Source organism: Pteropus medius, unplaced genomic scaffold, assembly GCF_902729225.1.
Source record: "Pteropus medius unplaced genomic scaffold, Ma_sr-lr_union100, whole genome shotgun sequence".
In the NCBI taxonomy this organism is placed as follows: Eukaryota; Metazoa; Chordata; class Mammalia; order Chiroptera; family Pteropodidae; genus Pteropus; species Pteropus medius.
This window is the reverse complement of record NW_024343935.1, coordinates 190,776-317,223: the sequence shown is the minus strand read 5'-3', so window position 1 is coordinate 317,223 and position 126,448 is coordinate 190,776. Positions and strand designations below refer to the sequence as shown.

Genomic DNA, 126,448 nt, shown 5'->3' with positions numbered 1-126,448 from the left:
TAACTGCAGTTATATATCTCTGATGCCCAGAATAACCTAAAGTACAAATAACAATTTATTTTAAACAGAAAGAAAACAATATTTTTATGGTGTCAAGACACCTTACAAATTGAATATCCCACTAGAAAGGTACAAAGAGAATAAACCCACAATTTACCAAAAGATATTTATAATGTGCATAAAAAGCATTTTTTTAAGCTGAAACAGGAAGAGACATTTGTAAATGACATTAAGGGCATAACTCTGGAAATCGGAAAACCGGGTTTTGATTCCATGATGTACCACCTCTTAGTTTTTTGAATGAGGACACACACTGGATCTTCTAAGTGCTAATGTCCTCACTCAAATAGTGCAGACCATGGTATCCATTCAGAGTGGTGACAAATTTGAGCATTATATGTAACATGCATAGCACAGTCTCTTCCTGTTGGTAAATGAATGGTTATCACTGGTGATGAGATGAGACTGATTATATTCTTCTACCTCTCCAGTGTCTCCATTGCTTCCTCACCTCTCGGTCTCCAGTTCCCCAGCTGTATTCCAGTCTTGTCATCTTCCATCCATCACAGGCTGGAAGCCTGCTAGCCTGATGATCACGTTGACCCCTGGAAATTTCTGTATATTATAAGCTGACATCAAACTCCCTGAATGAAACTCTGTTCTTGTGACTCCCCAATGGAGATAAAAGCACATTCCATGGCTTTAAATATGAAGCTCAAATCTCTGTGACCTTTCCATTGGCTTCACACTCACGGGGCTCTGCCTTCACTCACACTGACTCCCAAATGTTGAACTTGACTCCCAGTTTCACCTGACGCCACAGAGCCAAGACTCAGAGCCTTTACACACGTGCTTCTCTCTGCTTGGAGTCTCCCGCTGGACTTTTTCATCTCCTCTCCATCTTTCAAACTACATCTCTTTCAGATTGCTTGGATCCTCTCCTTCAAATCCCTTTCTCAACATCATCACAGGAAAAGGACACTTTTTCATGCACTTAATTTAGGTGTAGTGGTTTGCATTGTGTAATTTAAAAATTTCCACGTCTTTTCTCCCTGCTACACAGTGAGTGCCGTGAGGCACGTATCATGTTATACACATCACCACTCTCCCCCAGACTTAGCTGAGTTGGGAACAGTAGCTGAATAAAGAAATATTCCTTGGAGGGATGAGAGAACGTGCTCTCACAGAAATTGCTGATGATGAGAGAAAGAGACGGAGGCAACACTGACCTAGGTGTAGAGGACATGCCAGAGGAATGTTTTCTGTATTCTGTATTAGGACCCACTAGGGTGTCAGACCATGGTTTGCAAGAATTGGAATAGAATCAAGAAGGCACAAAAGAAAATATGAGAGTGTATTACCTATAGTAAAGGTACACACATAACCGATTTATGGTTCTCTTTGTCATGAGTGTACTTGTGTATAAGCATGCTGGATCACAATGTAAAAGGCATGTCTTACTTTGGGACACAGTCAGAAAAATATGGAACCCACTGTAGTAAATGAAGCATAGTTTTGAAATGCCAGTTCCTGCCAACGAGGGAAAAGCAATAAGAATAAAGAGCCCAGTAGAGAGCCAGGTGCAGAGAAGAGGCAGCCGGCATGGGTAATTCACTGTCAAAGAAGGTAATTCACTGTCAAAAAACTTTAGTGGAAAAAATTCCAAAATTTTTAAAAAGTTTGGAATTCAAAACCATAATAAAAACTCAGTTATCATTATACAAACTGAGTAAAGAAATTGCACTATTTCCAGTGAACTAAAAGGCTTATAAATCCAAAATATATGCAGTTGCACTAGGATTAGAGTAATTGCATTGTCAAACTCTTGAGTATTCCTCTTTAGACTTATTAAGTAATATTTTTATGTGACTACGCAGCATGAGAAATAATACTGTGAAATGTTTCCCCCAGGAACGGCTGCTGCAAGGTTGTATCTACTGCCTGGATCTGGATATTTTTAAAGAATATAAAATATGCTCAAAATAAAGCTCCTCTTAAAAATTTTTTTAAAATGCCCTCCTTCACTGACCATGCCCCCACACCTAATGCTCTGTTTTCCTACTCCCCTGAACTGCAAAACTTCTTGTATACGTTCTGATTTTACTGGAACCACTTTATGCCTCCCCTTCCTTCTTCATTCTCTTCCAACCAAACTTCCAATCCCATCGCTGTTACCAATGATCCTGGCGTGGCTTATTTCAACAATCACTTCTGTAACTGCAGAGTCAGCTCAAAATGCTCCTAGCCTGCTTAATGAGATAGTGAGTTTATTTCTTTTCTTTCTTTTTTAAACACTAATACATTTATGAACTTATACTGCTATTGGAAACACCTACAGTCCAGCATCAGGCCACAAGGTCTGTGGCAACCCAGAGAGGTCACCACTGGGTTTGTTGTCTGGTGACAATAGCAGGGGCCTGGTCTTAGCCCCATCACCTCCCACGTGCTTTTAATTCTGGTATCAAACACAACTCCCACCTTCATCCTCCAGCCTCTCTCTGACCACTTCTCTCTCCCTTTCCTTACGAATACTTAGTATCAGACTTCTTTTCTTCTATTAAAATCAGCACCTACTGGGCCTTGAGATCTCAACAAGTCTTCATCGAAGCCCCAAACGAAGGTTCAGACAAGAAATAAGCCAGACAGGTTCATTAACTTACCCAAGGCCACACAGCTGGCAAGTGGCTGAGCCAGGGCTGATAACCAGGCCTGATCTCCAGCATGCAATCCTCTACCAGGCAGGCCCCCTGACTGCTGTCTCCACCATGTCTCCCCTCTCCTCAAGTCCTCATCTGCAGCTCAGATCGCACACCTCCAAGTGCAGGTGTTTTAAAATACGGTATGGGAGTGGAAGTGTGTGTTTGGAGAGGTGGAAGCTGATGAGGTCTCCATTTGTTTCATGTTAGGATACTTATTTCCTAAACTACTCTGAGGATAAGAATCACCTGGAATGCTTGTTAGAAACAGGATCCTTGGGCCTCAGTGAAGACCTATTGAGTCAGACTTCCCGAGGAGAGGCCGGTCTGTGATGCTTATCAGAACAATTTGGGGACCACTGGGCTACGTGAATTATCACACAATTCAGGAAAAGATCTTTGAAATACTAATATATGTGTAATGTTCCCAGATTCTTGTGATAAGCACTACATGCATTACCTCATATAACTCTCATTTGTACCCTCTGAGAGAAGTACTACTATTATCTCCATTTTACAGAAGAAGAATTTGAGGTACAGAACATATCGCCCCAAGCAATTGTTAAAAATACACAGTACCCACTGAATTAGAATCTCCAGGGAAGGGGCCCTGGCCTTGATATTTTAAAGCCAACCCCTGCTTATTCTGTGGATCAGGTATGTTTGGGAAACAATAGGCTAGATGGTTGGCCAGTAGGAGTCAGAAGCCAGCAACAGGTTCTGGTGGCAAAGACGGTTCATCCTCTCACTGGATGGTGCCGTTCATTGCCGCCCCCACTGGGGATGCCTTTGTTCTCTTCCCCCACAGTAACCAGAGCACCACCCCCGCGGGAGCCTGAGCCCTAGCCCGAGCCCCAGCCCCAACGCCAGCCTCAGCCTATCAAAGAGGAAGTTACACCTCCACCTCCACCTCCATCTCCACCAAAGGTTATCATGGTTCTGGAACTGACTGTCGGCATCAATGAGTAAGTCAGGCCTGGTGTCTGGGCCCTTCCTGAAGCCGTAGGGCCCAGCCTTTCCTCCCATCACTGAATGGGGTGTCTCCGCATTCCTCACTACTGCGTTGCTTTTCTGAGACAACAGACCAAAACGGCAAGTCATGCCACGTAGCCAAGCATGCCCAGAGGGAAACTTGACCTCCAGCTGTGTGCAGAATCAAAGTCTCCCACACCCTACCCACCTCTGTGGAGCCATAAGATAAGGACATAACAGGCTCAAAACCTTTCTGAACCACTGGGTCTGTTGTCCAGGAAGATCTAAGAAGACTCTTCTTATCCTAAAAGGCCAACTCCAAGGTCCTCCAACTAAAACTTGCCTCACCAGTGCTTCCGCATACCTGTTTCCCCCTATTTCCTTAAAAACATGCCCCCAACCCTGGATCAAGGCATCAGGCTTCTGAGCATTAGCTAGCTTCTCAGTCTTCTGGGGGTACCATTCATAATAAAATAGCTAATCTTTATCTACTGTAATTCTTGGTGTTTAGTGTTTAGCTCTGCTGGTGCCAGGTGGATGAACTCTTTCTGCTTTGTAACACTTTCCTTGTTAAATATTAATCAAATTATTTTTATATTAATCAGTATACTTGGTAAACAACATGGCATCTCTCAGCTCTGGGCGAGGCTGGTTAGGCTCTCAAAGGACCTCAGGAACAAGTTCTCACATTCTGTGCCCTCTGATCCTCTCCTGAAGTAGCTGCTGGGCTGGCTGTCTGACTCACCTGGGTGGGGTCTCTGAGAGGGAGGACTACGTGCAGAAGTCTGAATTCTTCCCTGGATGATTGATACAAGAGACTGAAGCTCTGTCCCCAGACAAGACAGCAGGAAAGAGTGAAGCATTGGTCTCTGAGCCAGCTTAGGAGTCAAAAGCAATAACTATGCTCCTTCGAGCCCAAAGATATACACACCAAGGGACTACAGCAGAGGAGATATTTTCAACTCCCTTTATCTGCTCATCAGACACTGTTTCCACTGTTGCTCCCACCTCTGAGCCCAGATTTCCCTGTGGGACACTGGTCTGGATGGAATGAAAATTTTTCCTGCTGATTCTTTGTTCCCAAGGGACTGATTGAGAAGTCAAATAAATCCTGTATTTGTTACTCCTTTTCCATGACTCTCCTGCCTGCCAGAGGTCTCCTCTCTCAAAGTTCTCACAAAAGCCTAGACTGAGGACTCTGACTTGACTAGGTCCCTTGAGTCTTTGATGCATTGACTTCAGTGGGACACTAATAGCTTCAAAAATCCCTGATAGCTTCAAAAAATTGCCATTTCCTTTTTCAACAAGGAGAGAACTGTGTGACATTGATGTAAAGCATAGTAAATAGAGAAGGAGTGTTATGTAGATTTTTTTCTCCATTGGCTTCTCCATTGATAAAAATTTCTGGTGATAAGGTCACTGCTTTCTAGTACAGCCAAGGAGATACCCTTACAAATGGAGATTTTCATTACAAATGTAAATGTCCCTAACAAAATGTAACTTGTACTTGTTTTTGAGAGATACTCCCATGTCTTCTGTTTCTTAAAATTAACCTGCCTAAAATAACCATTATGCCAAATTGACATATTTGGGGTTGATCAATTCTCCGCCCCTACAGCTCATAGGCTACAAACCTATTAAACATGTTGCTCTATTTCATACTGTAGGCAATAGGAATACAATACTAAGTCTTTGTTAATGCCGTTCATTAAGCTGTTACCATGGTTCTATTGTCACTAACTGATAGGAATATTTCAGCAACATAATATTCTTTGAGACCTCTGTTTTATATGTGGTTTCTCGTTGATCGAAATATCTTCATACTGCACATGACTGTATTTACTCATTCCAGAGACTGTGATGAATTCTGTGTTTTTTATATAATGGCCTTTGAGTGTCAACAAATAATACACTTCTAAAAGAGACTTTGTATTAGGCAGAATAAGGGCCTCCATAGAATGTTCACATCCTCATCCCTAAAAACTTAGAATATGTTATTTTTTTGTAAGAAAGATTAAGGTGATGCAGAACAGGGCAAATCCCTCCAAATGGAAAATCAAGTCTTGTGCCAAGAGAAGGTTCTTGTCTGAGTGCAGAAAAGAATTCAAGAGCACGCCAGAGTTAGAGTCAAAAGGAAAGTTTATTTAAAAAAGGAATAATGCTCTTCAGACAGAGACATGGTCTCCTCTCAGAGGCAGAGAATGAGAGAACTGAGAGAGACAGAGAGACGTAGGGAACACACCGGGAAAAAAATGACAGAACAAAAGACAGACAGACAAAGTCAAGACAAAGGCCCTGGGTTTTCAGGGAATTCAGTTTCTATATCACTCAGTTTCTATGAATTACAGCTTAAAGACTTTGTTTACCTATTTTCCTTTGATGGTGTGGGTATATAGTGTGAAAGATAAGGGTATGTAGAGCGAAAGTCATGAGTATGTAGTTGGAAAGCCTGCTAGCCATCCCTGTGTTTGATCTATAGGTTCCCTAGGGTTTTTTGCTTGGAGAATATATATTTTGTGTAGGGTATGACTTAAAGATTCTGTTTTCCCTTCACAGTGTGGATAAATGGTTTGTTAGTAATCCCTGTAGGAACCTTACTTTGTTCTGTAGGTCTCCTAAGGTCTGGCAGCAGCACATTGAAGGCTCTGAATGCAGCTTGATTTAACATTTATTTCTCTTGCCTCCTCCCTACATTAAAGGGAGCCTTTGAAATATTTTTGCTGATGTGTTAACTTTAAGATTTACATATTGGCCGTGATTATGCAGGTGAGACTAATGTCATCACCGTGGTCTTAGAATGTGGAACAGGAAGGAGGAATAGTTGGAATTAGAGGGAGAATGGAAGATGCTACACTGCTGGTTTTGAAGATGGAGAAAGGGCTGTGAGCCAAGGAATGCTTGTGGCTGTGAAAAACTGGAATAGGAGAGGAAATGGATTCTCTCCCGGAGCCTCCAGAAGGAACTAGCTCTGAAGACATCTTGATTTTAGTCCATTGAGACTTGCGTCAGGCTTCTGACCTCCAAAACTATAGGCGAATAAACTTCTTTCTTTTAAACTCCTAGTGTAATGATTTGTTACAGCAGCAATAGCAATGTTATACAGACATTTATGCAGTGAATGTTTTTGGAGGAAACTGACCCTAAGTGTCTCAATTCATTCATTTTGCTTCCCTTGGGTAATGACATTTTGTATTCACCTTCCCTTTCCCCCAAGAGATTTTTTCTTTGCAATACCTAGGAAGCAGGCTTTGTTCCTTACCTGGAGGGTAAGGAACCATGTAAACAAGGTACCAGGCTATATTCCCAAAAGGGGCTTTTATTGGTTTCCATGAGTCTCTTTAACTTGTCAAAGCTTTCTGGTCATGTCTGAGTCTATGCATGTCTATCATGACATTCTAGTCAAAGGATTGGTAATAAAACCAGTTTCCAATTGTAACCTTTTGTTAAGAAAACAGGTTCTTGTTGAACTTATGCAAATAATCAATTTGCCGTGAAAATAAAATATTCACTCATTAAAAGTTTCTGAATTCTGGGGGGATTAAGTAGGGAGAAGAAATAAATGTTTCAATTCTGCTTACAGAGATATAATTTACTTAATTGTAAGTCATAGGTAAACAAGTTTTCTTTGATCTGGAAAGAAAAAGACTAAAAAGTCAGCAATCTCAAACAAAAAAAGTCATAAAAATTGTCATTTCATCAGTTGATTCAGGTCTGTGTAATAAAACTTGTTCTGCCTTGAATCCAGTATTTCCCTTGGTTCTCTAGACCTAGCCTGATATTTGAGGTGATAGATAGGGTCAGTGATAATTCCAAAAATGTTCAAAGCTGTTTGTCAAGGCTCATATGACTTGCTCAGTGAAGTGGGTGTCTCGATCACTGCAAATTGTGGAATTTGTGTGCCAAACGGTCAACACATTTTCTAACACTTTCTTTGCCATTGTGAGGACATCAGTCTGGTGGCAAGGCAAAACTTCAACTCAACCAGAAAATATACACACAACGAAAACATACTGATATCCCTAAGTAAGTGGCAGTTGGATGAAGTACAATTTAAATGTGGAAGAAGGAGGAAACATGGCTGAGTGAGAGACGTCCTCAGATGTCTCCCCTTGAAACAGTAAGCTGAACATCTAAAACTCAACAATAAACACCCAAACAGCACACCAACACGTCTGAGCGTGCGATCTGCGCAAAAGAGCTACCACAGGTCAGAACGCCGGGTGTCAGGCAGTGGACTGGGTGTAATAAAGAACCTGCCTCTCACAGCCTTGGATCTCCCTGCAGGAGGAGGGGTTGGGGAGAAGGAGCAGCCAGTACCAGCAGCCAGTTCCCTGAAAGTTGATACCTGGGATAGCTGTGAGCTCTCCGTGGCTGGATGGATCCAGGGCCCAGTCATCAGGGCAGCAAGCATAAAAGCAGAAAAGGATGGCAGAGGAACAAATGCTCATTTTTGCTGAGCGCGGTTGCAAAACCAAAACTGAGCGGGAGCCCCCAAACCCCAAACCAGATGGCCCCACCCTCATACTCTCCAAGAACAATCACCTCACAGACCCAGGGAAATCAGAGCGAACCCTACTGAGATGATTGCTGACGCTTACAGGGACTGAAACTGAGGGTAGCAAGCATGATTAAATATCTACAAGAAAATTTTTAAAAGGCATTTTTAAGACTTCATGTAAAGCAGGGATCCAGGCTTAGACGACACCTACTGGAAACCGAAAGAAAACCACCTTCTTTGCAGCAGGCTAAAGGGAAACCTTTATATAATAAATCTTCTTTCTGGAAAAACAGCAGAATACTCTTCCATTAATGTCCAGGTAGAGAAATAGTCCATTAAACACCATGAACATCCAAGGTGACAAGGCATCTCAGAAAGAAAGAGAAAAATCTCCAGAAAATAAACTTACAGACACAGAAATATATGACTTAAATGACAGAGAATTCAGGATGGTACTTCTGAAAAAAACTCAATGAGATCCAAAACAACTCAAATACACAATTTCAAGAATTGAAAAAACTAGATAAGCAGAGTAAGGAGATTGAAACCCTCAAAAAGAACCAAATAGAACTTCTGGAGATGATGAAAACAATGCAAGAGTTGAAAAATGAAATAGCTTGGGAAATAGAGACGACCATATGGAGGAAAGGATCAGTGATATCAAAGACAGAAATCTAGAAATAAATCAGAAGGAAGAAGAGAGAAACCGAGGAATGAAAAAGAATGATACAGAAATACAAAAACTAGCTGTTTTTGAGAGGAAACATAAGAATAATGGGCATTATCGAAGGCAAGGAAAAGGAGCAGGGACTAGAAAGCATTTTCAGACACATAGTTGATGAAAATTTCCCAAATCTAAGGAATGAGCTGGAGCTTGGATTTCAAAAAGTCAGCAGAACACCCAATTATCTCAACCCACAAAGGACTAAACCAAGAGACACTGTATTAAAATTATCAAAAATCAATGACAAAGACAAAATTCTCAGGGCAGCCAGAAAAAAAATAACAGTAACCTTTAAAAGAAAACTCATTAGATTATCGTTGGACTTCTACTCCCATCCTTATAAACCAGAAAGGAATGGAATCAAATATTCAAATGATAAGTAAAAGGAAATACCAGCCTAGAATAATGGATCCAGCTAAGCTCTCCTTTAGATATGAAAAAGAAATAAAGACCTTATAGGACATACAAAAATTGAGGGAATTCCTCTCTATGAGGCCTGCATTGCAGGAAATACTGAAAGGGGTCAGCTCCCATAAAACAAAATGACAAAAAAAATACATAATTAAGAGTAAAGTGACCATCAGGCAAATAGAAGCAGAGGAGTGCAACCCTTATGAAGAACAGGGCATTACAGGCTTGAATAATAAGAAGAGAATTGCAATCCAAGATAGTAATGAACGTTCGACATACACAGGGACAAACTGAAAACACGATGACTGATAGGGGAGGATTTAAAGTTCCAAATTCTCAGAGGAATGGAGATAAGGCATGCACAGGAGAAATGGATGACTGTATATATAGAACTATCCTTTATATTTATAATGGTAACCACATGCCAAAGATTCAAAACCATTATGTAAGTCATAAAACATGAAGGACCAGAGGGAAAACCCACAAAAGTCAAACAAAATAAAGAAAACAGAGTACAAGGACAAGAAATCAACAGAAACACCGAGCTACCAGAAAGCAAAGATAAAATGGCTATAAGAAGACCTCACATTTCCATAATCACCCTAAATGTAAATGGACTGAACTCACCAATACAAAGGTACAGAGTTGCAGAATGGATCAAAAAACAAAACCCAACCATATGCTGCCTCCAGGAGATACATCTCAGCTCCAAAGATAAATATAGACTCAAAGCGAAAAGGTAGAAAATGAAATTTCAAGCAAATGGCATTCAGAGAAAAGTGAGAGTAGAGGTACAAAATCAGATTTAATAGACTTCAAAATAAAAAAGGTAAAGAAAGATACTGAGGGACACTTCATAATGATAAAGGGAATCATGCACCAAGAAGACAAAACATTTATTAATATCTATGCACTCAATCGGGGGCCCCCGAAATATGGAAAGCAATTACTAACAGAACTAAAGGGACGAAAACACATCATAGTAGGGAACCTAAATACCCCACTATTGGATATGGACAAATCATCCAAACAGAAAAGCAATAAGGAAATAACATCCTTAAATGACACATTGGACCTACTGCACATAATTGACATTTACAGAGCCTTCCATCCCAAAACAGCTGCTTATACATTCTTCTCTAGTGCACATGGTACATTCTCAAGATTCGACCACATACTGGGACACAGAGAAGGCCTCTGGAAATATAAGAGGGTTGAAATCATTCCAACCATATTCTCTGATCATAATGCTTTGAAACTAGAGATCAACAGTAGAAAGAAATCAGGAAGAACCAAAAATACGTGGAGATTAAGCAACATACTACTGAAGAATAACTGAGTCAGAGAAGAAATAAAAAGAGACAATAAAAGATACATAGAAACAAATGATAAAGATAGTATAACATATTAAAGCTTTTGGGACATGACAAGAGTGGTCATAAGAGGAAAGTTCATATCATTAGGCCAATCTCCAAGAACAAGTACAAGCCCAAATAAACAACCTAACGCTTCATTTTAAAAAACTAGAAAAGGAAGAACAAATGAAGCCTAAAGTCAGTAGAAAGAAAGAAAGAATTAAAATTACCACAGAAATCAAGGAAATTGAAAACAAACAAACAAAGAAAAATAGAAAAAATAAATGCATCAAAGAGCTGGTTCTTTGACAAATCCTTGGCTAAACTCTCTAAAGAAAAAAGATAAAGGATACAAATAAACAAAATCAGGGATGAAAGAGGGGAAATTATGACTGACATCGCAGAAATATAAAGGACCATTCAAGAATACGATGAAAAAGTGTATAACACCAAATTTAATAACCTAGAAGAAATGGAACAGTACTTAGAAAAATATAACCTTCCTAGACTGAATCAAGAAGAACTGGAAAATCTAAATAGACTGATCACCAGTATGGAAATTCAAACAATCATCAAAAACCTACTAAAACATAAAAGTCCAGGACCAGATGGCTTCACCAGTGAATTCTACCAAACATTCAAAGAAGATTTAATACTTATTCTCCTCAAACTCTTCCAAAAAAATCAAAGAAGAGGCAAAACTTCCCAACTCATTTTATGAGGCCTATATTACCCTGATACCAAAATCTGGTAAAGATAACACAAAAAAAGAAAATTACAGACCAATATCTCTCATGAACACAGATGCAAAAATCCTAAGTAAACTAGAGAACCGAATATAGCAACATATTAAAAAGATTATACACGACAATCAAGGGGCTTCATCCCAGAGGCACGGGGATGGTTCAGCATAAGAAAATCAATTAATGGCATACACCACATAAACAAATAAAAAAATAAGAATCATATGATCATATCAATAGATGCAGAAAAAGCCTTTGACAAGATACAGCATCTATTTATGATCAAAACACTTAACAGAATCAGTATAAAAGGAAAATACCTTAACATAATAAAGGCCATATATGACAAACCCTCAGCCAACACTATACTTAATGGTAAAAAACTAAAAACCTTCTCTCTAAGATCAAGAACAAGGCAAGGCTGCCCACTGTCACCACTCTTAGTCAATATAACATTGGAGATCCTAGCAAGTGCAATCAGGCAAGAGAAAGATATAAAAGGCACCCAAATAGGAAACAAAGAGTCAGACTGTCACTATTTGTGGATGACATCATCCTCTATGTAGAAAATCCTAAAGACACCACTCGACTGTTATCTATCACTACACACCAAAATTAACTCAAAATATATTAAGGAGCTGAATATAAGACCTGAAACAATAAAATGCATAGAAGAAAACATAAGAACTAAACTCAGGGACCTTAGACTTAAAGAGGATTTTATGAATTTGACCTCAAAGGCAATGGAAGTAAAAGCAAAAATAAATGAATGGGACTACATCAAACTAAAAAGCTTCTGCTCAGCAAAAGAGACACCATCCAAATGGGAAAATATATTTACAAGCAACACATCATTAAGGGCCTGATATCTAAATTATACAAAGAACTCACATGACTCAATAACAATTAAAAAAAAAAGAACGATCCAATCAAAAAATGCGCAGAGGACCTAAACAGACACTTCTCCCCAGAGGACATGCAAATGGCCAACAAATATATGAAAAGATGTTCAACATCGCTAGCTATTAGGGAAATGCAAATAAAAACCACAATGAGATACCATCTTACACCTGTTAGAATGGCTATCATCAACAGGACAAGTAATAACAAATGCTGGAGAGGATGCGGAGAAGAAGGAACCCTCATATCCTGCAAATTGGTACAGCCACTATGGAAAGCAGTATGGAGATTCCTCAAAAAACTACGAATTGATCTACCATGTGATCCAGAAATCTCTCTACTTAGTATTTACCCCAAATACTTAAAAAAATCACATCTGTAAAGATATTTTGCACACCAATGTTCATAGTAGCATTATTCACAGTGGCCAGGACACGGAAGTAACCATAATGTCCTACAATAGATGATTAGCTAAAGAAGCTGTGGTACATATATACAATGGAATATTACTCAGCCATCAGAAGAGATGAAATACTGCCATTTGTGGCAACATGGCTGAAACTTGAGATAATCATGCTAAGCAAAATAAAGCAGACTGAAAAAGTTGAAAATCACATGATATCACTTATACGTGGGATATAAACCTAAAAGCAACAAAGGAACAAGACAAACAAACAGATATTATGGACATGGACTACAGGCCGATGGTTACCAGAGTAGGGGGTGGGGGAGGAGGAGAGATGTAGATGGGGTAAGGGGATCAAATATAGAGGGTAAGGGGAGGGTGAAGTGGGTAAAAGGGATCAAATATATAACAGCTAAAGGAAACTGGACTTTGAGTGTTAAACACAATAGAATATACAGATGTTAAATTATAATGTACACCTGAAAATTATATAATTGTATTAACCAATGTTACCCTAATGAAATTAATTTTTAAAAAAACTAGACGTAAGGTGGCCGAATGGAAAAGAAAACAAGATTCATACATATGCTGCCTATAAGAGACCCACTCAGATCAAAAGACACCCACTGACTGAAAACAAAGGGATGGAAAAAAATACGAAGAGAAAATAAAAATGAAAAACAAAGTGGGATAACAATACTTACATCAGACAAAATAGACTTTTAAACAAGAGACAAAGAAGGACCCAGTAATCCCCACTTCTGGGTATTATTCCAAATAAATTCAAAACGCTACTTCGAGGTGATATGTGAATCCATATGTTCATTGCAGCATTATTTCCAATAGCCAAAATATAGAGGCAACCTGGCGGTCCATCAATAGATGAATGGATAAAGAAGAGGTGATACATATATACAGCGGAACATTACTTAGTTATAAAATGAATGAAATCTTCTCATCAGCAAAAACATGAGTGGAATTCGAGGGTATCATGCTGACTGGAATAAGTCAGACAAAGAAAGACAAATGCCTTATGATTTCACTTATGTGGAATCTAAAGAACAAAATAAATGAAAATACAAAACAGAAACATACTTATAGATACAGAGAACATTTTGACGTTTGCCAGATGGAAGAGAGGTTGGAGTTGGGGTGCGAAAAAGGGGAAAGTTTTAAGATGTTCAAATTTTCAGTTATAAAAACAATCACTTGGATAGAAAGTACAGCCTAAGGAATATAGTCAATAATATTGTAATAACTATGTGTGGTGTCAGATGGGTACTAGACTTATTGGGGTGAGCACTTCCTAAGTTATATAAATGTCTAATCACTAAGTTGTACACCTAAAAATAATATAACATTGTATGTCAACTGCAATTGAAAAATAAATATTATTTAAAAAAGAAAAGAGAAAAAAATAGATATAGTATGAGCCATTAGAATTAGTATTATGAAATAAAATCTTCAAACAGTATTATGAAAAAAAATACAAGAGGGTATGGTTGTAAAATTAAATTGCAGTACTATTTTTATTAGAAAATTCAAAGAATAAATTATGTAAAAAATTTATTTAATATGTGAAAAGGGAAACCATATTTCATGAGACAAGCATCTCACAGTATCTTCCCTCACCCTGGGTTTCACATTAAAAGTTTATTTACTATATGACAAGGGGAATGCTAATGAGCTTTACTCTGCAAATATTTTGTTACTTGTGAGGCTGTCTATATATGTGCATTGGTTAGTCATTTACTTTCTTGATCACTTTCGTGATTGCCTGTGAAAGCTCTTTGTTTCTATATGGTGGGATTGGAGTATTTGTATCCAATTGATCACATTCTTTCAAAAAACAATTGGAAGTTTAGTTTTTTTTATGTATGTATAGATATACTTGTGAAAATGTATGAGACTATAAATTTAGTGTGTTTGTGTCTATCAGGAATTCTATCTATTAGCAATTCTATTATCAAAATGACCAAAGATAATATTTGCTGGTGAGGATGTGTGGAAGAGGGAGCACTTATACACTGTTGGTGGAAATGTACATTGGAATAGAGCTACCATAAATGTTTTAGCTATTTAGCTATTGATTTTATTCTATTCTCTCCAATTTTTCTACAAAATAGGATTGTTCTGACCACACGTTGTATAAGAAGGATGTGCACCCTTCTATAGAAAGATGTGTGGCTAGAAGTGTTAAATGGTGTGGTCTCTGAAGTTCACACTTGTGGAATCCACCATCATCCACCATCATCCCAGTGCCACCAATTTGTGTGTCTGAGATGATACCCGCACTCATTCAGGTCCTCAAATCTGCTCCTCTGCGACTGCTCTGTCTCTACATGGGCATCATCATCCAGTGTCTTTCGAGCCAGAAGCATTTGCATCAGGCCTGTGTGATCACTTCCCTGAAAGTCACTGGGTATAGTGGTCAGGAGCATGGACCCTGGGCCCAGGCCACCTGGGTTCAAATCCCAGCTCTGTTGCTTACTACTTGTGTGACCCTGGCCAAAAACTGAGCCTCTCTGTGCTTCAACCTGGTAGGAAAAGTATGTGTTATACAGGGTTTCTATGACGATAGAAACAGTTAATGCCTCGGAACTGTGCCTGGCACAGAGTAATGGCTTCCTGTGTGGTGTTCTTTTCTTCGGCATGTTACATACCTGAAATCATCTAGTGTGTATCTCTTTGTCTTTGGTTTACAGGCTGTCTTCCCACTCTAAGATGTCATAGTGACCCTAATCAGCGCGTGGACCAGCAGGTGGTACATCACATTTGCTCAGTAAATATTTGGTAGATATATTCATTTATTTATGTATTCTCTACCTTCATGAAATGTCACCACACCCCTTAAGTGTCAGCCACATCTCCCTCCACTCCTTCCCCCACTTTCATAACTATTCTTAATGACCTGGACGTGGATCCAAGCCCCACCACTTGTTAGCTCCATGACCTTCGGCAGTCACTTCCCTGGTGTAGTCAGGCTCCCTAAAACCAACCTTGGGTTCAATGAGGACTCACAGAACTCGCAAAGCTGTTATATTCACGCTACAGTTTATTACAGTGAAAGTGTGCAGATTGCAATCAGCAAAGGGAAGAGGTACCTGGGACAGTGTCCAGGAGAGACTAGGAGTGAGTTTCCACTTGTTTTCTCCAGTGGAGTTGTATCGATGACACTTCATTCTCCTAGCGATGATGTGTGACAACATGCACAGGGTATTGCCAACTAGGGAGGCTCACCTGAGCTTTTGTGTCTAGTGGTTTTATTGGTGTTCAGTCACATAGACATGACAGCCTGCCTGCATGGCTGACCTTAATCTCCAGCCCCTCCAGAGATTAAGCTGATCCTGTGTGGCCCAAAGTCCCACCATAAAACACATTGTAAGCATAGACTATCTATTCATAGTGGCCCAAGTTCCCCAGATAAACAAAGAAACTTTTATCAGGCAGGACATTGAAAAGGCTTAGAAGCTGTCTCTCAGGAGCCAGACAAGAGCCAAATCTTTCTTTGTAATGTGCAGGATTTGGACAGGATATTTAACCCAGGCCTGCTAAATTAATCCCTATGGTATACCTGGAATCTTTCAACCTCAGTTTCCATATCTGTAATATAAGGAAAATAATGGTCCCCACTAAGAAGTGACCCTCACTCTATCAGAGGGCTCCACGCCAACCTCCATCCCATTAGCCTTTCTCTTCACCATGCCCAGGTGATAATAATAACAGCTGGCTCTCAAAAAACACTGGCCTCTTGCCAGGCACTGTTCTACATGCTTTATGCAGATTAAATGTAATCTTCATGGCAACTTTACAATGTTGATGCAATTATGCTCCCATCTTTGCCAATGGGAACAGCCAAGGCACAGAGAAGTTCTGACAACCTCCCTAAGTCACACTGCTGGTAGGCAAATTCACACAGCTAGTAAGTAGGAGAATTTGGATCTGGATCACCATAATCTGGCTCCAAGATCCAGAAACTGTTGACTATCCAGTCATCAGGCCTCTTAGCTGAAATTGACACTGGTTGTGAATTTTAGAGGCTCAGGCATTCCAACAGGGCAGGACTTGGGCCTGACTCAGTACCTTCTCTCTCCTCAAGGCATAGCACAGTGTCAGGCACACAATAGGTATTCAATAAATGCTATTTAATGAACAAATAAATGTTCACAAAAAGCTTATGTTCCCTCTTTAGAAAGAAAACTCAAGATCAGAAATCTGTTTCCCCATTAAGAATCGAAGTCAGCTTTTAATCAGTCGAGTACTTGACAGACAGCCCTGGACAAGTCTCAAGGCAAATACATTTCGCTGTTTGCTTTTTTTCTGATTCCTGACTCCCGAAGAGAAAAAGATAAGGACTTACCTAATACTATAGAAACATGCAAATTTTTTCAACCAATGGGGAAAAAAAAGAAAAGAAAAAAATAGAGCTACCATATATTCTAGCAACCTCACTTCTGGGTATATAGTTGAAGGAAATAAAGTCACTATTGCAAAAATATATCTGCATCCACTCCGTGTTTATTACAGCATTATTCACAAGAGCAAAGACATGGAAACAACCTAAGCCTCCACCAATGAATAAATAAAGTTATATATGTATATATAATATATAATGAAATATTATTCAGTGATAAAAAAGAAGGAAATTATGTCATTATGAAAACATGGATGGACTTTTAGGGCATTATAATAACTGAAGTAAGTCAGAGAAAGACAAAACTTCACTATCTCATATGTGGTATCTATAAAGCCAAACTTATAGAAATGAATACTAAATAGATGGTTGCCTGGGACAAGGTGTGAGGGAAACGTGGAGATACTAATCAAAGGGTACTAACTTTGGTTTTAAGATGTTTAAGTTCTGGGGATCAAATCACAGCAAGGTGACTATATTTAACAATACTGTATTAGATACTTGAAAATTGCTAAGAAAGCATATCTCAAATGTTTTCACCACAAAGAAGTAATTATATGGAGTGCTGGATGTGTTAACTAATCTTGTTGTGGTAATATTTCACTACATATGTGTAATAAATTACCATGTGCACTTTAAATTTACACAAAGTTATGTCAATTATATCTCAGTGGAGCTGGAAAATTTTTATTTAAAGTCTCAAAGCAATAAATGGGGTTATACAGTCCACCTAAGAGAATGTGGGAGTTAATCAATCATGGAAAATAAATTAAATTCTACCTGAAGCAAACAGACACTCAAGCATGTCATACTTCTTTTGACAACAAGTATTTGTAAATTATGTGCTATAGATTTGCAATAAGAAGAATATGAAGAGTTGTAGAACAATTTGATTCACCAAGAAACAGCAGCTTTGCAAGTATTTCCCAGAGTGGAACATAAGACATAGTTAAACAGCTAAAAGAGTCTACAAATTCTTACTGTGGTCATTTGGAGCTACAATGATGGAGTTAGAGGTTATGTCCAAATGAAAAACACAGCATAGATCGGTGGCCACTCTCTGCTTCTTGTGTGGGGCCCTGGGAGGAGGTCTTCCTTCAAGATCACAGCTCTGTCACACTTGCGGATCCACTAACATCCACCATCATCCCAGTGCCACCAATGCGTGTGTCTGAAATGACACCTGCACTCACTCCAGAAGCTGTTATAAATTTATTGTTCAGTTATTTTATATAAGGATTCATAAATGACATTATATGATATACTTCTGAAAATACCTATTTTGATTCTTTTACATAAGGACTCTTGAGTGACACCATATATTACGGATTTAAAAAATTATAGTAAGCAGAATAAGAACCTCCAAAAGATAACCACATAGTAATTTCCAGAAACTTGTAATATGTTATTTTTCGTTACAAAGAAGGATTAAGATGGCAGATGAAATAGATTGGCTAATAAGCTTCCATTATGATATCATTGGCCTTGGTTTTGCAGATGGGACTAATGTCATCACCATCATCCTAGAATGTGGAAGAGGAAGGAAGAAAAGTTGGAGTCTGAGGGAGACTGGAAAATGCTATGGTGCTGGCTTTGAAGTTGGAGAAAGGACCATGAGTCAAGGAATGCCTGTGGCCATGGGAAGCTGGAAACGAAGAGAAAACAAATTTTCTCCCAGAGCCTCTAGAAGAAACATGCCTGACAGACAACTTGATTTTAGTCTATTGTCTCTTCAGACTTCTGACCTACCAAACTCTAGGTGAATTAATTTGTTTCTTTTAAACCCATTAGTTCAATGATGTTTTGTTTTAGCAGCAATAGCAATGTTATACAGATATTTATCCAATAACTGATTTTGGAGAAAAGTGACTTTAAGGGTCTTAAGTCAATCATTTTGCTTCCCTTGGGTGAGGACATTTTGTGTTGAAACCTACATTTAATAGAAGAAACCCAAAGTCGAATTGGGGATTTTGCCCCATTAGCTGATACAGAGAATTTCCCATTGCATAAATGTAAATGTGGTTCTGAATTTGAGGCCTTTGGACATTAAGATAGGACAATAATTCATTATTCAAATCACAGCCATGGACAAAAGACCAGTGATTACCATAGGGTATTGGAGTGGGGGGGAGAATAGATAGAAGGGGTACAATAGGTCAAATATGTGGTGAGAGAAAGAAATCTAACTACGGGTGGTGAAAACACAACGCAATGTATATATATATATATATATATGTCTTACTGTTGAATTGTACACCTGTAAGTTACTGGATTTCATTAACCAATGTCACCGTAATAAAAATAAGTTAATTAAATTAAGGAAACCATTCTACATGAAAAATTTTTTCTGTTTTTATATTTTTAAAATTTTGTATTAATTCAACCTAACATTACTTTCATTTCTATCCTCTCCAACATTCAACATAAAAGAGAGGTTATTGAGTCTGTTTATGTGTATATATATATATATTTATACATATATATACATACATATACATATGTGTATATGTAATGTATATATATGTATACATACATATATGTACATATATACATATATATACACAAGTAGTGTGCTTATTTATTAAATAATCATCTATAAATACACGTATACATTAGCAGACTACTAACTGATGAGAGAATTCTTGGATTCAACAAGTATTTCCACAGATTTCATTTATCTGATCCACATTTATCAGAAATATTATTATCCAGTATTATCATTGGAAATAAGAAAACAGGCTCAAGGAGATTCAATTTTCATAGATATGTAATAATGCAATTAAAGCTTTTATACAGTTCTTTGAATGATGTGTAAATAGACCCATTCAATATATACTCTTAATTTGTTAGGTCCCTTTAATCCAGCAACTTGTACACTTTAAAAATGTTCAATATATTGCATGTAACTACATTCCAATAAAATAACTAACAGGAAAAAAACTAGTGATGCCTGTTTCAAGGTAGGATGTAGAGCACAGGTAGCTTTAGTCACACTTTAATGGAGGAGAAAGAAATATTATTTGGTAGAAAGCAACGTGTTTTATATGGATATAAAAACAGTGACATTAATTTGTGAAAAATTACATTTGGTAAACTCATTTTTTTATAAATTAGAAGATCATACTACACATATAAATAAACTGTCATAAATCGGTTCAAGGCAGGGATGCATTGCAGCCTTACACACATAATGGATGAGCTGGAGATACACAATGTAGAAACTCCCAGCTGATGCGGACCCATGAGTATCTGAGCAGAGATCAGAACATTTCCAATCATATAATCCCATTTGATATAAACTGTATCATTTAGGTCAGCTTGTTATACAGCATTAGCTATCGATACAAGAAAAAGAATCGAATGAGGGCAATTATAATTACTGGCAGTTTTTTAATGATGGGCATATGTTCTGATATTTGGACATAGCATTTTAGTCATTCTGTTAATCAAGTTTATTTTGGATAACTGAATTAACAATTGACTCTATTAAGGTCACTTTCACGTAACCAGGAGAAGTTGGAAGGACGTGCATAATAGAAGAAACCCGGAGAAAATCCTAAGGCGGGGCAGGAATATAAGTTCTCCTGTGAGTCACGATCTGATCATGAAGATGGAAGAATTTCCTGCACATGAGGAGCTATGAAAGGGGTGATAGTGACATTGTTCATTCACTATCCAGTTAGTGGTTATGACAAAATAGGAAAAGTGGAGATATTTTGTTTAGACTGTAGAGGAGTCAAATTTGTAGGCAGGACAGAAATTTTGGAGGACGAACAAGAAGATAGTTTAGTAATAAAACGTAAATACACCAACCAATCTTCACCTAAATGAAAACAAATCTTCACACATGGAATCCATCTTCTATACTTCAGGAGATGGTTACAGCATCAAAAAGAAATCTTTGCATAGTAATCGACTGAGTAATGCTCCCTCATATATAAGGTCAATTCTTTCTAAAGAGCATATCAGGTGAATTTATTTATCAAATTTGTGTTTTCTTGACAACTCTACCTGGAGATAAATATTTGATAATCAATTTTTCCCCCAAAGACTATGGGAGGCATTGTGGACACCGAACTCACTAAGAGAATAAAACCAGAAGTCCAGTTAAAATCAGCAGAATGTTAAAGTCTACATTATTATTAAGAGCAGTTAAGGGAGTGAACTAGAATAGAAGAGACCCAAAGAGAAAACTATTTCATTTTTTTTCTGCTTAAAACACCACATAAATGAACTTAGTCAACAAGTGTAGTTTGCTATATGTGAGTTATACAACTCATGAATAGTCTTTAGTAACACAAAAGAGAATTCTAAAGATGATATGATCATTTCATAAGAAATTATTTTTATTTTTATTTTTTTTTAGGGCTCTGGTTCCACTGTATTTACTATAAAATGCACTAATGATAGGATGGAAGTTGGACAACGAGGTGAAAGCATCCATTACAGGGTAACTCGACAGATGTCAGGACCCTAGCTGGGCTTTAAGGAACTGATTCAATTTTGGCTGGGGGTAAATGCACATAATTTAGTTTCACAGTTATAAAATCATCACTCTGAATTGAAGAATCAGAGACATTTTGTTGTAGACGTAATTCCATCTACTTTAAACTTAGAGAAGAAAAACACTCGCTGCATTATTATGGGTTGGGGTTTCTTATACATTTCCTAAATCCACCTACTACATTTGTTTGTTAGTTTGTTTGTTTGCTTGTTTCTTTGTTTGCTTTTTAAAACAATTTACAGCTGTGGTAAGATACCACAGCCCTGGTTCAGATACAGTCTTTAGCTTCAGAAAGTCCATCAGTCCTGTAGTTGGCTGTCGCTGCTAAATCTGTTGCTTGCAGAGGCCTCAGAGCTCTGGGTTTGCCAAGTAGCATGCTCACCATCTAAGCTCTTCCCGCATATAGAACATGTATCATGCAGTTCTAACCATGGCACAATACAACTGCTGTGAAAGATGTGGCTGCAGGGTAACTGCCAACTTCCTCTTCAACTGTGTAATCTTCTTTGCATACCGAACACTCTAAACACATATCGACTTGCTCCTGAGTTATTGTCACTGTTGGAAGAGCTGTGATCTTCCCCTTGTCAGGTTGTGGAGGCCCTGTGTTTTCCAGTTGTCTTAAAAACTGGGTTACGAGGGCATCAAGCTCTGTGTAACCCCAGGCATAGTCCCCAAAGTTGGAGTGCAGCATCCTGCTCCAGAAAAAAAGGGTGCGGAGATTCGGGAACTGCAGAATTTGCAAAGACTCTGGCAAAGAACTGTTGTATTATTCTTTCAATAGCTGGAGATCTACTGGGATGAGTACTTCCTTCTGATCTTTATCTCCCAGTCACTGGCAACTTGAAGGCCAACTTGGTCCCGAGAGTCAGTGTGTTTGGTGACCTCTCATTGGCTCTATTATCTTGGTCCAGTGGATCACTACTTAGAAATTGCCTAAAATCTTGTGTAATCATTCTGAGGTTCAAATTGCACCAGAGCTCTGCAAAATGTGTTATTTTCTATCTGGCTGCCACCACCACCAAAAAAGCTGGAATCATCTGTCACTTCTTCAAATAAGCCTGATTCACACCTAGGATGATACATATTCTGGGACTGTGGGGCCGAACTCGCCCTTCCAAAAGTGTCATAAAAATCAGTGCTTGGCAGCGGTCCCAGAGCCCATCTCTGCAGCCTCTGCCGCTGCTTCCTCAGTGTGGCCGTCCCTCTGCTCAGGAGCCATCATTCATCATGGAATCAGTTTGGCACAGAGATGCAGCAGAGCAAAGAGGTGACAGAGCAGACAACGACCCCAAGGATCTCTTCCAACAACAAAGAGGCACAGGGCAGAAGAAATAATTTTTAAGACCCACATGGCTTCACACAATAACTGGAATTTCCAATTATTTTTGGTTCAAATTTTGAAAAACTTTGCGAGACTGGGAAAATGGACAAAGAGGGAAAATATCTGTATATTAAAGCAGAAAGCATGATAAACAATTACTTACATTGTGTGGAGAAAGTGAATAAAATACATGGAAATTCCAGCAAATAAATAAAGGAGGCATGTTCTATTTACACAATTTTCTGGTTCCAAGGCTTTTAGCCCTCCAAACACAGAAAGTTCTTCAGCCCCAGAACAGTTGTCTCTTTTATAGCTGCCATCCCACAGAATCTTTTCAAAGCCCCCTTTATGTCTTTGTTCCTGAGACTATAGATAAATAGGTTCAGCATGGGTGTGATCACGGTGTACATCACCGAGGCTATTGCACTTGAGTGTGTGCTGTGGGTAGAGACAGAGATGAGGTACACTCCTAGACCTGTACAATAAAATAAGAAGACAACAGAGAGGTGAGACGCACAGGTAGAAAATGCTTTATACTTCCCCTGAGCTGATGGGATTCCACGTATGCAGGACACAATCTTAGAGTAAGAGTAGAGGATCCCAGCAAAAGGAACATCAGCCAGCAGCACGGCTGACAAATACATCGCCAGGTTATTAAGAAAAGTGTCAGAACAGGCAAGTTGGACCATCTGATTGAGTTCACAGATAAAATGGGGGAATTTTTTAAGTCTGTATAAAAAGATTTTTAAGACTGTATTGCCATTGCAAAGTTTAATGGCTTTGCAACAAGGAAAACAGGGCACTCGTGATCCAGGACACCAGAAGCGGCAGTCCATAGAACCGGGGTTCATGATAACTGTGTAGTGCAGGGGGTGACAGATGGCCACAAAGCGGTCATAAGCCATCACAGTCAGGAGGAAGTTGTCCAAAGCTCCAAAGAGAATAAGAAAATATATCTGTGTGATGCAGCCTTTATAGGTGATAACTTTGCTCTGAGTCTGAATGTTCATCAGTATCTTTGGGACGGTGCTGGAGGTGAAACAGATGTCCACCAAGGAAAGGTTGCAGAGAAAGAAGTATATGGGCATGTGGAGGTGGGAGTCTGAGCTGAAAGCCAGGATGATGAGCAGGTTTCCAAGCACAATGATCAGGTACATGGAGAAGAAGAGCCCAAATATGAGAGGCTGCCGTTTTGGTTCATCTGATAATCCCAGAAGAAAAAACTCTGAAATTTGTGTACCATTCTCTGGTTCCATGTGGTGGAGGTGGTGAATAAAAATAAAAAATAAAATAACATGATTAATTTTACACATGAGTATTACTAACATGTGAAATGTCACAATTTACATCTTTACGGTAAAATGTATGTATGACATATAAGTGGTTTTGTAGAGATCTGATCCCTTTTAAGTAAGGTCACATGACATCTCTAATTAGGAATTTATGCCCCCCTCTTAGCAATTTGCCAAATAAATCATTTTTATATCGGTTTAATGAGAAATTCTTTTACATATTGAGGAATAAATGCTGAGTCCTGGCCATTTTCTAGACAAGGAGTACAGGGTACTGGAAAACAGAAGTCCCTAGAATCCAAAGAAGGAGAAAGAATATAAGGAAGTGAAAAATTATACAAGATGTTAGAATGTGCATGTGCTTTGAAGAAAAAGAAAATAGGTATACAAGAGCGTAGACGTGCGTGTTATTTTTAATGGAATTGAGAAAGACTTGAAAACAAGGTGCTATTTGAACAGACACCTTATGGAAGACACAGGAAAGACAGGAAGATTTTGGGAAAGTGTGTAGCCTGCGTGGGAAAGAGCCAGTGCAAAAGTCTTGAGATTGGCACTTGTCTCAAGCAATCAGGGCTCAAAAGGAAGCCGTGTGGTGAGGGGAATGAGCAAGAGGGAGATGATAGGGATGCTGTCAGAGAATGTGGAGGAATGAGATGGCCTGTTTGATACAGGTGAAACTCCAAGACACAGGGACTCGCTCAATCACATGCTGTTCCTTAAACTTCATTTTCTTTGCAAGAAATCCTGTGAAAAGAAGTGATGCCTTCTTTATTTCCATCTGTTGATTGACATTCTGGATCTGTGTTTTAAAGAACACATACCAAAATATATGAGCTATGTACCTACGCCCAAGAAGTAGAGAAATGCTCATGCTCCACAAACCATATACACTCACACCCACAGACACACACACAATGTCCTCCTAAGGTCATGTGAATACCAGCTTCTACTCTTTCCCAGACACAATAATGAGGAAAGAAATAATACAAGAAAAGATAATATCAGGTTATCATTTCCCTATAGGTTATAGAAATAGTTCCAAAGTTCAGTTGCTAAGCCCCCAAATTAACAGGTAAAACTAGGACTCGATTTTCATGTAACTATTTTCTGCCTTACATATTAAAAATTAGTTAAACAAAAAGAGATTAAATAATGAAAGATAAAGAGAGAAGAGAGAGACAGAGAGACAGAGACAGAGACAGATCTAATAAGTTCAGTTGATCTCCGAGAGACAGTGATGAGGAGAAAGTATCCTTGGTTATGGTAACACGTCAAATGCATTTATTTTGCCTTATTCCTAGAATTATCAATGAAGTAGCAAAAAACTATTTATTCAAAACAGAAAATAGCGATATCTATATGGCGTCAAAACATCTTACAGATCAAACACCTTACTAGAAAATTTGCAAAGAATAAACTTACATTTTACTAATGGAAATATACAATGTATAGAAAAAAAGCAGAGATATTTAAAGCTGAAATAAGACTTTAGTAAATAACATTACGTGCAAAACCTTGGGAATTAGAAAACCCAGTTTTGATTCTGAGATCTATCACCTCTTAGTTTTTTGAATGAGAAACAGCTGGACATTCTAAATGCTAATATCCTCACGCAAATAGTATAGACAGTGATATCAGTTTAGAGTAGTGACAGATTTGAACAATATATGTAACATGCTTAGCAAAGTTAATCATTTATTTCCTGTTGGTAAATAAATGATTACCACTGCGATGGGATAAGGCTGATTATATTTTTCTGCATCTAATGTCTCCATTGCTTCCCTGCCTCTAGGTTCCCAATTCCACAACCATATTTTAGTTCCTTGTCATCCCTCCTATCTTTTACGGGCTGGAAACCCTCCAGACAGATAATCAATCACATTGATCCATGGAGATCTCTGTGTATTGAAAATTGTTCATAAGACTCCCGCATTAAACTCCATTCCAGTGACTCCTTAATGGAGATAGAAGCCAAATTTTGTACCATCAAACACAAGGCTCAAGTCCTATGACCTTTCCACCTGCTTCGCTGACATAGAGCCCTTTCATGCCCACACTAATCTCCCAAAAGTTGAACGTGACTCCCAGCTTCATCTAACACCACGACTAAAAGTCTGAGAGCTTTTACACAAATGCTTCCCTCTGCTTGGAGTTACCCCACGAGACATCTTGGAACTTTCACCCCCTCTCCATCCTCCAAACTCCATGCCTTCTTCTAGATTGTCTGCATCCTCTCTTTCAAGATCTTATTTTCCCTGAACATTATCACAGAAAAAGGATACTTTCTCATCAAGTTAATTACATATTAGGATGCCCATGGTCTAATTTTTATTTAGTTCCATGTCTTTTCTCCCTACTACAGTGAGTGCAGTGAGGCATGCAGCATGTTATACACATCACCACCTTCACACCAAACTTAGCTGAGTTGAGAACAGTAGCTGAATAAATAAGCATTCCATGGAGGGATGAGTGAACATTCTCACAGAAATTGTTGATGATGAGAGAAGGAAGAGAAGGAGGCAACATTGACCTAGATGTGGAGGACATGCCAGAGGAATGTTTTCCATATTCCGTATCAGGACCCCGTAGGGTGGCAGACCATGGTTTGTAAGAATTAAGTGGAATAAAATCAAGAAGTCATGAGAAAATATGAGAGTGCATCATATACAGAGTACATACATAACCGTTTCATGGTTCTCTTGGTCAGTCGTGTGTGTGTGTGTGTGTGTGTGTGTGTGTGTGTGTGTGTGCATTGCTGTGTTTGTGTGCAGGCATGCTGGATCACAACATAAAAAGAATGTCTTACTTTGAGACAAAATTATAAAAACCTCTGGAATCCACTGCAATAAGTACAAAATAGTTTTAAAAGACCACTTCCTGCAAAAGGGGGAAAAGCAACAAGAATGAGGAGCCCACAGAGTCAGGTGCAGAGAGAAGAGGCAGCCGGCGTGGGTGCTGCAGTTGCCTCAGACTCCAGGGACCTCACACTGACTGGACCTTTACCACCCCACTGGCCTCAGCATGGTGTCCACCTCAGCCCTGATCTAATTATTATTTCTGCACTTATTCCACGTTTATTTGACCAATTTTCTTTATATGGCCTCGGAGTGGATGAGCCTGGCCCTTTTCTCACTTTTCTTTGTGGAATTCTTTCCTTTGTTATTTTTGAGCTTTGAGTTTTGACCTCTTTGTAACAAATCTGATGGGTACACTAGTCCTGGTTCTGTTCCTTGTCCAACATGAAAAGGCCTCCCCAGACATAGTCTATAAAATCCTGCTTTAGCTACAACTATTGATGCCCTTTCTTCATACATTTGTCACTAAGGAGATGATGTCATATTGCACTCATTTCACTGTACTGGGCCTTCTCCTTCGTAATGTGATATTTAATGAGTAAGGATCTCACTTATTTTGCTTACCTATGTGGTTTCATAATATGTGCATTTATACAGAACAAATGTTAAGGAATGGGAAAATATGACCAAATTAAAATAGTGGATTTTAGTAACTGTATTGTCAATTTAATTTATATGTAAGACTAATTCTAAAAGAAAAGATAAAATACAATAATTTAATCACATTAATATGGGTCTCTAATTCCAGAGAATTGGCAAAGACTTGGAAAGAAAAAATATAAAAATATACTTTTGAAAAGCTGTGCAAGAAGAATTATGTACTGTTCTAATTGTGTCTATATAAACATAAATAGATTCAGATGTTCTTAGGAAAGGATAGATGTGATCATTAATGAATGCAAAAGAATGCTCATCAAAAGATGGGTGAGGACATTTAAGTTTCTTCATGTAAAAATAATGAGAGGGGACACAATATGACAGACTGTTAGAATTGAACAAAAAAATTATAATTTTCATACTTTCCCGCAGTACATCTCTCTATATATGATGGAATTCAATGCCAAACAGCTAAGTTGGTAGAAAAAACTCCAATTTAACAGATTAAATAAATTAATTAGTCTACCTAGAAAACAAACATGGCCATCTCTGGGCTCTGAGTGAGGCTGGATAGGCTCTCAGAAGACCTCAGGTACAAGATTTCATGTTCCATCCCCTCTGATCCATCCGTGAAGTACCTGCTGGGGTCTCAGACTCATCTGAATGGGGTCTCTGAAAGGGAGGACTCCCTGTGGAAGTCCAAATGCCTCCCTGGATAGTTGATAATAGAGACTGAGCTCTGTCCCCAGACAAGGCAGCAGAACAAAGTAAAGCATTGGTTCCACTCAGACTTAGGAATCCAAAATAACGAATAGGTCCTGTAAAGCCCAGGCTTGCACATGCAGAGCAGAGATCATCTCTGCTTCATTTATCTGCTCATTACACTGTTTCCAATGTTACTCCCACCCCTGAGCCTAGATTTCCCTGTGAGACACTTGTCTGGAAATTTTTCCTGCTGATTCTCTGTTCCCAAGAGACCAGGTGAGAAGTGAAGTAAATCCTGGTTTCGTACTCCTTCCCCATGACTCTCTTGCCTGCCAGTTGTCTCACCTCCCAGAACCTTATCAAAACCCTGAATTAAAGTTCTCTCAAAAGCCTAGACTGAGGATACTGTCTGTATTAGATCCCAGGGTCTTCAAAGAATTGGCATGCGGTGGGACACAAACCCTGATAGGTAAAGAAAATTGCTGTTTCCCTCTTCATCAATAGGAAATTCTGTGACTTTCATGTAAACTTTGGACACTACACACCTTGGCTACATGACACTTTACCAAATTAATGAAGAATATTATACTTATATCAGTAGTTAAAAGTTGTCCTTTGGTCCCACATTATAAAAGTTTTGATAATTATAAGAAATATATTTACATAATTTTATGCCATATAATTTGAGCTTTTACCTTAAGGTATTGTCAAATTTCAATTTTATGAAAGTCCATCCTATGGAGTTGTTCTATTTTGAACTGTATCTCACATTGCAGAAATGAAGCTTGAAAAATTTTAGTGATCTGCCCGAAGTTATAATCAAAATAAGGAATAGGTGCTAATTAGAAGCTGTCAGGACGCTTTTAGTTTTTAATCTCTGGGCCAGTGGTTCCCAGCCAGAGATGATGTTGCCCCCGAGCTATTAGGCAATGTCTGAAGGGAGGCTGCTAAAAACTTACAACATCAAATACAAATAATTACGTCAAAGAGAGAAGGTGAGAAGAGCCAGTCTGGACTGGCACTTCTCCAACTCTAATGTGCATGTGACTCATGCAGGATTGTAGTTCAAGTGCAAATATTAATTCAGCAGGTCCGATGAGCCCCAGGGACTCCAGGAAGATGCTGATGCTGCAGGTCCTGATCTGAGGACAGTGTGAGTAGTAAAGCTGAGGACCTCTGTAAGTTGTACATCGTCTTCACCCAAAATTGCATTTGCATTAAATTTTGGTTGAAATGTGTGCAGTCATTCACCATTAAACAAAGGGGATAAATTCTGAGAAATGTGTGGTAGGTTAGGTAGCATAGAGTGCGCTTACATAAACCTAGATGGTTAGGCTGGTATACACCTAGGCTATGTGGTATAGCCTTGCTCTGTAGGGGAAGAAAAAATTTCTTTCTACCCTTCTGGGTTCTTTGGTGATACTTCTTTGTAACAATGACAGATTAATAGAAGAAAATTAGTAAAGTTTAATAACATGTATTTTTTCTGTGTACATGGAAGAGATCAAGGATAACTGAGTAATTACCAAGACTGGCCTGAGCTACCATGTTAACTAAAATCTTTAGCTGAAGATAGAAGGTGCTGGGTTTGGGTGGAGTAAGTTATGGGAGGTTATCAGGAAAAGCCCAGTGAATGAGGTAAGGGTGTTATGCAGGTATAACTCATCATCTTCTTCACTGATGAACTTCTAGAGAAAAGGTCACTCTCCTTTTCCTGGTACAACTTGGGAGACACCCTTACAATTGGAGCTTTTCCACTAGTCTATATTCCATGTCCATGAGTCTCTGTTTGTCCTGCTCATTTGTTGCTTTTAGGTTTATATCTCACATATATGTGATATCACGTGATTTTCAACTTTTTCTGTCTGGCTATTTTCAATTAGCATGATTATTTCGAGGCCCATCCAGGTTGATTGAAATGACAGTATTTCATCTCTTCTTATAGCTGAGTAATATTCCATTGTATATTTGTACCACAGCTTTCTTAGCCAGTCTTCTATCGTAGGACACTTCAATTGCTTCCATGTCTTGGCCACTGTGAATAATGCTGCTATGAACATCGGTGTGCAAATATCTTTTCAGATATGGGTTTTCAAGCCTTTGGGGCAAATACCCAGTAGATGGATTTCTGGATCATATAGTAGATCAAGTCTTAGTTTTTTGAGGAACCTCCATACTGTTTTCCATAATGGCTGTATCAATTTGCAGTCCCACCAACAATCTATGAGGGTTCCATTTTCTCTGCATCTTCTCCAACATTCGCTACTACTTGTCCTGTTGATTATACATATTCTAACAGGTATGAGATGAAATCTCATTGTGGTTCTGATTTGCATTTACCTAATAGCAGGTGATGTTGAGCATCTTTTTATATATTAGTTGACCATTTGTATGTCTTCTAGGGGAAAGTGTCTGTTCAGGTCGTCTGCCCATTTTTTGATTGGATCATATGTTTTTGTTGTTGTTGTTGTTGTTGTTATTGAGTCCTATGAGTTCTTTGTATATTTTGGATATTAGGTCCTTATTGGAGGTGTTGCTTGCAAATATATTTTCCCATTCAGATGGTTGTCTTTTTATCCTGTTGACAGTTTCTTTTTCTTAGCAGAAGCTTTTTAGTTTGTTGTAGTCCCAATCATTTATTTTTGCTTTTACTTCCCTTGCTCTTGAGGTCACATTCATAAAATTCTCCTTAATTCCAATATCCTTGAGTTTAGTTCCTATATTTTCTTCTATGCATTTTATTGTTAAAGATCTCATATTCAGGTCCTTCATCTATTTGGAGTTAATTTTTGTGTGAGGTGATAGACAACAGTCTAGTTTCATTCTTTTACAGGTGGCTTTCCAGTTTTTCCAGCACCATTTATTGAAGAGGCTTTTCTTTCTCTACTATATGTATTTGGCTTTTTTTTTTTGGTCAAAAATTATTTGCCCATATAAATATGAGTTTCGTTCAGGACTCTTGATTCTATTCCATTGGTTCACGTGTCTTTTGATTTTATTAACCTTCTCAAAGAACCAGCTCTTTGTTGCAATTATTTTTTCTATCCTTTTGTTTTGTTTTGTTTTCAATTTCATTTATTTCTACTCTAAGTTTGATTATTTTCTTCTGCTGATTTTAGGCTTCATTTGTTCTTCTTCTTGTTTTATAAGATGAAGCGTTAGGTTGTTTATTTAGGCTTGTTCTTGTTTTTGGATGTAGGCCTATAATGATATGAACCTCATAAGAGACCGCTTTTGCCGTGTTCCAAAAGTTTTGATGTGTTGTACTATCATTATCACTTGTTTCTATGTATCTTTTGTTCTCTCTTTTTATTTCTTCTCTGACCCCGTTATTCTTCAGTAGCATGTTGTTTAATCTCCATGTATTTGTTGTTCTTCCCGATTTTTTTTTTTTGGCCTAGATCTTTAATTTCAAAGCATTATGATCAGAGAATATGGTTGATATGATTTCAACCCTGTTATATTTGTTGAGGCTATTTCTGTGTCCCGGTATGTGGACGATTCTTGAGAATGTACCATGTGCACTAGAGAAGAATGTATAAGCAGCTGTTTTGGGATGGAAGACTCTGTAAATGTCAATTATGCCCAGTTGGACTAATGTGTCACTTAAAGATGCTATTTCCTTATTGATTATCTGTTTGGATGATCTGTCCATATCCGACAGTGGGGTATTTAGGTCCCCTACTACGATAGTGTTTTGGTCTGTTTCTCCCTTTAGTTCTGTTAGTAATTGCTTTACATTTTCTTGGGCTCTCTGATTGGGAGCACAGATATTAATAAGTGTTATGTCTTCTTGGTGCATGATTCCCTTTATCATTATGAAGTGTCCCTCAGTATCTTTCTTTACCTTTTTTATTTTGAAGTCTATTTCGTCCGATATTAGTACCACTACTCCCACAAATGCTATTGGCTTCAAATACCATTCTCCACCCTTTCACTTTGAGTCTATATTTGTCTTTGGAGCTGAGATGTGTCTCTTATAGCCATTTTATCTTTTGTTTTCTGGTAGCTCAGTGTTTCCTTTGTTCCCTCGTCCTTGTGTTTCTATTTTCTTTGTTTGGCTTTTGTGGGTTTTGCCTCTGGTTCTTCCTGTTTTATATATGTACCTCAGTCCTAAATCTTTGTTGTGTGGTTACCATTATGAATATGTAAAGGATATTTGTATATATACAATCGTCCATTTATACTGCACGTGCCTTATCTCCTTTTCCCTTCGAGAATTTGGATCTTTAAATCCTTTCTTCAGTCATTGTTATCTCGATTTCTTCCTATGTATGCTGAACATTCATTACTATTTTGTTATAGCAATTCTCTTATTATTATTTTAAACTTATAATGCCCTATTTTTAGTGAGGATTGCACTCCTCTGCTTCTATTTGCCTGATAGTCACCTTACCCTTAATTATTTTTTTTTTTTTGGTCATTTTGTTTTAGGTGAGCTGACCACTTTCAGTATTTTCTGTAATGCAGGCCTCATAGTGGAGAATTCCCTGAATTTTTGTAGGTCTGGGAAGTTCTTAATTTCTCCTTCATATCTAAAAGTGAGCTTAGCTGGATACATTATTCTAGGCTGGTAGTTCCTTTCACTTAATATTTTAAATATTTGATTCCATTCCTTTCTGGCTTGAAAGGTTTGCACTGAGAAGTTTGAAGTTAATCTAATTGGTTTTCCTTCATAAGTTACCGTTTCCTTCTTTCTAGCTGCCCTGAGAATTCTGTCTTTGTTGTTGATTTTTGTTCATTTTAATACAATGTGTCTTGGTGAAGGCCTTTTGTGTTTGAGATAATTGGGTGTTCTGTTGACTACTTAAATTCCAAATTCCAGCTCATTCCTTAGATTTGAGAAATTCTCGTCCACTGTTTGTCTGAAAATGCTTTCTATTCTCTGTTCCTTTTCTTTGCCTTCGATAATGCCCATTATTCTTATGTTTCCTCTCCTGCTGATATCAGCGAGTTCTGGTATTTCTCTTTTATTATTTTTCATTCTTTGGTTGCTTTCTTCTTCCTTCCGGTTTATTTCTAGATTTCTGTCTTCAATATCACTGATTCTTTTCTCCATTTGTTCGACTTTATATCCCAAGCTCACTATTTCATTTTTCAACTCTTTTAGTGTGTTTTTTATCTCCAGAAATCTATTCTGTTCTTTTTGAGGGTTTCGATTTCCTTGTTCTGCTCATCTAGTTGCTTTTTTCAGTTCCTGAAATTGTTGGCCTGATTCATTTTGGAACTCAATGAGTTTTTTCAGAAGTACCATCCTGAATTCTGTCATTGAAGTCTACAGCCATATTTCTATGTCTGTAAGCTTATTTTTTGGAGAATTTTCTCTTTCTTTCTGAGATGCCTTGTCACCTTGGTTGTTCATGGTTGTTAATGGACTATTTCTCCACCTGGGCATTAATGGAAGTGTATCCTGCTGTTTTTCCAGAAAGAAGATTTATTATACAATGGTCTCTCTTTAGCCTGTTGCAAAGAAGGCGCTTTTCTTTTGGTTTCCAGTAGACGGCATCTAAGCCTCTTGGATCTCCGCTTTATATAAAGCCTTAAAAATGCCTTTTTTAGATTTTCTTGTAGATATTTAATCATGCTTGCTACCCTCAGTTTGAGTCCCTGTCAGTGTCAGCGACAGTCTCAATAGTGTTTGCTCCGATTCCCCTGGGGCTGTGTGGTGATTGGTCTCAGAGCATTTGGGAGGAGGGGCCCTCTGGATTGGGTGTTGGGAGCTCTGGCGCAGCCTTGGTTTTGGAACCGCAGCCAGCAAAAATGAGCTGTGTTCCTCTGCAGTCCCTTCCTGCTTCTCTGTCTTATGCGCCGATGACAGGGTCCTAGAGCCAGCCCGCCACGGGGAGCTCACAGCTATTCCAGGCAGGAATGTTCAGGGAACTCGCTGCATGAACTGGCTGCTCCTTCTTTCTCCCCCTCCTCCTACAGGGAGATTCTGAGTCTGTAGAGGCAGCTTCTATATTACTCCCAGTCCACCATCCGACACCCGGGCTTCTGTCCTGTGGTAGCTCTTATACGCAGATCCCACGCTCAGACGTGTTGGTGTGTAGTTTGGGTGTTTATTGTTGAGTTTTAGCTTATTGTTTCAAAGGGAGAGATCTGGGGATGTCTTTCACTCCGTCATGTTTCCTCCTTCTTCTACATTGAAATTGTACTTCATCCAACTGCCACTTACTTTGGGTTATCGATGTTTTTGTTGTGTGTATATTTTCTGTTTGAGTTAAAATTTTGCCTTGCCACCAGACTGATGTCCTCACAATGGCAAAGAAACTGTTAGAAAATGTGTTTACCATTTGGCATACACCTTCCACAATTTCCAGTGATCGAGAAATCCACTTCACTGAGCAAGTCATATGAGCCTTGACAAACAGCCTTGAACATTCTTCTAATTATCACTGACCCCATCTGTCACCTCAGTTATCAGGCCAGGTCTAGAGAACTAATGGAAAAACTGGATTCAAGGCAGAACAAGTTTAATTACACAAGCCTGACTCAACTGATGAAATGATGACAATTTTTATGACTTTTTTTGTTTGAGATTGCTGGCTTTTTTTTTGCTTTCCAGATCAAAGGAAACTTTTTAACTATGACTTATAATTAAGTAAATTATATCTCTGTAAGCAGAAATGAAATATTTATTTTTCCCCCCTACTTAATCCCCCCAGAATTCAGAAAATTTTAATGAATGAATATTTTATTTTCATGGCAAATCAATTATTTGCATAAGTTCAACAAGAACCTGTTTTCTTAACAAAAGGTTACAATTAGAAACTGGTTTTATTACCAATCCTTTGACTAGAATGTCACAATAGAGAGACATGCATAGACTCAAACATGACCAGAAAGCTTTGACAAGTTAAGAGACTTATGGAAACGAATTAAAGTCCCCTTGGGAAAATAGCCTGGTAACTTGTTTGCATGATTCGCAGCCAGCTTTACAGGTAAGGAACAAAGCCTGCTTCCTAGGTATTGCAAAGAAAAAATCTCTTGGGGGAAAGGGAAGGTGAATACAAAAAGTCCTTACCCCAGGGAAGCAAAATGAATGAATTGAGACACTTAGGGTCAGTTTCCTCCAAAAATATTCGCTGGATAAATGTCTGTATAACATTGCTATTGCTGCTGTAACAAATCATTACACTAGGAGTTTAAAAGAAAGACATTTATTCACCTATAGTTTTGGAGGTCAGAAGCCTGATGCGAGTCTCAATGGATTAAATCAAGATGTCTTCAGAGCTAGTTCCTTCTGGAGGCTCCAGGAGAGAATCCATTTCCTCTCCTATTCCAGTTTTTCACAGCCACAAGCATTCCTTGGCTCACAGCCCTTTCTCCATCTTCAAAACCAGCAATGTAGCATCTTCCATTCTCCCTCTAATTCCAACTATTCCTCCTTCCTGTTCCACATTCTAAGACCACGGTGATGACATTAGTCTCACCTGCATAATCACGGCCAATCTGTAAATCTTAAAGTTAACACATCAGCGAAAGTATTCCAAAGGCTCTCTTTAATGCAGGGAGGTGGCAAGAGAATTAAATGTTAAATCAAGCTGCATTCAGAGCCTTCAATGTGCTGCTGCCAGACCTCAGGAGACCTACAGAACAAAGTAAGGTTCCTGCTGGGATTACTAACAAACCATTTACCCACACTGTGAAGGGAAAACAGAGTCTTTAAGTCACACACTACACAAAATATATATTCTCCAAGCAAAGAACCTGTAAGAAATCTATATATCAAACACAGGGATTGCTAGCAGGCTTTCCAACTACATACCCATGACTTTCACTCTACATACCCTTATCTTTCACACTATATACCCACACCATCAAAGGAAAATAGGTAAACAAAGTCTTTAAGCTGTAATTCATAGAAACTGAGTGATATAGAAACTGAATTCCCTGAAAACCCTGGGCCTTCGTCTTGACTTTGTCTGTCTGTCTTTTGTTCTGTCATTTTTCTCTCGGTCTTTCCCCTACGTCTCTCTGTCTCTCTCAGCTCTCTCATTCTCTGCCTCTGAGAGGAGACCACGTCTCTGTCTGAGGAGCATTATTCCTTTTTTTAATAAACTTTCCTTTTGACTCTAACTCTGGCATGCACTTGAATTCATTGCTGCACTCAGAAAAGAACCCTCTCTTGGCACAGGACTTGAATTTCCATTTGGCAGGATTCGCCCTGTTCTGCATCACCTTAATCTCCCTTACAAAAAAAAATAACATATTCTAAGTTTTTAGGGATGAGGATGTGAACATTCTATGGAGGCCCTTATTCTGCCTAATACAAAGTCTGTTTCAGAAGTATATTATTTTTTAACACTCAAAAGCCATTGTATAAAAACACACAAAGCATTCATCACAGCCTCTGGAATGAGGAAACACAGTTATGTGAAGTATGAAGACATTTTGATCAATGAGAAACCACATATCAAACAGAGGTCGCATAAGAATATTATGTTGCTGAAAAATTCCTATCAGTTAGTGGCAATATAGCAATGGTAACAACTTAATGCACAGCATTAACAAAGACTTACCATCGTATTCCAATTGCCTGCAGTATTCAAAACAGTAACATGTTTAATAGGTTTGTAGCCTACCAGCTGTAGAGGAGCAGAATTGATCAACCCCAAATATGTCAATTTAGCATAACGGTTATTTTAGGCAGGTTCATTTTAAGAAACAGCAGATATGGGAGTATCTCTCAAAAACAAGTACAATTTACATTGTGTTAGAAACATTTACATTTGTAAGGAAAATCTCTATTTGTAAGAGTGTCTCCCTAGCTCTCCTAGAAAGCAGTGACTTTATCAGCAGAAATTTTTATCAATGGAAAAGCCAATGGAGAAGAAATCTGCATAACACCCTTTCCCTTTTTACTATTTTACATCAAAGTCACACAGTTCTCTCCTGGTTGAAGAGGGAAATGGCAATTTTCTGAAGCTATCAGAGATTGTGTTCCACCAAAGTAAAGTCATCGAAGACCCAAGGGACCTAGTCAAGTCAGTCCTCAGCCTAGGCTTTTGTGAGAACTTTGGGAGATGAGACCTCTGGCAGGCAGGAAAGTCATGGAGAAGGAGTCATGAAAACAGGATTCACTTGACTCCTAACCTGGTCCCTTGAGAACAAAAAGTCTGCAGGAAAATTTTCCATTCCCTCCAGATCAGTGTCCCACAGGGAAATTGGGGCTCAGAGATGGGAGCAAGAGTGGAAACAGTGACTTATGAGCAGATAAAGGGAGTTGAAAATATCTCCTCTGCTGCAGTCCCTCAGTGTGTGCATCTTTGGGCTCAACAGGACAGATAGTTGTTGCTTTTGACTCCTAAGCTGGCTCCGAGACCAATGCTTCACTCTTTCCTGCTGTCTTGTCTGAGGACAGAGCTTCAGTCTCCATCATCAACTATCCAGGGAGGAATTCACACTTCCACACAGAGACCTCCCTCTCAGAGAACCCACTCAGGTGAGTCAGACAGCCCAGCAGCTATTTCAGGAGAGGGTCAGAGGGCACAGAACCTAGAAACTTGAGAGCCTAACCAGCCTTGCCCAGAGCTGAAAGATGCCATGTTGTTTACCAGGTACATTGATTAATGTAAAAATAATTTAATTAATATTTAACAAGGAAAGTGTTACAAAGTAGAAAGAGTTCATCCACCTGGCACCAGCAGAGCTATACACTAAACACCGAGAATTGCAGTAGAGAAAGATTAGCTATTTTATTATGAATGGTACCCGTCAGGAGAATGAGAAGCTAGCTAATGCTCGGAAGTCTGACACCCTGATCCAGGGTTGGGGGCATGGTTTTAAGGAAATAGGGGGAACAGGTATGCAGAAGGGCTGGTGGGGCAAGTTTTAGTTGGAGGACCTTGGAGTTGGCCTTTTAGGATAAGAAGGGTCTTCTTGGATCTTCCTGGACAACAGACCCAGTGGTTCAGAAAGGTTTTGAGCCTGTAATGTCCTTATCTTATGGCTCCACAGAGGTGGGTAGGGTGTGGGAGACTTTGATTCCGCACACAGCTGGAGGTCAAGTTTCCCTCTGGGCATGCTTGGCTAGGTGGCATGATTTGCTGTCTTGGTCTGTTGTCTCAGAAAAGCAACTTAGTGGTGAGGAATATGGAGACACCCCATTCCGTGATGGGAGGAAAGGCTGGGCCCTAAGGTATCAGGAAGGGCCCAGGCACTAGGGCTGACTTACCCATTGATGCCGACAGTCAATTCCCGAAACATGGTAACCTTTGGTGGAGGTTGAGGTGGGAGTTGTGATAGGTACCAGAATCAAAAGCACGTGGGAGGTGGTGGGGCTAAGAGCCAGGCCTCAGCTGTTGTCACTGTGACCACTCTGGGTTGCCAGAGACCTTGTGGCCTGAGGCTGCACTGTGGGCATTTCCAGTAGCAGTATAAGTTCATCAATGTATTAGTGTTTAAAAAGGAAAGTAAGAAAAGAAAAGAAACTCAGTATGTCATTAAACAGGCTAGGACCATTTTGAACTGACTCTGCAGTTACGGAAGTGATCGTTGGAATGAGCCATGCCAGAATCATTGGTAACATTTCGTGATGGGATTGGAAGTTCGGTTGGATGAGAATGAAGAAGGAATGGGAGGCATAAAGTGGTTCCAGTAAAATCAGAATGTATACAAGAAGTTTTGCAGTTCAGGAGAGTAGGAAAACTGAGTATTAGATGTGGGGGCATGAGCAGGAAAAAGAGGGCGATTTTTTTTTTTTTTTTTTTTTTTTTTTTAGTTTTTAAGGGGGCTTTATTTTAAGCATGTTTTGTATTCTTTAGAAATATTCAGAACCAGGCAGTAGATACAACATTGCAGCAGCCATTCTTTAGGGAAACATTAAAAGATTACTTAATAAGTCTAAAGAGGAATACTAGGGTTTGACATTGCAATTACTCTAATCCTAGTGCAACTGCATATATTTTGGGTTTATAAGCCTGTTAGTTCACCAGAAACAGTACAATTTCTTGACACATTTTATATAATGATAATTGAGTTTTTATTATGGTTTTGGAGTTTTTTCCACTAAAGATTTTGACAGTGAATTACCCAGTTTCACAGTGAATTGCCCATGCTGGCTGACTCTTCTCTCTGTGCCTGGCTCTCTGTGGGCTGTTTATTCTTATTCCTTTTCTCTCATTGGCAGGAACTGGCATTTTAAAACTATTTTTCATTTACTACAGTGGATTCAATATTTTTGTGACTGTGTCCCAAAATAAGACATGCCTTTTACATTATGATCCAGCATGCTAATGCACAAACACACACACGACAGAGAACAATAAATCGGTTATGTTTGTACCTTTACTATAGGTAATATACTCTCATATTTTCTTTTGTGCCTTCTTGATTCTATTCTAATTCTTGCAAACCATAGTCTACACCCTAGTGGGTCCTACTACAGAATACGGAAATCATTCCTCTGGCATGTCCTCCACACCTAGGTCAGTGTTCCTTCTGTCTCTTCTTTCTCTCATCATCAGCAATTTCTGTGAGAGCACATTCTCTCATCCCTCCAAGGAATACTTCTTTATTCAACTACTGTTCCGAACTCAGCTAAGTCAGCGGGGAGAGTGATGATGTGTATAACATGATATGTGCCTCACAGCACTCACTGTGTAGCAGGGAGAAAAGACGTGGAATTTTTTAAATTACACAATGCGAACCACTACACCTAAATTAAGTGCATGAGAAAGTGTTCTTTTCCTGTGATGATGTTGAGAAAGGGATTTGAAGGAGAGGATCCAAGCAATCTGAAAGAGATGGAGTTTGAAAGATGGAGAGGAGATGAAAAAGTCCAGTGGGAGACTCCAAGCAGAGAGAAGCACATATGTAAAGGCTCTGAGTCTTGGCACTGTGGCATCAGGTGAAACTGGGAGTCAAGTTCAACATTTGGGAGTCACTGTGAGTGAAGGCAGAGCGTTGTGAGGGTGAAGCCAATGGAAAGGTCACAGAGATTTGAGCTTCGTATTTGAAGCCATGGAATGTGCTTTTATCTCCATTGGGGAGTCGCAAGAACAGAGTTTCATTCAGAGAGTTTGATGTCAGCTTATAATATACAGAAATTTCCAGGGGTCAACATGATCATCAGGCTAGCAGGCTTCCAGCCTGTGATAGATGGAAGATGACAAGAACTGGAATACAGCTGTGGAACTAGAGATTGAGAGGTGGGGAAGCAATGGAGACACTGGAGAGGTAGAAGATTATAATCAGTCTCATCTCATCACCAGTGATAACCATTCATTTACCAACAGGAAGAGACTGTGCTACACATGTTACATAAATTGCTCAAACTTGTCACTACTCTGAATGGATACCACGGTCTGCACTATTTGTGTGAGGACATTAGCACTTAGAAGGTTCGGGTGTGTCTCCTCCTTCAAAAAACTAAGAGACGGTACATCCCAGAATCAAAATCTGGTTTTCTGATTTCCAGAGTTATGCCCCTAATGTCATTTACAAATGTCTCTTCCCGTTTCAGCTTAAAAAAAAAATACTTTTTATGCACATTATAAACATCTTTTTGTAAGTTGTGAGTTTATTCTCTTTGTACATATCTAGTGGGATATTCAACTTATAAAGTGTCTTGACACCATAAAAATATTGTTTTCTTTCTGATTAAAATAAATTGTTATTTATACTCTATAAGTTATTCTGGGCATCAGAGCTATATAACTGCAGTTAGAACATTGCCAGAGCAAAGGAAGCTTTCTCCTCATCACAATCTCAGGGACCACCCCAGCTTTTAAAAACACAGAATAGAAAATAGTCACATTAAAATGGAGGCCCATTTTTACATGTCCCTTGGAGGCCTATGAACTGGAATTCAGGTGCTATTTCTGTATGTTTTAGGAGAAAGATAATCTGATGTTGACAGCTTGGCCTCTATCTTAGTTTCCAAATTATTGTGGATGGGGGTGAGTAAAGCCTGTTAGTCACATGGCCCCAGGAGGTCATATTTGCATTTGTGTGTGTGTGTGTGTCTGTGTCTGTGTGGTTGTGACTGTGTGTCTGTGTGGTTTGTGGAGCATGAGCAGTTCTCAGGACAGGGGTACTTAGCTCATTACTCCAATATGTGTCCCTTAAAATACAGACCCCAGAATGTTAACCAACAGATGGAAATACAGAAGGGATCACTCCTACTCACAGGATCCCTTGGAAACAAAATGAATAAAGTGGGAGGAACGACATCTGCACTCTCTGCGTCTTAAAGTTTCATCTGTAGCAGACAGACCATCTCATTCCTCCACATTCTGTGACACCATCCCTATCACTCTCCTTCTTGCTCATTTTCCCCACCACAGTGCTTCTTTTTGAGACTATATTACTTGAAACAAGTATCAACCTCAGGATCTTTGCACTGGCTCTTTCTCATGCAGACTGATCACTTCTCCAGAAATCTTTCTGCCTTCCCTGGGTCTTCCTTGAGGTCTCTGTTGTACAGCACCTTGTTTGCAAGTCTTTCTCAATTCGCAGTAAAAATAACACACTCATTCACTTTCATTTATACCTACTTTCTTACTCTTCAACAAATCGGCACAGACTGACATGATACATGATTTTTTATTTGCTTATATTCTTTCTCACTTATTAATTATAAAAAATTTTGTTTCTCAGCACTCTACACTTTTTGACTAGCAAACGGTCAAATCAGCATATATCACTCAAATGAGTGAAAGAATTTCTCATTAAACTTTTAAAAAACATGATTTATTGGGTAAAATGCTAAGTGTAAGACAGAAATTCCTAAATAGAGGTGTCACAGATAATACCTTAAAAAGAATCAGATCTCTACAAAACCATATATGTATACGTGTGTGTATGTGTGTGTGTGTGTATTTGTACAAACTGTAGCATTTCATCATGTTTGTAATGCCCACTTGTAAAAATTAATCATGTTACTTTTTTCATTCCTAGTCATCACCTTCACTTCATGGCGCCAGGGAATCTTACAAGAGTTTCAGAATTTCTTCTTCTAGGACTTTCAGATGAACCAGAACTGCAGCCCCTCATAATTGGCTTCTTTCTCTCCATGTACCTGATCACTGTGCTTGGAAATCTGCTCATCATCCTGGCTGTCAGCTCAGACTTCCACCTCCACACACCCATGTACTTCTTCCTCTGCAACCTGTCCTTGGTGGACATCTGTTTCACCTCTACCACCGTCCCAAAGATGCTGGTGAACATCCTAATAAAAAACAAAGTCATAACCTATGCAGGCTGCATCACCCAATTGTATTTTTTCATAGTCTTTGGTTTGTTGGACAACTTTCTCCTGACTGTGATGGCCTATGACCGCTTTGTGGCCATCTGCCACCCCCTGCACTACACAATCATCATGAACCCCCGGCTCTGTGTGCTGCTGGTTTGTGTATCCTGGATCATGAGTGCTCTGTATTCCTTGATGCAAAGCTTAATGGTGTTGAGACTATCTTTCTGTACATACGTAGAAATCCCCCACTTTATCTGTGAACTCCATGAGATGATCCAACTTGCTTGTTCTGACACCTTTCTTAATAACATGGTGATGTATTTTGGAGTTGGGCTGCTGGGTGGTGGTCCCCTGGCTGGTATCCTTTACTCTTACTCTAAGATTGTTTCCTCCATATGTGGGATCTCATCAGCTCAGGGGAAATATAAAGCATTTTCTACCTGTGCATCTCACCTCTCAGTTGTCTCCTTATTTTATTGCACAAGCCTAGGAGTATACCTCAGCTCTGCTGCTACCCACAGCTCACACTCAAGTGCAATAGCCTCGGTGATGTACACAGTGGTCACACCCATGCTGAACCCCTTCATCTACAGTCTGAGAAACGAAGACATAAAGGGAGCTCTGAAAAGATTCTTTGGTTTGGCAGGAATAAAAATAACAGAATGATCATGAATTCTTCTCAAATATCAGAACATAGGCCAAAAATTAAAAAACAGCAATTTATTATAATTAGCCTTAATTTTGTTTTTCTTGATTGTTGTATCAGTTAGCTAATATTACAGAATAAGCTGTCCTAAATGCTACATTTTACATACTTCATTTATTATCAAATGTGATTATACAGTAGGAATTGTTCTGATTTCGGCTCAGATACTCATGAGTCTACATCAGCGGGAAGTCTCTACACTGTGTGTCCCTGAGCCTCAGCTCCTTATTTCTGATGGCAATATGGAATAAATAATTTTAATGAATGTGGGCAGAATAAATGAATTCTGTGGAAATATTTTTTGAGACCAAGAATTCTTTAATGAGTTAGTATTTTGTTTGTATTTATTACGTTTTAATAAATAAACATACTCATTCACATATTATGTACACACAGAGACTCAGTAATCCCATCTATTATGTTAAAGGAAATTTGAGAGAAAGTTGGAGAGGACAGAAATAAAAATGATGACAGGTCGAATTAACTTAAAATTTTAGAAACATAGAAACTTAGATACAAAGATTTAGTGTAGAATGGTTGTCTTTAATTTTAATAATGAATTGTTTTCCTACCTAAATGTACAAACCTCAGAGTCAGAATCATAATTTCTTTTAAGCAATGCAGAATTCTCTGTATTAGCTAATGAGGCAGAATCTCCAAGTTGACTATATTTCTTCTCCTTGGGGGTAGGGGTGGGGTTGTGGGTAAGGACAAAATGAATAAAGTGAGATGCTTAAATTCAGCTTCCTTCAAAAAACCCCACTGCATAAGTGTCTATATAAATTGCAATTTCTGCTGTAGCAAATCACCACACTCAGGGTTTAAAAGAAACAAATTTATTCACCTACAGTTCTGGGGGTCAAAAGCCTGATATGGGTCTCAACGGACTAAAATCGAGATGTCTGCAAGGCCAGTTATCTTCTGGAGGCTTCAGAAGAGAATTTGTTTCCTCTCCTATTTCAGTTTCTCATGGCCACAAGCATTCTTTGGCTCAAGAATTTTCTCCACATTCAAAACTGGCAGTGTAGCACCTTCCAATCTCCCTCTGATTCTAGCTGTTCTTTCTTCCTGTTCCACATTCTAAGACCACAGTGATTATCCTAGTCTCACCTGCATAATCACAGCCAATCTCCTTAAAGGCAGCTGATTAGCAAACTTATTTCATCTGCTACCTTATTCCTACCTTGCTATAAAAAATAACATATTATATAAGTTTCTAGGAATTACAATTTAGATATGTTTTGGAGGCTCATACTCAGCCTACTATAAACTTTTTTCAGTAGTATATTATATGGTGTCATCATACAAGAAACCTTATGTAAAAGAATCGAACAAGGTATTTTTCAGAAATATGTGATGCCATTCATAAAACTTTATATAAAGTAACTGAACAATGAATGTATAATAGTGTCTGGAATGAGTGAATACACTATTTCTTCAAAATTACATGCAGAAATGACTCTTGGTTCAGGAGACTTAAAACTACCTGCACCTGACTCTAACACAGAACCGCAGCCTGGCTACTCCAGAGTGGTCCTCACTCCAGGACCTACAGCATCAACATCATCTGGCAGATGGTTTGATTCTCAGAATCTCTGGGCCTACAAGGATCTTCCAAATCAGATTCTGCATTTGAACTAGAATCCTGGGTGAGTCACATGCACAGTGAAGTTGGAGAAGATCCAGTCTAAAATAAGTTGTCTCACCTTCTAAGTTGATAATTGGGGCAGAATAATTAGTTATGTTGGGTGTTGTAGGTGTTTAGCAGCCTCTCTAGATGTTGCCAAATAGCCCAGGGGCAACAACACCTTAGGTTGGGAGCCAGTGGTCCAGAGTTGAAAACTGGAAGCATCCCATCCTTCACTCAATTTGTAACTTGGGGCAGACACTAAACTCCTTCAAGCTACATTTCTACATAAAGAAATGGAGTTCATTATAATATTACCTTATGGCTGGACTTATTGATGAATTAAATTGGACAAAGTCTATAAAGTGCTAAACTCAAAACGTGGCATAAAAATATTGAAAAGTATCTCCCATAATTAACAAATATTTTATAATAAGGGTCTGGATGACAGTTCATAGCTTGTGATATAAATACAAAATCCCTACATATCTTAACAAATGTGTCATGAAGCCACAGAGTGTGGTGCCAATGATTACACATCAAAAGAACACAGCTCTCCCCTTGTTGTAGAGAGAATACCAATTCTCTGGAGACCTCAGTCTGAGTCTCAGCACAAATCTGCTTTTATAGATTAATGGGACCTGTTCCTGACAGATTTCTTTCTTTTTTTTTTTTTAACACCACTGGAGACAGGAGAAGTTTTGTTGATGCTGACCAGGGCTAGGAACCCGGATCAGGGGGGGTGTTGTGGGGCTGAGTCAGTGAGAGCAGTGCATAAGGCCTGGGCACATATGGACAAGTTAGGGCACATTCATTTTCTCAGAATTCTCTGGCTTCTTCTTTGGGGAAGGACGAGAGCATCTTGAGGGGGGAGCAATTCAAAGAGCAACAAGGGAGAGGTTGGGGATGGTGGAGGTTCCTAACCTGAGAGAAGGCACCACAATAGGCAGCAACATCTGTGTGGAAAGGTGGGTCAGCTGGTCATTAGGGGATGGTGCATGGCGTTGGCCTGGGTGAGCTCTCAAGAATACCTGGTATTCCAGAGGAGACTGAGGAAAGGACCAAAACCCCTTTCCCTGTGAGCCTCCTTAAAGAGAAATAGGCATTCAGGGAGCCCCCTGGCAAGGGGTGCCAGGATTAGTCCTTAAGGCATAGATGGGAACAGACAAAGCTCCAAAGCACAACTGGAAGGGGTTGGGAGGCTGGTGCAGCATTTAAGCTGAGTGCCAGGGTCACAAGAGGACACAAGACTAGCCACGCTGGACCACTTTGGAGATGAGCATACTCTGATTGCCTCAGAAACCACTTCCCTGACAACATCCTGCTGCAGGGCCCAGCGCTCAAGGTAGCACACAGCATGAATCTGCTTGGCCGGTGCCTGGCCCTACTGCAGTGTGATGCGCACCTGGCCATTCTCCTTAGGCACCATAGGGTGTCAGGCTGGGCCTTCAGGTCCTACTTGGTGCCCATCAGGAGGATGGGCACATCAGGGCAGTGATGGCACATCTCTGGATGCCACTTGTGCCACATATTCTCAAAGAAAGGCAGACTGGCAAAGGAAAAAGAGACAACAAAGACATTGGTCTGAGGGTGGGACAGTGTGTGGAGTCCATTGTACTCCTCCTGGTCTGCTCTGTCCTGCTAGGATCAGATTCACTGTAAGCCCATCAACTGCACACTAGGGGGCTATAGGGAGGGTGTATTCCTTGGGGAAGGCGTCAGTTGTATAGCAGAGGAGCAGGCAATTCTTTCCCACAGCCCCATCGCCCACCACCACACACGTGATGCTCTGCATTGTGGGTGCAGCTGCTGCAGTGGAGACAATGCCTCCTCCCCATTCTGGGCCCCTAGGATGCAGTGACCTGGAGCCCTCCCTGTCATGCAGGAGCTAGGAGGCTTGAGAAGAACCTGATAGATTTCTTAGTCTCAGACTTCAGAGAAAATATGAAATCAAGGTTGGGATAAGGTGGTAGGACGTTAGACCTCTTCGACATTGAGAACACAAAATCATAAAAATTAAGTTCATTTGACTTCTAACCTGGTCTTTTGGGTCATAGAATCATAGAATTAGGAAAAAATTCCTTTCTGTTTATTCCAGAGGCCCAGAGGGAAACCATGTACTTAGAGGTTGGAATAACAGGAGGGAGATGTCCCTGATGAGCAGATAGAGAACGGTAATACCTCCTCTGTGCAGTTCCACAGCTTGTACAGCAATGGTGGGCAGGACACGGTTGTTTCTTTTGACTCTTAAGCTGGCTCAGAATTCATGTTTCAGTCCTTCTTGCTGTCTTCTCTGGGGACAGAGCTTCAATCTTCATCAACAACCATCCATGTAGGAATTTAGACTTCCACATGGAGCCCTCCCTCTAAGAGCCCCCATCCAGGTGAGTCTGAGAGCCCAAGAGGTACTTCAGGAAAAGGTCTGAGAGGACAGAATCTGAGAACTCTTACCTGTGTCACTGTGATGTTAATCAGCCCGGCCCAGAGACAGAAGATCATTTTGTTTGTACCCTTGGTTAAGCTACTAATTTATAATTAATCTATTTATGCTAATATGTTAATAATCATGTACCTATTTGAATCTGCAGTACAGAGACCATAGTTGACAATTAAGTGATAGGCATGCGAGTCCAGTTGGGTGATCCTGTAGAATGAGTGAGACGCATCAAATGGTTTCAGTAAAGTGGAAACACATCTGAAGAGTTTTGTTGGTTAGGAAGCAGAAAATAGAGTGTTAGATGTGGAGGATAATGTGGTTAAGTGAGAATGTTTGCATTAAATTTCTAAGATGGGCTGTATTTGAGCATGTCTCGTATGCATTGAAAAGATCCAGACCAGTGGAATTTGAAACTACCTTGCCGCAGCTGTTCAGGAGACATACTGTTCATTGCAGTATCTTATCTCATGCTGTTTATTCACATGGAAAATAATTATTTAACAAGTCTGAAGAGGAATATTAAATAGTTTTACTTTGCATTATTTCATTACTGGTGAGGCTGCATATGTTTTGGGTTCATTACTCATTTACTTTCTCTACTGCAACAGTTAATAAGATGCTTCAGTTCTGAATCTTTGGTGTGTGGTTACCCTTACGAATATGAAAAGGATAGTTATATATATACAGTTGTCCATTTCTCCTGTGCATGCCTTATCTCCATTCCCCTTTGCTAATGTGGATCTTTGAATCCTCCCCTTTTCAGTCATTATTGTCTCAATTTCTCCCTACGTATGCTGAATGTTCATTACTACCTTGCTATAGAAAATCTCTTCTTATTTTTTAAGCTTATAATGCTCTATTCTTAGTAAGGGCTGCACTTCTCTGCTTCTATTAGCCTGCCAGTCACCTAACTCCTATTATGATGTTTTAGTGGAGAATTCCCTCAATTTTTGTATGTCTAGAAAGGTCTTAATTTCTCCTTCATATCTAAATGAGAACTTAGCTGGTTACATTATCCTTGGCTGGTAGTTCCTTTCATTTAATAGTTTGAACATTCTATTTCACTCCTTTCTGGCTTATAAGGTTTGTGCTGAGAAGTCTGAGGATAATCTAATGGGTTTTCCTGTATAGGTTACTGTCTTCTTTCCCTGGCTGCCCTGAGACTTCTGTCTTTGTCATTGACTTTTGATAATTTTAATCCAGGTCTTGGTGAAGGCCTTTTTGGGTTGAGATAATTGAGTGTTCTGTTGACTTCTTGAATTCCAAGCTCCAGCTCATTGCTTACATTTGGGAAATTGTCATTAACTATTTGTCTGAAAATGCTTTCTAGTCCCTACTCCTTTTCCTCGCCTCGGATAATGCCCATTATTCTTATGTTTCCACTCCTGATGGTACCAGCTAGTTCTTGAACTTCTCTTTCATTATTTTTCATTCTTTGGTTTGTCTCTTCTTCCTTCTGATTTATTTCTAGATTTCTGTCTTCAATATCACCGACTCTTTCCTCCACTTGGACAACTCTATTTCCCAAGATTTTTATTTCATTTTTCAACTCTAACAGTGTGTTCTTCATCATCAGAAGTTCTACTTGGTTCTATCTGAGAGTTCCAATCACCTTGCTAATGAACTCATCTTGCTCATCTAGTTTTTTTATTTTTTTCAATTCCTGAAATTGCTGATATTACTCATTTTGGATCTCATTGAGTTTTTTCAGAAGTACCATCCTGAATTCTCTGTCATTTAAGTCGCATATTTCTATGTCTGTAAGCTCATTTTCTGGAGATTTTTCTCTTCTTTCTGAAATGCCTTGTCACCTTGGTTGTTCATGGTGTTTAATGGACTATTTCTCCACCTGGGCATTAATGGAAATGTATTCTGTTATTTTTCCAAAAAGAAGATTATTATGTAAAGTTCTCCTTTAGCCAGTTACCAAGGAGGCATTTTTGTTTTGGTATCCAGTAGGTGGCATTTAAGCTATTTGGATCCCTGCTTTTATATAAAGCCTTAATAATGCCTCATTTTTTTCTTATAAATGTTTAATCATGCTCGCTATCCTCAGTTTCAGTTCCTGTCAGTCTTAACGATAGTTTCGGAGTTTTTGCTCAGATTCCCTGGGGCTCTGTGGTTTCAATCTCAGAGGTTATGGGGGGAGGGGTCCTTTGGGTTTGGGATTTGGCGCTGTGGCTCAGCCTAGGTTTGCAACCACGGCTGCTAAAAACCAACTGTTCTTTCTCTGCTGTCCTTGCTTCTCTGTCACCCTGCTTCTCTGCTTTCTGCCCTGATACCTGGGCACTGCCGCCGGCTCTCACAAACAGGGCTGTTCAGGGAAGTCACTGCACCTTCTCCATCCCCTCCTACTGCAGGGAGCTCCAGCTGCTGGAGGCAGCTTCTTTGTTTCTCCCAGTCCACCAGCCAACACCCAAGTTTCTGACCTGTGGTAGCTCTTATACGCAGATCCCACGCTCAGACATGCTTGTGTGCAGTTTGGATGTTTTTTGTTGTGTTTTAGATGTTTAGCTTATTGTTGTTTCAAGGGGAGAGATCTGGGGATGCCTCTCACTCTGCAGTGTTTCTGATATAACCTTCAGTCTAGAGTTTTGAGAGAATTTTAACTCAGGGTTGGAATAAGGTGCTGAGAGATGACACGTCAGGCGGGTAGGAGAGTCATGGAGAAGGAGTAATGAAAACAGGATTCACTTGACTTCTAACCTTCTAACCGTTGTGAACAGAGAATCAGCAGGAAATATTTACATTCAGTCCAGACCAGTGTCCCCCAGCGGAATCGGGGCTCAGAGGTGTGAGTAACAATGTAAACAATGTCTAACAAGCAGATAAAAGGAGATAAAAAAGTCTTCTCTGCTGTATACGTAACCCTGGTCTTACAAGACATATTTGTATTTTGGATTCCTAAGTCTGGTTGGGTACCAATGCTTCACTCCTTCCTCCTGTCCTATCTGGGGAAAGATCTTCAGTCCCTAGCATCTGCCATCCAGAAAAGAATTCAGACTTACTCACGGAGTCCTCCCTCTCAGAGACCTCATCTAGGTGAGTCAGAGAGCCCACCTGGTACTGCAGCAAAGGGTCGGAGAGGAAGGAACCTGAAACCTTCTACCTGAGGGCCCCTGAGAGCCTAACCAGCCTCACCCAGAGCCCAGAGATGGCTATGTTTGTTTACTGGGTTGACTAATTAATTTATTTAATGTGTCAAACTGGAGTTTTTTTCACCAACTTTGCTGTTTGACATTGAATTCCTTTATATATGTGGAGATGAATTTGGGGTAAAGTATGACAATTTTTAAAGTGCATGTGCTCAATTCTATCAGTCTGTCATATTGTGTTTCTCCCATTACTTTTAAAAGTAAAAAGTTCTAGATCATCTCCTATCTTGTGAATGGCATTCCTTTGCATTCAGTTACTGTTCACCTCTATTCTTTTCCTAAGCATATTGAAATCCATTATACAGGTAGAAAGTTCTACAGATACTACTTATTGAATTTTATATCCTTTCTTTTAGAAGTTAGTCCTTGATTTCTATTCTATTTCACTTACACAATTACTTGAATCCACTACGATCAACCTGGTTTTATTTTTCCTGACCTTCATTTTCTTCTATGACTTTTCTATTCTTTACTATTTTTTTCTATATACATTCACATATTTATGGAACCACATAAGTGAGCAAAATAAGTGAGGCCTCCCTTCGTTTGGCTCTCACATTATAATGGAGAAGGCCCAGTACAATGAAATGAGTGTGGTATGATGTCATGTCCTCAGGGATAAATGTGCAAAGCAAGGGGATCAATAGTTGTGGCATAAACCAGATTTTATAGAGTATGTCTGCAGAGACAAGGAGCAGAACCAGGACTAGTGTACCCATTGGATGTAAAATAAAAGAGGTAAAAACTCAAAGCCCAAGAATAGTAAACAAAATAATTCCACAAAGAAAAGTGAGAGAAGGGCCAGCCACATCCACCATTGGGCCTTGTAAAAATAAAAATAAAAAAAAAAATTTTAAGAAAAAAGTGATCAAATAACCATGAAATGGGTACAGGAATAACAATTACATCAGAGCCAAAGTGGACAGTGATGAGGTCACTGAGGCAGTAAAGGTCCAGTCAGTGTGAGGTCCCTTGAGTCGGAGGGAACTGCAGCACCCACACCGGCTGCCTCTTCTCTCTGCACCTGGCTCTGTGTGGGCTCTTCATTCTTGTTGCTTTTTTCCTCCTTGGCAGGAACTGGCATTCTTTTAAACTGTTTTTCCTTTACTGCATTGGATTCCAAATTTGTTGACCATGTCCCAGAGTATACATGACTTTTCCATTGTCATTAAGCCTGTGTGCACATGTAAACACACAAACACACACGTATGTGTACACACACAATGAAACAAAGAGGGTCATCACCTATGATACATATACTAACAGAAATGACTTAGGCTAAACTTTTGTATATATATTGACCAACTCTGTGGATGACATTAAATGGATGGATACCACTGCCCCATTATTTGTGTGAGAATATTTAGAATGAATTGGCTGTCTCTCCAAATTCGAACATCTCCTGTTTGGTAGATCCAAGATTCAAAACTCAGTCACTTATTCCCAAATTTCGCATTTACTATTATTCATAAAAGTCTTTCACCATTTCATCTTTTAAAATTTCCACTATTTTTTGTACATTGTGGCTGGCTTTCCTTTAGTAATTTGTGGGTTTGCTCTCTGTGCTCACATTTTTAATTGATATTCATTCATTAAGGTGTCTTGACATTTTAAGAAATCACTCCTTTCTCTTTTGAACACATTAATATTTACTATTTTTTTAGTCATTCTGGGCTTCACGGTGATGTAACTAGGTTTGGAATGCTGCCAGAACCAAGGACTCTTTCTCCTCATCACAAATTCTCAGGAACTCCACCACCGAAGACATTAGATATTTTTCCCCCTCATGTCCAATTCTTCCTACTATCTCTGTTTTTTTAATTGAGTTCTTTAAACTTCATTAAATACAGGACAGGAAACTAATCATATGATCTGGCACATAATTAATTTAGAACTATCTGATCCTTATGAAAAATCAGAAAAACCATATGAGTTTCAACTGAAATCCAATTACCTAGTTTCCAAAAAATTACAAACAGAAGCTAAATGAAAACAGTAAATAAATACAGGACAGAAAATGATCAGATTAAAATGGTGTGGAAAGTTTACCTGTCCATTGGAGGCCTACCACTTGAATTTGGATACTGATTTTATATTTTTTAAGGGAAAAGCAATCTGATGTTCACAGCTTGCCTTGTCTCATTTTATTCCTAGTTCTTATAGCTGGAGGTGAAAATAACATGTCCCCAGGAGGTCATAGTGTGCCCATCTGTGAGTGCACATGTGCATCTGCATGTGTGGGGGGGAGGGGGTAGGATGAGCAGTTCTCAAAATGGAGGTGTCTGAGATCATATACTCCAGTATGTGACCCTTGAAAAAGAGAGATAAGAATTGTTAACCAACAATAAGATGGGGATCCCTTTCTGTTCACAAGATTCCATGGAAATAAAATTAATAAACTGCAAGAAACAACTTACAGATGAAAGACTCCCTGTGTCTTGAAGTATCAAGAGTAGCAGTTCCCCCACGTCCTCTGACAGCATCTGTCATCACTCTGCCTCTTGTTCATTCCCCTGGACTCACTGGCTGTTGTTGAGACTTGAATATCTGAAACAAGTTCATCTTCAGCACCTCTACACTGGCTCTTTCTCCTGCAGAACACGAATTTCCCCAAATAAACTTGTGCTTTTTCTTCCTTGGGGTCACTGCTCAAATGTCATCGTGTTTTCAGATCTTCCTAAACCCAGTAAAAATAACAATCCATTCACTCAATTTTATATATGCTGTTTTTCCCTACATAGTATTGCAATTGTAGCATTTCTACCATGTTCCCAATGCCCATTTATGTAAAAATTAATCTTTTAAATTCATAGTTGTGACAACCACCACATGCTACCAGGAAACGATACACGACTTTCAGAATTCTTCCTTCTGGAACTTTCAGAAGAACTAGAACTGCAACCCCTCATATTTGGCTTCTTTCTCTCCATATACCTGATCACTGTGCTTGGAAACCTGCTCATCATCCTGGTTCTCAGCTCAGATTCCCACCTCCACACGCCCATGTACTTCTTCCTCTCCAACCTGTCCTTGGTGGACATCTGTTTCATCTCTAGCACCATCCCAAAGATGTTGGTGAACATGCAGACTCAGAGCAAAGTTATCACCTAGAAAGGCTGCATCATGCAGATGTATTTTTCCACTCTCTTTGGTTTGTTGGACGACTTACTCCTGACTCTGATGGCCTATAACCATTTCGTGGCCATCTGTCACCCCCTGCACTACACAGTCATCATGAACCCCTGACTCTGTGGGTTGCTGGTTCTGGTATCCTGGATCATGAGTGCCTTAATTTCATTGTTACAAAGCTTATTGGTATTGACGCTGTCCTTCTGCACAGACTTAGAAATTCCCCACTATTTCTGTGACATTAATCAGGTGATCAAACTTGCCTGTTCTGACACCTTTCTTAATGACACAGTAATGTATTTTGGAGCTGGGCTGCTGGGTGGTGGTCCTTTGGCTGGGATCCTTTTACTCTAGGATCGTTTCCTCCATACTCAGAATCCCATCAGCTCAGGGGAACTATAATGCATTTTCTACCTGTGCGTCTCACCGCTCAGTTGTCTCCTTATTTTATTTTACAGTCCTAAGAGTGTACATGAGCTCTGCTATTACCCACAGTTCATACTTAAGTGCAGTAGCTTCAATGATGTACACTGTGGTCAAACCCATGCTGAAGCCCTTCATCTACAATCTGAGGAATAGAGACATAAAAAGGGCTCTGAAAAGACTTTTTGGGATGGCAGGAATTAAAAGGCATTAATCATGAATGCTGTCTTTGAAAATCAGAACACATGCCAAAAAATAAAAACAGCAGATTATTATAATTTTCCTCAGTTTTGTTTGCCTTAATTTTTATCAGTTAGCTAATGCTGTATAACAAAGTGTTCTAAATGCTGTGATTTTTATCAGTTGGATTGTATCCTAGAAATTGTTCTGATCTCTGCTCAGCTACTCATGATCTGCATCAGCTGGGAGTCTCTACAGTGTGTGTCTTGAGTTCATTCATGATGTCATATGAGACTATATAGTGCATCCCTCTTGAACCAAATTTTGACAGTTCATTTATATATGTAGTTTAATCTTCTGGTTTGCAAAAATGAGTTTACCAAATGTAATTTGCCTCATATTAATGTCACTGTTTTCATATCCATATAAGACACATTTTTTACTCAGTGATATTTCTCCCTCCCCCAATCAAATTGTGACTCAGCTACCTGTGCTATGCATCCTACTTTAAGCCATGTTATTAGAATTTTTCTGCTGCATATGTTTTCTTTTTTAATTTTTTTCTTTTTAAATATATTGCTCTGACCTTCGTTAATAAAATTATATATGTATCAAGAGTGCAATTCGATAACACATAATATGTAATATTGCATTGTGTGCTCACCACCCAAAATTAAATTTCCTTCTATCACCAAATATTTGACCCCTTTCCTGCACATATTTAAAATTTTTAATTAACTGAATTGAGAGTATATATTGCATGGGTCCATTATACATAATTCAGGAAATTGTATGATAGCTTTAAGTACATTGTTATATAATTGTGAAAAATTGATTGTCCCTGAGCATCGGTTCCTTATTTCTGATGGGAATGTGGGGTAATAATAATTCTGATGAATGTGCTACAGAAGAAATAAATTTTTTAGAAATAATTTTTTGAGATGAAGAACTCTTTCATGAGTACATACATTGTTTGTGTATATGTGTATTTATATACTGGTTTTTTTAATAAATAAACACACTCACACATATGTACACACAGAGACTTAGTAATCCCATCTATTATTTTAAAAGGAAATTAGAGAGAAATTTGGAGAGGATAGGAATGAAAATGATGATAGGTTGAATTAACATAAATTTTTTTAATATAGAAATTAGAGACAAAGACTTAAAGCAGAATTACCATCTTGAATTTTAATAATGAATTGTTTTCCTATCTGAATGTCCAAAGACCTCAAAGTCAGAATCACATTTACATTTCTGCAATGGGAAATTCTCTGTACCAGCTAATGGGGCAAACTCTCTAAAATAACCTTAGATTTTTTTCTTCTACAAGGGGGTGTGGATGGAGGTTTACACAAAATGTCCTTACCCAGAGGAACCAAAATGAACAGATTGAGATGCTTAACGTCAGTTTCCTACAAAAACAATTATTGGATAAATGTCTGTGTAACATTGCTATTGCTGCTATAACAAATTACCACTGTAGGGATTTAAAAGAAAGAAACTGATTCGTCTATAGTCCTGAAAGTCAGAAGCCTGAAGTGAGTCTCATTGAACTAAAATCATAATGTCTGCAGTGCCGGTTCCTTCTGGAGGCTTCAGAAGAGAATCTCTTTCCTCTCCTATTCCAGTTTCTCGTGGCCACAAGCATTCTTTGGTTCACGAATTTTTCCACCTCGGGTCCTCATTGAACCCGAGGTTGGTCTTAGGGAGCCTGACTACACCAGGGGAGTGACTGCCCAAGGTCATGGAGCTAACAAGTGGTGGGGCTTGGATCCACGTCCAGGTCATTAAGAATAGTTATGAAAGTGGGGGAAGGAGTGGAGGGAGATGTGGCTGACACTTAAGGGGTGTGGTGACATTTCATGAAGGTAGAGAATACATAAATAAATGAATATATCTACCAAATATTTACTGAGCAAATGTGATGTACCACTTGCTGGTCCAGGAACTGATTAGGGTCACTATGACATATTAGAGTGGGAAGACAGCCTGTAAACCAAAGACAAAGAGATACACACTACATGATTTCAGGTATGTAACATGCCGAAGAAAAGAACACCACACAGGAAGCCATTGCTCTGTGCCAGGCACAGTTCCGAGGCATTAACTGTTTCCATCATCATATAAACCCTGTATAACACATACTTTTCCTACCAGTTTGAAGCACAGAGAGGCTCAGTTTTTGGCCGGGATCACACAGGTAGTAAGCAACAGAGCTGGGATTTGAACCTAGGCAGCCTGGGCCCAGGGTCCATGCTCCTGATCACTATACTCAGTGACTTTCAAGGAAGTGATCACACAGGCCTGATGCAAATGCTTCTGGCTCAAAAGACACTGGATGATGATGCACATGTAGAGACAGAGCAGTCGCAGAGGAGCAGATTTGAGGAATGAGTGCGGGTATCATCTCAGACACACAAATTGGTGGCACTGGGATGATGGTGGATGATGGTGGATTCCACAAGTGTGAACTTCAGAGACCACACCATTTAACACTTCTAGCCACACATCTTTCTATACAAGGGTGCACATCCTTCTTATACAACTCGTGGTCAGAACAATCCTATTTTGTAGAAAATTTGGAGGGAATAGAATAAAATCAATAGCTAAATAGTTAAAATGTTTATGATAGCTCTATTCCTATTTACATTTCCACCAACAGTGTATAAGTGCTTCCTCTTCCACACATCCTCACCAGTAAATATTATCTTTGGTCATTTTGATAATAGAATTCCTAATAGATAGAATTCCTGGTAGACACAAACACACTAAATTTATAGTCTCATACATTTCCACAAGTATATCTATACATATATTAAAAAACTAAAGATGATACACTAATTTTGTGGAAAAAAATTAAACTTCCAATTGTTTTTTGAAAGAATGTGATCAATTGTATGCAAACACTCCGATCCCACCATATAGAAACAAAGAGCTCTCACAGGCAATCACGAAAGTGATCAAGAAAGTAAATGACTAACCAATACACATGTATAGACAGCCTCACAAGTAACAAAATATTTGCAAAGTAAAGCTCATTAGCATTCCCCTTGTCATATAGTAAATAAACTTTTAATGTGAAACCCAGGGTGAGGGAAGATACTGTGAGATGCTTGTCTCATGAAATATGGTGGCAAGGATATAATTGCAAGCATGCCTCGGTCTGGAAATTTCTCATTGACATGAAAACAGTCAGATATGACACATCTGAAAACTAAAAAAAAAAAATATCGTCACTTCACTTTCTGTCCCTCCACAGCTAACACCCAATTTCTCTACACTTGTTAATTAATATGATCTTGGACAACTTTTACTGGAAGCACTTTGTGCCTCTCATTCCTCCCTCTAATTGAACTTCCATTGTTATCATTTAATTGGCAACCCCGACCTTTGCACTACTGAAATCAATGTTCACTTCTCTTGTCGGCATCATAAACACACTGATTTATAAATCAAGCCGGCAAACAACCACAGTGAGATTGCTGGATCATGTTGTAGCTCTATTTCCATTGACATTTCTACCAACGGTGTACAAGTGTTCCCTTTACTCCACGTCCTCACCGGCATTTGTTAGTTTGTCATTCTGATAATAGAATTCCTAATAAATAGAATTCCTGATAGGCTGGACCACAAAAAATTTATATAGATATGTAGATTTATATATGTCTATGTATATTATAAATTTATGTATATATTTATTTATACATCTCCACAAATATATCTATACAAACATAAAAAAACTAAATGGCAAAGAGTCATTTGGTAAAAAAATAAATAAACCAACAAACCTCCAATTCATTTTTGAAAGGATGTGATCAGAGACAGGAATGTAAACACTCCAACTCCACCATACAAAAGCAAAGGGCTCCAACAGACAATTTCTCATTAGGAAAGTAAATTGCTAATACATACATGTATATATAACTCACAGGTGATAAAATAATTGCAAAGTAAAGCTGATCAGTGTTTCCCTTTTCACATATTAAATAAATTTTTTACATAATTTATTCTTTGAATTTTCTAATAAAAATAGTACTGCAATTTAATTTTACAACCATACCCTCTTGTATTTTTTTTCATAATACTGTTTGAAGATTTTATTTCATAATACTAATTCTAATGGCTCATACTATATCTATTTTTTTCTCTTTTCTTTTTTAAATAATATTTATTTTTCAATTGTAGTTGACATACAATGTTATATTATTTTTATTGTACGACTTAGTGATTAGACATTTATATAACTTAGGAAGTGCTCACCCCAATAAGTCTAGTACCCATCTGACACCACACATAGTTATTACAATATTATTGACTATATTCCTTAGGCTGTACTTTCTATCCAAGTGATTGTTTTTATAACTGGAAATTTGAACATCTTAAAACTTTCCCCTTTTTCACACCCCAACCCCAACCTCTCTTCCATCTGGCAAACGTCAAAATGTTCTCTGTAACTATATGTTTCCGTTTTGTATTTTCATTTATTTTGTTCTTTAGATTCCACATAAGTGAAATCATAAGGCATTTGTCTTTCTTTGTCTGACTTATTCCAGTCAGCACGACACCCTCGACATCCACACATGTTTTTGCTGATGAGAAGATTTCATTCTTTTTATAACTAAGTAATGTTCCGCTTTATATATGTATCACCTCTTCTTTATCCATTCATCTATTGATGGACCGCCAGGTTGCCTCTATATTTTGGCTATTGGAAATAATGCTGCAATGAACATATGGATTCACATATCACCTCGAAGTAGCGTTTTGAATTTATTTGGAATAATACCCAGAAGTGGGGATTACTGGGTCCTTCTTTGCCTCTTGTTTAAAAGTCTATTTTGTCTGATGTAAGTATTGTTATCCCACTTTGTTTTTCATTTTTACTTTCACTTAATATTTTTCCCATCGCTTTATTTTCAGTCAGTGGGTGTCTTTTGATCTGAGTGGGTCTCTTGTATGACTACATATGTATGAATCTTGTTTTCTTTTCCATTCAGCCACCTCACATCTAGTTTTTTTAAAAATTAATTACATTAGGGTAACATTGGTTAATACAATTATATAATTTTCAGGTGTACATTATAATTTAACATCTGTATATTCTATTGTGTTTAACACTCAAAGTCCAGTTTCCTTTAGCTGTTATATATTTGATCCCTTTTGCCCACTTCACCCTCCCCTTACCCTCTATATTTGATCCCCTCACCCCATCTACATCTCTCCTCCTCTCCCACCCCCTACTCTGGTAACCATCGGCCTGTAGTCTATGTCCATAGTATCTGTTTGTTTGTCTTGTTCCTTTGTTGCTTTTAGGTTTATATCCCACATATAAGTGATATCATGTGATTTTCAACTTTTTCAGTCTGCTTTATTTTGCTTAGCATGATTATCTCAAGTTCCAGCCATGTTGTCGCAAATGGCAGTATTTCATCTCTTCTGATGGCTGAGTAATATTCCATTGTATATATGTTCCACAGCTTCTTTAGCCAATTATCTATTGTAGGACATTATGGTTACTTCCATGTCCTGGCCACTGTGAATAATGCTGCTATGAACATTGGTGTGCAAAATATCTTTACAGATATGATTTTTTTAAGTATTTGGGGTAAATACTAAGTAGAGAGATTTCTGGATCATATGGTAGATCAATTCGTAGTTGTTTGAGGAACCTCCATACTGTTTTCCATAGTGGCTGTACCAATATGCAGGGTATGAGGGTTCCTTCTTTTCCGCATCCTCTCCAGCATTTGTTATTACTTGTCCTGTTGATGTAGCCATTCTAACAGGTGTAAGATGGTATCTCATTGTGGTTTTTATTTGCATTTCCCTAATAGCTAGCGATGTTGAACATCTTTTCATATATTTGTTGGCCATTTGCATGTCCTCTGGGGAGAAGTGTCTGTTTAGGTCCTCTGCGCATTTTTTGATTGGATCGTTCTTTTTTTTTTAATTGTTATTGAGTCATGTGAGTTCTTTGTATAATTTAGATATCAGGCCCTTAATGATGTGTTGCTTGTAAATATATTTTCCCATTTGGATGGTGTCTCTTTTGCTGAGCAGAAGCTTTTTAGTTTGATGTAGTCCCATTCATTTATTTTTGCTTTTACTTCCATTGCCTTTGAGGTCAAATTCATAAAATCCTCTTTAAGTCCTTGGGTTTAGTTCTTATGTTTTCTTCTATGCATTTTATTGTTTCAGGTCTTATATTCAGCTCCTTAATATATTTTGAGTTAATTTTGGTGTGTAGTGATAGACAACAGTCGAGTGGTGTCTTTAGGACACCATAGAGGATGATGTCATCCACAAATAGTGACAGTCTTACTCTTTGTTTCCTATTTGGATGCCTTTTATATCTTTCTCTTGCCTGATTGCACTTGCTAGGATCTCCAATGTTATATTGACTAAGAGTGGCGACAGTGGGCAGCCTTGCCTTGTTCTTGATCTTAGAGAGAAGGTTTTTAGTTTTTTACCATTAAGTATAGTGTTGGCTGAGGGTTTGTCATATATGGCCTTTATTATGTTAAGATATTTTCCTTCTATACTGATTCTGTTAAGTGTTTTGATCATAAATAGATGCTGTGTCTTGTCAAAGGCTTTTTCTGCATCTATTGATATGATCATATGATTCTTATTTTTTTATTTGTTTATGTGGTGTATGCCATTAATTGATTTTCTTATGCTAAACCATCCTTGTGCCTCTGGGATGAAGCCCCCTTGAATGTTGTGTATAATCTTTTTAATATGTTGCTATATTCAGTTCTCTAGTTTACTTAGGATATTTACATCTGTGTTCATGAGAGATATTGGTCTGTAATTTTCTTTTTTTGTGTTATCTTTACCAGATTTTGGTATCAGGGTAATATAAGCCTCATAAAATGAGTTGGGAAGTTTTGCCTCTTCTTTGATTTTTTGGAAGAGTTTGAGGAGAATAAGTATTAAATCTTCTTTGAATGTTTGGTAGAATTCACTGGTGAAGCCATCTGGTCCTGGACTTTTATGTTTTAGTAGGTTTTTGATGATTGTTTGAATTTCCATACTGCTGATCAGTCTATTTAGATTTTCCAGTTCTTCTTGATTCAGTCTAGGAAGGTTATATTTTTCTAAGTACTGTTCCATGTCTTCTAGGTTATTAAATTTGGTGTTATACACTTTTTCATCGTATTCTTGTATGGTCCTTTATATTTCTGCGATGTCAGTCATAATTTCCCCTCTTTCATCCCTGATTTTGTTTATTTGTATCCTTTATCTTTTTTCTTTAGAGAGTTTAGCCAAGGATTTGTCAAAGAACCAGCTCTTTGCTGCATTTATTTTTTCTATTTTTCTTTGTTTGTTTGTTTTCAATTTCCTTGATTTCTGTGGTAATTTTAATTCTTTCTTTCTTTCTACTGACTTTAGGCTTCATTTGTTCTTCCTTTTCTAGTTTTTTAAAATGAAGCGTTAGGTTGTTTATTTGGGCTTGTTCTTGTTCTTGGAGATTGGCCTAATGATATGAACTTTCCTCTTATGACCACTCTTGTCATGTCCCAAAAGCTTTATAATATGTTATACTATCTTTATCATTTGTTTCTATGTATCTTTTATTGTCTCTTTTTGTTTCTTCTCTGACTCAGTTATTCTTCAGTAGTATGTTGCTTAATCTCCACGTATTTTTGGTTCTTCCTGATTTCTTTCTGCTGTTGATCTCTAGTTTCAAAGCATTATGATCAGAGAATATGGTTGGAATGATTTCAACCCTCTTATATTTCCAGAGGCCTTCTCTGTGTCCCAGTATGTGGTCAAATCTTGAGAATGTACCATGTGCACCAGAGAAGAATGTATAAGCAGCTGTTTTGGGATGGAAGGCTCTGTAAATGTCAATTATGTGCAGTAGGTCCAATGTGTCATTTAAGGATGTTATTTCCTTATTGCTTTTCTGTTTGGATGATTTGTCCATATCCAATAGTGGGGTATTTAGGTTCCCTACTATGATGTGTTTTGGTCTGTTTCTCCCTTTAGTTCTATTAGTAATTGCTTTACATATTTCGGGGCCCCCGATTGACCGCATAGATATTAGTAAATGTTTTGTCTTCTTGGTGCATGATTCCCTTTATCATTATGAAATGTCCCTCAGTATCTTTCTTTACCTTTTTTATTTTGAAGTCTATTAAATCTGATATTAGTACCTCTACTCTCACTTTTCTCTGAATGCCATTTGCTTGAAATTTCATTTTCTACCTTTTCGCTTTGAGTCTATATTTATCTTTGGAGCTGAGATGTATCTCCTGGAGGCAGCATATGGTTGGGTTTTGTTTTTGATCCATTCTGCAACTCTGTTCCTTTGTATTGGTGAATTCAGTCCATTTACATTTAGGGTGATTATTGAAATGTGAGGTCTTCTTATAGCCATTTTATCTTTGCTTTCTGGTAGCTCGGTGTTTCTGCTGATTTCTTGTCCTTGTGCTTCTGGTTTCTTTATTTTGTTTGACTTTTGTTGGTTTTCCCTATGGTCCTTCTTGTTTTATGTCATACATAATGGTTTTGAATCTTTGGCATGCAGTTACCATTATGAATATAAAGGATAGTTCTATATATACAGTCATCCATTTCTCCTGTGCATGCATTATCTCCATTCCTCTTTGAGAATCTGGATCTTTAAATCCTCCTCTTTCAGTCATCGTGTTTTCAGTTTGTCCCTGTGTATGTTGAACGTTCATTACTATCTTGGATTGCAATTCTCTTCTTATTATTCAAGCCTGTAATGCCCTGTTCTTCGTAAGGGTTGCACTCCTCTGCTTCTATTTGCCTGATGGTCACTTTACTCTTAATTACGTATTTTTATTGTCAATTTGTTTTAGGTGAGCTGACCCCTTTCAGTATTTCCTGCAATGTAGGCCTCGTAGTGAAGAATTCCCTCAATTTTTGTATGTCCTATAAGGTCTTTATTTCTTTTTCATATCTAAAGGAGAGCTTAGCTGGATCCATTATTCTAGGCTGGTATTTCCTTTTACTTATCATTTGAATATTTGATTCCATTCCTTTCTGGTTTGTAAGGATGAGAGTAGAAGTCCAACAATAGTTTAATGAGTTTTCCTTTATTGGTTACTGTTATTTTTTTTCTGGCTGCCTTGAGAATTTTGTCTTTGTCATTGATTTTTGATAATTTTAATACAGTGTCTCTTGGTTTAGGCCTTTTTGGGTTGAGATAAATGGGTGTTCTGTTGACTTTTTGAAATCCAAGCTTCAGCTCATTCCTTAGATTTGGGAAATTTTCATCAACTATGTGTCTGAAAATGCTTTCTAGTCTCTGCTCCTTTTCCTTGCCTTCGATAATGCCCATTATTCTTATGTTTCCTCTCATAAACAGCTAGTTTTTGTATTTCTGTATCATTCTTTTTCATTCCTCGGTTTCTCTCTTCTTCCTTCTGATTTATTTCGAGATTTCTGTCTTTGATATCACTGATCCTTTCCTCCATATGGTCGTCCCTATTTCCCAAGCTTGCTATTTCATTTTTCAACTCTCGCATTGTGTTCATCATCTCCAGAAGTTCTATTTGGTTCTTTTTGAGGGTTTCAATTTCCTTACTCTGCTTATCTAGTTTTTTCAATTCCTGAAATTGTGGATGAGTTGTTTTGGATCTCATTGAGTTTTTTTCAGAAGTACCATCCTGAATTCTCTGTCATTTAAGTCATATATTTCTCTGTCTGTAAGTTTATTTTCTGGAGATGTTTGTCTTTCTTTCTGAGATGCCTTGTCACCTTGGTTGTTCATGGTGTTTAATGGACTATTTCTCCACCTGGGCATTAATGGAAGAGTATTCTGCTATTTTTCCAGAAAGAAGATTTATTATATAAAGGTTTCCCTTTAGCCTGCTGCAAAGAAGGTGGTTTTCTTTTGGTTTCCAATAGGTGTCATCTAAGCCTGGATCCCTGCTTTACGTGAAGTCTTAAAAATGCCTTTTAAAAATTTTCTTGCAGATATTTAATCATGCTCGCTACCCTCAGTTTCAGTCCCTGTAAGCGTCAGCAATCATCTCAGTAGGGTTCACTCTGATTTCCCTGGGTCTGTGAGGTGATTGTTCTTGGAGAGTATGAGGGAGGGGCCATCTGGATTGGGGTTTGGGGGCTCCGGCTCAGTTTTGGTTTTGCAATCCAGCAAAAATGAGCATTTGTTCCTCTGCCATCCTTTCCTGCTTTTCTGCTTGCTGCCCTGATGACTGGGCCCAGGATCCAGCCAGCAACAGGGAGCTCACAGCTGTCCCAGGTAGGAACTTTCAGAGAACGGGCTGCTGGTACTGGCTGCTCCTTCTCCCCATCCCCTCCTCCTGCAGGCAGATCCTGAGGCTGTGAGAGGCAGCTTCTTTATTACACCCAGTCCACTGCCTGACACCCGGCGTTCTGACCTGTGGTAGCTCTTTTGCACAGATCCCACGCTCAGACGTGTTGGTGTGCTGTTTGGGTGTTTATTGTTGAGTTTTAGATGTTCAGCTTACTGTTTCAAGGGGAGAGATCTGAGGACGTCTCTCACTCTGCCATGTTTCCTCCTTCTTCCACATTTAAGTTGTACTTCATCCAACTATCACTTCCTTAGGGTTATCGATATGTTTTTGTTGTGTGTGTATTTTCTGGTTGAGTTGAAGTTTGCCTTGCCACCAGACTGATGTCCTCACAATGGCAAAGGAACTGTTAGAAAATGTGTTGACCGTTTGGCACACACCTTACACAATTTGCAGTGATCGAGACACCCACTTCACTGAGCAAGTCATATGAGCCTTGACAAACAGCTTTGAACATTTTTGGAATTATCACTGACCCTATCTATCACCTCAAATATCAGGCTAGGTCTAGAGAACTAAGGGAAAAACTGGATTCAAGGCAGAACAAGTTTAATTACACAGACCTGAATCAACTGATGAAATGATGACAATTTTTATGACTTTTTTTGTTTGAGATTGCTGACTTTTTAGTCTTTTTCTTTCCAGATCAAAGAAAACTTGTTTACCTATGACTTACAGTTAAGTAAATTATATCTCTGTAAGCAGAATTGAAACATTTATTTCTTCTCCCTACTTAATCCCCCCAGAATTCAGAAACTTTTAATGAGTGAATATTTTATTTTCACGCAAATTGATTATTTGCATAAGTTCAACAAGAACCTGTTTTCTTAACAAAAGGTTACAATTGGAAACTGGTTTTATTACCAATCCTTTGACTAGAATGTCATGATAGACATGCATAGACTCAGACATGACCAGAAAGCTTTGACAAGTTAAAGAGACTAATGGAAACCAATAAAAGCCCCTTTTGGGAATATAGCCTGGTACCTTGTTTACATGGTTCCTTACCCTCCAGGTGAGGAACAAAGTCTGCTTCCTAGGTATTGCAAAGAAAAAATCTCTTGGGGGAAAGGGAAGGTGAATACAAAATGTCCTTACCCCAGGGAAGCAAAATGAATGAATTGAGACACTTAGGGTCAGTTTCCTCCAAAAACATTCACTGCATAAATGTCTGTATAACATTGCTATTGCTGCTGTAACAAATCATTACACTAGGAGTTTAAAAGAAAGACATTTATTCGCCTATAGTTTTGGAGGTCAGAAGCCTGATGCGAGTCTCAATGGACTAAAATCAAGATGTCTTCAGAGCTAGTTCCTTCTGGAGGCTCCGGGAGAGAATCCATTTCCTCTCCTATTCCAGTTTTTCACAGCCACAAGCATTCCTTGGCTCACAGCCCTTTCTCCATCTTCAAAACCAGCAGTGTAGCATCTTCCATTCTCCCTCTAATTCCAACTATTCCTCCTTCCTGTTCCACATTCTAAGACCACGGTGATGACATTAGTCTCACCTGCATAATCACGGCCAATATGTAAATCTTAAAGTTAACACATCAGCAAAAATATTTCAAAGGCTCCCTTTAATGTAGGGAGGAGGCAAGAGAAATAAATGTTAAATCAAGCTGCATTCAGAGCCTTCAATGTGCTGCTGCCAGACCTTAGGAGACCTACAGAACAAAGGAAGGTTCCTACAGGGATTACTAACAAACCATTTATCCACACTGTGAAGGGAAAACAGAATCTTTAAGTCATACCCTACACAAAATATATATTCTCCAAGCAAAAAACCCTAGGGAACCTATAGATCAAACACAGGGATGGCTAGCAGGCTTTCCAACTACATACTCATGACTTTCGCTCTACATACCCTTATCTTTCACACTATATACCCACACCATCAAAGGAAAATAGGTAAACAAAGTCTTTAAGCTGTAATTCATAGAAACTGAGTGATATAGAAACTGAATTCCCTGAAAACCCAGGGCCTTTGTCTTGACTTTGTCTGTCTGTCTTTTGTTCTGTCATTTTTTTCCCGGTGTGTTCCCTACGTCTCTCTGTCTCTCTCAGTTCTCTCATTCTCTGCCTCTGAGAGGAGACCATGTCTCTGTCTGAAGAGCATTATTCCTTTTTTAAATAAACTTTCCTTTTGACTCTAACTCTGGCGTGCTCTTGAATTCTTTTCTGCACTCAGACAAGAACCTTCTCTTGGCACAAGACTTGATTTTCCATTTGGAGGGATTTGCCCTGTTCTGCATCACCTTAATCTTTCTTACAAAAAAATAACATATTCTAAGTTTTTAGGGATGAGGATGTGAACATTCTATGGAGGCCCTTATTCTGCCTAATACAAAGTCTCTTTTAGAAGTGTATTATTTGTTGACACTCAAAGGCCATTATATAAAAAACACAGAATTCATCACAGTCTCTGGAATGAGTAAATACAGTCATGTGCAGTATGAAGATATTTCGATCAACGAGAAACCACATATAAAACAGAGGTCTCAAAGAATATTATGTTGCTGAAATATTCCTATCAGTTAGTGACAATAGAACCATGGTAACAGCTTAATGAACGGCATTAACAAAGACTTAGTATTGTATTCCTATTGCCTACAGTATGAAATAGAGCAACATGTTTAATAGGTTTGTAGCCTATGAGCTGTAGGGGCGGAGAATTGATCAACCCCAAATATGTCAATTTGGCATAATGGTTATTTTAGGCAGGTTAATTTTAAGAAACAGAAGACATGGGAGTATCTCTCAAAAACAAGTACAAGTTACATTTTGTTAGGGACATTTACATTTGTAATGAAAATCTCCATTTGTAAGGGTATCTCCTTGGCTGTACTAGAAAGCAGTGACCTTATCACCAGAAATTTTTATCAATGGAGAAGCCAATGGAGAAAAAAATCTACATAACACTCCTTCTCTATTTACTATGCTTTACATCAATGTCACACAGTTCTCTCCTTGTTGAAAAAGGAAATGGCAATTTTTTGAAGCTATCAGGGATTTTTGAAGCTATTAGTGTCCCACTGAAGTCAATGCATCAAAGACTCAAGGGACCTAGTCAAGTCAGAGTCCTCAGTCTAGGCTTTTGTGAGAACTTTGAGAGAGGAGACCTCTGGCAGGCAGGAGAGTCATGGAAAAGGAGTAACAAATACAGGATTTATTTGACTTCTCAATCAGTCCCTTGGGAACAAAGAATCAGCAGGAAAAATTTTCATTCCATCCAGACCAGTGTCCCACAGGGAAATCTGGGCTCAGAGGTGGGAGCAACAGTGGAAACAGTGTCTGATGAGCAGATAAAGGGAGTTGAAAATATCTCCTCTGCTGTAGTCCCTTGGTGTGTATATCTTTGGGCTCGAAGGAGCATAGTTATTGCTTTTGACTCCTAAGCTGGCTCAGAGACCAATGCTTCACTCTTTCCTGCTGTCTTGTCTGGGGACAGAGCTTCAGTCTCTTGTATCAATCATCCAGGGAAGAATTCAGACTTCTGCACGTAGTCCTCCCTCTCAGAGACCCCACCCAGGTGAGTCAGACAGCCAGCCCAGCAGCTACTTCAGGAGAGGATCAGAGGGCACAGAATGTGAGAACTTGTTCCTGAGGTCCTTTGAGAGCCTAACCAGCCTCGCCCAGAGCTGAGAGATGCCATGTTGTTTACCAAGTATACTGATTAATATAAAAATAATTTGATTAATATTTAACAAGGAAAGTGTTACAAAGCAGAAAGAGTTCATCCACCTGGCACCAGCAGAGCTAAACACTAAACACCAAGAATTACAGTAGATAAAGATTAGCTATTTTATTATGAATGGTACCCCCAGAAGACTGAGAAGCTAGCTAATGCTCAGAAGCCTGATGCCTTGATCCAGGGTTGGGGGCATGTTTTTAAGGAAATAGGGGGAAACAGGTATGCGGAAGCACTGGTGAGGCAAGTTTTAGTTGGAGGACCTTGGAGTTGGCCTTTTAGGATAAGAAGAGTCTTCTTAGATCTTCCTGGACAACAGACCCAGTGGTTCAGAAAGGTTTTGAGCCTGTTATGTCCTTATCTTATGGCTCCACAGAGGTGGGTAGGGTGTGGGAGACTTTGATTCTGCACACAGCTGGAGGTCAAGTTTCCCTCTGGGCATGCTTGGCTACGTGGCATGACTTGCCGTTTTGGTCTGTTGTCTCAGAAAAGCAACGCAGTAGTGAGGAATGCGGAGACACCCCATTCAGTGATGGGAGGAAAGGCTGGGCCCTACGGCTTCAGGAAGGGCCCAGACACCAGGCCTGACTTACTCATTGATGCCGACAGTCAGTTCCAGAACCATGATAACCTTTGGTGGAGATGGAGGTGGAGGTGGAGGTGTAACTTCCTCTTTGATAGGCTGAGGCTGGCGTTGGGGCTGGGGCTCGGGCTAGGGCTCAGGCTCCCGCGGGGGTGGTGCTCTGGTTACTGTGGGGGAAGAGAACAAAGGCATCCCCAGTGGGGGCGGCAATGAACGGCACCATCCAGTGAGAGGATGAACCGTCTTTGCCACCAGAACCTGTTGCTGGCTTCTGACTCCTACTGGCCAACCATCTAGCCTATTGTTTCCCAAACATACCTGATCCACAGAATAAGCAGGGGTTGGCTTTAAAATATCAAGGCCAGGGCCCCTTCCCTGGAGATTCTAATTCAGTGGGTACTGTGTATTTTTAACAATTGCTTGGGGCGATATGTTCTGTACCTCAAATTCTTCTTCTGTAAAATGGAGATAATAGTAGTACTTCTCTCAGAGGGTACAAATGAGAGTTATATGAGGTAATGCATGTAGTGCTTATCACAAGAATCTGGGAACATTACACATATATTAGTATTTCAAAGATCTTTTCCTGAATTGTGTGATAATTCACGTAGCCCAGTGGTCCCCAAATTGTTCTGATAAGCATCACAGACCGGCCTGTCCTCGGGAAGTCTGACTCAATAGGTCCTCACTGAGGCCCAAGGATCCTGTTTCTAACAAGTATTCCAGGTGATTCTTATCCTCAGAATAGTTTAGGAAATAAGTATCCTAACATGAAACAGATGGAGACCTCATCAGCTTCCACCTCTCCAAACACACACTTCCACTCCCATACCGTATTTTAAAACACCTGTGCTTGGAGGTGTGCTATCTGAGCTGCAGATGAGGACTTGAGGAGAGGGGAGACATGGTGGAGACAGCAGTCAGGGGGCCTGCCTGGTAGAGAGTTGCATGCTGGGGATCAGGCCTGGGGATCAGCCCTGGCTCAGCCACCTGCCAGCTGTGTGGCCTTGGGCAAGTTAATGAACCTGTCTGGCTTATTTTCTGTCATCTCATCTGACCCTTCATTTGGGGCTTCTATGAAGACTTGGTGAGATCTCAAGGCCCAGTAGGTGCTGATTTTAATAGAAGAAAAGAAGTCCGATACTAAGTATTCATAAGGAAAGGGAGAGAGAATTGGTCAAGAGAGGCTGGAGGATGAAGGTAGGAGTTGTGTTTGATACCAGAATTAAAAGCACCTGGGAGGTGGTGGGGCTAAGACCAGGCCCCAGCTGTTGTCACCAGACAACAGACCCAGTGGTGACCTCTCTGGGTTGCCACAGACCTTGTGGCCTGATGCTGGACTGGAAGTGTTTCCAATAGCAGTATAAGTTCATAAATGTATTAGTGTTTAAAAAAGAAAGAAAAGAAAAGAAACTCACTATCTCATTAAGCAGGCTAGGAGCATTTTGAGCTGAGTCTGCAGTTACAGAAGTGATTGTTGAAATAAGCCACGCCAGGATCATTGGTAACAGTGATGGGATTGGAAGTTCGGTTGGATGAGAATGAAGAAGGAATGGGAGGCATAAAGTGGTTCCAGTAAAATCAGAACGTACACAAGAAGTTTTGCAGTTCAGGGAAGTAGGAAAACAGAGTATTAGGTGTGGGGGCATGATCAGTGAAGGAGGGCATTTTAAAAAAATTTTTAAGAGGAGCTTTATTTTGAGCATATTTTATATTCTTTAAAAAATATCCAGATCCAGGCAGTAGATGCAACCTTGCAGCAGCCGTTCCTGAGGGAAACATTTCACAGTATTATTTTTCATGCTGCGTAGTCACATAAAAATATTACTTAATAAGTCTAAAGAGGAATACTTAAGAGTTTGACATTGCAGTTACTCTAATCCTAGTGAAACTGCATATATTTTGGGTTTATAAGCATGTTAGTTCACTGGAAACAGTGCAATTTCTTTACACGGTTTACATAATGATAAGTGAGTTTTTATTATGGTTTTGAATTCCAAACTTTTTAAAAATTTTGGAATTTTTTCTACTAATGTTTTTTGACAGTGAATTACCTGGTTTGACAGTGAATTACCCATGCTGGCTGCCTCTTCTCTGCACATGGCTCTCTACTGGGCTCTTTATTCTTATTGCTTTTCCCTCATTGGCAGGAACTGGCATTTCAAAACTATGCTTCATTTACTACAGTGGATTCCATATTTTTGTGACTGTGTCTCAAAGTAGACATGCCTCTTACATTGTGATCCAGCATGCTTATACACAAGTACACTCATGACAAAGAGAACCATAAATCGGTTATGTGTGTACCTTTACTATAGGTAATACACTCTCATATTTTCTTTTGTGCCTTCTTGATTCTATTCCAATTCTTACAAACCATAGTCTGACACCCTAGTGGGTCCTAATACAGAATACGGAAAACATTCCTCTGGCATGTCCTCCACACCTAGGTCAGTGTTGCCTCCGTCTCTTCTTTCTCTCATCATCAGCAATTTCTGTGAGAGCACATTCTCTCATCCCTCCAAGGAATACTTCTTTATTCAGCTACTGTTCCCAACTCAGCTAAGTCTGGGGGAGAGTGGTGATGTGTATAACATGATATGTGCCTCACGGCACTCACTGTGTAGCAGGGAGAAAAGACGTGGAATTTTTTAAATTACACAATGCAAACCACTACACCTAAATTAAGTGCATGAGAAAGTGTCTTTTTCCTGTGATGATGTTGAGGAAGGGATTTGAAGGAGAGGATCCAAGCAATCTGAAAGAGATGGAGTTTGAAAGATGGAGAGGAGATGAAAAAGTCCAGTGGGAGACTCCAAGCAGAGAGAAGCACGTGTGTAAAGGCTCTGAGTCTTGGCGCTGTGGCGTCAGGTGAAACCGGGAGTCAAGTTCAACATTTGGGAATCAGTGTGAGTGAAGGCAGAGCGTTGTGAGGGTGAAGCTGATGGAAAGGTCACAGAGACTTGAGCTTCATATTTGAAGCCATGGACTGTGCTTTTATCTCCATTGGGGAGTCACAAGAATAGAGTTTCATTCAGGGAGTTTGATGTCAGCTTATAATATACAGGAATTTCAAGGGATCAACGTGATCATCAGGCTAGCAGGCTTCCAGCCTGTGATAGATGGAAGACGACAAGACTGGAATACAGCTGTGGAACTGGAGACCGAGAGGTGAGGAAGCAATGGAGACACTGGAGAGGTAGAAGAATATAATCAGTCTCATCTCATCACCAGTGATAACCATTCATTTACCAACAGGAAGAGACTGTGCTATTATGTTACATATAATGCTCGAATTTGTCACTACTCTGAATGGATACCACGGTCTGCACTATTTGAGTGAGGACATTAGCACTTAGAAGGTCCGGTGTGTCTCCTCGTTCAAAAAACTAAGAGGTGGTACATCATGGAATCAAAACCCGGTTTTCCAATTTCCAGATTTGCCCTTAATGTCTTTTACAAATGTCTCTTCCTGTTTCAGCTTAAAAAATACTTTTTATGCACATTATAAATATCTTTTTGTAAATTGTGTGTTTATTCTCTTTGTACCTTTCTGGTGGGATATTCAATTTGTAAGGTGTCTCGACACCATAAAAATATTGTTTTCTTTCTGTTTAAAATAAATTGTTATTTGTACTTTAGGTTATTCTGGGCATCAGAGATATATAACTGCAGTTAGAACATTGCTGTAGCAAAGGAAGCTTTCTCCTCATCACAGCCTCAGGGGCCACTCCAGCTTACTACATCTCTCTCTCTCACCATTTTATCTCTCCATTTAACTGATTTTTAAAAACACAGAATAGAAAGTGGTCACATTAAAATGGAGGCCCGTTTTTACATGTCCCTTGGAGGCCTACCAACTGGAATTCAGGTGCTATTTCTGTATGTTTTAGGAGAAAGATAATCTGATGCTGACAGCTTGGCCTCTATCTTAGTTTCCAAATTCTTGTGGATGGGGGTGAGTAGAGCCTGGTAGTCACATGGCCCCAGGTGGTCATATTTGCATTTGTGTGCATTGTGTGTGTGTGTGTGACTGTGTGTCTGTGGATGTGAGTGTGTGTGGTTTGTGGAGCATGAGCAGTTCTCAGGACAGGGGTACTTAGCTCATATACTCCAAAATGTGTCCTTTAAAATACAGACCCCAGAATGTTAACTGACAGATGGAAATAAAGAAGGGATCACTCCTACTCACAGGATCCCTTGGAAACAAAATGGATAAAGTGGGAGGAACGACATCTGCACTCCCTGTGTCTTAAAGTTTCATCTGTAGCAGGCAGACCATCTCATTCCTCCACATTCTCTGACACCATCCCTATCACTCTCTCTCTTGCTCATTTTCCCCACCACAGTGCTTCGTTTAGAGACTATATTACTTGAAACAAGTACGTATCAACCTCAGGATCTTTGCACTGGCTCTTTCTCATGCAGACTGATCACTTCTCCAGAAATCTTTCTGCCTTCCCTGGGTCTTCCTTGAGGTCTCTGTTGTACAGCACCTTGTTTGCAAGTCTTTCTCAATTCGCAGTAGAAATAACACACTCATTCACTTTCATTTATACCTATTTTCTCACCCTTTAAAAGACCAGCACAGACTGACATGATATATGATTTTTTGTTTGCTTATATTCTTTCTCACTTTTAATTATAGAAAATTTTATTTTTCAGCACTCTACACTTTTTGACTAGCAAACGGTCTAATCAGCATGTATCACTCAAACAAGTGAAAGAATTTCTCATTAAATCTTTAAAAAACATGATTTATTGGGTAAAATGCTGAGTGTAAGACAGAAATTTTTAATCAGAGATGTCACAGATGATACCTTGAAAAGAATCAAATCTCTACAAAACTATATGTGTATGTGTGCATGTATATGTATATGTGCGTGTATGTATATATATATATATATATACACAAATATATATATATATAGTTGACAGCAAAGTACAAATTGTAGCATTTCATCTTGTTTGTAATGCCCACTTGTGAAAATTATTTATGTTACTCTTTTCATTCCAAGTCATCACCTACACTTCATGGAGACAGAGAATCTTACAAGAGTTTCAGAATTTCTTCTTCTGGGACTTTCGGAGGAACCAGAACTGCAACCCCTCATATTTGGGCTTTTTCTCTCCATGTACCTGATCACTGTGCTTGGAAACCTGCTCATCATCCTGGCTGTCAGCTCAGACTCCCACCTCCACACACCCATGTACTTCTTCCTCTGCAACCTGTCCTTGGTGGACATCTGTTTCACCTCCACCACCGTCCCAAAGATGCTGGTGAATAGCCAGACACTGAGCAAAGTCATAACTTATGGAGGCTGCATCACACAGATGTATTTTTTCCTACTCTTTGCAGGATTGGATGACTTCCTTCTGACCGTGATGGCCTATGACCGCTTTGTGGCCATCTGTCATCCCCTGCACTATACGGTCATCATGAATCCCCGGGTCTGTGTGCTGCTGGTTTTTGTATCCTGGATCACAGGTGTCCTGTCTTCCTTACTGCAAAGCTTAATGGTGTTGAGACTATCTTTCTGTACATACGTAGAAATCCCCCACTTTATCTGTGAACTCCATGAGATGATCCAACTTGCTTGTTCTGACACCTTTCTTAATAACATGGTGATGTATTTTGGAGTTGGGCTGCTGGGTGGTGGTCCCCTGGCTGGTATCCTTTACTCTTACTCTAAGATTGTTTCCTCCATATGTGGGATCTCATCAGCTCAGGGGAAATATAGAGCATTTTCTACCTGTGCATCTCACCTCTCAGTTGTCTCCTTATTTTACTGCACAAGCCTAGGAGTGTACCTCAGCTCTGCTGCTACCCACAGCTCACGCTCAAGTGCAGTAGCCTCGGTGATGTACACAGTTGTCACACCCATGCTGAACCCCTTCATCTACAGTCTGAAGAATGAAAACATAAAGAGAGCTCTGAAACGATTCTTTGGTTTGGCAGGAATAAAGATAACAGAATGATCATGAATTCTTGTCTTGAATATCAGAACATAGGCCAAAAACTAAAAAAGAGCAGATTATTATAATTAGCCTTAATTTTGTTTTTCTTGATTGTTGCATCGGTTAGCTAATACTGCAGAACAAACTGTCCTAAATCCTATGTTTTACCTAATTCATTTATGTAAATGAATTGTTCTGATCTCTGCTCAGATGCTCATGAATCTGTATCAGCAGGAAGTCTCTACACTGTGGCCATAGATCCTCCATGATGTGTGTTGAGGCTGTAGTGTACGCCTGTCTTGAACCAATTTATGATAGTTTCTGCAGTATAATATACTAGACTTCAAAAAAAAGTTTGCCAAATGTGATTTTTCTTATATTAATGTCACTGTTTTTATTTCCATGTAAGAAACATTGCTTTCTACCCAGTGACATTTCTCCCACTCCCTATTAAAGTGTGACTTAGCTACCTATGCTCTACATCCTACTTCGAACCAGGTGTCATTAGATGTTTTTATACTGTACAGATTTAATTTTTAAATGTACTGAATTAAAGGGACCTTACAAAATTAAGACTACATATTGCATGGGTCCATTTATACATAATTCAGGAAAGTGTATGAAAGCTTTCATTGCATTGTTATATAACTGAAAAATTGAATCTCTCCAATCCTCAGTTCCTTGTTTCTGATGGTAATATATAATAATAATTTTAATGAATGTGGACAGAATAAATGAATTCTGTGGAAATAATTTTTGAGGCCAAGAATTCTTTAATGAGTTAGTATTTTGTTTGTGTTTATTACTTTTTAATAAATAAACATACTCATTGACAAATTATGGACACACAGAGACTCAGTAATCCCATATCTTGTGTTGAAAGGAAATTTGAGAGAAAGTTGGAGAGGACAGAGATAAAAATGATGACAGGTGGAATTAACTTAAAATTTTAGAAACATAAACACTTACATACAAAGATTTAGTGTAGAATGGTTGTCTATAACTTTAATAATGAGTTCTTATTCTATCTGAATGTCCAAGCCTCAAAGTCAGAACTACATTTTCTTTTATGCAATGCAGAATTCTCTATACTAGCTAATGAGGCAGATTCTCCAAGTTGACTATATTTCTTCTACTTGGGGGTGGAGGTGGGTTTGTGAGTAAGGTCAAAATGAATAAAATGAGATGTTAAAATTCAGCTTCCTCCAAAAAACCCCACTGCATAAATGTCTATATAAATTGCTATTTCTGCTGTAGCAAGTCACCACATTCAGGGTTTAAAAGAAACAAATTTATTCACCTACAGTTCTGGAGGTCAAAAGCCTGATATGGGTTTCGATGGACTAAAATCGAGATGTCTGCAAGGCCAGTTATCTTCTGGAGGCTTCAGACGAGAATTTGTTTCATCTCCTATTTTAATTTCTCATGGCCACAAGCATTCCTTGGCTCAAGAGCTTTCTCCACATTCAAAACTGGCAGTGTAGCATCTTCCAATCTCCCTATGATTCCAGCTATTCTTCTTTCCTGGTCCACATTGAAAGACCACGGTGATTATACTAGTCTCACCTGCATAATCACATCCAATCTCCTTAAAGGCAACTGATGAGCAAACTTATTTCATCTGCTACTTTATTCTTTCCTTGCTTTGAAAAATAACATATTACAAGTTTCTAGGAATTACAATTTAGATATCTTTTGGAGGCTCTTACTTAGCCTACTATAAAATTTTTTTCAGTAGTATATTATATGGTGTCATACAAGAAAACTTATGTAAAAGAATCGAACAAGGTATTTTTCAGAAATATGTCATGTGATGTCATTCATGAAACTTTATATAAAGTAACTGAATGTATAATAGTGTCTGGGATGAGTGAATACACTATTTCTTCAAAATTACATGCAGAAATGACTCTTGGTTCAGGAGACTTAAAACTACCTGCACCTGACTCTAACACAGAACCACAGCCTGGCTACTTACAGAGTGGTCCTCACTCCGGGACCTGCAGCATCAACATCACCTGGGAGATGGTTTGATTCTCAGAATCTCTGGGCCTACAAGGATCTTTTGAATCAGATTCTGCATTAGAACTAGAATCCTGGGTGAGTCGCATGCACAGTGAATTCGGAGAAGATCTGGTCTAGAATAAATTGTCTCGCCTTCTAAGTTGATAATTGGGGCAGAAAAATTAGTTATGTTGGGTGTTGTAGGTGTTTAGCAGCTCCCTAAATGTTGCCAAATAGCCCAGGGACAACAACACCTTAGGTTGGGAACCACTGGCCCAGAGTTGAAAACTGGAAGTATCCCATCCTTTACTCAATTTGGAACTTAGGGCAGACACTAAACTCCTTTAAGCTCCACTTCTACATAAAGAAATGGAGTTCATTATAACATTACCTTATGGCTGGACTTATTGATGAATTAAATTGGACAAAGTCTATAAAGTGCTAAACTCAAAATGTGGCATAAAAATATCGAAATGTATCTCCCATAATTAACAAATATTTTATAATAAGGGTCTGTATGACAGTTCGTAGCTTGTGACATAAGTGCAGAATCTCTACTTATCCTAACAAATGTGTCATGAAGCCAGAGTGTGGTGCCTATGATTGCACATCAAAAGAACACAGCTCTCCGCTTGTTGTAGAGAGAATAGCAATTCTCTGGAGACCTCAGTCTGTGTCTCAACACAAATCTGCTTTATAGATCAATGGGACCTATTCCTGACCGATTTCTTTCATTTTTTTTAAACCTCACTGGAGACAGGAGGTTTTGTTGATGCTGATGGGGCTAGGAACCGGGTCAGGGTGGGGGTGATGTGGGGGCTGAGTCAGTCAGCAATGCATAAGGCCTGGGCACATGGGGCCAAGTTAGGGCACATTCATCTTCTCAGGATTCTGTGGCTCCTTCTTTGGGGAAGGGTGAGAGGATCGTGAAGTGGGAGTAATTCAAAGAGCAACAAGTGAGAGGTTGGGGATGGTGGAAGTTCCTAACCTGAGAGAAGGCACCACAATAGGCAGCAACATCTGTGTGGAAAGCTGGGTCAGCTGGTCAGTAGGAGAACATGGGAAGGGCGCACGGGGTTGGCTTCTTGAGGAGATCCAACCTTGGCCTGGGTGAGCTCTCAAGAATATCTGTTATTCCAGAAGAGACTGGGGCAGGGCTCAAAGCCCTTTTCCCTATTTCCTTAAAGGGAAATAGGCATTCAGGGAGCCCCCTGGCAAGGGGTGCCAGGATTAATCCTTAAGGCATAGATGGGGACAGACAAGGCTCCAAAGCACAACTAGAAGGGGTTGGGAGGCTGGTGCAGCATTCAAGCTGAGTGCCAGGGTCACAAGAGGACACAGGACCAGCCACACTTGACCAGTTTGGGGATGAGCATACTCTGATTGCCTCAGAAACCACTTCCTTGATGCCATCCTCCCACAGGGCCTAGTGCTCAAGGTCACACATAGCATGGATCTGCTTGGCCGGTGCCTGGCCCTGCCGTGGTGGAATGCACACCTGGCCCTTCTCCTTAGGCACCACAGGGTGTAAGGCTTGGCCCTCAAGTCCTTCTTGGTGCCCATCAGGAGGATGGGCACATCAGGACATCGATGGCACATCTCTGGATGTCACTTGTGCCGCCCATTCTCAAAGAAAGTCAGACTGACAAAGGAAAAAGAGATGACAAAGACATTGGTCTGAGGGTAGGACAGTGAGCAGAGTCCATTGTACTCCTCCTGGTACTCTGTGTCCTGCCAGGTTCAGGTTCACTGTGAGCCCATCAACTGTACCTTAGGGAGTTGTGGGGGGCTGTATTCCTTGGGGAAGGCATCAGTTGTGTAGCAGAGGAGAAGGCAATTCTTTCCCACAGCCCATCGCCCACCAACACACACTTGACACTCTGCATTGTGGGTGCAGCTGCTGCAGTGGAGACAATGCCTCCTCCCCATTCTGGGCCCCTAGGATGCAGTGATCTGGAGCCCTCCCTGTCATGGGGGAGCTAGGGGTGGCAGGAGGCTTGAGAAGAACCTGTTAGATTTTTTAGTCTCAGACTTCAGAGAAAATATGAAATCAGGTTGGGATAAGGTGGTAGGAGGTTAGACCTCTAGGACATTGAGAACACAAAATCATAAAAATTAAGTTCATTTGACTTCTAACCTGGTCTTTTGGGTCATAGAATCATTAGGAAAAAAATCCTTTCTGTTTATTCCAGAGGCCCAAAGGGAGATTATGTACTTAGAGGTTGGAATAACAGGAGGGAGACGTCCCTGATGAGCAGATAGAGAGACCGGTATTACCTCCTCTGTGCAGTCCCTCAGCTTGTACAGTATTGGTGGACAGGACACGGTTGTTTCTTTTGACTCTTAAGCTGGCTCAGAATTCATGTGTCAGTCCCTCCTGCTGTCTTGTCTGGGGACAGAGCTTCAATCTTCATCAACAACCATCCATGTAGGAATTTAGACTTCCACATGGAGCCCTCCCTCTAAGAGACTCCATCCAGGTGAGTCTGAGAGCCCAAGAGGTACTTCAGGAAAAGGTCTGAGAGGACAGAATCTGAGAACTCTTACCTGTGTCACTGTGACGTTAATCAGCCCGGCCCAGAGACAGAAGGTCATTTTGTTTGTACCCTTGGTTAAGCTACTAATTTATAATTAACCTATTTAACCTATTTTATTTATAATTAACTAATTTATAATTAACCTATGTTAATATGTTAATAATCATGTACCTGTTTGAATCTGCACTACAGAGACCATAGTTGACAAGTGATAGGCATGCGAGTCCAGTTGGGTGACCCTGTAGAATGAGTGAGACGCATCAAATGGTTTCGGTAAAGTGGAAACACATCTGAAGAGTTTTGTTGGTTAGGGAGCAGAAAATAGAGTGTTATATGTGGAGGATAATGCGATGAATTGAGAATGTTTGCATTAAATTTCTAAGGTGGGCTGTATTTGAGCGTGTCTTGTATTCATTGAAAAGACCCAGACCAGTGGAGTTTGAAACTACCTTGTCGCAGCTGTTCAGGAGACATACTGTTCATTGCAGTATCTTATCTCATGTTGTTTATCCACATGGAAAATAATTATTTAACAAGTCTGAAGAGGAATATTAAATAGTTTTACTTTGCATTATTTCATTACTGGTGAGGCTGCATATGTTTTGGGTTCATTACTCATTTACTTTCTCTACTGCAACAGTTAATAAGATGCTTCAGTCTGAATCTTTGGTGTATGGTTACCATTACGAATATGAAAAGGATAGTTATATATATACAGTTGTCCATTTCTCCTGTGCATGCCTTATCTCCATTCCCCTTTGCGAATGTAGATCTTTGAATCCTCCCCTTTTCAGTCACTGTTGTCTCAATTTGTCCCTATGTATACTGAATGTTCATTACTATCTCGCTATAGCAAATCTCTTCTTATATTTTAAGCTTATAATGCCCTGTTCTTAGTAAAGGTTGCACTTCTCTGCTTCTATCAGCCTGCCAGTCACCTTACTCCTATTATGGTGTTTAGTGGAGAATTCTCTCAATTTTTGTATGTCTAGAAAGTTCTTAATTTCTCCTTCATATCTAAATGAGAGCTTAGCTGGTTACATTATCCTTGGCTGGTAGTTCCTTTCATTTGATAGTTTGAATATTTTATTCCACTCCTTTCTGGCTTTAAGGTTTGTGCTGAGAAGTCTGAGGATAATCTAATGGGTTTTTCTGTGTAGGTTACTGACTTCTTTTCCTGGCTGCCCTGAGAATTCTGTCTTTGTCATTGATTTTTGATAATTTTAATACAATGTGTCTTGGTGAAGGCCTTTTTGGGTTGAGATAATTGAGTGTTCTGTCGAATTCTTGAATTCCAAGCTCCAGCTCATTGCTTACATTTGGGAAATTCTCATCCACTATTTGTCTGAAAATGCTTTCTAGGTCCTGCTCCTTTTCCTCACCTTCGATAATGCCCATTATTCTTATGTTTCCTCTCCTGATGGTACCAGCTAGTTCTTGAATTTCTCTTTCATTATTTTTCATTCTTTGTTTTGCCTCTTCTTCCTTCTGATTTATTTCTAGATTTCTGTCTTTAATATCACTGACCCATTCCTCCACTTGGTCAACTCAATTTCCCAAGATTATTATTTCATTTTTCAACTCTAACAGTGTGTTCTTCATCATCAGAAGTTCTACTTGGTTCTATCTGAGAGTTCCAATCACCTTGCTACTGAACTCATCCTCATCATCTAGTTTTTTTTATTTTTTTCAATTCCTGAAATTGCTGATATTACTCATTTTGGATCTCATTGAGTTTTTTCAGAAGTACCATCCTGAATTCTCTATCATTTAAGTTGCATATTTCTATGTCTGTAAGCTTATTTTCTGGAGATTTTCCTCTTTCTTTCTGAGATGCCTTGTCCCCTTGGTTGTTCATGTTGTTTAATGGACTATTTCTCCACCTGGGCATTAATGGAAATGTATTCTGCTTTTTTTCAAAAAAAAAAAAAAGAGGATTATTATGTAAAGTTCTCCTTTAGCCTTTTGCCAAGGAGGTATTTTTGTTTTGGCATCCAGTAGGTGACATCTAAGCCTCTTGGATCCCTGCTTTATGTAAAGCCTAAATATTGCCTTTTTTATTTTCTTATAGACGTTTAATCATGCTCGCTATCCTCAGTTTCAGTCCCTGTCAGCGTTAGCAATAGTTTCGGAGTTTTTGCTCAGATTCCCTGGGGCTCAGCAGTTTCGATCTCAGAGGTTATGGGGGGAGGGGCCCTCTGGGTTTGGGATTTGGTGCTGTGGCTCACCCTAGGTCTTGCAACCACGGCTGGTAATAACCAATTGTTTTTTCTCTGCTGTCCTTGCTTCTCTGCCATCCTGTTTCTCTGCTTTCTGCCCTGATACCTGGGCACTGCCGCCGGCTCTCACAAACAGGGCTGTTCAGGGAAGTCAATGCACCTTCTCCATCCCCTCCTACCGCAGGGAGCTCCAGCTGCTGGAGGCAGCTTCTTTGTTTCTCCCAGTCCACCAGCCAACACCCAAGGTTCTGACCTGTGGTAGATCTTATACGCAGATCCCACGCTCAGACATGCTGGTGTGAAGTTTGGATGTTTTTTGTTGTGTTTTAGATGTTTAGCTTATTGTTGTTTCAAGGGGAGAGATCTGGAAATGTCTCTCACTCTGCAGTATTTCTGATATCACCTTCAGTCTAGAGTTTTAAGAGAATTTTAATTTAGAGTTGGAATAAGGTGCTGAGAGATGACACGTCAGGCAGGTAGGAGAGTCATGGAGAAAGAGTAATGAAAACAGGATTCACTTGACTTCTACCTTCTAACCATTGTGAACAGAGAATCAGCAGGAAATATTTCCATTCAGTCCAGACCAGTGTCCCCCAGCGGAATCGGGGCTCAGAGGTGTGAGTAACAATGTAAAGAATGTCTAACAAGCAGATAAAAGGACATAAAAATGTCTCCTCTGCTAGGGTATATGCAACCCTAGGCTTACAGGATGTATTTGTCATTTTGGATTCCTAAGTCTGGTTGGGTACCAATGCTTCACTCCTGTCCTATCTGGGGAAAGATCTTCAGTCCCCAGCATCTGCCATCCAGAAAAGAATTCAGACTTACTCACGGAGTCCTCCCTCTCAGAAACCTCATCTAGGTGAGTCAGAGAGCCCAGCTGGTACTGCAGCAAAGGGTCGGAGAGGAAGGAACCTGAAACCTTCTACCTGAGGGCCCCTGAGAGCCTAACCAGCCTCAGCCAGAGCCCAGAGATGGCTATTTTTGTTTATTGGGTTGACTAATTAATTTATTTAATGTGTCAAATTGGAGTTTTTTTCACCAACTTTGCTGTTTGACGTTGAATTCCTTTATATATGTAGAGATGTATTTGGGGTAAAGTATGACAATTTTTAAAGTGCATGTGCTTAATTCTATCAGTCTGTCATATTGTGTTTCTCCTAATACTTTTAAAGGTAAAAAGCTCTAGATCATCTCCTATCTTGTGAATGGCATTCCTTTGCATTCAGTTACTGTTCACCTCTATTCTTTTCCTAAGCATATTGAAATCCATTATACAGGTAGAAAGTTCTACAGATACTACCTATTGAACTTTATATCCTTTCTTTTAGAAGTTAGTCTTTGATTTCTATTCGATTTCACTTACACAATTTCTTGAATCCACTACAATCAACCTGGTTTTATTTTTTCCTGACCTTCTTTTTCTTCTATGACTTTTCTATTCTTTACTATTTTTTTCTATATACATTCACATATTTATGGAAACACATAAGTGAGCAAAATAAGTGAGGCTTCCCTTCATTTGGCTCTCACAATATAATGGAGAATGCCCAGTACAATGAAATGAGTGTGGTATGATGTCATGTCCTCAGGGATAAATGTGCAAAGCAAGGGGATCGATAGTTGTGGCATAAACTAGATTTTATAGAGTATATCTGCGGAAGCAAGGATCAGAACCAGGACTAGTGTACCTATTGGATGTAAAATAGGAGAGGTAAAAACTCAAAGCCCAAGAATAGTAAACAAAATAATTCCACAAAGAAAAGTGAGAGAAGGGCCAGCCGGATCCACCATTGGGCCTTGTAAAAATAAAAATAAAAAAAATTTTAAGAAAAAGGTGATCAAATAACCATGAAATAGGTACAGGAATAACAATTACATCAGAGCCAAAGTGGACACTGTGATGAGGTCAGTGAGGAAGTAAAGGTCCAGTCAGTGTGAGGTCCCTTGAGTCGGAGGGACTCTGTGGGCTCTTCATTCTTGTTGCCTTATTCCACCTTGGCAGGAACTGGCATTCTTTTAAACTGTTTTTCCTTTACTGCATTGGATTCCAAATTTGTTGACCATGTCCCAGAGTATACATGACTTTTCCACTGTCATCAAGCCTGTGTGCACATGCAAACACACAAACACACACGTATGTATACACACACAACGAAACAAAGAGGGTCATCACCTATGATACATATACTAACAGAAATGACTTAGGCTAAACTTTTGTATATATATTGACCAACTCTTTGGATGACATTAAATGGATTGATACCACTGCCCCACTATTTGCATGAGAATATTTAGAATGAATTGGCTGTCTCTCCAAATTCGAACATCTCCTGTTTGATAGATCCAAGGTTCAAAACTCAGTCACTAATTCCCACATTTCGCATTTACTATTATTCATAAAAGTCTTTCACCATTTCATCTTTTAAAATTTCCACTATTTTTTTGTACATTGTGGCTTTCCTTTAGTAATTTGTGGGTTTGTTGTCTGTGCTCACATTTTTAATCGATATTCATTCATTAAGGTGTCTTGACATTTCAATAAATCACTTTCTCTTTTGAACACATTAATATTTACTATTTTTTCAGTCATTCTGGGCTTCATGGTGATGTAACTAGGTTCGGAATGCTGCCAGAACCAAGGACTCTTTCTCCTCATCACAAACTCTCAAGAACCCCACCACCGAAGACATTAGATATTTTTCCTCCTCATGTCCAATTCTTCCTACTATCTCTGTTTTTTTAATTGAGTTCTTTAAACTTCATTAAATACAGGACAGGAAACTAATCATATGATCTGACACATAATTAATTTAGAACTATCTGACCCTTATGAAAAATCAGAAAAACCATATGAGCTTCAACTGAAATAGAATTACCTAGTTTCCAAAAAATTACAAACGGGAGCTAGATGAAAACAGTAAATAAATACAGGACAGAAAATGATCAGATTAAAATGGTGTGCGAAGTTTACCTGTCCATTGGAGGACTACCACTTGAATTTGGATACTGATTTTATATTTTTTAAGGGAAAAACAATCTGATGTTCACAGCTTGCCTTGTCTCATTTTATTCCTAGTTCTTATAGCTGGAGGTGAAAATAACATGTCCCCAGGAGGTCATAGTGTGCCCATCTGTGAGTGCACATGTGCATGTGCATGTGTGGTGGGGGGGGTAGGATGAGCAGTTCTCAAAATGGGGGTGTCAGTGATCATATACTCCAGTGTGTGACCCTTGAAAAAGTGAGATAAGAATTGTTAACCAACAATAAGATGGGGATCCCTTTCTGTTCACAAGATTCCATGGAAATAAAATTAATAAACTGCAAGGAACAACTCACAGGTGAAGGACTCCCTGTGTCTTGAAGTATCAGGAATAGCAGTTCCCCCACGTCCTCTGACAGCATCTGTCATCACTCTGCCTCTTGCTCATTCCCCTGGACTCACTGGCTGTTGTTGAGACTTGAATGTCTGAAACAAGTTCATCTTCAGCACCTCTACACTGGCTCTTTCTCCTGCAGAACACGAATTTCCCCAAATAAACTTGTGCTTTTTCTTCCTTGAGGTCACTGCTCAAATGTCATCGTGTTTTCAGATCTTCCTTAAACCCAGTAAAAATAACAATCCATTCACTCAATTTTATATATGCTGTTTTTCCCTACATAGTATTGCAATTGTAGCATTTCTACCATGTTCCCAATGCCCATTTATGTAAAAATTAATCTTTTAAATTCATAGTTGTGACAACCACCACATGCTACCAGGAAACGATACACGACTTTCAGAATTCTTCCTTCTGGAACTTTCAGAAGAACTAGAACTGCAACCCCTCATATTTGGCTTCTTTCTCTCCATATACCTGATCACTGTGCTTGGAAACCTGCTCATCATCCTGGTTCTCAGCTCAGATTCCCACCTCCACACGCCCATGTACTTCTTCTTCTCCAACCTGTCCTTGGTGGACATCTGTTTCATCTCTAGCACCATCCCAAAGATGTTGGTGAACATGCAGACTCAGAGCAAAGTTATCACCTATAAAGGCTGCATCATGCAGATGTATTTTTCCACTCTCTTTGGTTTGTTGGACGACTTACTCCTGACTCTGATGGCCTATAACCATTTCGTGGCCATCTGTCACCCCCTGCACTACACAGTCATCATGAACCCCTGACTCTGTGGGTTGCTGGTTCTGGTATCCTGGATCATGAGTGCCTTAATTTCATTGTTACAAAGCTTATTGGTATTGACGCTGTCCTTCTGCACAGACTTAGAAATTCCCCACTATTTCTGTGACATTAATCAGGTGATCAAACTTGCCTGTTCTGACACCTTTCTTAATGACACAGTAATGTATTTTGGAGCTGGGCTGCTGGGTGGTGGTCCTTTGGCTGGGATCCTTTTACTCTAGGATCGTTTCCTCCATACTCAGAATCCCATCAGCTCAGGGGAACTATAACGCATTTTCTACCTGTGCGTCTCACCGCTCAGTTGTCTCCTTATTTTATTTTACAGTCCTAAGAGCGTACATGAGCTCTGCTATTACCCACAGTTCATACTTAAGTGCAGTAGCTTCAATGATGTACACTGTGGCCAAACCCATGCTGAAGCCCTTCATCTACAATCTGAGGAACAGAGACATAAAAAGGGCTCTGAAAAGACTTTTTGGGATGGCAGGAATTAAAAGACATTAATCATGAATGCTGTCTTTGAAAATCAGAACACATGCCAAAAAATAAAAACAGCAGATTATTATAATTTTCCTCAGTTTTGTTTGCCTTGATTTTTATCAGTTAGCTAATGCTGTATAACAAAGTGTTCTAAATGCTGTGATTTATATCAGTTAGATTGTATCCTAGAAATTGTTCTGATCTCTGCTCAGATACTCATGATCTGCATCAGCTGGGAGTCTCTACACTGTGTGTCTTGAGTTCATTCATGATGTCATATGAGACTATATATAGTGCATCCCTCTTGAACCAAATTTTGACAGTTCATTTATATATGTAGTTTAATCTTCTGGTTTGCAAAAATGAGTTTACCAAATGTAATTTGCCTCATATTAATGTCACTGTTTTCATATCCATATAAGACACATTTTTTACTCAGTGATATTTCTCCCTCCCCCAATTAAATTGTGACTCAGCTACCTGTGCTATGCATCCTACTTTAAGCCATGTTATTAGAATTTTTCTGCTGCATATGTTTTCTTTTTTAATTTTTTTCTTTTTAAAAATATTGCTCTGACCTTCGTTAATAAAATTATATATGTATCAAGAGTGCAATTCGATAACACGTAATATGTAATATTGCATTGTGTGCTCACCACCCAAAGTTAAATTTCCTTCTATCACCAAATATTTGACCCCTTTTCTGCACATATTTAACATTTTTAATTAACTGAATTGAGAGTATATATTGCATGGGTCCATTATACATAATTCAGGAAATTGTATGATAGGTTTAAGTACATTGTTATATAATTGTGAAAAATTGATTGTCCCTGAGCATCGGTTCCTTATTTCTGATGGGAATGTGGGGTAATAATAATTCTGATGAATGTGCTACAGAAGAAATAAATTTTTTAGAAATAATTTTTTGAGATGAAGAACTCTTTCATGAGTACATACATTGTTTGTGTATATGTGTATTTATATACTGTTTTTTAATAAATAAACACACTCACACATATGTACACACAGAGACTTAGTAATTTCATCTATTATTTTAAAAGGAAATTAGAGAGAAATTTGGAGAGGATAGGAATGAAAATGATGATAGGTTGAATTAACATGAAATTTTTTAAATATAGAAATTAGAGACAAAGACTTAAAGCGGAATTACCGTCTTGAATTTTAATAATGAATTGTTTTCCTGTCTGAATGTCCAAAGACCTCAAAGTCAGAATCACATTTACATTTCTGCAATGGGAAATTCTCCGTACCAGCTAACGGGGCAAACTCTCCAAAATAACCTTAGATTGTTTTCTTCTACAAGGTGGGTGGAGGTTTACACAAAATGTCCTTACCCAGAGGAACCAAAATGAACAGATTGAGATGCTTAACGTCAGTTTCCTACAAAAACAATTATTGGATAAATGTCTGTATAACATTGCTATTGCTGCTATAACAAATCACCACTCTAGGGATTTAAAAGAAAGAAATTGATTCGTCTATAGTCCTGAAAGTCAGAAGCCTGACGTGAGTCTCATTGAACTAAAATCATAATGTCTGCAGTGCCGGTTCCTTCTGGAGGCTTCAGAAGAGAATCTCTTTCCTCTCCTATTCCAGTTTCTCGTGGCCACAAGCATTCTTTGGTTCACGAACTTTCCACCTTCAAAGACAGCAGTGTAACATCTTCCAATACCCCTGTGATTCCAACTATTCTTCCTTCTTGTTCCACATTCTAGGACCATGGTGATAACATTAGTCCCATGTGCAAAATCATAGCCAATATTCTTAAAGTCAGGTGATTAGCAAACTTATACAATCTGCTACCTTATTCCTTCCTTGCTATGAAAAACAACAAGTTACAATTTTCTGGAAATTACGATGTGGATATCTTTTGGAGGCTCTTATTCTGCCGACTATAAAATTTTCTTAGCCATATATATAACAGAATGGAACAAGGTACTTTTCCAGAAATATATAATATAACGTCAATCACGAAATTGATATAAAATATAAAACAATGAATTTATAATAGCCTCTGGAATAAGCGAATACACTATTCCTTCAAAATTACATGCAGAAATGACTCTTGATTCAGGAGACCTAAAACTACCTACGCTCTTGATTCTAACACAGAACCACTGCCTTGCTGCTCAAAGAATGGGTTTCAGACCAGGACCTAGAGCATCAGCATCACCTGGGAGATGGTTTGATTTTCAGAATCTCTGGGCCTGCAAAGATTTGCAGAATCAGATTTTGCATTTGAACTTGTGTCTTAGGTAACTCGGATGCACAGTGAAGATAAAAAAGAGATGGTACAGAATAAGTTTTCTCTCATCTTTGCATGTCAACAATTGAAGAATAATAATTACGTGTGTTGGGTGTTGTAGGTGTTTAGCAGCATCCCTAGACATTGCCAAATAGCCCAAGGACAACGTCATCTCAGGTTGGGAACCGCTGGCCCATAGCTTGAAAGCTGGAAGAATCCTGACAGATTCCAATCAAAGCCTATCTCTCACTCAGTTTATAACGTGGGTCAGACACTAAACTCCTTCAAGACCCATTTCTACATAAAGATATGGAGTTCATAATAATACTACCTCATAGAATGGACTTTTTAAAAAGATTAAATCAGACAATCTATAAAATGCTAAACTCAGATTACACAGCATAAAATTATTGAAGTGTATCTCTCATAATTAACAAACATTTTATAATGAGGGCATGTAAAACTGCTCTTAATTTGTGATATAAGTACAAAATTCCTAATTATTTTGACAAATGAGTCAGGAAGCTAAAGAGTGTGGTGCCCAGGATTGCTTATACAAAGGAGCACAGATCTCCCGTTTTTGTAGAGGGAATAGCAATTCTCTGGAGACATCAGTCTGTGTCCCACCACAAATCTGCTTTATAGATTAATGATACCTAGTTCTAATAGATTTCTTGGTCTCTCTCTTTGGAGAAAACTGAAGTCAGGGTTGAAATAAAGTGGTAGGAGGTTAGACCCCTGGAGAGCATGGGGTTCATGGACATGGAGAAATAAACACTAAATTCACTTGACTTCTAACCTGGTCTTTTGTGGTCAGAGAATCATTAGGGAAAATTTCCTTTCTGTTTATTCCAGAGGCCCAGAGGGATATCATGTGCTTAGAGATTGGAATAAAGGAAAGAGATGTGTCTGATGAGCAGAGAGAGAGAGTGTGTTAATACCACCTCTGTGCAGTCCCTCAGCTCGTACAGCATTGGTGGACAGGACAAGGTTGCTGCTTTTGACTCCTAAGCTGGCTCGGAACTGATGCTTCACTACTTCCTGCTTTCTCGTCTGAGGACAGAGTTTCAGTCTCCATCCCAAACCATCAGGTAGGAATTCAGACTTCCACTCAGAAATTATCCTCTCAAATACCCCACTCAGGTAAGACTTTGAGCCCGGCAAGTAGTTCAGGAAAGGGTTAGAGAGGAACCTGAGAACATTTATGAGCCACATGAGAGCCCAATCAGCCCCGCCCAGAGACAAGTGATTACTGTGTTGTATTTTTGGTGAAGTAACTAATATATCATTAAGTTATTTAATATTTTAACAACCTTTTATCCGCAATACAGCGTTTATAGTTAATGAGTAAGTGATGGTCATGGGAGTCCATTTGAGTGACACTGTAGAATGAGTGAAGATGCATAAAACAGTTGCAGTAAAATGAAAACACATCTGAGGAGTTTTGCTGGTCGGGGAGTGGGAAATAGAGTGTCAGGTGTAGAGGACAGCGCAGTGAAGTGACTGTTGGTATTAAAGTTCGAGGATGGGTTGTATTTGACCATGTTTTGCATTCATTGAAAAGATTTAGTAGAGAAGAGTTAGAAACTACCTTGCAACAGCCATTCATGAGACATACATGGCGGTATCTTCTCCCATGCTGGTTATTCACATGAAAAATAATTATGTAATAAGTCTAAAGAGGAATACCAAATAGATTTACTTTGAATTATTTCATTACTGCTGAGGCTGCATAGATTTTCAGATTGTGACTTGTTTACATTCTCTGCTGCACCAGTTAAGAAATTCCTTTCCCACTCTCAGGCTTTCCCCCCAGTGGTAACTGTTGCCTATATTTTTAATGAGAAATTCTGTCATGCCCTTGGGGAATATAAACTGAGGACTGACCTGCTTGTAGGCAGAGTATAGAGTGATGAGAAACAAAAGTATCGTAGTTCAGTGAGGGAGAAATTAAGGTCACTGGTTGTACCTTAATTTTTTCTCAATTTTATTTTATTAGTTTCAAGTATATAGTACATGGTTAGACTTGTGTATAGTTTATAAACAATTCCCCTAATTGCTCTTTTTCTTCTCTGGTTTTCCAACTAGCCACGTACCTGGCAACTCCCCGCTTTCTTCCTTCAAGTGTCTGTTCGAATGTCATCTCATTTTCAGGTCGTGCCTAAAAACTCATATAAAACACAATGCCCTAATTAATTTCTCCTTTAGACCTGCTTTCCTTTCCTTCCTACCACCTGTCACTGTCTGATATGTTCTATATTTTTATTATTTTCTTCTACATTCTTTCCTCATCATTGAATTGAAGGGACTTTTGTTCTTCAGCATCTATACACACAGCCAAGACAGTGCCTAAAACATGGTCAGCAAACAATTAATATTCCTGAAATGCATGAAGAATGTCTCATTTAAATGTAGACTACATGACCCCTTAAAAAAAAAAAGCTGATTGGAACAAAACTTCCAAATATGAAATGACACAGGAAACCCCAAGAGGGGCCAGATCCATATAAAACATGTCGAAATTAATTTCTTGACTGCAAAATATAAACTTTATTATTAGAGCTATGTGAGTAATGCCAGTTTGTATGAAATTTACTCACATTATTTACCTCTTTCTTGTTCACATGGAACCAGAGAATCTTACAAGAGTTTCAGAATTCCTTCTTCTGAGATTTTCAGAGGAACCAGAACTGCAGAGGAACCAGAACTCATCATATTTGGGCTCTGATCCCTGTATTTGGAAACCTGCTCATCATCCCACCTTCTCACACACATATACTTCTTCCTCTCCAACCTGTCCTTGGTGGACATCTGGTCTACCTTCATCACTGTCCCAAAGATGCTGGTGAACATCCTGACACAGAACAAACTTATCGCCTATGAAGGCTGCATCACCCAGATGTATATTTTCATGCTCTTTATGGACTTCCTCCTGACCATGATGGCCTATGACTAGTTTGTGGCCATCTGTCACCTCCTGCACTACAGAGTCATATGAACCCTTGGATCTGTGGTTCTAGTGTCCTGGATCATGAGTACCCTGTATTCCTTGTGGCAAAGCTTAATGGTGTTGCAACTATTCTTCTGTACAGACTTGGAAATCCCCCACTATATCTGTGAACTCAATCAGATGTTCCAACTTGTCTGTTCTGACACCTTTCTTAGTAACATGGTGATGTATTTTGGAGCTGTCATGCTGACTAGTGGTCCCCTAGCTGGTGTTCTTTACTCTTACAGGAAGATCATTTCCTACATAAGTGGAATGTCATCAGCTCAGGGAAAGTATAAAGCATTTTCTACTTGTGCGTCTCACCTCTCAGTTGCCTCCTTATTTTCCTGTATGGGCCTAGGAGTGTACCTCAGCTCTATTGCTACCCACAGCTCACAGTCAAGTGCAGTAGCCTCAGTGATGTACACTGTGATCACACCCATCATCTACAGCCAGAGGCATAAAGACATAAAGGGGGCTATGAAGAGAATCTTTGGGATGGCAGCTATAAAAGGGACAAGCATCCTGAGGCTGAAAAAGTGTCCTTGATTCCTGGCTTCAACCATCACAACCAGAAACTGTGATCTTTCAATCAGATTGTGGTTGTAGGTCATGCTCCTTTTATGTATGTGCTGGAATTTCCATTTGAGGAGTTTAACTTCTAAATATAACTTAAATAACCGCTTTATTAAGTTTTCTACTCTGTTGTATAGACAGTTTTTCTTCCTGTCCTTTTTCCTGCCTTCACAAAGTTTTTTTCCGAACTTCATCAGAAATACTTGGAAATTCATTTTATTTTATGGGCAACATGGATTTCTGAAGAATGACTTCTTCTCAAATGACATATATCAGTGTAAGTAATTTGTTCTTGTCTTACAAATAGAATCGTCATTACACATGTAGCAAAAAACTACACTTGGATACTAAGACCATTCATATAATTCCATTGCAGGAAAACCTGAAACTACACTTTTCACTTTTGTGTCCTTCGATCTTTCTACATCAGTACTTTAACCACTCTTCCTGATAATATAGGTTTCATCGTTGTTCCCTTTAAATCTCAGCCTGTTGATAGTGATGCTATAGGTGAGGAAGGCCTGGGGCACTGGCCTGGGCCCCTACTGCTTGTTACTCAGACCAGGGTCAATGTCGTGGCTGAACCAGATCCTGATTGAAATTGCAGCAACCACCAGGGAACTATGAAAAAGCAAGGTTTATTACTCACAGGTTCTGGTGAAGCCAGAGAATTAATATCCTCAGAAAAATATCTTTAATATAAAATAAGTTTGTAAGTTAGTTTACACTAACAGCCACTGGTAGGAAGTCACATGGCTCCCTGTTAACCATTATAGAAAGTGTTCAGCTGAGGACTGACCAGTTAGACCACTGGAAGGACAAGTAACCAAGTCATGGACATACTAATAGCATGCAATGAGTGAGAGCACAAGACATATAGCTCCCACTCCTGCACACCAGGACAACCTACTGACTAGCGTTGTTAAGATGTATTTCAGCCCACAAAGCCAGCAAGCACCCCACAAGAATCTCCCTGAATCCAGACAAGGCCACACCAAGAGGGAAGCAGATGACTAGGTGATGAAAATTAACCGCTTAACCTAATCAAAGACAAATCAGCGAGACCCATCACCCCAAACCCCTTACTCAGGATTACTCATGATTTCCTCTCTATAAGACTTCTTGTCTGTAAGCCATCTGGGAGTTCAGACTTTTGAATACTGGCTTTCCCACTCTCCTGGGTGGCACTATTTTCAATAAAATAGCCAATTTTTCTTCAATGCAAAGCCTGGTGGCAGTTCTCATTCACTTGCTGTGCACACAGGTGGGTGTGAACTCACTTTTGAAGGGTACACAGCACACCCAGGGCCACACAGGAAGTTCTGGGATTGGAGATAAAGAGATAGGAGTGAAAGAGAGAGAGAGAGAGAGAGAGAGGACTAAGGGGCTCTGTCTTTATTGAGGTCCAGTGCGGTGTTGTTAGGGCTTTGTGGATTTGTATTTTATTGGCAAATTTAAAACATGAATGGAATTAGGATATGAGAAGTGAAAAGCAGGGTCAATCCTGTGGTCTGTTATGTAGGTTTTCACGGCTTTTAAGATGAAGACCTTCCTTGGTTGGGTGGCCTGTGTGCTTATCTAATAACTCTGTCATATAGCTGGTGATTAAGACTAACTGGAACTTTAAGCAAACGTAATCAGTCAGAAGGGTCTATGAGATGACCTAGGGCTTATGGAACTTCTCGCAATCTCTGTAATCACAAAAACCCTATACACAAAAACCCTAAAAGAAAAACTCTGTTTATGATAAAGTTCTATGGCTCTATCTTCCTTTTTCCTTCTATAAATACCCTTCCATCCTGGCACCAAGGCCAGAGTGTGCACGCAGCTTGCCATGTCTGTATGCACTGGGTTGGAAGCTTTCTTTTTCCTGAATAAATCCTTTTTGGTGACAAAATACCTAGTCGATATTATTTTTTAGTCGACATTTTGGGGGCTTCTCTGAGATTTCAGGGAAGAACAATGAGATGATGTCAGGGCAGGTGAGCCGCCAGGTGCAGGTGCCTCATGTGGAGCTGCTTGGGCTAAAGGCTTGCTCTCCAATTAGGAAGATTAGGGTGAGCCTCCTGGAATGGAGCTTCTGCTTTTTGAGTTTTGAAGTTCTCTGCACTTTATTTGGGAATTGTTCAGGTGATTTATTTTTGTGTGTGCGTGTGTGTTAGCAAAGGCTTGTCTGTTTGTTTCTCTGTTGTCTGTGAGTACTCAATTTGACACATTGGCCTGATTTCTTTGGAAACGGGTTGTCCTTTGAGACAAAAATGGCTTTTGCCTAAAGATCTCTTTGGGTCAGAGGTTATTTCTACTGAAATTAGTCAGTTTGGCCCAGTGTTAGACTGCCGTCTCAGAGAGAGAAGTGCCACTCCGCTCAGCCTCTAACTGGGCTCCCTGAGGTCAGTTATTTCTCTAGAACTGGCTCTTAGCATTCGGCCTGGTCTTTTGGGACTGTTTAGAGTGAGGCTGGCTGGTGTCTGACCTGCAGGTTGCTGAAGTTGTTGTAATTTGTCTTGAGCTTTGCTCTAGAGAAGAGTCTGAAAAACGAGATCTCAGCTATCTAAATATTCTATGACTATCCCTCTTTTGCCATGGATGCCAGCAGAGTACATAGTTAAAAGCCACCAGCAATTTTCATGAGCATATTTAACTAAATGTGCAAAATCGAATAAAAGTGATTCAGAAAATCAGTGGCCACTCTGCAGAACTTTTGAGGTTCCCAAACTTTATTTTCTTAAAATTGTATTGGACAACAAGAGCATTAAAATAAATAAAAACTGAGTGGAATGCCTATTCTGAATGGTATTTTGAGGCTTCCAAGCGAGATCAAGAATCTGAGGTTGCCTTTTTCTGAAATAGTCTTAAAATTAACAGAGGCTACTGAAATTTTAAAGAAAGACAATGGTGTCTGAAGCCACGTGTTCTCCCTCTGCAGTGCTGTCCTGCCCTTCCCCCTCTCCTCCATCGTCTCAGGATCCACCATTAGGTCCACCCTATTCTTCTACGCAGACTTTGCCTCAGATTTTCGATCTTGCCCAAGTGCATCTCTCCAACCCCTATGCCTCACGCTCCACCTTCGACGCCATTTTGCCTCCACTCCTGCCTTCCTTACCTTCAGTTCTGCCTCTAGTGCCATTTTCTCTTGAATCCTCTCCTACTTTCCTTCCTCTGAACTTACCAGTACTTTCCCATTTTAGATTAATCCCATGGGAATCCTAACACACTCCAAGTTTCATGTGTCTTCTTAACTAAAGCTGAGTTTGGAGCCATTGTAAAGGAATTCCCTAAGGTACCTGAGGATCACCACAAGTTTGCTGAGGAATCTGGTATTATCATTCAGGCCTATCAGGCTGGGTTCTCTGGTTTATATCAGCTACTTCATGTATTCATTGGTGAATGCCAGGCTCGACGCTGGATGAGAACTGCCAGATGCGAACATCCCAAAAGGGACTTAGAAGAGCAATCCTCCAATTTGGGAGAAGAAGCTAGAGAACTTGCTCGAAAATTACACCAAGAAATTCCCAAGGCTTTTGTGAAGGCTGCTGATTGGAGCAAAATTCACACTTGCTCACAAAAGTCTGACTAATCTGTTCATAACTATTACAATAGAATTCAGGTCATTTTTCAGGAAAAGTCTGGTTTCCAGGTGTTGCTACTATTTGGGTATCTTTTAATTCTTTGTTTATTAATAGGCTGAAAAGAGATCTTTCCCTCCTAGTTAAGATAACCAGGATAAAATGGGAGACTGTGGCCGCCCTGGATATGGACATTCGACCTGCCGTCCTCTAATGAACCACCATAAGTAAGGTGGCCAAGATTTTTAATTTTCACACTCAGCAGATAGAGGCCCTATGTGAAACCAAAAAACTCCAAACTTTTGCCATTATTGCCAAGAGCCAAGACACTGGAAAAAGAATTCCATGAGTTTAAGCATTTCATATGCTCATCAGCCGTCTAAACATCTCAGTTAGTTGCCTTACTTCCTGTGAAATCCATTCATTAACCTCTTCCCATATAACTTTTATGTTGTAAGAACCTTAATCCAGATACCCTTCTCCCTTCTGAAACTGATTAAGAACCCCATGCGTGTTTGAAACTGACCTCATTCACAACTCCTCTTGATGATTTGCAGAAGATTCCTCTAGGTAGAGCTGATTTCTCATGGTTTACAGATGGTTCGTACGTAAAAAAATGACAATGGTAAATACTGCACTGGTTAAGCCATCGTAACCCCCTCTGAAGACATCAAGGTGGCATTTTTGCCTTTACCTACTTCAACACAGCAGGCTGAATTACCTGACCTCACTCAAGCTTGCATTTTAATCAAGGATAAAACTGTCAGCACTTATAGTGACTGTAAATATGCCTTTGGAGTAGTTCATGACATTGAAATGTTACAGAATCAACTTGTTTTCCTTACCTTTAACAGAGAAAAAATTATAAATGGTCAATATATCAGGAATTACTGGATGCTATATTTTCCCCTATGCTTTATCTGTTATTGAGATTCCAGGACATTCTAAACCTGACTCCTTGGAAGCTAAAGGAAATCACCTTGCTGATGTTTCTGCTGAGAGTGCAGCTCTTAAAGCCATCAGCAGCAGTCAAACCTCCGTCCTGCTTTAAAGGCATATTTCTCCAGTTGAACTTTGAAAAACTGGCTAGAGAAGCCAAAATAATTGGCTCTGAAAAAAGAAAAACAAGAATGGAAATCCAACAATTGCTGGTTGGATAGGGAATGAAAGCTCTGCTTTGGACCAAATAACAACCCCATTCTACCAGAAACTCTAAAGTTTCCACACCTGACTACTGTACATGCATTAAACCATTGATCCACTGACAAAATGACAGCATCCATGAATCGACGTTGGGGAGGGGGGTGATATTAACCAGACCACAAAGTGCCTACCTTTAGAGTCCTGCGTGTCCAAAGTACAACCCAAGGAAGCCTGTTCACACTGCCCCCGGATAGTTTAAATTGTCTAAGGGACCATCTGATGTTTGGCAAATAAATTTCATACAGCTTCTCCCATCACATGGACACAAATATGTTTTAGTCATATGTATGTTTTCTCACTGGACAGAAGCTTTCCCTTGCAGACAAGCTAAAGCCTCTCCAGTGCTGAAGACCTGCTAGAGAAAATTATTCCCACTTGGGGAACTCCTCTCCAGCTGCACGGTGATGGAGGACTCACTTCACTGGTCAGCTGCTCTAACAAGTCTGCTGTTGGGCCCATTCTATGACATTTTCACTGTGCTCACTGTCCTCAGTCTCCAGGTTTAGTTGGATGTACTAATAGCATTATTCAGATTCAGTTGGCAAAATTAGTAGAAACTCCTCAAATACCTTGGCAAAAAACATTGCTGTTCGTCCTTTTAAATCTCAGTTCTACTCCTTTGGAGGCTCATAAGCTTTCATTTATTGAGATAATTACAGGACGCCCCATGCATTTGGCTCCTGCTTCTTTTGATTCACAGTTGGTAAAAAAAAAAGACATCTTTCAATATTGTAAAGGCTAATTTCTTCCATGGAAAATAATCATGCTTTGATAGGACAATCTTTTCACAGTGTACTCCAACGAGGTGAAAAACTCAAATTCCATACTCGATAACCTGGAGATTTTGTTTACTAGAAAAGCCACATCAAAAATGATTCCCTCTAGTGCACGTGAAGAGCCCTTATCAAGTGCTGTTGACTGACCCTTGTGCCACTAAACTCCGGGGAGTAGACTTTTGGGTGCATGTGTCACAACTAAAGAAGTCTCCAAACCCGGACTGGACTTGCACACTGTCTGATGACCTGAAACAAAAACTGCCCAAAAATTAAAGTGGCTGAGCTCTGAAGGAAACAAATGGTCAAAACGATTGAGTCAGGCTTGTACAACTCTTTTCTTACTATCAATTCTTACTTCATTTCTCTCTTTTCCTTGGAAGAAACATGCCTTTGTTTATGTTTTCTAAGCTAAGGGAAAAAGGGGAATCTTTTCTGGTTATTGAATCTGTCATCAAGAACTTTGATCTATCTAAAACGATAATGACCTTTGTTTCATTATCTACAGGTTTGAGCCCCTGGTTTAAATTCATCACCTGGACTAGGTTGTTATGTTGTTCTATATTTGTTTTGAATTTTTCTTATTATTAAGTTTTGCACCTGTTGCCTGTTGACCCTGGACATGAGCCGTGCTCAATCCATGCACCTTCTCTGTGATATGAGAGATGGCATTCTCCTAGAGAGATGGTATTCAGAGAACTGCTTGTAAATTGAACATAAAGAATTCCTTTTCTAAACCTCAAGGACCATCACAGAAGAGGTACGCCTGTGAGATTGTAAGAGCTGGATAAGAGGAACTTCATGGGCAGACAAATCTGACTCTATCTTAAAGCTAATCCTCCCTCTAAATTAAACATGGACCTGGTTGATCTATTTTTTTTTGTATTGAGGCATAAACAACAAAAAGAGGGAAATTATAACCACAGGACCAGTTCAAAACAGTCCTATCCAATTGACAAGAACCGAGTTGTTTTTCAGAGACAATAGACCAAGACTGCAAGTCATGCAGCCTCGCCATGGGCAGAGGAGAAATTGCACCTAGAACTCAAGTCTCGCTTCACCCTCACACCCGGAACCAAAGGACCAGGACACATCTGGAACTTGAACACTGGAACCCTTTCAGAATCTAAGTGTTGCTTCTCCAGGAATATCTGGTTTTGATGCCCCTTTACCATCATGCGCAAGTTCCAAGATCCTCTAAGTAAAACTTGCTTTATCAGCACTTCAGCATATCTGTTCCCCCAGCCCCTTAAAGACCCTTAACCTATTTCAGCAAGCAAGATGGATTTGAGGCACCATTAGGTCTCCCATCTTCTCAGTTGACACCTTTCCTTACCCCAAATCACCAGTTTTGAGTTTTGGTCTTTCAAAGCTTTGGACACACGAACTCAGGTTTAGTAACAAGAATAGTGATGTTATACAGACATTTATCCAATAAATGTTTTTGGAGAAAACTGAATTTAAGCATCTTCATTCATTTTGCTTTCTTTGTGCAAGAGTATTTTGTTTTGAAACACGCACTGAGTAGAAGAAAACAATTAAGTCAATTTGGAGATTCTGCCCCATTAGCTGGTACAGGGAATTCCCCATTGCATAAAATAAATTGTGGTTCTAATTTTGAGACCATTGGACATAAAGATAGAAAAATAACTCGTTAAAATTAAGATGAGGCTTGATTCTGGGAAACATGGCGGAGTGGGAGACATCCTCAAATCTCTCCCTTTGAAACAACAATAAGCTGAACATCTAAAACTCAACAAAAAGCACCTAAACTGCACACCAGCATGTCTGAGCATGGGACCTGAGCATAAGAGCTACCACAGGTCAGAACTCCAGGCATCAGGCAGTGTACTGGGAGAAATAAAAAGCTGCCTCTCGCAGCCACCTGAGCTCCTTGCAAAAGGAGGGGGAGAGGTGAACGTGTGTCGGATTCCTGATCAGCCTGCCTAGAAGTGCCAGAACTTCTAGCAGCTGGCAGCAGGGTCCTGTCATCAGGCAGAAAGCAGAGAAGCAGGACAGGATGCAGAGAAACAACAATTGATTTCACCAGCTCTGGATCCAAAAGTGAGGCTGAGCCGCAGACCCCCTCCCCAACCCAGAGAGCTCCTACCCCCATACCTCCTAGACCAATCAATGCAGAGCTCCAGGGGAATCTGAGCAAAAACTGCCAAAACTGTTGGAACACTGACAGGGCCTGAAACTGAGAGTAGCAAGTGTGATTAAATATCTACAAGAAAAGAAAAAAGATTTTTAGGCTTTGTATAAAGCAAGGATCCAAGAGGCTTAGACACCACCTACTGGAAACCAAAGAGTAGCGCCTTCTCTGCAACAAGCTAAAGAGAGACCTTTATATAATAAATCTTCTTTCTGGAAAAACAGCAGAATATACTTCCATTAATGCCCATGCAGAGAAATAGTCCATTAAACACCATGAACAACCAAGGTGACAAGGCATCTCAGAAAGAAAGAGCAAAATCTCCAGAAAATAAGCGTACAGACATAGAAATATGCGACTTAAATGACAGAGAATTCAGGATGGTATTTATGAAAAAAACTCAAAGAGATCAAAAACAACTCAAATCAACAATTTCAGGAATCAAAAAAACAACTAAATAAGCAGAGCAAGGAGATTGAGACCCTCAAAAGGAACCAAAAAGATCTTCTGGAGATGAAGAACACACTGCAAAAGTTGAAAAATGAAATAGCAAGCTTGGGAAATAGAGTTGACCAAATGGAGGAAAGGATCAATGATATCAAACACAGAAATCTAGAAATAAATCAGAAAGAAGAAGAGAGAAATCAAAGAATGAAAAATAATGAAAGAGAAATACAAGAACTAGCTGGTACTATCAGGAGAGGAAACATAAGAATAATGAACATTACCGAAGGGGTAAAAAAGGAGCAGAGACTAGAAAGCATTTTCAGACAAATAGTGGACGAGAATTTCCCAAATCTAAAGAATGAGGTAGAACTTAGAATTCAAGAAGTCAACAGAACACCCAATTATCTCAACCCAGAAAGGCCTTCACTAAGACACATTGTATTAAAATTATCACAAATCAATGACAAAGACAGAATTCTCAGGGCTGCCTGGGTAAAGAACACGGTAACCTATAAAGGAAAACCCATTAGATTATCATCGGTCTTCTCAGCACAAACCTGACAAGCCAGAAAAGAATGGAATCAAATATTTAAAATATTAAGTGAAAGGAACTACCAGCATAGAATAATGTATCGAGCTAAGCTCTCCTTTAGATATGAAGGAGAAAGTAAGACCTTCCCAGACATACAAAAATTCAGGAGCCTGCACTACAGGAAATACTGAAAGTTGTCAGCTCATCGAAAACAAAATAACAAAGCAAAAAGAAATACATGCTTAGGAGTAAAGTTAGTATCAAGCAAATAGAAGCAGAGGAGTGCAACTCTTACTAAGAATAGGACATTATAAGCTTAAATAATAAGAAGAGAATTATTATAACAAGATAATAATGAACATTCAGCATACATAGGGACAAACTGAGATAACAGTGACTGAAAAGGGGAGGATTCAAAGATCCAAATTCTCAAAGAGAAAATGAGATAAGGCACACGCAGAAGAAAATGGACGACTGTATCTATGTAACTATCTTTTTCATATTCGTAATGGTAACCACACACCAAAGATTCAGAACTGAAGTATATAACAGAAAATAAGAAAAACCAGAGACAAAACCACAAAAACCAAACAAAATAAAGAAAACAGAAACACAAGGACAAGGAAACAATGGAAACACCAAGCTACTAGAAGCAACAGATAAAATAGCTATAAGACCTCATATTTCAATAATAATCCTAAATGTAAATAGACTGAACTTACCAATAAAAAGGCACAGAGTTGCAGAATGAACCAAAAAATAAAACCCAACCATATGCTGCCTCCAAGAGACACATCTCAGCTCCAGAAACAAATATAGACTCAAAGTGAAAGGGTGGAAAAATGATATATTAAGCAAATGGCATTCAGAGAAAAGTGAGAGCAGCAGTACTCATATCGGATGAAATAGACTTCAAAATGAAAAAGATAAAGAAAGATACTGAGAGACACTTCATGATGATAAAAGGAATCATGCATCAAGAAGACATAACACTTACTAATATCTATGCTCCCAATCAGAGAGCCCAAAATATGTAAAGAAATTACTAACACGACTAAAAGGAAAAACAAACCAAAACACTATCGTAGTACGGGAACTAAATACCCCACTGTTAGATATGGACAGATCATCCAAACAGAAAGGCAATAAGGAAATAACATCCTTAAATGACACATTAGACCAAATGGACTTAATTGACATTTACAGAGCCTTCCATTCCAAAACAGCTGCTTATAGATTCTTCTCTAGTGCACATGGTACATTCTCAAGAATCGTCCACATACTGAGACACAGAAATAACCTCGATAAATATAAGAGGGTTGAGATCATATCAACCATATTCTCTGATCATAATGCTTTGAAACTAGAGATCAAGTGCAAAAAGAAATCAGTAAGAACCACAAATACATGGAGATTAAGCAACATGCTACTGAAGAATAACTGGATCAGAGAAGAAATAAATAGATCAAGAGATACACAGATACGAATAACAATAGTACAACATATCAAAACTTTTGGGACATGACAAAAGCAGTCATAAGAGGAAAGTTCATATCCTTACAGGCCTATCTCCGAAAACAAGAATGAGCCCAAATAAACAACCTAATGCTTCATCTTTAAAAACGAGAAAAGGAAGAACAAATAAAGCCTAAAGTCAGCAGAAGGAAAGAAATAATTAAACTACACCAGGAATAAATGAAATTGAAAAAAAAAACAATAGAAAAAATAAATACAACAAGGAGCTGTTTCTTTTGAAGATTAATAAAATCGACAAACCCCTGGCTAGACTAGCTAAAGAAAAGAGAAAGGACTCAAATAAACACAATCAGGGATAAAAGAGGAGAAATTACAACTGACATTGCAGAAATACAAAGGACCATAAAAGAATGTTATGAAAAAAATATATAATAACAAAATTTAATAACCTAGAAGAAATGGACCAGTACTTAGAAAAATCATTCTAGACTGAATCAAGAAGATCTGCAAAATCTAAATGGACCGGTCAGCAGTATGGAATATGAAACAATCATCAAAAACTTACCAAAATGTAAAATTCCAGTACCAGATGGCTTCAACAGTGCATTCTAACAAACATTCAAAGAAGATTGAAAACCTATTCTCCTCAAACTCTTCCAAAAAATCAAAGAGGAGGCAATACTTCCCAACTCATTTTGAGGCCAGTATTACTCTGATACTGAAACCTGGTAAAGATAACACACACACAAAAAAAACTACCGACCAATACCTCTCATGAATATCGATGTAAAAATCCTAAATAAAATACTAGCGAACCAAATACAACAACATATTAAAATGATTATTCACCACGATCAAGTGGGCTTCATCCCAGGGGCACAGAGATGGTTCAACATATGCAATTTGATTAATGTGATACACCATATAAACACATTATCAAATAAGAATCATATGATCATATCAATAGATGGAGAAAAAGGCTTTGACAAGATACTGTATCCATTTATGATCAAAACACTTAACAAAATCGATGTAAAAGGAAAATACCTTAACATAATAAAGGCCGTCTATGACAAACCCTCAGCCAACATTATACTTAATGCTGAAAAACTAAAAACCTTCCCTCTAAGATCAAGAACAAGACAAGGCTGTCCACCATCACCACTGCTATTCATTTTAACATTGGAAGTTCTAGCAAGTGCAATCAGACAAGAGAGAGATATAAAAGGCATCCAAATAGCAAACGAAGAGTCAAACTGTCACTATTTGAGGATGACATGATTCTCTATACAGAAAACCCTAAACACTCCATAAGAACACTACTAGAAACAATAAGCAAATACAGTACAGTTTTTGAATACAAAGTCAATGTTCAAAAATCCATAGCATTCCTATACTCTAAGAAGGAAGCGTCAGAAATAGAAGTAGAAAAAATAATTCCTTTTGCAATTGCAACAAAAAGAATAAAATACCTAGGAATAAATCTAACAAAACATGTGAAGGACCTATATAATCAAAACTACAAGACCCTATTAAAAGAAATCAATGAAGATACAAAGAAATGGAAAGATATTCCATGTTCTTGGATTGGAAGAATCAACATAGTTTAAAAGACCATATTACCTAAAGCATTATACAGATTTAATGCAATCCCCATCAAAATCTCATTGGCATTTTTTAAAGAAATAGAACAAAAAATCATAAGATTTGTATGGAAGCACAAAGACCCCAAATTGCCAAAGCCATCTTGAGAAAAAAGAACAAGGCTGGAGGTATCACTCTGCCCGACTTCAAATTATACTACAATGCAAAATTAATCAAAACGGCATCATACTGGCAGCAAAACAGACACATGGACCAGTGGAACAGAATCGAGAGCTCAGAAGTCAACCCATATTTATATGGGCAAATAATTTTCAACAAAAAAGCCAAAAACATATAGTGGAGAAAGGAAAGCCTCTTAATAAATAGTGCTGGGAAAACTGGAAATCCACCTGCAAAAGAATGAAACTAGACTGTTGTGTATCACCACACACCAAAATTAACTCAAAATGGACTAAAGACCTGAATATAAGACCAGAATCAATAAAATTCATAAAGAAAACATAGGAACTAAACTCATGGACCTTGGACTGAAAGATTTTATGAATTTCACTTCAAAGGCAAGGGAAGTAAAAGTAAAAATAAATGTATGGGACTACATCAAATAAAAAGCTTCTGCTCAGCAAAGAGATCGTCAACAAGATAAAGAGACAACCATCCAAATGGGAAAATATATTTGCAAGCAACACCTTCTATAAGGGCTTAATATCCAAAATATACGAAGAATTCATACGACTCAACACCAACAACAACAACAAAAGATCCAATCAAAAATAGAGAATTCGTTGCCTCTCCTATTCCAGTTTCTCATGGCCACATATGTTTCTTGCTTCGTGGCCTTTTCTCCATCTCTGAAGTCACCAGTGTAGCGTCTTCCAATCTCCCTCTGATTCCAGCTATTATTCCTTCCTGTTCCATTTTCTAGGACCATGGTGATGACATTAGTTTCACCTGCTTAATCAGTGCCAATGTTCTTTTCTTAAAGTCAGCTGATAGGCAAACTTATTCCAAGAGCTGCCTTAACCTCCATTTCTGGAATAAATAGTATATAGAAAGTTTCCAGGGAGAAGGATGTAGACATGTTTTGGAGGCCATTATTCTGCCTACTACTAAGTCTTTTTCTGTAGTATATTATTTAGTGATACTGAAGGGCCTTTATATAAAAGAAACAAACACAGAATTTATCACAGCCTCTGGAATGAGTGCATATAGTCATGTGCTGAGAAGGACATTTTGGTCAACAAGGGACCACATACGTAAGGTTGGTCCCATAAGATTATAATGTTGCTGAAAAATTCTTATCGGCTAAGACTTCATAGCCTTGGTAACATCGAAATGTGAGGCATTACAAAAATAGTCATCGTGTTACAATTTCCTGCAGTGTACAGTACAATAATACATTATAGAGGTATGTAACCTGGAAAATGTAAGGGAACAGAATTTCTCACGCCAAAATATGTCAATTTGCCATAAAGATTATTTTAGGCTGGTTAATTTTAAGAAACGGCAGTCATAGGAGAAGCTCTGAAATCCAAGTACAGGTTACACTTTGTAAGAAACATTTGCATAGTAAGGAAAATTTCCAATTGTAAGGGTGTCTCCCTGTCTGTACCAGGAAAAGGGGGGTGACCTTTTCTCTAGAAACTCATCAGTAAAGAAGACAATGACTTACAGCTGCATAACAACCCTATCTCATTGACTGGGCTTTTCTTGATCACCTTGCATAACTGACTACAGCCATCTCCAGCACCTTCTTCTATCTTTAGTTAAAATGGTAGTTAAGATGATACCTCAGGCCATTCTGGGGAGTTACTCAGTTTTCCTAGGTCTCTTCTATGTATACAGAGGAAATACATATAATTAAACTTTATTGGTTTTCTTCTATTAATCTGACCTTTGTAATAAGGATGTGTCAGCAAAGTATCCAGAAGGGTAGAAATAATTTTTTCTTCCCCTAAAGAGCAAAAGACTATACCACATAGCCTAGGTATGAAGTAGGCTAACCACCTAAGTTTGTGTAAGTGCACTCTATGCTACCTAACCTACCCTATGTATCTCAGAATTTATCCCCTTTGTTTGATGGTGCATGATGGCACACATTTTAACCAAAATTTAATGCAAATGCAATTTTGGGTAAAGATGATGTACAACTTACATGATCAGAGGTCCTCAGCTTTACTACTCACAGTGTCCTCAGACCAGGACCTGCATCATCAGCATCTTCCTGGAGCTTGTGTGAAATACAGAGTTCCTGGGCCCATCAGGACCTGCTGAATTAATATTTGCACTTGAACTACAATCCTGCATGACTCATATGCACATCAAAGTTGGAGAAGTGCTGGTCCAGACTAGGTTTTCTCATCTTCTCTATTTGACATAATTATTTGTGTTTGATGTTGTAGGTTTTTAGCAGCCTCCCTTCAGACATTGCCTAATAACCCAGGGGCAACATCATCTCTGGCTGGAAACCACTGACCCAGAGATTAAAACCTGGAAGCATCCTGACAGATTCCAAACACCTATTCCTTACTCTGATTATAACTGGGCAGATCACTAAAATTTTTCAAGCTTCATTTCTGCAATATGGGATAGAGTTCATAATAGTACTTTTATAAAATTGAAATTTGACAAAGCCTGAAGGTAAAAGCTCAGATTATATGGCATAAAATTATGTAAATATATTTCTTATAATTATCAAACCTTTTATAATGTGGGATTAAAGGACAGCTCTTAACCTCTGATATAAGCATAATATTCTTCATTAATTTGGTAAAGTGTCATGAAGTCACAGAGTATAGTATCCAAAGTTTACATGAAAGCCACAGATTTTCCCTATTGATGAAGAGGGAAAATGGCAATTTTCTGGATCTATCAGAAGTTGTGTCCTACCAGGTGCCAATGTTTTGAAGACCCAGGGATCTAGTCCAGACAGTATCCTCAGTCTAGACTTCTGAAAGAACTTTAACTCAGGATTGGGATAAGGTTCTGGGAGGTTGAGATAAGGTGAGACCTCTTGCAGGTGGGAGAATCATGAAGAAGGAATAATGAAAACAAGATTCACTTGACTTCTAACCTGGTCCTTTGGGAACAAAGAATCAACAGTAGAAATTTTCAATCCATCCAGACCAGTGTCCCACAGGGAAATCAGGGCCCATAAGTGGGAGTAACATTGGAAACAGTGCCTATTGAGCAGATAAATGAAGTAGAAATGATCTCTTTTCTGTACGTGCAAGCTTGGGCTTTACAGGACCTATTTGTTATTTTGGATTCCTAGGTCAGAGTGGGACCAATGCTTTACTCCATCTTGCTGCCTTGTCTGGGAACAGAGCTTCATTCTCCATCATTAATCATCCAGGGTGGCATTCAGACTTCTACATGGAGTCCTCTCTTTCAGAGACCCCATTCAGGTGAGTCTGAGAGCCCAGCAAGTACTTCAGGGAAGGGTCAAAGTGGATGGAACCTGAGAAGTTCTATCTGACTTCTTCTGAGAGCCTATCCAGCCTGGCCCAGAGCCCAGAGTTGGCCATGTTTGTTGGCTAGGTAGACTAATTAATTTATTTAATATGTAAATTGGAGTTTTTTCTACCAAATTTGCTGTTTGGCATTGAATTCCTTTATGTATATAGATATGTATTTGGGGGAGAGTATGAAAATTATAATTTTTTTGTTCAATTCTAACAGTCTGTCATATTGTGTACCCCCTCATTATTTTTACACATAAAGTTAAAGAAGTACAAATTAGTAGTTGATAGTTGGTCACGGGGATGGGGAGCATGGCAAAGGGAATGCCGTTAGTATTAATATGATGGCTAGACAGAGGGCCAGGGGAGGGAGGGAGCAATTGTGGGGATTGTTTTATGAACTATATAGATGTCTAACCAAACTACTATATACTTGAAACTAATTTAAATAAATAAATTTTTTAAAACCCTATATGTCTTTACCCATCTTTTGATGAGCATTCTTTTGCATTCATTAATGATCACATCTAAACTTTCCTAAGGATATCTGAATCTATTTATGTTTACATAGGTAGTAATTATAACAGTAGATTGTTCTTCCTCCACAGATTTTCAAAAGTAGATTTCAATATTTTTCTTTCCAGGTTTGCCAATTCTCTGGAATTAAAGACTCATAACAAATTGATTAAATTATTGTATTTTATATCTTTTCTTTTAGAATTAGTCTTTATACTAATCAAGTTGATGACACAGTTACCAAAATTCAATACTATTTTAACTTGGTCGTATTTTCTCATTTCTCAACATTTGTTCTATATAAATGCACATACTATGAAACCACATATGTAAGCAAAATAAATGAAGTCCTTACTCAATGAATAGCACATTACAAAGGAGAAGGCCCAGTACAGTAAAATGAGTGTAATATGACATCATTTCCTTAGGGGTAAATATATGAAGAGAGGGGACCAATGGACCATATAAAAATGTGGGTAGCCAAAAAATGTGGAATTAGTGCAGGAATAAAAATTACATCAGGGCTGAGGTGGATACCATGATGAGACCAGTGGGGCAGTAAAGGTCCAGTCAGTGTTAGGTCCCTTGAATCTGAGGGAACTGCAGCACCCATGTCAGCTGCCTCTTCTCTTTACATCTGACTCTCTGCAGGCTCTTCATTCTTCTTGCTTTTCCCACATTGGCAGGAAGTGGTCTTTTTAAACTCTTCTTGTATTTATTGCAGTATATTCCAGAGTGTTTTATTTTGTCCCAAAGTAAGACATTCTTTTTATGTTATGATCCAGCATGCCTTCGCACAATCACAGTTACACAAACACACACACACACACACACACACACACAGAGGACTGACGAAGAGAACCATGAAATGATTATATATGTACTCTATGTATGAAACATTCACATATTTTCTCTTATGATTTCTTGATTCTATTCTAGTTAATTCTTACAAACCATAGTCTTCCACCCTACTGGGTCCTGATATAGAATATGGAAAACATTCTTCTGCCGTGTCCTCCACACCTAGGTCAGAGTTGCCTTCTTCTCTTCCTTCTCTCATCATCAACAATTTCTGGGAGAACGTTCTCTCATCCCTCCATGGAATGCTTACTTACTCATCTACTGTTCCCATCTCAGCCAAGTCTGGTGTGAGGATGGTGATATGTATAATATGCTGCATGCCTCACCACACTCACTGTGTAGCAGGCAGAGAAGACATGGAACTAAATAAAAACTCCACCATGGGCATCCTAATATGTAATTAACTTGATGAGAAAGTATCCTTTTCCTGTGATAATGTTCAGAATAAGAAAAGGCTCATGAAGGAGAGGATGCAGGCAATCTGAAGGAGGACATGGAGTTTGGAGGATGGAGAGGGGGTGAAACGTTCCAAAATGTCTCATGGGGTAACACCAAGCAGAGAGAAGCATGTGTGTAAAGGCTTTGAGCCTTGTAGCTGTGGTTCCGGGTGAAGCTGGGAGTCAAGTTCCATGTTTGGGAGATTAATGTGAGCACGAGCACAGCTCTGTGTAGGTGAAGCAGGTGAAAAGGTCGCAATACTTGAGTCTTGTGTTTGAAGCTACAAAATTTGTCTTCTATCTGCATTGAGAAGTCACGGGAATGGAGTTTAATGCGAGAGTCTTATGAATAGTTTTCAATATACAGAAATCTCCATGAATCAATGTGATTATCTACATAGAGGGTTTCCAGCCTGTAAAACATAGGAGGGATGAAAAAATAATATAGCTGTGAAATTGGTGACATAGAAGCAACGGAGATAGTAGATACAGAAAAAACAATCAGCCTCATCTCATCACAGTGGTAATCATTTATTTACCAACAGAAATAAATGATTAACTTAGCTAAGCATATTACATATATTGTTCAAACCTGTCACCATTCTGAATTGATATTACTGTCTGCACTATTTGGGTGAGGATATTAGCGCTTAGAATGTCCAGCTGTCTCTCCTCATTCAAACAACTAAGAGGTGATAGATCTCAGAACCAAAACTGGGTTTCCTGATTCCCAAGGTTTTGTGTTTAATGTTATTAACTAAAGTCTAATTTCAGCTTTAAAAATCTCTGCTTTTTTCTATACATTGTATATTTCCTTTTGTCAATTGTAGGTTTATTCTTTGCAAATCTTCTAGTAAGGTGTTTGATCTGTAAGGGGTCTTGATACCATGAAGATATTGCTTTTTGTTTTGAGTAAATCGTTATTTGATACTTTATTGATTATTCTGGGTATAAGGCACAACTGTGGTTGGCATGTCACCATAATCAAGAACACTTTCTCTTTATCACAATCTCTCAGGGACCACCGGATATTATTAGATCTACCTCTGTCTCTGTGAAACGTCTGTCTGTTTGTCTCTCTTTCATCTTTTTATCTCTCTGTTTATTTAACTGCTTTTTAATGTACAGGGCAGAAAATAGTTATACGAAAATGGAGCCCCATTTTTACATGTCGATTTGGGGGCTTACCAATGAACATTCGATCTATTTCTATAACTTATGGGGGCAAGGTAACCTGATATTATCTTGCCTTGTATTATTTCTTTCCTCATTATTGTGTCTGGGGGTGAGTAGAATCTCATATTAACATGACCGCAGGAGGACATACTGTGTGTCTGTGGATGTTGAATATATGTGGTTTGTGGACCATGAGCACTTCTCCACTTCTTGGGGCAGGAGTACTTAGCTCATATATTCTGAAATGTGTTCTTTAAAATATAGATACAGAATGTCAACCAACAGATGGAAATAAAGAAGGCATCACTTCTCCTCACAGGATCCCTTGCAAAGATAATAAAGTTTAAGGAACAATATATGATTGAGGGATCCCTGTGTCTTGAAGTTTCATCTGTAGCAGACAGGCCAGCTCATTCCTCCACATTCTCTCACTTCATCACTATCATCTCACTCTAGTTCATTCCCCTCACCATTCCTATTCTTTTTGAGCCTTGATTACTTGAGACAAGTGCCAACCTCAGGATCTTCGCACTGGCTCTTTCCCACGCAGCCTACACACTTCCCCAAAATCTTCCTGTCTTTCCTGTATCTTCCTTGAGGTCCCTGTCAAAGAGCATCTTGTTTTCAAGTCTTTCTCAATTACATTAAAAATAACGTGCGCATCTATGTTCTTTTATACCTATTCTCTTTTTACTTCAGAGCACATGAAGCATCTAACATCGTGTGTAATTTTTCACTACCCTATATTCTTTCTCTGTCTTTGGATTGTAGGGACTTCTGTTTTTCAGCACCTTGTTTTCCTTGATGAGAGAAAGGTCAGAACTCAGCACGTATTTCTCAATGAGTGTGGTATGACATCATTTCCTCAGAGATAAATGTATGAAGAAAGGGGACCAATAGTTGTAGCATAAGCAGGATTTTATATAATATGTCTAAGGAGCACTTTGCATGTTGAAAACAGAATAGAACTAGGACTAGTGTACCCATCAAATGAGTCATAAAAGAGATCAAAACTCAAAGCCAAGAATAACAAAGAAAAGTAGTACAAGAAAAGTGAGAGAGGGCCAGCCTCATCCACTAAGTGCCATATAAAAATAAGGTGGTCAAATAAACATGAAATAGGTGCAGGAATCACAGAAATTACATATGAAAGAATTTCTCACCTGTATAAAAATGACTTATTTGGCAAACTGCTGATAGTGGGACAGGAATTCCTATTTAGAGGGAAGATTATTTAAAGGGGATCAGATGTCTACAAACCCACATATGTATCATATATACATTTTGCTGCAAAATACAAATGGTAACATTTCAAGATGCTAGTAATGCCCAAGTTTGTTAATTAATCACGTAAATTTTTATTTCCCAGTCATTACCACCAACACATGGAACCAGAAAATTATTCACAGATTACAGAATTTCTTCTCATGGGACTTTCTGAGGAACCAGAACTGCAACATCTCATATTTGGGCTTTTCCTCTTCATGTACCTGATCACCATGGTTGGAAACCTGCTCATCATCCTGGCCGTCAGCTCAGACTCCCACCTCCACACACCCATGTACTTCTTTCTCTCCAACATGTCCTTTGCGGATATCTGTTTCACCTCTACCACCATCCCAAAGATGCTGGTGAACATCCAGACACAGAGCCAAGTCATAACCTATAAAGGCTGCATCACACAGCTGTATTTTTTCCTACTCTTTGCAGGATTGGATGACTCTCTTCTGACCGTGATGGCCTATGACCGCTTTGTGGCCATCTGTCACCCCCTGCACTACACTGTCATCATGAACCCCCGGCTCTGTGGACTGCTCCTTCTGGTGTCCTGGATCACGAGTGCCCTCAATTCCTTGTTACAAAGCTTAACAGTATTGCGACTGTCTTTCTGTACAGTCTTGAAAATTCCCCACTTTTTCTGTGAACTCAATCAGATGGTCCAACTTGCCTGTTCTGACACCTTTCTTAATAACATAATAATATATTTTTCAGCTGGACTGTTGGCTGGTATTCCCCTTACTGGCATCCTTTACTCTTACTCTAAGATAGTTTCTTGCATTCGTGGAATGTCATCAGCTCATGGGAAATATAAAGCATTTTCTACCTGTGTGTCTCACCTCTGTGTTGTCTCCTTATTTTACTGTACAGGCCTAGGAGTGTACCTCAGCTCTGCTTCTCCCCACAGCACACACTCAAGTGCAATAGCCTCAGTGATGTACACTGTGGTCACACCCATGCTGAACCCCTTTATCTACAGTCTCAGGAATAAAGACATAAAGGGGGCTTTGAAAAGATTCTGTGGGATGACAGCTTATAACAAACAACTGTTTTAGAGCTGAGGAACTCCCCATGATTGGCGGGCTAAAAGCTTTGAAGCCAGAAAATATGGCAATCGAATGTTCCTCTTCTATTTATTTGCTGGAATATCTATTTACTTAATTCTCCTACTGTGTACGATGTAAGTAATTCAGTTTATCATGCTTTCTCCTCTAATATATGGACATTTTCCTCCCTTGTACATTTTCCCAGTCTTAAAAAGTTTTACCTAAATTTGAACCAAAAATATTTGGAAAATTCCAATTACTTTGTGAATTCGTATGGGATTCTTAAGAAAAATTTCTTCTCAAATGATCATATCTCAAGAATTTTATTTTGTGTTACTGAAAGAATATTCATGTGTTGTATTACTCACATATAACAAACTATGCTGTTGACTAAGTTTGTTAACATGATGTTTAAAAAAGAAAAACCTTGAAATACAGTTTAACTTTGGACTTGTCATTCTATTTTATTTCATTCTCTTAACTCCTCTTACTGATAATGTGGACTTTAACATTCTGCTTGTTTTTTTCAACTGGACTCCCACATTTTTACGGTTTGAGTTCAGCATCTACAATCCCTACCATAGTCCCTGAAAAAGTATGATTATCAAATATGTATCTCCAGGTAGAATTGTGAGGAAAATGGAAATTTGATAAAGAGATATACCTAATACACTCTTTAGAAAGAATTCACCTTAAATACAAAGAAGCATTACTCCTAGTATTGCATTAATTACTATGCAAATATTTCTTTTTCATGCTGTAATCTACTCCTGAAGTATAGAAGATGGATTCCATGTGAGGGCCTGTTTTCACTGAGGTGAAGAATGGTTGGTGTATTTATGTTTTATAGCTAAATTACCTTCCTGTTTGTCCTCCAAAACTTCTGTCCTGCCTACAAATATGATTCCTATAAACAAAATATCTCCACTTTTCTTAATTTTGTCATACCTACTAAATGTTAGGTGTTTTTTCTTGAGTTTTACATATTCATCTTATTGTTGTTTCAAAGAGAGAGATCTAGAAACGTCTCTCACTCCAGTATGTTTCCTTTCCCAAGCCCTCCCCCTTTATACTATTAGCTTCACTTGGATAAGGTCTTTTGTGTTAAAATCTCACCTGAAGTAGAAGGAAAAATTCAAAAATCAATTTACTCCATTAGGTGGTCTAATGAATCCTACACTGCATAAAAGTAAATGTCATCCGAATTTAAAGCCTTTATGCATTAAATTAGGAAATATAATTCATTACAAAAAGTAAGGTCCACCATTCTACTTTAAATATTTGTGTCTAAATGTATACATTCTTTCAGCTTCATATTAACATAATCAAGCATTCTATTCTCTCCAAATATTTTCAAGTTTCTTTTCGACCTTAAAGGTGACATTATAAATGAGTCTTTGTTGTGCATATGTATGTGTGTTTATTTTTGAGAAAGTCAGGCAAAAATGTACATATATGTATACTTAAATATACTCCATATGTGAAATTATTCTTAGACTCACCAAATGCTTCTAAAACTTTACTTATTTCTAACACCATTCACCTGAATTAGATTTCTCGTTTCACATCACCATCAGGAATAAACAAACTGAGGATCAGAATCATTGCTTTTTTTTACAATTATAAAAAAAGCAATTTAACTATTGCACGCCTTTTTGAATTTAAATATGTGTGTGTGTCTATGTATGTACGTATATACTTATGCAGTATATATGTATGTATATTCTTGATTTTTGAATGACTCCTTTAATTCAGAAATTTATGTATTTTAAAGAAGACACAAATGAATGGAAAATTATTGTGTACCCCCTCATTGGAAGATTTAATACTGTTAAAATGCCATACTACTACTGTTAAAGAGAAAACTGCAGGCTTCATAAGTGTCCCTGTTGCTAAAAGCTCATAATGTCAAACTGAGATTTAATCCAATTCTAATGGCAATTTCAACCTATCAGAAATGTCATATTAATCAACCAGTCTGGAATTTTTTGTTAAAGCACCAGTAAGGTAATCTGTCACATGGGCTCTCTCCATCCTCTCATAGAAAGAAGAGGGAATCTGCAGGATCAAAACTCTTGCTGTTCCCAGCCCTCCAAAAATAATGCCCTGCTATAAAAATAATTCTTTCTTTTCTTTTGTTAATAGCTCCCTTGTCCCTCCCTTCTTTCTAAGAAAACATTCCAATATGTACAACCACTGAGAGTTAGTTTCCTTCTAATTGCTAGATGGGATACTGCCTCATGTAAAAATTTCTTAATAAAGATAAATAGATCTCTAAATTTACTCTGTCGATTTTTGTTTCTTTGCACTATCCAAAGTAATCTATAGATTTAATGTAACCCCTATCAAAATTCCAATATCGTTTTTCACAGAAATAGAAAAAACAATTCTAAAAATTATATGGAACCATGAAACACCCTTAATATCCAAAACAATCCTAATAAAGCAGAACAAAGCTGGAGGCATCATGCTCCCTGATTTTGAACTATGTTACAAAGCTATCGTAATCGAAGCAGTATGGTGTGGATGAAAAAGAAGCTACATACCCTACTTGACAAGCTCCAGAAAGGCCTACATGGTGGACCTTACAACTCAAAGACCAAGGTAACCATAAAGAGGTGTTCCGAACATAAAATTCCTCAATAAAACCAGTCGTGGCAGGTTGTCACAACTATAGTTTCCTTGACAAAGGAAACTAGGTCTATAGTTTCCTTGACAAAGGTCAATCTTTAGCTTTAAAATAGTTTATTGCCTTTGTGAATCTAAGATAAAACACCTTGAAAATATCAGAGTCACCTTGTTTTACAGACCGCTTGAAGGCACAACTGCCGGCCCCACATCACGAGACCACACTGTTATCCTGTTGCCCACATACCATCTCTATGAGTTGTACATGTGAACTACTCTGTACCACCATTGTAAAAAGTACATGCCTCTCTGCTATACTTTTTATCCAATCTCAGAGACTTCCTTGCTTTGCTTTCTCCCATCTCTCTAATCTTCTAGCAACGAAGGTCCTGAAGCCCCGCTTACATCTCTTCCTTTCTTTCTAAGTACAAAGTAAGCTGCAAAACTGCCAAAAATTTGTTGAGATTTTATTTCCCATCAATTTTCTCCAGTTTGGGTGGCAGATGACACCCAAACTTTTAAGAGACCTTTTCTTAAGCTGGACATACTTACGGAAATAAAAACAGACACATAGATCAATGGAACAGAATAGAGAGCCTAAAACAACCAGACACATTAATGGTCATTAATTTATGAGAAAAGAACCCAGAATATCCAAAGGGGAAAAGAAAGTCTTTCTAATAAAAGGTACTAGGAATACTGGACATACACATGGAAAAGAATGAAACTGGGTCATTATTGTTAAGCTTCAGAAGAAGTTACCTCAAGATTTGTATGTGGATTATTCTTGAGGCCCCTTAGGCCCAAGAGAAATTTTTCACTCCCCCTTAAAGAATTTAAATGTGGGGGCTTGCCTGCAATAAGAGTGATCATTAGAAATAACCTATTATGATCTATGTATAGGATAAGGCAAATGTCTATTTCGGCATCTAATTAAATATCTTCTAACTGAACATCTGCTCTTACTGTCTTGCCCACAAACTTCTCTCCTCTGACACCCCAGATGCCTTACCTCATCCTTAGTTCAGAATGTCATATATGCCTCATTTTCTGTTTGTCTCTGAAAAGCTCCTTATTTTTCCATACAGACTCCACTGGGAGATATATATTTCATAATTATTTTTTTCCAATGACCACTCTAGGTATTCTAGACACCAAACTGAATGAGACCACAAAACCAGGAGACCACATATAAGTTATGTGTAATGCCTGACATTAAACTTTTGATTTTTGAGTCATTCATTTTAAATCTATTTATATCAAAAATGAAACAAAACTAAACAAACACCAAAAAAATAAAAGCCACATTGCTAGCTGTATTGCAAGGCTAGTAGATAAGCATAAAGTTCCCCCTACTTAGTCCATTCCCTCCCTCTCCCTCTCTCTCTTCTCGGATGCCCTCTCTCAGGTTTTCCTGTATGAGTAACAAACCTGGTGTTTTCATAGTTCTCTGATGCTTGTTGCAAATATAATAAGGACCACAAGATCTGATCTAGCCACAACATTGGCTTTGGTCTAAGTAACAAGCAATAGGGGCCCAGGCCAGAGCCCCAGGCCTTTCTCACCTATAACATCACTAGCAACAGGCTGAGACCTGAAAGGAATTATGATGAATTCTACATTATCAGGAAGAGCAGTTAAGTTACTGCTTAAATAGAATGAGGGACATCAAAGTGGAAATGGGGGTTTCAGATTTTCTTGGAATGAAATTATGCAAATTGGCTCAGTAGCAAGTGAAGTCATTTTACACGAGTAATACAACTTATGACTATTCTATCTGTAAAACAATAAAACATAACTTACAATGATATATGTCATAATGGAAGACGTATTCTTTAGAAATCCACGTAACTCATTAAAGAAACAGAAATTTACAAATTTTTGATCAAGGTTGGAAAAGATTTTGTGACAGTATGGGGAAAAAGTAGAAAAACTGGCTACGTAACAGAGAGAAGAGAAAACTTAATAAATTGGTTACTTAAATTGTATAGAGAAGTTGAACTCAAGCAAATGGAAATTTCCGAACATAAATAAAAGGACCAAGTTCTACAATCAGAATCTTATTAAAGTATCACAGATAAAAGGACGCTTTTTCAGCCCTAGGGTAATTGTTCATTTTATAGCTGCCATCTTAAAAATCATTTCAGAGCCCCCTTTATGTCTTTGTTCCTTAGACTGTAGATGAAAGAGTTCAGCATGTGTGTGATTCTGGGAAACATGGTGGAGTGAGAGACATCCTCAGATCTCTCCTCTTGAAACAACAGTAAGCTGAACATCTAAAACTCAACAAAAACACCCAGACTACACTCCAGCATGTATGAGCCTGGTATCTGTGCATAAGAGCTACCACAGGTCAGAACCCCAGTTGTCAGGCAGTGGATTGGGATAAATAATGAAACTGCCTTTTGCAGCCTCCAGATTTCCTTGCAGAAGGTGGGGGAGGGGTGAAGGTGTGGTGACTTCCCTGATCAGCCTGCCTGGAAGTGCCAGAACTTCTAACAGCCGGAAGCAGGGCCCAGTCATCAGGATAGAAAGCAGAGAAGCTGGACAGGACAGCAGAGGAACAACAGTTGATTTTTACCGGCCCTGGATCCAAAACCGAGCTGAGCTGCAGCCCTTATCCCCAACCCAGAGAGCCCCATCTCCCATCCCCTCTGAAACTGATCAACAAGGAGCCACAGGGGAATCTGAGCAAAAGGTGCAGAGACTGAAGCTACCTCTTGCAGCCTCTGGAGCTCTCTGCAGGAGGAGGGGGAGGGGAGAAGGTACCACGACATCCTTATTCAGCCTGCCTGGAAGTGCCGGAATTTCTAGCAGCCGGAAGCAGGGCCCAGTCATCAGGGCAGAAAACAGAGAAGCGGGAGGGGACTGCAAAGAAACAACAGTTGATTTTTACTGGTCATGATTGCAAAACTGAGCCTGAGCTGCAACCTCCAACTCCCAAACCAGAGGGCCCCTCCCACATACCCTCTAAGACCTAACACGGCAGAGCCCCAGGGGAATCTGAGTAAATTCTACTGAAATTGTTTCTAACACTGACACGGTAACAAGTGTGATTAAATATCTACGAGAAAATGAAAAAGACACTTAGGCTTTATATAAAGCAGGGATCCAAGAGGCTTAGACGCCACGTACTGGAAGCCAAAAGAAAAGTGCTGTCTCTGCAACAGGCTAAAGAGAGACCTTTATATAATGAATCTTCTTTCTGGAAAAACAGCAGAATACAATTCCATTAATGCCCAGGCAGAGAAATAGTCTATTAAACACCATGAACAACCAAGGTGGCAAGGCATCTCAGAAAGAAAGAGAAAAATCTCCAGCAAATGAGCTTACAGACAGAAATATGTGACTTAAATAATACAGAATTTCAGGTACTACTGAAAAAACTCAATGAGATCCAAAACAACTCAAATCAACAATTTTAGGAAGTGAAAAAACAACTAGATAAGCAGAGCAAGGAGACTGAAACCCTCAAAAGGAACCAAAGAGGACTTCTGAAGATGAAGAACACACTGCAAGAGTTGAAAAATGAAATAGCAAGCTTGGGAAATAGAGTCGACCAAATGGAGGGAAGAATCAGTGATATCGAAGACAAATCTAGAAATAAATCAGAAGGAAGAAGAGAGAAACCGAAGAATGAAAAATAATGATAGAGAAATTCAAGAACTAGCTGATTCCATCAGGAGAGGAAACATAAGAATAATGGGCATTACTGAAGGGGAGGAAAAGGAGTAGGGACAAGAAAGCAATTTCAACAAATAGTAGATGAGAATTCCCCGAATCTAAGGAATGAGCTGGAACTTGGAATTCAAGAAGTCAACAGAACACCCAATTATCTCAAAAAAAAAAAATTCGCCAAGACACATTGTATTAAAATTATCCAAAATCAGTGACATAGACAGGATTCTTGGGGCAACCAGAGAAAAGACGACGGTAATCTATAAAGGAAAACCCATTACATTATCATTGGACTTCTCAGCGCAAAACTGACAAGCCAGAAAGGAATGCAATCAAATATTTAAAATATTAAGTGAAAGGAACTACCAACCTAGAATGATGTACCCAGCTAAGCTCTCCTTTTCGATATGAAGGAGAAATTAAGACCTTTCCAGACAGACAAAAATTCAGAGAAATCTCCACTACGAGGCCTGCATTACAGGAAATACTGAAAGTTGTCAGCTCACTTAAAACAAAATAACAAAACAAAAAGAAATACATAATTAGGAGTAAAGTGAGAATCAAGCAAACAGAAGAAGAGGAGTGCAACTCTTACTAAGAACAGAACATTATAAGCTAAAATAATAAGAGAATTACTGTAGCAAATTAGTAATGAACGTTCAGCATGCATAGGGACAAATTGAGATAACAATGACTGAAAAGGGGAGGATTCAAAGATCCAAATTCACGAAGAGGAAATGAAATAAGGCACATGCAGAAGAAAATGGATGACTGTATATATATAACTATCCTTTTCATATTTGTAATGGTAACCACATATCAAAGATTCAGAACTGAAGTATATAACAAAAACCTAGAAGAACCATAGGCAAAACCCACAAAAGCCAACCAAAATAAAGAAAACAGAAACACAAAGACAAGGAAGCAATGGAAACACCAAGCTACCAAAAGCAAAAGATATAATAGCTATAAGAAGACCTAATATTTAAATAATCACCCTAAATGTAAAGGGACTGAACTCACCAATAAGAAGGTGCAGAGTTGCAGAATGGATCAAAAACAAAACCCAATCATATGCTTCCTCCAGGAGACACATCTCAGCTCTAAAGACAAATATAGACCCAAAATGAAATGGCGGAAAATGATATTTCAAGCAAAATGCATTCAGAGAAAAACCAGGAGTAGTGGTACTAATATTGGATAAAATAGACTTGAAAATGAAAAAGATAAAGAAAGATACTGAGGGACACTTCATAATGATAAAAGAATTATTCAGCGAGAAGATAAAACACTTATTAATATCTATGCTCCCCAAAATATATAAAGCAATCACTAACAAAACTAAAGGGAGAAACAGATCAGAACACTATCATAGTAGGGGACCTAAATACCCCACTGTCGGATATGGACAGATCATCCAAACAGAAAATCGATAAGGAAATAATATCCTTATATTATACATTAGACCAACTGGGCATAATTGACATTTACAGAGCCTTCCATCACAAAACCACTGCTTATACATTGTTCTGCAGTGCACATGGTACATTCTCATGAATCGACCACATATTGAGACACAGAGATAGCCTCAACAAATATAAGAGGATTGAAATCATACAAACCATATTCTCTGATCATAATGTTTTGAAACTAGAGATCAACTGCAAAAAGAAATCAGGAAGAACCACAAATACATGGAGATTAAACAGCATGCTACTGAAGAATAACTGGGTCAGGGAAGAAATAAAAAAGAGAGATCAAGAAATACATAGATATGAATGATAACAGTAGTACAACATATCAAAACTTTTGAGACACGGCAAAAGCAGTCATAAGAAGAAAGTTCATATCATTACAAGCCTATCTCCAAAAACAAGAACGAGCCCAAATGACCAACCTAACGCTTCATCTTAAAAAACTAGAAAAGGAAGAACAAATGAAGCCTAAAGTCAGCAGAAGCAAAGAAATAACAAACTGGAGCAGGGATAAATGAAATTGAAAACAAACAAACAAAAAATAGAAAAAATAAATACAAGAAGAAGCTGATTATTTGAAGATTAATAAAATTGACAAACTCCTGGCTAGACTCACTAAAGAAAAAGGGAAAGGACATAAATAAACAAAATCAGGATGAAAGAATGCAAATTACGACAGACATCACAGAAATGCAAAGGATCATGCAAGAATACTATGAAAAACATATAATAACAAATTTAATAAACTAGAAGAAATGGACCAGTACTTAGAAAAATACAATCTTCCTAGACTGAATCAAGAAGATCTGGAAAATCTTAATGGACTGATCAGCAGTATGGAAATTGAAACAATCATCAAAAACCTATCAAAAAGTAAAAGTCCAGGAACAGATGGCTTCATCAGTGAATTCTACCAAACATTCAAAGAAGATTTAATACCTATTCTCCTCAAACTCTTCCAAAAGGTGGAAGAGGAGGCAATACTTCCTAACTCATTTTATGAGGCCAATATTATTGTGATATCAAAGCCTGGTAAAGGTAACACAAAAAAAGAAAACTACAGACCAATATCTCTCATGAACATGCAAAAATCCTAAATAAGATACTAGCTAAACGAATACAGCAAAAGATTAAAAAGATTATACGCCACAATCAAGTAGGCTTCATCCTAGGGGCACAAGGATGGTTCAATATATGCAAATTGAATAATGCGATTAACCACATAAATTAACAAATTAGAATCATATGATATATCAATAGATGCAGAAAAAGCCTTCGACAAGATACAGCATCCATTTATGATCAAAACACTCAACAAAATCAGTATAGAAGGAAAGTACTTTAACATAATAAAGGCCATCTATGACAAACCCTCAGCCAACATTATACTTAATGGTGGAAAACTAAAAATCCTCCCTTTAAAATCAGGAACAAGGCAAGGCTGTCCACTATCACCACTGCTGCTATTCAATAAAACATTGGAAGTCTTAGCAAGTGCAATCGGACAAGAGAAAGATATAAAAGGCATTCAAATAGGAGACAAAGAAGACAAACTGTCACTATTTGCGGATGACATGAGAATCTCTATACAGAATCATTTTCTATATAGAGAATCTATACAGAAAATCCTAAAGACCCAAAAAGAACACTATGAGAAACAATAAGCAAATACAGTAAAGTTTTTGGATACAAAGTCAGTGTTCAAAAATCCATAGTGTTCATACACTCTAATAAGGAGCGTCAAAAATAGAAGTGGAAAAATAATTTCTTTTGCAATTCCAAGAAAAAGAATTAAATACCTGGGAATAAATCTAACAAACCATGTGAAGGACCCATATAATAAAAACTACAAGACTCTATTAAAGAATTCGAAGAAGATACAAAGATATGGAAAGATATTCTTTGTTCTTGGATTGGGAGAAAAAATATAGTTAAAATGACCATATTATCTAAAGCATTATATTTAATGCAATCCCCATCAAAATTCCATCGGCATTTTTTAAAGAAATAGAACAAAAAATCATCAGATTTGTATGGAAGCACAAAAGATCCCGATTGCCAAAGCCATCCTGAGAAAAAGGAACGAGGCTGGAGGCATCACTCTGCCTGACTTCAAATTCTACTACAAAGCGACAGTAATCAAAATGGCATCGTATTGGCAGCGAAACAGACACACGGACCAGTGGAACAGAATTCAGATTCCAGAAGTAAACCCATGTTCATGTGGGCAAATAATATTCAACAAAAAGCCAAAAACATACAGTGGAGAAAGGAAAGCCTTTAATAAATAGTGCTGGAAAATTGGAAAGCCACCTGCAGAAGAATGTAACTAGATTGTTGTCTATCACCACACATCAAAATTAACTCAAAATGAATATAGGACCTGAATATAAGACCGGAATCAATAAAATGCATAGAAGAAAACATAAGAACTAAACTCAAGGACCTTGGACTTAAAGAGGACTTTATGAATGTGACCTCAAAGGCAAGGGAAGTAAAAGCAGAAATAAATGAATGGGACTTCATCAAGTAAAAAGCTTATGCTCAGCAAAAGAAATCATCGACAAGGTAAAAGACAACCATCTGAATGGGAAAATATATTTATAAGCAACATTTCTGATAAGGGCCTAATGTCCAATATATACAAACGACTCATTAACAGACATTGGATATTAGGCCCTTATCAGAAACTCAATAACAACAAAAAGACTCAATAACAACAAAAAGAAACAAAGGATCCAATCAAAAAATGAACAAGCACTTCTCTCTAGAGGACATACAAATGGCCAACAAATATATGAAAAAATGCTCAACATCGCTAGCTATAAGGGAAATGCAAATCAAAACCACAATGAGATACCATCTCACACCTGTTAGAATAGCTATAATCAACAGGACAAGTAATAACAAATATTGGAGAGGTTGCAGACAAAAAGGAACTCTCCTACACCACTGGTGGAATAGCAAATTGGTACAGCCGCCGTGGAAAACAGTATGGAGATTCCTCAAAATCTAAGAATTGACCTACTATATGATCCAGCAATCCATCTACTGGGTATTTACCCCAAAAACTGAAAACCCATATCTGAAGAGATATTTGCACACCGAGGTTCATAGCAGCACTATTCACAATGGCCAGGACACGGAAGCAACTAATGTGTCCTACAATAGATGATTGGCTAAAGAAGCTGTGGTAGAAATATACAATGGAATATTACTCAGCCATAAAAAGAGATGAAATATTGCCATTTGTGTCAACCTGAATGGACCTCAAGATAATCATACTAAGCGAAATAAGCCAGACTGAAAAAGTTGAAAATCACATGATATCACTTATACATGGGATGTAAACCTGAAAGCAAGAAATGAACGGGACAAACAAACAGAGACTCATGGCCATGGACTACAGACTAGTGGTTACCAGAGGGTAGAGTGTGGCGGAGGAGGGGGAAGATAGACAGGGTAAAGAGGGTCAAAAATAGGAGGGTAGGGGGACAGTGAAGTGGGTAAATGGGATCAAATATATGGTAGCTGAAGGAAACTGGACTTTGGGTGGTAAACACAGAAGAGAATATATAGATGTCAAATGATAATGTACACCTGAAAATTACATAATTGTTAAGCAATGTTATTCCAATAAATTTATTTAAAAAAATAAAAACAAAAAAATAAAGAAAGAAAAATAAAATACATCAATTGCTGAATTAAAAGAGCTATACAAAAATCAGGAATACATACTGCATGTGTAAATACATGGATACATAGAAACACACATACATAAAATTCAAAAATGTGTGCAACAGTTTAATTGCTTTGTTTTAAAATTGTAAAGAAATGTAATCTGATCCTCTAATTTCTTATTTCCGATAGTGATGTGAAGTGAGAAATGTAATTCAGGTAAATGTTGTTAGAAATAAATATGATTAGAAATATTTGGTGAGACAGAATAATTTCACATATGGAGTATATTTAAGTATACACATATGCGCATTTTTACCTGACTTTCTTTCAAGTAACCACACATACATATGCACAACACAGATTCATTAATAATGTCACCTTTAAGGTCAAAAAGAAATTTGAAAGAAATTTGGAGAGAATAAAAATTAAATGAATGCATAATTAAGTTAACACAAAACTGAATGAATGTAGACATTTAGACACAAATATTTAAAGTAGAACGGTGGACCTTACTTTTAGCAATAAATTATATTTCCTAATCTAATGCACGAAGGCCTCAAATTCAGAACGACGTTTACTTTTATGCAGTGTAAGATTTATTTGATCATCTAATGGAGTAAATTGACTTTTGCAGTTTTCCTTCTACTTGAGTTAGGATTTCAACACAAAAGACCTTTTCCAAGGGAAGCTAATAGAATAAATTGAAAGGCTAAAATTTTCCACAGAAAAGATTGATTGGATAAGTGCATTACATTCCTGTTGTAAGAAATAAAAACAGTGGGATATGAAAGAAACAAATTCATATTCTTATTGTTTTGAAGGTCAGAATCCTGAAAGGAGTCTCACTGGACTAAAATCAAGATGTCTGCAGGGCTGGTTCTACCTGGAGGCTCCAGGAGAGAATCCGTTGCCTCTCCTATTCCAGTTTCTCGAAGCCACAAGCATTTCTTGGCTCCTGGCCCTTTCTACATCTCCAGAGTCAACAGTGCATCATCTTCCAATCTCCCTCTGATTCCAGCTATTATTCCTTCCTGTTCCATTTTCTAGGACCATGGTGATGACATTAATTTCACCTGCTTAATCAGTGCCAATGTTCTTTTCTTAAAGTCAGCTGATAGGCAAACTTATTCCAAGAGCTGCCTTAACCTCCATTTCTGGAATAAATAGTATATAGAAAGTTTCCAGGGAGAAGGATGTAGACATGTTTTGGAGGCCATTATTCTGCCTACTACTAAGTCTTTTTCTGTAGTATATTATTTAGTGATACTGAAGGGCCTTTATATAAAAGAAACAAACACAGAATATATCAAAGCCTCTGGAATGAGTGCATATAGTCATGTGCTGAGAAGGACATTTTGGTCAACAAGGGACCACACATGTAAGGTTGGTCCCATAGGATTATAATGTTGCTGAAAAATTCCTACCGCCTAAGACTTCATAGCCTTGGTAACATCAAAATGTGAGGCATTACACAAATAGTCATCGTGATACAATTTCCTGCAGTGTACAGTACAATAACACATTATAGAGGTGTGTAACCTGGAAAATGTAAAGGAACAGAATTTCTCACCCCCAAATATGTTAATTTGCTGTAAAGATTATTTTAAGCTGGTTAATTTTAAGAAACAGCAGTCATGGGAGAAGCTCTGAAATCCAAGTACGAGTTACACTTCGTAAGGAACATTTGCATAGTAAGGAAAATTTCCAATGGTAAGTGTGTCTCCCTGGCTGTACCAGGAAAAGGGGGGTGACCTTTTCTCTAGAAACTCATCAGTGAAGAAGACAATGACTTACAGCTGCATAACAACCCTATCTCATTGACTGGGCTTTTCTTGATAACCTTATATAACTGACCACACCCAACTCCAGCACCTTCTTCTATTTTCAGTTAAGATGGTAGTTAAGATGATACCTCAGGCCATTCTGGGGAGTTACTCAGTTTTCCTAGGTCTCTCCCATGTATACAGAGGAAATACATGTAATTAAACTTTATTGGTTTTCTTTTATTAATCTGTCCTTTGTAACAAGGATGTGTCAAAATGTACCCAGAAGGGTAGAAATAATTTTTTCTTCCCCTATAGAGCAAAAGACTATACCACAGAGCCTAGGTATGTAGTAAACTAACCATGTAAGTTTGTGGAAGTGCACTCTATGCTACCTAACCTACCCTGTGTTTCTCAGAATTTATCTCCTTTGTTTGATGGTGCATGATGGCACACATTTCATCCAAAATTTAATGCAAACAATATTTTGAGATAAGATGATGTACAACTATTTGCCCCTTACACGATTACAGGACCTCAGCTTTGCTACTCACAGTGTCCTCAGACTAGGACCTGCAGCATCAGCATCTTCCTGGAACTTGTGAGAAATGCAGAGTCCCAGGACCTGCTGAATTA

General features: G+C 38.7%; 3 protein-coding genes and 7 pseudogenes across 3 annotated transcripts; 6 read left to right on the top strand and 4 right to left on the bottom strand.

Annotated features, from left to right (window-relative positions):
- Window positions 1-21,910: 21,910 nt before the first annotated feature.
- Window positions 21,911-22,709, bottom strand: LOC120607063 (E3 ubiquitin-protein ligase RNF115-like; annotated as a pseudogene).
- A 495-nt stretch (window positions 22,710-23,204) lies between these two features.
- Window positions 23,205-38,605, bottom strand: LOC120607062 (olfactory receptor 1571-like; annotated as a pseudogene).
- A 3,808-nt stretch (window positions 38,606-42,413) lies between these two features.
- On the top strand, window positions 42,414-43,259 carry LOC120607061 (olfactory receptor 7A17). The gene is made up of 2 exons (XM_039868659.1): window positions 42,414-42,768; window positions 43,054-43,259. Exons 1-2 carry the CDS (start codon window positions 42,414-42,416, stop codon window positions 43,257-43,259), a joined length of 561 nt encoding a protein of 186 aa, XP_039724593.1.
- A 2,899-nt stretch (window positions 43,260-46,158) lies between these two features.
- On the bottom strand, window positions 46,159-46,721 carry LOC120607066 (rho-related GTP-binding protein RhoG-like; annotated as a pseudogene).
- Window positions 46,722-53,347: 6,626 nt separating this feature from the next.
- LOC120607060 (olfactory receptor 7A17-like) lies at window positions 53,348-54,284 on the top strand (annotated as a pseudogene).
- Window positions 54,285-71,850: 17,566 nt separating this feature from the next.
- LOC120607065 (olfactory receptor 7A10-like) lies at window positions 71,851-74,865 on the top strand. Its single transcript, XM_039868661.1, has 2 exons — window positions 71,851-72,011; window positions 73,859-74,865. The coding sequence occupies exons 1-2, from the start codon at window positions 71,887-71,889 to the stop codon at window positions 74,817-74,819; spliced, it is 1,086 nt and encodes a 361-aa protein (XP_039724595.1). The 5' UTR covers window positions 71,851-71,886; the 3' UTR covers window positions 74,820-74,865.
- Window positions 74,866-78,039: 3,174 nt separating this feature from the next.
- Window positions 78,040-78,688, bottom strand: LOC120607059 (rho-related GTP-binding protein RhoG-like; annotated as a pseudogene).
- Window positions 78,689-85,189: 6,501 nt separating this feature from the next.
- Window positions 85,190-86,248, top strand: LOC120607058 (olfactory receptor 7A17-like; annotated as a pseudogene).
- Window positions 86,249-91,260: 5,012 nt separating this feature from the next.
- On the top strand, window positions 91,261-92,031 carry LOC120607057 (olfactory receptor 7A10-like; annotated as a pseudogene).
- Window positions 92,032-111,476: 19,445 nt separating this feature from the next.
- On the top strand, window positions 111,477-112,596 carry LOC120607056 (olfactory receptor 7A17-like). Its single transcript, XM_039868658.1, has 2 exons — window positions 111,477-112,095; window positions 112,381-112,596. Exons 1-2 carry the CDS (start codon window positions 111,649-111,651, stop codon window positions 112,594-112,596), a joined length of 663 nt encoding a protein of 220 aa, XP_039724592.1. The 5' UTR covers window positions 111,477-111,648.
- The last annotated feature ends 13,852 nt before the right edge of the window (window positions 112,597-126,448 follow it).

Excerpts from the sequence above, each read along its gene's own strand:
- LOC120607061 (XM_039868659.1), top strand. The coding sequence starts at position 42,414 with ATGTACCTGATCACTGTGCTTGGAAATCTGCTCATCATCCTGGCTGTC. Across the intron at positions 42,769-43,053 it reads TTGTGTATCCTGGATCATGA|TTGTCTCCTTATTTTATTGC; the intron begins GTGCTCTGTATT and ends CTCACCTCTCAG.
- LOC120607065 (XM_039868661.1), top strand. The coding sequence starts at position 71,887 with ATGTCAGCTTATAATATACAGGAATTTCAAGGGATCAACGTGATCATC. Across the intron at positions 72,012-73,858 it reads GTGGAACTGGAGACCGAGAG|TCATCACCTACACTTCATGG; the intron begins GTGAGGAAGCAA and ends TTTCATTCCAAG.
- LOC120607056 (XM_039868658.1), top strand. The coding sequence starts at position 111,649 with ATGGAACCAGAAAATTATTCACAGATTACAGAATTTCTTCTCATGGGA. Across the intron at positions 112,096-112,380 it reads TGCTCCTTCTGGTGTCCTGG|CTCTGTGTTGTCTCCTTATT; the intron begins ATCACGAGTGCC and ends TGTGTGTCTCAC.